We start from the raw sequence: 144,179 nt of genomic DNA, 5'->3' as shown, positions 1-144,179 counted from the left end.
TCTGAATCTGAAATCTGAATCTGAAATCTGAATCTGAAATCTGAATCTGAAATCTGAATCTGAAATCTGAATCTGAAATCTGAATCTGAAATCTGAATCTGAATCTGAAATCTGAATCTGAAATCTGAATCTGAAATCTGAATCTGAAATCTGAATCTGAAATCTGAATCTGAAATCTGAATCTGAAATCTGAATCTGAAATCTGAATCTGAAATCTGAATCTGAAATCTGAATCTGAAATCTGAATCTGAAATCTGAATGTGAAATCTGAATCTGAAATCTGAATCTGAAATCTGAATCGAAGATATGCAAATGGCAAAAAGCTGATGGCTTGCCCCACATCCTCGAACAAAAAACTAAATACAGAAATTAACACTTGAGTAGATTCTATCGAAAACTTCGCAAACAACTGAAAAAATGGTCGAAATTCTTGCCAATTACTCTGTCTGAAGCTTTTGAGCGCAGTCGAACGCAGAACGAAATTTCGATCACTGGCCTAAGATTGACAGAAATCTAATTTTGTATTGAATCACTGTAAAAGTGAACTTAAAAATTGGATTTACTCCTATGTTTCGTTTATACTCTTCATTTCTGGCAATTGATAACATTTATTTGACTACCATTATTCAATATCACTTTCGAAATCTCACTTCCCGAACATAGTTGCTACATAGAAGTGAATTATTGAAATGTATTTTTTTTTCTATTATCAATAACCGTATCAACAAAGTTTGCTTCCTATCCCATCGATATTGACAAGACTTTTAATTAGTTGCAAAACTTGTTCAACTTCCCGTTCCACTTCCATCGGTTTCATGGATCCTGGCCGCCTAATTAAAATGTCATTTTCGCAGCTAAATAACTGTACAGTGTGCCGAGGTCCTTGTAGTTCATGTTGACATACATAGATACCTAACATAAGCTGCAAATGACGCTGCGTATCAGACGGGCCCCAGGAAATGAGAATGCACATTGCACTCTACAACCGCGAATAAACACATCTTGTGTCAAACAACACCGGGATATGTCACGGTTATTGTAGTTTTCGCAACTCCAAAAAAAAAAGCGTTCCTCAAAAGCGCATGACCGTAGTTTTCCCTTACGTTATTCTCTATGTAATGGTAGGGTGGTGGTGATATTCTTACACAAATACCAGCTCATGAAAAGGTAGAGAGTTCCTTGTGTTGTCTTCGATTGAAAACAAACCTACGTCACGGAATTTGAGCTCGCGCCGACAGGCTTTGAGTTCCCTTTCCGGCGAAAATTGAGTTCCTGCTCGCTCCCGGTAAATTTGAATCGGCAGAGAGGTAACTCAAATCGCCAGAGGGATCGTAACGATCTCTCTGGCGATTTTGCATCATCACATCGTTAGAGAGGAACACACCATACGCGTGCCTTGGGTGAGTGCCACGAACTAAGACACGGGCTAAGACACGCCCTCCAGAGAAACACACGAACACAATCCGAATCGTGTTTGTACGTTTCCCTCCGAGACGCGTGTTCGCCTGCCTGAGAAGTCGACAGCTACGATTGAAAGCACACAAGGGACACGACGACAAAATGCGACCACACCGTTCGAGTGTACGATTCAAACTGATTTCGCATGTACGCATTCCCGATCAGGAGAGCATATCAAAATAATAACTCAAGCGAATCTCACCAAGATATTTACATTTGATTCTGCTATAGTTAAGTACTACAAATTTTCGATTTTAAGTTTCTCCAATCTGAATTATATCTTATTCTGATTGACAAACTTGAATGGGGTTCCCGATCAGGAGAGCATATCAAAATAATAACTCAAACATATCTCACCAAGATATTTACATCTGATTCAGTTATAATTAAGTACTCCAAATTTTCGATTTTAAGTTTCTCCAATCCGAATTATATCTTATTCTGATTGACAGACTTGATTGTGGTTGAGCTCATTTTCAATTATCAAGATTTTTTTCTGATTGTCTTAAAATAAAATGATTATATCTTATTTTGATATAGGTACATGGCCGTAGGAACGGGGGGGGTTTTGGGGGTTAAACCCCCCCATGATGATCCAAGAAAGCAAGCGAGGTATTACACTCTACACTCAAAATTTTAAATTCAGAATAAAATTATGATAAAAGAGCAAGGTTAATCAAGAGTAACAATCTTGACTAAGGCTAATGCCCAAAACTCAAAAACCCATTCCAAGTTCAAAATTCTGCTACACTTTTTCAAAATTTTCTCATATGTTAATAGAAATTCAGGTCCAAATTTTAAATTAAATAAAACCTATTTCGGAGGTTTTGATTCCATAACTCCCATCACCAAAATTGTATTCATATTCCGAAATTTCGGGTTCTGTATCCAGTTCAGGATTCTTGATTTTCAGTTCGAATAATCATAAAAAATTAGAAATGAAAGGCTGCTTTGAAATCCTGGTTTAAATTTTGTTTTGCATTTCATATCAAATTTCAATCATGTTTTTCCAGATCAAATGCATTTACAATATTTCGATAATAGTTTTCCGAATATGGAAAAAAGAAAAATTTTGTTTTATATTCAAATTCGAAGTTCTTAAACTTAATTCTACACAAAATAAACTCATTTAAAGCTTCGATATGACAATCTAAAATTTAAAACTTATATTCAGATCATTTTAAATTCACATTTCAATTCAGATTCTCAATACAGATTTAAAATAAATAATTTAAATAGTGAATTTAGATCAAACCTGAACAACAGAATTCAATTAAAAGATTTATGAATTAGGGCTCAAAAACTTGGCTCATAAAATTCTGATCTGGTAGAAGATTCGGAAATTGTATTTTTTTGTACATTTCAGAAATCGTTTGGAAATTCAGATACATATTCAAAGCTCAATTTTTGAACTCAGTTTCAGAAATCAGATTTAGAATTCAGATTCAATTCCAGAAAAAGATTTAGCTTGTAAATAAATTTTATAATCAACATAAAAGGTTGAGGAACTCAAGAGATCATGAATCTAAGATTGCTTGTCAATTCAATTTCCAGATTTCAAATTTTCAATCAAAATAGGATTTAAACACAATTGAGCTGAAAATCACAAATAAAAAGTATAATTTCATTTTTTTGTTTTAAGCGGAAAATCCAAATTTTATTTAAAGAAAAACCATCAACAGAATTTTTATTATGCAATTGATTCATTATGAAAAATATTTTCTGTTAAAGAAACATGTACTTGATCTTCAAAAAAAAACAAAAATCTACACAAAGTTCTATATTTTATCGTTTTTTTGTTTAACATTATTAACACATAAAGAAAACCAAAATTCGGCATTTTATAAACCAACAGACAAAAAACTGCTTATTAAATTTATTCGACTAACGTGTTAAATTTTGTAGAATGAGGTTTCATTATTCGATTCATAACATTTGAATTTTCCATTTTAATGGAGCATTTTAGCAGCATGCGAAAAACGCGTTATCTCTTTGGTCAGCAATGTGTTTATATTCAAGTTTTTTTAAAAGCTAAATGGCAAACTAAAATCATTAATTTGGTTGAAGTTTTCCCCAAGCAAATTTGAGCAGGAAATCTGATAATTTTTTACTTTTACTTTTTTTTTTAATTTGTTTTACTTTCATCACAATTCAAAATCTTTGAATTTGTAAAATAATTAAGAAGATTGGGCTTGTTTGATTTGAGTATAGAATAAGCTTTTAAAAAATTGAAGGCTTTCCTAAAAACTTATATTATGCTCATATCAATTAAGTATGTCCTACCAGACTCGTAAACAAATTCAAAGATTTTAACCATCTATGAAAGCGAATTAAGTTCACCTTTTTGCTTTAGGACCAATTTATTAATGTCACGATTTAATACGAAAACTATTAATGAAAATGTACTTAAAAATGATTAGTCATATAGTTACAAACTTAATATATTTAAAATTTGTTTGTATTCGTGCATTGTTGATAAAAAAAATCATTGGTAAAAGTCAGTCACCAAAACCCCCCCCATTAGTCGGTTCTTCCTACGGCCCTGTATAGGTACGTACATCTTTTTCTGAAACACGGACATCGAAGTCAACGGCCCAAACCGTACAATAATGAGTTTCGCTCAACAGATCCATAAAATTGAATCCGATTTTGTGGAATCCAAAAATGGGGCATGGTTTTAGCAAATAATGTGGTTTATTGAAATCTAACTAGAAAATTTTCTCGTAGCACTCATATCTTGATAAGTTATAATTTTGATAGGTTTTGTTCTGTCCAATATCAAACTATGCTATCTGAATGAGATATAATCTTGAAAGGAGCATATCTAAAATTGATATAATTTAGCTATGGTCGCAAAGATTTTTTGATATAATTTGAGATATTTTAACATCCTACGAGTACTGGATAATAACTCATTTAGATAGGAAAAAATTAGTATCAAAATATCTCTTCTTGATATAATTTAGTTTTTCTCTCCTGATCGGGTTGAGCTCATTTTCAATGATCAAGATTTTTTCGGATTGTCCTAAAATAAAATGATTATATCTTATTTTGATATACGTACAACTTTTTCTGAAACACGGACATCGAAGTCAACGGCCCAAACCGTACATTAATGACTTTCGCTCAACAGTTCCATAAAATTGAATCAAATTTTATGGAATCCAAAAATGGAGCATGGTTTTAACAAATAATGTGGTTTATTGACATCCCACTAGAAAATTTTCTCGTAGCACTCATATCTTGATAAGTTATAATTTTGATAGGTTTTGTTCTGCCCAATATCAAACTATGCTATCTGAACGAGATATAATCTTGAAAGGAGCATATCTAAAATTGATATAATTTAGCTATGATCGTATAGATTTTTTGATATAATTTGAGATATTTTAACATCCTACGAGTACTGAATAATAACTCATTTAGTTAGGAAAAAATTAGTATCAAAATATCTCATCTTGATATAATTCAGTTTTTCCCTCCTGATCGGGTTCGTATTTGTTGCCTATAGGTATCTCGGCAGGACAAACCGAATGAAAATATTTGCGTTCTTGGAGTGTCGCCGAAGTTAACCGTTTTATTCTAAGTTCGGTGACTCAACTCTCAATTTTTTGCATGCTCTGTCGATTTCTGAGAGGACGCGCTTACTGGGCTACTGCACGAGTGTTGATCCTCCGGGCGCTTTGAATGTGTGGAACCTCTGATGAAGTGAGGACTGTTTTGTTTTCACAAAGTTTTTGTTAGCAGACGGCGGCAGGGCCAAGGATGTTTTGGCCTGAGAATAATTCATACCAGTACTTTTTTTTTGGTAAATGTTAGAAGTCAATCAAGTAACCAGAGGGTACATTATAACTTAAACAGAAGTCCTGTCACCTAACTTAAATAGTTAACAAAACAAACTACTGCCTGATGAAAAACTCACAGTTCGGCATCCTCCAACATCTTCTTAGAAAACTTAAGTACAGCGACTTTGCGTCAAATCAACAATATCGAAAATGAAAACAGTCGTTTGCTCGACCGTTGCTTTGTCAATGAAGGGTTTAGAAATCCAACTATTGATTTAGCTCCTGCTCCCTTGTAAAAGTTGTCCCACATACATCACCCCGCCTTAGTGATCTCATTCTATATTGCCAGGATATGTGCTACCGCAGAGAAAACCAGATCCACCTATCGTGAATTCAAGAATGCCGGCTTTGTAACTATCTCCCTCGTTCTGGATTCTATCAATTGAGAAGATGAACTAGATTTCTCTGAGCCTAACGGGGCTGCCGAAAAACTTTCGAATATTCTATCGCTCGCCATATGCCAAAACGCAACGTTGATGGTGATCTACGAACTCCCTGAGTTGCTAGAGAACTGTGGCGAAAGAAAACTGCCAAAAAGTAGTGTGCTCTCCGAAACTACAATAAGCACAAGTGCCTCAACACGAAAGAGGAATACCGCAAACTGAAATCTGCTTATAAGAAAGCCAGCAAACGTTGCTCCCTAACATATCTGAACCGGTTACAGAGAAATTTCAAGAACAGTCCGAAATCGTTCTGGAAGTATGTCAAAAACCAGCGGAAAGAATCCGGACTTCCGTCCCACATGTACCCTGGCATCTGTAATCTATTCGCTGAGAAATTTTCGAGCATTTTCATTCATTTATACAGATTTGTCTGCTGCATTTGATGAAGTGAACAACGAGATAGTTCTCACAAAGCTAGGTCGCTTGAGCTTCTGTAGATCTTTACTGGAGTTACTTAACGGGACGAAAGTGTCCGTTCATAGTTCATACTGGAGAATCCTTCTCGAGACAGTTTGTTGGCTCTTCCGGAGTGCCGCAAGGAAGCCATTTAGGACCAATAATTTTAGTTATCTATGTTAATGATGTTCTCTCGCTTCTCAAAACGCACTTATGCCGATTATTAGAAGCTGTATCACATCATCAATGGTAAAGACGACATCGATTTCCTGCAACGGCAGTTCCACATTTTTGCTGACTGGTGGGACAAGAACTGCCTGCCGCTAAATCGCAGTAAATGCTCGATTATATCTTTTTCTCTGCCTCTTTATGCTGAATACATTCTCGGGGATGAAATAATCTCCCGGGTTGACGAAATCAATGATCTGGGTGTTAATCTCGATCAACGGCTTGAGTTTAAGACTCACGCGAACTACGTTGTGGACAAAGCCCCTAGAAATCTTGGTTTCTTGTTCCGCGTGGCTAAAGAATTTAAAGATGTCCGTTCCGTTCTTGAGTATGCTTCTGCTGTGTGGTGCCCTTTCTACGAGAATTGAGTTGAACGAACCGAGGCTATCCAGCGGCGCTTCATCCGATTTGGATAGACTTGGACACGCTTCAAGTCCGAAGAAACGCTACACGTGCTTTGGTTGTCGCGGATCTCCTTACACCGAGGATTGACTGTCCCTTGCTGCTGGAAGCTATTCCTCTCAACAAGCGACCGCGAGGATTGACAAACCAGAATTTGCTACTCTATGTTCCCGTTCGGCTGAATAACTATGGGGCAACAGCGCTCCTATAGGTATTCCCAGAAATGTTTTCCGTATATTGATCAAGTCAAGAAAAATGAAGATTTATGTAAATTTTTATTTGTAACCTACACCGTAAACGAAAATTGCCGAGTTCGGTAATTTTTTTACCGAAATCCTAACATGTGTAAATCGTTAAACTGTTCGGTAATTTTTTCGGTAAAAAATCAACGAACATCGGTAAATGAGGAATTGATTTACCGATGTTCGTTTATTTTTTACCGAAAAAATTACCGAACAGTTCAACGATTTACACATGTTAGGATTTTGGTAAAAAAATTACCGAACTCGGTAATTTTCGTTTACTGTGTAAGCTTTCCGGTTTTTTTTCTGAGCGTATTCAGGACGGGCAAACCCGGGCATTTTTACCCAAAAGCCTGGCAAAATCCGGGCATTGGATTTTAAAATTTTCAATAAAAACCGGGCAATATCCGGGAAAATACATATGACCGAAATCCAATGTTTTCTCATGCAAATTCAAGAGAAAAAGTGAAAAATTAACACATTTATTGAGTCACATCAGCGATATTCAATTCAATTTTGAAATTTCCAAAAAATGTTTGCACGTTTATTTCGATGAAACAAGCTCAAAAAATTAAACATTATGTAAAGAAAAATTAGTATGGTTTGGATTTTGCTTATACCGTATTTGTTTTCTCCCCTCGTTCAGTGTTCCACCGTATCCGATAAAAACAAACACAAATCGTTCCCAGTGTATTGCTACCTCACTCACTCACACGCTCTCTCGCAACACTGACAAAATTTTCGGGGCACTACTGCCCGATGGCAATGCAACACCTGGTCAAAACCAGTGCAACCCTGTCCCAATAAACAAACAGTTTGACAGCACCTAGTGGTGCATCAGTGCAACAGTCGGCAAAAACAAATACGGTATTAGATTTTGGATAAATCCGGCAATTTTTCCTCGATACCTGGGCAACCGGGCCAGACCGGGCTTTTTCAGGAATGCTAAATCATACCTTTTACTTTCAACGAATTGGCAGTATTTGAATTACTTTAAATAACTCTGTTTCTTTTTAAAACTCTATAGAGTTTTTCTTACTCTTTTGGATTTTTTTATTGTACTCTTTTTAGAATTTCGGGATATGGTAACCCTAAGCTAATGCATTGAGCGAGATGATTCGAGACTCGAATCATCTCGCGTGATACTCTGCGCATATTCAGCGAAAATCACCACACGTTCAACGGCTTTCGTTAAAAATTATCAGAAATTTTACAGTTCTCCGGAAATATTACCGGCATCTCGGTAACAATTACACATATTTATTCTAAAATAACCGATTTGTCATTAAAAATATCCGACCTGTTGAGACAAAAAAAAAACATCTTTTCGGTAAAAATAACCGAACTTTTTCAATTTTATTCGGTAAAATTTACCGGTAGTTCGGTAATATTTACCGATTTTCGGTTCTATTTATTGGTATTTCGGTAGTAATTCTAGGAATTTCGGTAAAATCTATCGGTTGTACGGTGTTTATTACCGAACTTTTACAGCTTTCCGGTAAATAAAAATCATGATGTTCCGGTAATAGTACTAGTAGTACAGATATTTTGTTAATAATTACAGGTTTTTCGGTCAACTCTGCCATTTGTTCGGCATAAAGTATCGAGCTTTTAAAGTTTTTCGGTTAAAATCTACCGGCTTTTCGGCAATAAACACAGGCCTTTACTGCCGTGTTACACCGAAGTGACGCATAAACCATTTTTGTTTTAAGCGAATAAAAGCGATTTTTTCTTTTTCTTCTTTATTCGTTTATCTGGGTATTTTCATAAAATGTGATCTGTAGAATTTATGCAAAGATAGATGACAAATTCAGCCTTTTGAAACACAACTCTTAATTTTGCGTAAAATTCGTACAATTGCTTCAAATGGATATGCGTCAGTTTTCCTGATCTTACAGTTTCGATGACAGATGTGCGACGTAAAATTTCAATGCTCGACGGATCCTAAGGATGTGGCCCAGATGGAATCCCGAACTCACTCCTTAAAAAATGCGTTAATGGGAAGAGCCCTTACTTTTTCTTTTTACTGCCTCGATTCATGAAGGAATTTTTCCTAAGGTCTGGAAGATTTCACATATAGTGCCCATACACAAGAGCGGTTCTAGGATCTCCGTCGAAAATTATCGTGGTGTAGCAATCCTTTCAGCTATACCCAAGCTTTTCGAAAGCATTGTCTATGACCAGATGTGCCCGTGGATAGAAACAAAAATTTCAGATGTTCAACATGGCTTCCTTAAAAGGCGGTCAACCGTGCCGAATTTCACGGAGTTTGTCTCAAGAGTCTCACAATGGATGATAGAAGATTTTCAAGTACACCTGACATGTCCAAAGCCTTTCATGTGATCAACATAGACGCTCTTCTGTCGGCGCTGTGCAAAAATGGAATATTCGGCACTTGCCTACAATGGATTCGCTCATACTTAATCGAAAGAACGCAATACGTTAAGCTAGAGAACGTGAGATCCAGGACTTACTCGGTAAACAGTGGTGTGCCACAAGGGAGTCACTTGGGACCCCTTTTTTTCGCCACTGTTATGAACGAGTTTCATGGAGTGCTGTCTGATGTGTTCGTGCTTGTGTATGCCGATGATTTAAAGATGTTTCTGCAAATTCGTCACCCAAAAGATTGCACGACTCTGCAAAATGCTCTACACAGGTTTGAGGAATGCTGCAGCAGATTTGGATTATAAATAAACGACTCTAAATGAAATCTGGTTACTTTTTCTCGAAAAATGAGCAACATCGTGTACGAATATCGCCTGAGAAATGATTTGATTGTTGCACGGCAGGCTTCAATAAAAGATTTGGGAGTTGAGTTGGACTCAGAGCTAAACTTTTCGAAGCACATAGAAAAAGTTGTTACAAAGGCTAATTCAATGTTCGGAATGGTTAGCAGAATTAGTCAAGAGTTAAGTGATCCCTATACGATTATATCAATTTAGGTCGGATTGGTTCGGACCGCAATGGAGTACGCCAGTATTGTTTGGCGTCCATACTATAACATTTATATCAACAGACTAGAGAGACTTCGAAAGAAGTTCCTGAGATACGCTTTGAGAAACCTTGGATGGCAAGCAGAAATGCCGGAGTATCAAGTGTTGTGCATGCTGGTAGGATTGGACTCCCTAGAAACCCGCAGAAAATCGCTTGACGCAATGTTTTTAAAAGATCCGACCAGTGGAAGATATTATTCACCGTATTTTACATCTCAAATATGTTATGACGAAGGCCACAGTTGTTTGCGTAGTGTGAGGCCATTCCAGTTAGCTAATCGGATTCAAAATTATGCTAGGAACGACCATATGTACCGAATCATGCAACTTTATAATGCAAACGTTGATATTATTAAATTAAATATGGCTAGAGAACAAATTAAAATTAGAAGTAGGCAGTGTTAATTCATATTAATTATTTGTGTTGTTCATAATATTAATTATACTCTAGATTAAGATAAAGGGCTGAAGCCTAGGATCTAAATAAATAAAATAAAAAATTAAAATTAAAGTTCGGCGCATAAACGTTAGGTTTTTAATTGACGATTCTCCGTCGATGTGACATTTATCCTTGGTCTTGTTGTGCAATTGGAACCAATTTCGTTCTTCAGTCAAAATGGCCAGTGCTGCGTTGGATCTTCTTAAATTGTATTCGAGTGAGGAAGAAAATTTGAGTGATGCCTTTGAAGAAACTTCTCAAGGTATGTATTTCTTCGTACTAGAGTGTCCATTTCCCGGACATTTTCTCGTTCCCGAGAATCGGGGAATCTGGTGGCCTGTTTTCCGGGAATTCCCGGGATCCCGGAAAATATTCAAAAACATGTAATATGCACTTCGATTAAAATATACATAGGGGAGATAAGGGCATGACGAGCACCCAGGGCATAATGATCACACCTTTTTTCTACATAAGTACGTATTTTCTTAAACAAATTTTCGTAAGGACTTGTTTCGTACTGCCTATAGTATTAATTTTTCACCAAAAAAGAAATATCCTTTTCATCTTAACAGAAATATTAGGTTCTCAAGTGACGAAAATATTATAATTTTTGAGCACCACCAAATAAGCTTTTATGACCTTTAAATCATCTTGATCTGAAATGTACGCACTGCAACATGATGTACATTGTTTCTCAATTTTCAACATCATAAAATTTTTGATTTTTCACTTTAATCAATTTTAAACGCTTTTTTACTTTAATTTGTTCACTAGAGGTGAACAGAGCACTATCAATGAAGGCATAATGAGCATTTTCTGCCGGGGAATCTAGCAGCGAATTCAACTCGATGAAGTCAACTGAATAAGAGAGCTACAGCTTGGCTTGTTTCGTCTGTCGATTTGGCCTATTGGTAAGGTGTCGGAGAGGTAATCAGTAAATGAAAAAAAAATCACCTCGACCAGGAATCGAACTCGAGCCTACTGATTACCTCTCCGACATCTTACCAATAGGCCAAATAGTCAGACGATACAAGTTAAGCTGTAGCTCTATAACTCAGTTGACTTCATCGAGTCGAATTTGCTGCTAGAATCCCCAGCAGAAAACGCTCATTATGCCTCAATTAATGGTGCTCATACTGCCTCGGGGGGTTTCTCATTATGCCTCTACAGTGACTGGTTTTCAGCTTTCGGCAACAATTTTTAAAATGCATTTTTAAACGTTTTTATCTACTTTTTCAAGTTTCATCCAATTAGGTAATAGACTATTTGAGTGTCTGAACACGAAACAATGATGTAATTCACATATTACAGCTGTTCTCTATGGTTAAATAAGCGTTTTCCTTAAGGTGGCCATTATGCCCCCATCTCCCCTACATAGTTATTCGAACCTTTCGTGCATACAAGCCCAAAATTTTTCCAAAATATACACATCATAATGTTTTTTTAGCTTATTTTTTATCAAAAAAAGCAAACTGTTTCAACAAAGATAAATTACAAACCGTCTAACGAACTATAAAATATCCTGAAGAAGTCAAATGAAGAATTCATCCATGCAATTTGCGACCAAAACACAATCTTTGAACAGCCATAACTTTTTTGTTTTCAGTCCAATCGAGTTGCAGTCTTCAGGTGAAATGTTAGTCAAAATTGAAATTTTAATAACATCAACATAATCAAGCATTCGATTGGTGAAGAAAAAAAAAGTTTGATGAAAAACCAGTTTTTTATGCTTCTTCAGAACACTATGTCTCAGAATCCCTTCCACACTTCAGATTCAGTGCAACCCCTTCCTGTAGTCCGATAACGCTCAAATTTGGCATATCGCCTTCTGATGATTCCCTTAAACAATCCAGGTCATTTTATGCAAGTATTTTGAATTTAAAGTAGGTATTTCTAAAGACAAATTTGATAAATTAAATAAAAAAAATCCTAAATTGCACTGAACCCAAATCCACTCTTAAAATACACATGATTTTTCACTTAAAAACAAGGATCCTGTGATTTTCTTCCATTCAAGTGCGACATATACATTTCACTTGGCAGTCATTTAAATTTCAAGTGAATTCATCCACATTCACTACAGTCGTCACTTGAATTTGAAGTGAAAAAAATATTCACTTCCCCATCACTTGAATTTCAAGTGAATGTCGGGTCGGTTGTGTTTATTTTCAGAGTTCAAAATGGTAAATTTTAAAGAGCAGCGTTTAAAGCTTAAGCTTTGTGTTAAACGTGATGTGAGGATAAGTTATTTAAAGGTTATCATGTTTCAGCTTGTGGGTTGAACTGGACAGATTTCCTGGTTTGCAGCAGGGAAGATTTAAAAGTCACACTATCCGCAGTAATCGATCTGACTTGGGATTACGATGGAATTTTCCAATCAATAAATTTAAGGTGAAAGCGTAATGTAAGTATTTGAAATCTAAGTGATGTTCTATAAATGTTCTTTTTTTATTTAAAAAACGCGTGAGATAATTAACTAGAAACTTACTTAGAAACTCAGATAAATTTCACTCGAATTTCCTAGTTTAATTCACTTGACCGGTCACTTAAGTGAATTCACTTGACCCATCACTTAAAATTCAAATGAAATAACGTATGGCGAGAATTCACTACAGATGTCACTTATCTTTTAAGTGAAAATTATTTTGGGTGTGTGATTTTTATTAAGGATTAAACCATGAATATCTCTTCACACGATGATACAAACAACATGCTTTGTTAAGCAAAGTTGAATTGCACAAAAATCCGCATCTTTTGATGGTAGTGATATCAAAAATTGACTCATTAGTAGTCTGTGCTTAAAGGTTTTGTGATAATTTTCCTGGTTAATATCAGTAAATCTTATCCAGCAATGCGGTATTTTTGAGAATTTGTATTTTTTGTGGTTTAAAAAAAATCTTATATTATAAAAAAAAAATCTATATATATAAAAAGCAATTTCTGTATGTTTGTTTGTTTGTTTGTTTGTCTTCTATAGACTCAGCCGTCTTGAAGGCTGGTGAGCTGAAATTTGGCATGGATGCTCATTAGGACCAGGAAGGATGAAAAATGTTTTTAGATTTTCGGATGACCCCTTCTGAAGGGGGTCGTCCATAGAAGACAAATATTGTTTTCGCGATATTGACGTTACTTTTCGTCGGATCGTGATGAAAATTTGCACATGAGTGTTTTGAAAGACAACCAATCGATTTCAGGTGTCAAATTTCGTGAAAGGGGTCAGCCAAACGGGTCGTCCATGTTTATTGTTCGCTATTTTTGCGATATTGTCGTTATTATAAATCGTATTCCGATGAAAATTGGTACACGGTAGTTTTGAGTGACGTGCAATCGATTTGAGGTGTCAAATTTAGTGTAAGGGGCCGGCAAAAGGGGTCGTCCATATTAAATTTTCAGTATCTTAGTGATATTGACGTTTTTATACATCGGATTGGAATAAAAATTTGCACACGGTAGTTTTCAGGTACGGGCAATCGATTTCAGATGTCAAATGTTTTGCCAGGGGTCGACGAAAAGGGTCGTCCATAGAAAATATTTTTTCTCTGTTTTTAGAAATATTGACGTTATTATACAATGGATTACTTTGAAAATTTGCACACGGTAGTTTTAAGGGAAGGGCAATCGATTTCAGATATCAAAGATTGTAAAAGAGGCTACCGAAAGGGGTTTTACTTTTTGGCAATAATTGCGTTGTTATGCAATGATTTAGTCGAAATTTATACACGTGTTTTTTTTTTGAAACGGTCAATTGATTTCTGATTTCAAATTTAGTAGCAGACGACAGACAAAATGATCGTCCATGGAAAATGCTTGGCAATTGACTTTGAAAGCGAGACGGAGTTCGTATGGGATCAGCTAGTTATTATTATAAAAAAAATCAAAAGCCATCAACTTGTATCAAAACTTTGCTGCACATTCGACATTCAAAAAAATGAGCAGTAAATAACAGAATGACACCGAGATATGAAACCTTTCCATTGGTGTATAGAACAGCTGCTTCTAAAAAAGTATTAATTATCATATCTTAGTCAAACATTGTGTACCAACCTTCCGATCACCTCGCAGAGCTCGTATACGTCGTCGAAGAGAATTTCGTCGTCAGCCATGGCGATAACGTCGGTAATGTTGATAGCTGGCGACTTTATTATTCAGCTGAAATTGCACACCACTATGAATGGAAGTAGCACGCCTTTTTGCGAACCCGGCTTTTGTTGTTTTTTTTTCCTCTGCACGTTTGTTATGAACTATATTGCTTTTTCACCTGCAAGCCGGTTGATTACTATTTTTTCTCTGCTTTTCCACAGCACCCTTCCTCGCTATTTGCGCGGCGTTAATTTAGAAATAACAACTATTTTCAATCACCAATCAGAAGACAATGTGAGCTGGTCCGTTGCACTCTTGCACTGCCCATCAATCAACCGAAATTTATTCCCCACTGTAGTAGGATTCTTGTTTCCCCACCCCGAAACACAACTGGCGATGGTTATCTGGTATATCGTATTCGTAGCACACTCGCTTATCACGTTGTGGCGTTCTGTTTGCCCCGGATAAATATTGTATTTTTTCTATGGATGCTTTTGCAGATTCTCGGCTTCGAATTGGTAAAGATCAGACACTGACACGGTTTAATGGTTGTACTGCACCCACACCTCACTAATTGGTTGCAGCCAGCGTTATTTCAAAATGCGCGAAAACAGAAAAGAAAAAAATCCTGGCCCAGGGGTCACGGCAACAAAGTGTAGGGAACTAAACAAAAAAAAAAGAGCACAACACAAAAATATCTTTCCCGACAGAAATGCAAACGAAAACACGCGTCCGATACGGCTGATGAGCTAGCACTTTCGTAATGTTCCCTGGCCCAGGTCAATAACCGATCTTGCGTATTCACTTCAAAGATATTCGAAAGGAAGCTGATCCTGATAGATTGAAGGAAGGAGGCAGGTTCCCTGGGTGCCCTAGTGACCGACACCCGCGGTCAGGGGAACAGGTCCTGGTAGCAGGTTCCCTCAGAAGCCGGTGTGTCTGCTCAATTCGGGTCCTTCCGTGACACTGACGGTGGAATCCTGATTTTCTTTCCGCTTTTCCACACCGGTGGGTGGGGCACTCACCGATACTAATGCACTCAAACCGCGACCGTCACTCTTACACTTGTTTACTGCACTCAATCCTGGTAACTCACTTTCCCGTATCCTCGAGTAACACGCAACTTTTTGGGGTGAGTGTCCTTGTGGAGATTTTCTGACCCAGATGAAGGACGCTTTTCCACGCTCACTCAGCCCAGTTCACTAATACTGTTTCGATTTTTTAACCCTCTAGACTGGTCTTGTCAAATTAGAGCACCTACTAATGGCCACCAGTAAATCGTATTTTTTCAATTAATTTCACTAGTTTGCAACTTCTGCCTCAACGATAAATCAGGAAATTTACCACAAAATCTATTCAACTGCCAGTGGTGCTCTTTCTGGAGCCACAAACTTTATTTGACTACCGATGATACACCGGAGGGTGGGGCGTTTTCGACCCTGGAAAAGAGCTTCACAGAAGCTGGCAATAGGTCCAGGATCAATACACCAATCCTGTAGATCCGAGACCAAGATTCTTGGCCTGTCGATCGATGTCTCAACTCTTCCAAACTGCAGCTATCCCTAACGATTATACGTAGGGAACACAATGGCGATTTGGCCTTTGGCGAAATTTTAGCACAATCGTTAACTTCTTGCAAATGATAAACACTCAAGCACAATCTTCACAGAATCCTGTAGGATCCGAACAAATCTTCGGCTGAATCCCTTAGGAGTAAACACCAGGAAAGAAACAATTTCACCGTAATCCTAGCAGATTCAACACACTCCACGCTGGACCGAAGTACCTATTGGTTACCTTCTCGCGTTAAGCACCGTACCTGGCCTACACACACCGCAGTTCTGCTCTCGAAAATCAGGAAGAAAACTCCCTCTGCGATGCACTGCTATTCAAGTGTCACTCAGAATCCCTTTGAGCGATGACCGAGAACCTCGCACATCCATCGCCTTTCGCCCAGAGGTCACTCAAGCCGCAGGACCCGCAAAAAATCCTTTGCTGAGTGCCACTCCCACCACCCAAAAAACCACCCGAGACGCCTCAAACAACACTCGCGTAAAATCCAATTCGCACACGCACACCAAGGGCCGATCCACAAATGTTGGGGGATCTCGCTCGGCACGGTGTCAACAACCACTGCTGATGATGTTTACGCGTGAAGCTTCTTTTCCTTTGCCCAGCATCCTCCAATTGGAATCGTGTCACGCTGAATGTCCACCACCCACACGATTCCCGTTACGCACCAGCAGCAGATTTCACCGGATCGTTCAAAAACTCCTACGTTCGGCGATTCGTTCCAGGTTCCGTAACGTACCAGCCGTGATTCTTTGCGTAAACCGCACGAAATCTTCCTAGCTTACTGCAGTGACTTGAACGAATATCTGGATGTAAATAAAAGATCGACGGAATCACACCCCGTACAAGTGCGGCCGAGTGAAACCGCACAATCCAGGCCACCGTTCGGCTGCGTTGGACAAAAGGGGACAGCATCAACAATATTCCAACTGGAAATGTCAAATTCTTGCTTTCTCCATAACCGTCATTCATGATAACACCGCGGCTGCAACACCAGTTCTATCGGTTTGCGTATGGGTGATATTTTACGCAAGCGCATGCGCCCTACGCGCAACTGGTGCTGCCACCTCCAAGCTGATGTCGGAAACTCGATCTGGAAAAGGTTGTTTTCTCGGGAACGACCGATCTAGATAATATTTTCTCATGGAGATGACCACGAGCAGGGATGCCAGGTGTTGAGGATGAAAAATCTGGGCAATTTTGAAAAAAAGTCTGTGTGTGTCTGTGCATAAGGAAAATCACAAATTTGATACTAAACAGAAATTAAATTAGGCGAATCGTGTGAGGGAGGGGGGGGGGGTGTTTGTGCAATGGTGATCGGGTTATTTTCGAGTTGATAACAAACACTGTTTCCTATTACGTACCATGCCGATCTTATTTAAAAAAATAGTTTAATGATTTATTGGTCATACCAAAGAATACAAGCCAGATGTTAGTCTAATCTGCCACTTACATATCAAATCTGATACATTGATATTGATTTTATCTGTCAATTTTGAAAGTCTGTAAAATCTGGGCACTCTCAGCAAAAATCTGGGCAAAATCTGTGTCTGACCAATATCTGGACGAAGGATCAAAAGTCTTGGTTTTACAGACAAATCTGGGCACCTGGCAACCCAGACCACGAGTGCGATTATTTGAATTTCATTCAAATTGACAGATTTGAACCCTTTTTCTGAAAAATAACGAACTCGAATCTAAAATTTTACACACTGTTAAGTTTCAATTCAATATCCCGAATTCGGAATTCCTATTAAAAATGCATGTTACACAATCAATTTTAAGAATCGGGAATTCTGTTAAATTCAAAACATCAGATTTCAGATTCAGATTTCATATTCATGCAGATCTAAGATTCAGATTTAAGAATCAGATTTCAGAATTCAGATTCAGAATTAAGATTCAGAATTCAGATTCAAAATTCAGATTCAGAATTCACATTCAGAATTCAGATTCAGAATTCAGATTCAGATTTCAGATTCAGAATTCAGATTCAGAATTCAGGTTCAGATTCAGAATACAGAATTCAGGTTCAGATTCAGAATACAGAATTCAGATTAAGAATTGAGATTCAGATTCCCGATTCAGATTTCAGACTTCAGAATTCATATGTCAGATTATCAGATTTCTAAAATAGCATATGGGACATTTTGTGAATTGATGCAACGAAATCCATTGAATTTTCAGTAAAATTTGATTCAGTGTGTTTACTAGCTTTTTGAACTTAAGTTAAGCGAGCGTTTACTGCAAACAATTTCTGGCCACCGTAAGTATACAGATTACTATTTACAAGTGAAATAACTTATAATTTTCAGTAAAATACCGGTGCTGTGTGCAACTGTTGTTTTAGGTTATGTTTAATAGGTTCAAATCTGCCCGGAAACAAGTTTAAAATTATTCATATTAAGCTTACTTTATTAACAGCAAAAAAGCCATGAGTCAACTGGAACGTTCCCTGCTGCTGCTGGACGAAACGGCAGTTAAATCCAGAAGAGGTCTCCTGAGAGCAAAAGATCCCCGGGACTACCGGCATCTGGACGAATCCGAAGCTCCAGCAGTTGATGCCTCCATGGATTTCGATATGTCCCTAACGGTGGGGCCTCACGAAATTCGCACCTTTATGTTGGATAGCCACCAGCAAAATCTCTCCGGTAGTCGGATGAGCTTGGCAGGGAGCCAGGTTTGTTTTGATTTTTGATTTGATTTTTATTTGATGAAAATAATCTCGTTTGATTGCTTTTAGGTCAGCACCACCGGAATAAACGTGCGCAGTCAAACGGAAGGCCTTTTCGTAGGGTTTCTGGAGGTTTTGCAGCGACGTTCTTCCGAAGCTGAGGTCTTCGAGACGGTGGAAGATTTGATCGAAACCCTGGACGAAGCGTTAGCCGGAATTGAAAAGATAACGACCCATGCCGCGTTTGGCCGAGAACGAAAGATTGTGGCTGAAGAAAGCTGGCTAAATGTGGAAAGGGATACCTGGAAGTTGTTGTTTGCTCTGTATAAAGACCGTCTCGTAGTTCAGAAAGACGATCTGGAGCTAGATGATTTGCCACTGGTGAACAGTGAGCGAGCCGTTGTGGAGCACCTGTATGCTGCCAATGCCAATTTGCGCGAGTATCAGCTAATTGTGGATTGGCTAGAGCAAACAGCTCTGGAACAAAATCGGATGCAAATCGGTCATTTCACAGATCGAACGATAGCTTGGGAAAATACTTTGCACCAATTGCAGAACGTGGGTCTAACGGCGTTTGGCAGCTCTAGAGAGATTGTCAAAAGTCTGGATCCAGATGCTCCGACCCGGGAACGACGCCCACTGCACGATTTAGACGTAGAAGATCAGGCCCGATTGGCCAGGCAACTTTTTCAGGAAATTCGTTTCGGTCGTATCGAGGAAGCTCAGAGATTGTGCGAACATTGTGGCCAATCATGGAGGGCTGCTATTTTGGAAGGTTGGCGTTTGCATCACGATCCCAACTATGAACCGACGGTGGGAACTTCCGGTTCGGCCTTGACCAGTAACATCAAACAGGCCATCGAGGGGAACCCACGCAGGGACCTTTGGAAAAAGCTTTCCTGGAAGATGGCAGAAAGTAGGGAGATTGACGAGTACACTCGAGCCATGGTTGGTTCTTTCTGCGGGAACCTGGAGGCACTTTTGGCTGTCCTCGGAGATCACAGCTGGGCCGATGTTCTGTGGGCCTATTTGAAGGTTTGTTAAAACTAATTATTTTCTACATATTATTTCATTTTAAAACCTGTGAACCCAGGAGCTGTTTTCCAATAGTTTTTTTAATATATTCTTATTAGAAAATATAGTTTTTATCCTTGAATTTTGACCATTTCCAATTAATATCTAGAAAAGTGTCCTAACCACAACAATACAAATGTCATTGCAGGTCCAAATCGATATACGCGTTGAAAGCGAAATCAGATCCCATTGCGTCAAAAGCTATCTACCGATGCCGGAAAAATACTGGAACAGCAAAATGACGCTGGAACAGATCTTCGAAGAACTGGGAGCGCACCGCAATCCTCGGATTCGCGCCACAGCCCAGGAGGTGGATCGCGTTATCCAGAAGCACCTGATCCTGGACGATATTGCCGAATTAATGCGGCAGGTCGACGGTTGGTTGAACGATTCTAGCTTCCAGTTGACACCCCAGATGGTTCGGTTCCTAACGCATCTGGTGATGTTTATGCGCCAGATTCGGAAACAATTCCAGGAGGATATCGGGGATCGGGTGATCAAACGCTACGTGGAATGTTTAATCAAGCACGGAGAGCCTCAGCTAGTAGCATTCTACACGGCCGCTTTGCCGGCCAGCCTGCAGCTGCTAATGTATTCCAACTTTTTGGAAACCATTGTGGAAACTCAAGCTCGTAAACGTGCCCTCGAGGAAGCCTATCAATTTGGTTTGGACGTTCCGGCGATTACGGTCTACACGGTTGAAAAATGTCGCAGCAAAGAAGATGACTCAGATGCTAAACCGCAGGAAGGTATGCCAAACTGCATTTTAATCAGTTTACTCTTATCTAAACTTGTTGAACATTCTTGCAGGTGACATCAGTCCACTGGATCAGTCTAAAATATCTTCGCTAGAGTGGTTGGTGTTTTATTCCGAACAACGTGGTGAGCTGCTGTGGCAAACCAACGCCCTTATTCGATCCTTCCTGGCTAAACGTAACGTAGAGGCAGCCCGCAAGGCATTCTCGGTAGTGCCTGCCGATACAATTCAGCAGATTATCAACAATTACGGCTCCAAGGATGATCTTCCGCACAAGGAGGAGGCCAGCATCAAGGAATATCTCTGCCATCAGACCTATCTGGCAGCGATCGATGGGTACAACGATTGGGTAGAGTATTACTACAATATGAAACCGAAACCTCCCCAACTGGTCAAATCCAGCAACTTTACCGAGCGTGTTGCTTCCGAGCACCGAGAGCAAACCTACCGTATGGATTTGGAACGTTGGCATGCACAGTTGCAGGAACAGACCACGGTCACCAGAGATTTGCTGTACAACATTTTACTGTTCCCGGATAAGGGCTGGCTAATCGATCCGGAAGACACCAACGATACTTTGAAGGCGGCTTATGAATCGGGCTGCAACGAGGAAGAATGGCAGCACCGGGCCGTGCAACTGGAAAATTTGCGAAAGCTTTGCATTCCCGATGTGGTGTTGCTGCTGCACCAAATTTTCACCCTTTCCGGACGGTACAGTGAAAGTTTGCAGCTCGCTGATGTTATCGGTTCGGAACAGCGGCAACTCTATGCGGTGTACTCGAAGCACAAGCTGGCGGAGGTTATGACCAAGATAGCCGAATCATCGCTGGCGCTCATGAACGAAAAGATGGATCCTTTCGTGGGGGAGGCAGCGAAGAAAAATTAGATAGTATTCCTCAATGATAAGCGCATTTCGATAGCTGTGAGTGAATAAATGTTTTTCCATTTGAAGTGAAGTTGTGAATGATTCAAACCCGAAGTTCCTAATATTCAGCACAATTCGCGCAGTGCCAGATAAATTTAGAAATTCGTGATCGAGAAAAGAGTAGGAGTCTGGAATCGCGAAAAATTTCTGAAATGCATTTGGTATTGGTTAAACATCTACAAACGTCGGCTGCTATTGGTCAAGAATCAGCGCAATCAATACGGTAAGTGTAAATGTTAAATTAAATTTTGTATTAACACCTACACATACACCTACAAGTTATGAAAATTGATGATAAATTTAACCATGTCGATTTGGAACTGCTTTCGAGTTCCAAAGTTCATTGGGTCTCTGCGATAGTAGAAATTAAGTGATGAGCGATCAGGAAAATGTCAATGACCTAGGGGTTTGTTGCCCAAAGGTTCGCAAATGAACAGGTTGATTGAGCAGATATGAATGGATTCGATATGACAGTTATGAAACCGTGGAACCCAATCTATCTGGTGATAAACGCCCTAGAAGCAACAAGTCATCTGTTGTCCTTTCCGTTATTGGTGAAATTTTGAAATTCAGAAAGACCCCGGCTTGAAGATCTGATGTATTGCACATCTGGTTGAAAATTGTTGAGTCAAAAAAATGAAGGGCATCAATATAGAAGAAAAAGAATGTATTTTAAATAATCTATTTTGTATTTTTTTGTAAAACTGAACAGAACAGGTACATCGTACATCTATAATTTTCTCAAACATAATAAATGATAAATATTAACAAAATCGTTGGTTTTGGTAGGGAGTTTTCGTTTCCCGTTATAGTTTTGGACATCTACAAATAACAATATTTAAAAATCCTAAAAAAGCTTAGCTTTCCAGAATCGCACAATAAATCTAGAGTTTGTTTTAATTATGTCGTATGAACCACTTGATGTATTACGAGAAAATTGATGTTGAACTTTCGAATAACAATTTTAATTTTTTATTTTAGACTGTTTGTCAGCCTTCACGGCCGCTATTCGCAAAACTGTTCCATATGCATTTTCATCATGTTTTCAGTTTTTCTCAAAAATCGTTTTAATATAAGTTCCTCAATGTAAACTACTTTCATAACTTGGTTCCCAACATATATGCAAACATATCAAGTCATGTTTGTCCATATAAAATACACATGCAAAGCGTCTCATATGTATGTCGATTTTTACAGAATACTTTAAAATTGCTCCTCTAATTTACGTTAACTTTACAAATATTCATAAAATGTGTGCGACAAAATAAGCATTCATTGAAGTTAGGAAAGTTTTAGTATATAAAATAAAGTTTTTATAAAGTAAAGTCAAAAATAACATTTTTCAAAAGTTTTACAAGCTAAGTTTAGCCTAATGGATGAATTCCAGCTGAATCATTTTGACTTTTTTCTTCTAACAGCCAACAACTACATTTTTCAACTGTTGCGCATAACGTAAAACCCATCCCCACAGAGTAAGAAAATGAAATAGAAAGACAATCGTATATGTGTGATGCGAGTCGAGTTCAAAAATGTCATTCAATATTGGCATTGCTGCCTGATTGATGGATGGAACGATATTGACTGAAATTTAACAGCCATGCTTTAAACTAATTAATCAATTTTTTTTTGTCATAAATCGAGAACAGACTTAAAATTTCAAATCTTGGAAACAAATAAGAAACCAAGTTTCAGAAAATAAGTTTAAGTCTTGCAATTCGAGACTCTAGCTGCATCTCTCATTCTATAGCGGTTTCTATTGATTTATATTGTAATATGATTTAAAATAATTTTTACAAAACAAAAACATTATTAATAGAACACAATTTTTGGATTTTAGTCAGATATGAAAGTACAGGCCCCTTTCGTTTTTGGCAACACGCTCGAGAACGTTGTGTTGCCAAGATCGAACCGAGCCAAAATCGATCGGTATTTTTCATCAACTTTTTTTCTACCTATTCATAAAAATAAACCATTGCTTTTATTATTAACTCAATTTTTTTTTTGATAATTTTTACTAGTTTTTTGTTATGTTTTATCATGATTTAGACACAGTTATAACTTTTTTTTATGTTTAGAATGTTTGTTTGTTATTTTTATAATTTTTGTTATTGTCATATTGCATCTTTTTTTTTAGATATTTTTTAGTTTCTATTGTTTTGTTTATATTTGTTTTTGAGTTTTGTACGTTTTTCGTAATTTTTGAGTGCTTTATATATTTTTTTCGAATTTTTGTTCTTGTTGTTATATTTTATCAACATTCAAGAACGTAAAAACGTATTCATGGTGTTTGTCAAATTATATTGGTCTTGTTATAGCGAAAACTATATGATAATGTCGTTCCAAAAAACCGTTTAAAGGATGTCCACGATGAAATTGCCACACTAAGAAATTGCTCTAACTTTTTAATCGTTAAGTAGAATTTAATGAAAATTTGGGTGGATTTTGTTCATAGTGCATCCGCTCTTTCGAAGCTGCGCTGCTGCCATCTGGGGTAGTACGATGTAGCGTGAGCAACATTCTGGGTGAACGATAAATTATAGACAACTTTACATTGCTTCGAGTTAAGTTTTCATAAATCCAAAAGATTTTGAAAAAAAAACACTCCTTTGAAAATTTGGAGTTTGTTTTAAAGTAAATTTAAATAAATAAGCCTGGTAGGAGAGTCAATTCTATCTGATAGTTCCATTTTAAAAAAAAGTCAGTCGGTCAGAGAAAACTAACATGGGGCCGTTCAGATACCACCTGGACAACTTAGGGGGGAGGAGGGGGTATGAAAATGTCCACGGAGAGGGGGGTAGGGGTTTGAGTAGTAACCACGTGGACATACTTACTTTCAAAACATTTTCTAAAGGTGAATAAATATTAAGACGTTTTAATCAAAATCTTAAAATTGCAAAGTTTTCCAGTTTAAGTTTAAGCAACTAGTAGCCACTTGAAAGCAAGCTATAAATATGATAATTTTGAAATTAATAATAATTATAATTATTACAAATTAGATTTAAAAAAACTATTTCAAATCTGTCCACGTGGACATACGGGGAGGTAGGCAGGGGTTTGCCAAATGTCCACGGAGGGGGAGGAGGGGATCAAAAATCTCATTTTTCTGTCCATGTGGTATCTGAACGGCCCCTATGTGAATCAATCTTTTCGTCCATTTTCTTAACTTTTAATTTTTGCCAATAATCTATATTTTTTATCATATCTTCATATTAAACTTTATGCGATTCTCGTTGGTCTATATAAAAGAACGATTTTCTCGTTGTTACTTTAAACTATAACTATTGGATTTGGTTTAGTTGTTACATTTAATAAATACGTTATATAAAAATTTAAATAGTTTCAGCCTAAGACAGTCCCCCTTATTCTGCGCCGCGCGTGAGGTGACGATAGTCGAGTCACCCGATTCCAGTAGTCACTTTAGGTGAGAAACGTCTTTTAGAATTAACTTTTTGAGTTATTATCCTAATCTAGTAGTCACCGTGAGTGACAAATCGTATGCTCTGTCACATCGGTTTCGGGAATAAGGTGACAAGACTCACGCGACTCCGACTCGACTCGACTACTTTCAATAAAATTTTCAATAAAATTTTCCAAAAAAAAAAATGAGGTCATGAGGTCCGATAAAAATACAAAACATTTTATAACCCTTGAACGATGGCAATTGAAAAGCATTTAAGTAAACTTGAATTGTGTAGGATATAATTTTTTTTCATGTCAACCACCATCAAATATAAAAATCCGCTTTCCAGCTATTAAGTTATTACGCCTGATTGTATGCAGCTGCAGAAGGAAACCTAATAGAAAATAGCAAAAATTTATGTTTTTCGAATAAAAAATTCTACCTTACCAATTGTTGGGTCTTTCCCAAATTTTAAAGGAACGTTAATTGACTACTCTGACTACTGCAATTGCAAAAGTGCATTTGGCTCGAGTTTTCATTCAAAAATATGTGAAATACTCAGAATAGTTTTTGGAGTAGTAAAAAATTGACCTTTTTTATGTCGATTTGCGATGCTTCACGGTACATACACATTTTCTCCTATAGCTCACAATATTCTCTGAACCTTCTACTCCAAATCTGTATCCGTCATTTTCTGAAAATCCTAACCAAATCAAAGAAAATAATGATTTATTAGAAGCTAGTATTTCCACCCGTTTGTTTACATTTTCTTGCACACACACGAGCTGTCAAAAATTAGCTTCGAAATCGCGAATTGTTTACATCCTGCAAATTTTTGCAGTCCTGTGATCAAAACTCGTGAAAATGGAGTCGGAAGAACAGCTCGTGCGTGATAAAATCTTGCGCATTCATTGCGAGAACAAGGGTCTCTCGGATCGTTCCATCGCTAAAACGTTGGGAATCGCGCATTCCACGGTGTCGCGAGTGATAAGGCGGTTCGAGGAACGACTAACCCCCGATCGGAAGCTCAGAAGTGAAGGAAAAAATATTCCGTACAACACCAAAAATCACAACAACGTAGTTGGGGCCTTCAACCGAAACCCGAACGCCTCCGTTCAGGATGTGGCTAGGAAGCTGAACCTAGCCGAAGTTTTGTCCAGAAGACCAAAACCACGGCTGGGCTTCGAACGTTCGAGGTACAAAATGCTCCTAATCGCGACGCGAAGCAGAACAAGTCCGCCAAAACCCGTGTCAGGAAGTTGCACCTCAACATGCTGACGAAAGTTGAATGCTGCATCATGGACGACGAAACATATGTAAAGGCCGACTTCAAACAGACCCCGGCAACCTGTTTTTCACGGCCAAGGATAAGTTACGCGTTCTGGAGCATGTCCGCACTCAGAAGATGTCCAAATTTGCGAATAAATTCCTGGTTTGGCAAGCCATCTGCACATGCGGGAAGCGCAGTGCACCTTTCGTGACCCAGGACACGATGAACGGACAGGTGTACATGAAAGAGTGCCGCCAGAAGCGGGTGCTTCCTCTCCTGAAGGTCCCAACGTCCCAACAATCTTCTGGCCGGATTTGGCCTCACTCCACTTCCCCAAGGACGTGCTGAAGTGGTATGCGGACAATAAGGTCAATTTCGTCATGTCATATTATACCATGAGCATTTTGTATTTTTTTTTGAATCGTAGGTTCTACGAAACATTTTATGTACTGACCTTAAAGTCTGGAATTGTCTGGAAGAAAAGTTAAAAGTCTGGACGTCTGGGAACCTGAAAAAATGTCTGGCAGAAGTTCAAAAAGTCTGGTAGATCCAGAAAAAATCTGGAAGTCATTTATAAAAAAAAAGTTTAAAATTTCGAAAATACCAGGGAACAACGAAAGGAAAAGTTGTGAGATGTTTTATAAAATCAAGAATTTCGACGAATTTTTTGGAGATTTCATCCTCTCCCCCCTCTCCATCCGTAGATCCGCGCATGCTTACAGATCAACGAATATTGTTCATGTCGAGAACCGTTCTCTGGCTCGAAAACCTTCTCCTGGTTCGATAACCCGTTTGCTAACTGTACTAGATGTGAACAGTATTCACTGGAGATCTTATATTCCGTCTTTATGCATCGCAAGACAAGTGGTGTATGAAAGGTCTAACTGTAACTAAACTCTAACCGAGAAGTCTGTCCACACAACAGTTAAGTTTATTTGTTCCTCCTCAATATTTTAAATAATCAGTCAATTTTTTGTGAATTTAAATTCAGTGTTCCGAAAATATTCCAATGACTGAAGTTATGAAAATCTAAACATTTTTACAAGAGAAAACATTTCCAAATCTACTCCACACTTTCCAATTGAATCGAGCCTCTAGCCTCTTCCGATCGCCTAGCTGGTTGGTATCTACTGGATCTGTGGCCGATAGCACATCGATTTCTGGTGCTCCACTTGTGAACCGCTAACTCCATCAAAAATACCAAAAACGCTAGCGCATTAAGTCCTGCGTAGAAGAAAAAAACATTCCTCCAAACACCCAAATCGAAACGTTTGGCCCCCGGATGCATGCCCTGGTTCGGATTGGCTCGATTCTTGGCGATCATGTACAGCGTTCCCTTGAACTGAATCTTATTCAGCTGATGCGCTACAATACCGGTCTCGACACACCGAACGGTAATCTCGTTGAGCGGTTCCAGCAACGGGGAAACCTTCGGCAGAGCCATTGCGGTGTAGAACTCGAAAATATGTTCGTTGATCACGTGGATCAAGCTCTGCATTTGCTCATTGTCGAAAAACCGCGCTCTCACGGTTTCGGTACGTAGATCGTGGATCAGCACGGCCGATGCTTTGGTGGTTAGCATTTCGGTTATCAGGGTTGCCCCGGTTACGTTTTTGCCAGCAATCGAAGCTTCTTGGTAGAGTTTCTGGTGTAGAACGTCCATTGAGAAGGGTTTTTGTTGAAGCGATGGTCGCAGAAAATCACCATAGGCAACGGGAATCTTGAGGAAAAGTTTGGAATCGAGTAACTCTTCGAGGGTTTGCAGATCATCTACACGATCATCTCGGATGTTGAGTCGTTTGATGATGACAGCTTGCCATATGGAGTACGAAATCAGGGTGTAGATCATGATCCCGCACAGCACAAGTCTAGCGTGAAGGTTCTTGGGGAGCCTTGTGGACACGGCTAGGGTCACTGATAATGTGTACATTAGCGCACCGGAGTAGGAATGTTGATGCCGGTCCACTAGCTTCAGCAACAGCGGAAAAACTGCAGCAATTGTGAAATTGACGGCATAGAATGACCAAGTGAAGATGTTAAAGAACACGCGATCTTTGCTGCGCGACTGGTAGTAGTTCTTCGGTACGATAAACACCAACTTGGTCGTGGTTAGCTGCCGCAGATATTGAAGGTTCTGGATGTTGTAGCTGTGAATGATTCGTGAGTTGGCTGCCAGATCTATGCGGTTTGTTCTAATAAGCTCCAAAGAGCCTCCCACGGATCCGTTTGGATATACGAAACCAGTTGATAGTTGACCTGGTAGAATGACATACTCGATGGTACTGTTTAGGTACTGCCGGATGATTTCAACGATTTCTCCATCAAGGTATTCGTAGCGCACGATTCTTCCATCGCTCCCGTACAAAGGCATCGACATTTGCTCTACATCCCCAATGGCCACTCGCAATCTGTAACCCTGAAGGTTGCGAATTCGTTGCTTGAAAAATTGTTCGACCCAGAGCACGTGATGTTTTACCGCAGCCAGTGAATGCACAACTTCACATCTGATGTTTCTTTTGCCGATCATCCCCGGTTCTGTTAGAAAAGGATTCAGCAGACATATTTCAGCGGTGATATTACGCCGGTTGATAATCAACATGTTCGGAATTCCGTACTGTAACCAGGTTAGCTTGAAGATATCTACAATTTGCTGCGGCTCGAGATCGAGGCCGACCAGAATGAGCCGAGCTAGAGGATTTGCGATCGCCATAGTTGGAATCAAATACTGTGTGAAGATTTCGTACGTTCCTCGACTCAGAAAAGTTTCTACCTTCGAGTATGCATTGATGTCTTTTCCAAACGCAGGATCCTGCTGTTTCCGATGCGTCTGTCGGATGAACCTAAGGAAAAATTGTTAGAAATTAAGAGTTTATGAAAAGAACCCTCTTAATAGCAATTCTTACTCTTTCAGTTTGTAGAGTATTAACGGTTTCTTGATGCCGTCCAGGGCGCACTGCAACGAAGCGAACATTGGATCCTGAGTGCTATCCATCGTTTCGATCGCTATCAAATAGTGGAATCTATCGATTAACCGACCCACGATGTCGACGTAGATTCGATTAGCTTGGAACTTGCAGAAAGCCTGCGGTTCCACGATGTTGAAATCGGCAGCACTCGATGGAACAGAACCGAAACCTGCTATCAGTAGCAAAACCACCGCCGCGTGGTCAGTTCCAGATAATAGATGCATTGTCGGGATCAGTTTAAAAACACAATCAAAGTGGACGGCAATTTTATATCATTTTTTTTCTTAGAAGAGATATAATGCGTGGGTATTATAGTGATATACCCATAAATTATGCATGGAATACAATATTATAATGTTTAAACACGCATTTGATCAGGTGCGATTGTTTACATTCGGGAATAATGTTCTCGGAGGACAATCCTCCATTTTCTACTATTGTTAAGCTAATTGAGCAGCTTTTGTTGTGAATCGTTTTCTATTACAAATCGTTTAATAGTATTGTTACACAAGTTTTTTCATCGAAACTTTGAAAGGATTAAACACCTGATAAGGCACCTTTGAACGATATTTGCAGTTTAGGGTGGCTCGAGAAATCCACGTATTCCGGAATCATAATCTTGGGGCTGAATTTTTTCTTGGCTTGCCATAAGACCCCAAACCAATTTTCAGTTCATTTGATCAACTCTTATCGTAAGATGAATATGATACAAGTTAATAGAAAAAGGAACAGAAAAGAGGGTATGCTGTATGAATTCCCAATAGCCCCCTTTTACCCGTGCTTTAAAGAAATTGTCAAAAGAGAACGAGCTCTTACCGGTATACATTTGCCCTTGAATTAAACTGTTTTCTCTTAACTTCTATCATCTTACGGTCTTCCAGAGCATGTGTGAAAATAGGTCTAACTTCAAAACAAAAATTGCTAGAACGAATAGTGTCATAATTTCATACTTATTTTAACGTGGCCCAAAACCAAAACCCAGCGAAAAAAAACGAATTAAACGGAGAACGTCGACAAAACAAAATAATGCTATTGATCTGAGAACAAATAAAATTTTGTTTGCTTTCAATCAATTTACATTTGCTACAAACAAAATTTTGCCGGAAACAATAAAACAAATTCCCTGATTAAAAAATATTTTATTCAAAAATTGCATCTTTTTTTGATTAACTATTTTTCTGAAGCAAAATCATTCAAATGAAAATAAAGTTCATTTCAACAAAAGAATTCTTCGATTCATTTTTTTTTGTTTTTCTACTTTCAATGTACGTTTTTCTCTTTGCCTGAAGGAACAATTTCAGCTCCCAAAATTTTGATTCCGGAACCTATCGGTTGGTTGTGCTCCACCCCAGTAGATACAAATTGACGTTGGGTACACAAGCATATAGGAGATTGAATTATTCTGTTTTAATTCTGATAAAATCTATCACGTTTATGGAAAATAAGGGAACGTATCCAGGCCAACATCAGTGATGGAAATTTTTGTGTGTTAATGGCTACCGGTCACTATAACTTAGGGTATTCGATGTATGGGAAAAAAATCATCATCGAATTAGAGAACGGACCAATATTGAAGATTGGCTCAACAAACTGACCAGTGCAAAATTTCTGCCCAATTGGACTTGATTTAGATTTAGGTAAGCATCAGAGCGCTCAAAGAGGTTTATCGCACTCTTGTTGTCACAGCGAACCGGAATTGCCATAGTCGTCCCAGTCTACTCCGCGATAAGACCACGCCACTATATAGCCTCTTGAGTGATGGCCGCCAATGCCATGTACTCTGCTTCCGTTGTGGATAGAGCTACCGTCGGTTGTCTTCGAGAGCTCCAAGCCACCGCACCACCGCTGGATAACGTATCCGCTTGTTGACCGCCTCGTTTCAGGATCGTTACCCCAGTCAGCATCGCTGAAAGCATCGAACTGACTCGCGTGTTGCCTCGAGTAAACCAACTTCAAGGATTTCGTTCCGGGCAAATACCGCAAGATTCTCTTTGCTGCTGTCCAGTCCGTCACTTTCAAACTCGCTTTTACCGTATTTGTTTATGCCGAGGCATCCACTAGTGTTGTACTGGTGCAGCACTAGGTGCTGTCAAACTGTTTGTTTATTCGAACTTGTTGCACTGGGTTTGACCTGGTGTTGCACTGCCATCGGGCGGTGTTGCCCCGAAAATTTTGTCTGTGTTGCGAGAGAGCGTGTGAGTGAGTGAGGTAGCAATACACTGGCGAAAGTTTGTGCTTGTTTTTGTCGGGTACGGTGGACCACTGATCGAGGGGAGAAAACAAATACGGTATTTGTTAACTGACGCGTTTTCTCCTCGTTGGCCATTTCAGCACGAACTTCTCACTCGGAAATCTCACTCTTTCTCTCACTCTCATCATTCTCTTTTTATGCTAATTGTCGTTAAACGATGAGATTGACATTTTCAGAATCGATCAAACCAATTATACAGGGTGGATCAAATAACGTGTAAATACTCATAACTAATCAATCTTTTCTACAGATACTTCATTTGAAATTTAGATGTTAATCCTTGCTTCACTTTAGTGACCATCTCCTCATCATTTAAAAAAAATGAGAAAATCGTCCACGTACACCGTCAATATCAGCACCTAGGATCCTTCCGCTCGATAGTAGACGCACGTGTCATGAGCTGATCGAGATAGACCCATCCTTGTCCCAATTCCTTGTCCAGCTTACGATTTCAGACCCTGCTAGCCTGCTTGAGACCGTATAACGCTTTCTTCAGACGACAAACACGTTTCGTTCCGTCCTCGAAGCCTTCTGGTTGGCGCATGTAAATTTCTTCGCCCTGGAGTTCGCCTTGAAGAAATGCTATCACTGCATCGAGTTAATGGATGTCCAAGTTCAGCTCAACCGCCTTCGTCAGCAAATATCGAATTGTAGCGTAACGGATGCCCGGGGAATAGGTCTCCGAATAGTCGATGCCTTGGACCTGGGAACACCCTTTGATAACCAGTCTCTGCGTTGTCTACGTTGGTTTTCATTTTGAACACCCACTTGTTATTCAAAGCCTTTCGCCCTTCCGGTAAGTTGGTCATCTTTCAGTGTCGTGATTTGTGGTTTGTTTTGCCACACGTCTCAGATCAGCATTAGTGCTGATCCGTTTCCCCGTCTTCTCCAGTTTGGCACTCATGCGGACTTTTGATGCGGACCCTTGATGCGAACCCTTGATGCAGACCTTTGATGCGGACCCTTAATGCGGACCCTTGATGCGGACCTTTGATGCGGACCTTTGAACCTTTGATGCGGACCTTTTGATGCGGACCCTTAATGCGGACCCTTGATGCGGACCCTTGATGCGGACCTTTGATGCGGACCCTTTGATGCGGACCCTTGATGCGGACCTTTTGATGCGGACCCTTGATGTGGACCCTTGATGCGGATCCTTGATGCGGACCTTTGATGCGGACCCTTAATGCGGACCGTTGATGCGGACCATTGATGCGGACCTTTGATGCGGACCCTTGATGCGGACCTTTGATACGGATCTTTGATGCGAACCTTTGATACGGACCACCAAGCACAAGCACTACTTGTTGCTCATAAGAGCTTCGATTTCAGAATGACCTCTTAAGCGACCAGGTTGCTTTATTTATAGCGAGTGATACCCGCGCGTCACGTTTAAAACACTCGGGTGGGCAGAGGAAAACGCGAGTGGATTTTTTTCTTTCTTTTCTTCTTACCAGAACGCGCGTTCGCGTTGCTATGGGTTTCAGACTAAAAGTGCATAGGGTTACCAACGGACAAATATTGTATTAAATTTAACTTTTTATATATTTTTTTATTTATTATTATTATTATTATTTCTAGTTCTAGTACATTATCCTACACTAACTTCAGCATTCTCAGGCACTAAGTGAAATTTTTTTTCGAGCACTTAATTACTGATTTACAGCCTTTTTCCTGAAGCATGTTTTTTCATAAAAAAAAATCTTGGACTTGAGATAACTCTCAAAAAATTGATTGTAGCTGAAAATTTTCTGAGAAGCCTGAAAAATCGTACCTCGCGTAACTTTTGATTTCCTTGATAGAACCTTTCGAAAACTTCAGACGTGCTAGCTTTATATTTCAACAATCACTTTGCAAAATTTCGATAAAAAATGTAGCGTAGTTTCAGATATATTGCAGTTTGAATGAGAAAAGTCCAAAAAGTCCGATTTTCGTAGAATTACTGTATCTCAGGCCACACAAACTTCAGAAAGCTCAATATTATATAATTGTGTAATGGTTGATGTATCTAACGCAAAAAATTTGATTAAAAAATATCATCAGAGCAAAAAGTTATGGAAGTTCAAAGTCGAAGTGACAGTGCGCGTGTTTCCAATTTCTATACAATTATGAACGGTACTGTAAATAAGGCGTTATCATCATTTAAAGTTCAAAAACCGTCATTTGACCACCTCCGGTACGTTTAGTGTTAGGTCACAAAAAGGGCACAAAAGTACTCTTAACGGGATCTACTAAGTCACAAAAAGTGCATTGAGGTGCTTTCTTCCTGGCTTTCTGGTTGGGCGGGTGCGCCTGGAGGTATGCTATGAAATCATATCACCACTTCGAGTTTTAGATTCACCAAGAACAACATCTAGGCGTGGCCTAATGGTAGCGTGTTCAATTGTCACCACGAAGGTCGGAGTTCGATCCCGAAGCCGGGCAAGTGTTTTTCAATAAGTCATTAGGTTGCTTGAGTTACCATTCTGATGTATTATAATGTAAAGAAAAAAAAAGCAATCGAGCAACAAATTGAACAAATCTCGGCAAACCGCAATTTTTCGAGTTTGGCATTTGGGTTTGGGACGCTGCGCGCGATGTATTGAACATAGTGAATAATCAGGAGAAGGTGTTGATAAAAACGGATGTCTAGGGTCCAGGGACAAACATTAAATCTTGAATTGTGGTTGAACATCTACTTCTTTATAACTTCAAACTTTAAAACAGAACCTAGAATTGCGAGTATTGCTTAAGACATCTAATTTAACAAAGCTATGTATCAATACTAAAAGCGAATGTGACTTTTGAACTTTCCACAGTTGCATCTTGTTCGTCGGAATCGCTTCCAGATCTGTACCACCTTGTGAACCCCTATTTCTAGCGCACAAACCAAGCAGCATACGCCGAGCATAATGATTCCGGCCAGAAAGAACGGCCTGAGGGCTCTCCATCTTACATAGGGTCTAGGATTTTCCGGACGAAATAATCCTTCCCGGTACCGTCTCATGTAGTGCATCTCGTTATGGTAGAATTGCATTTCAAAGATGAAGTTTATGACACCATTCTCTACACACTGCATCGTGATTTGATTCAGTAATTCCATGTACGGGGAGTTACTTGGAGCATACATGGCTATGAAGAACTGGTAAAATGTCTCCGGGATCATTTGCAACAAGTTTTCTCCGCTGCGGGCATCATAGTACTTTGGCAGAAGCTCGCTATGGTATTCTTCCGTAAGTAAAACTGCGTATTTTCGGGTTTCAATGATCAGCTGCATGAGCTCTTCCACTGGTCGTTCCGTTTTGTCGATGCGTTTGGTGATGTTGTATCGACGAACGGTTGCTCCATCAAATTTTACGAAATCTAGCATTGAAGGATGTATCGCTATCTTCAGATCCGACTGCCACAGCTCTTCTAATGTCTCGATGTCCCTTGAATATTTGGCGTTGCTGATTTCATTAATCATATTACCCTGAAAAACGCTGTAGACGACCAACTGGAACCAAATTAGTCCCATCCAGTACGTTCGTAGAGCGGGTATGTGAGTTATTTTGATCGAAATGTTGCACAGCGTAGCGATCGTTGAGAAGACCACATCACCTAGGGGAACCTTCCGAAGTACCATTATGGGTAATTGAGTGGTCCAATGTTCCACGATTTTATAGCCCAAAGGAAACCACAAAATGATAAGAAAGTAGAGGATCAAAAAAGTTGGCGACAATGCGGAAATGTTGATTTCCCTTTTGGCATCGGGATAGTAATTTTTGGGCACGATGAACTTCAAGCGTAACCGAGCTAGAGGGAATAGAAACTGGACATTCTTAGCTCCTACGACAGGGAATATTATCCGAGATCCAGCCAGGTCTGCTCGACCATACTCGATGTCTCCCAAAGCACCCATGAATGTTCCGTTCGGCAAACGAAATCCAAGATCTGTACCAGGACTGACCTCTTCAGCCGTGAAATTCAGAAGCTCTGACATAGTTTCTAGTACTTCTTGATCCACTTCGTTTGATGAATTATTAGGTTGCCATGGTACGCTTTTCCTCAGTTGATCTGGTGGCTTCAGCATTGTTATCTATGGAGATGAATCGAGAAAATAGTTGGTGAGATGTGGATGAAAGTCCTAACAGAAGTACCTACCTTAAACTTTCCATCGACCGTGGCCTCACTCTCCGCAGCATTGGCCGTTAGTTGACCGATCTTATCGATTTCTGACGCCGGAATACATTGTATACCATTCTTCTTATCGACGTTGCATAAACTCGATACGTTGCTGCTGATCAAATAAGCCACCATGTGGGGAACCATCTTGGTGGCAGATCTCAAGATACCTTCGTTACGGGCAAGACCGCCCTGCAGAGCAATCAGACCAATAGTTTCGAAGCTTTTGTAATCGATAAGCCGCACTGAGTTGGTCATTGGTACTTTCCGGGAAGCTAGCATTATGACTCCGTCCGCTTGCAGGTGCCAGTCTCGGTTGTCTGGGAAAGTGAAATATTAAGGGTATACTGTGCGGACACACTTCCCACAAGGAAAACTTACAGGCATTTACCGAGTAGTAAATGTTGTAGCTAAAATGCTCACTCCATACCGGTAGCTTGGCAACACAACCAAACCAATCACTGATCAAGGTAAATAGCGATACTTCCGGGACATTCTGCAAAAGACACATAAGAATTTTGAAATTTTTTCGCACCTGTGCTCACAGGAACAGTAAAAATAATGAAATTAATTTAAATAATACCCTTTCAAAGGAGCTTTAACACGCTCGTCGCCATGGGACCCATATTCGTGTAACGGGTGTATTTCCTGAGAGGCCCCGTCGCATCAAAAACGTGTGACGCTCTCTTACTCGAGTTAGCCGCTCAGTTTAGCCACACGTTGCAAAGTCTCCTATTTTCTCCTTCTTTCCTTTCGGCTAGTAAATTTATAACTACCAAAATGAGCGTGGCGAAGAACGTGTTACAGCCGAAAGACAGGAGCTGAAACCAAAAAGAAAAAAAATCCGTGCTCGCACTTTAAGACAAAACAAAAGCGCACGGCGATATCAAAACATATCAAATCTGGTGCGATGAGCTCAGTTTCTCTCTCGACAAACACGAGGTCCAGTACCACACACGAGCTCATACCACGCAACAAAACTCACTCATGAGCAGAGAGTCGTCACAGTCAGAATGAATAAAGGGTGTCCAAGATGAAATTGCCACACTATGAAATTGCTCTAACTTTTTAGTTTTGTTTTAGTTCATAGTGCATTGTTTACATCCTGCAAGTTTTAAAATCCTGTGATAAAACTCGCGGAGTTGGAAGAATAGATCGTGCGTGATAAAATCTTGCGCATTCATCACGGGAACAAGGATCTCTCGCACCGTTCTATCGCTAAAACGTTGAGAATCGCGAATTCAACGGTAACACGAGTTATTGACTAAGTCGAGGAACGATTGACCAACGATCGGAAGCACGAAAATGAAGGAAAAAGTATTCCGTACAACACCAAAAATCACAACCGCGTAGTTGGGGCCTTCAACCGAAACCCGAACGCCTCCATTCGGAATGTGGCTAAGAAGCTGCACCTAGGCCGACGTTTTGTCCAGGCGACCAAACCTAAGGCGAACGTTCAGGTTCAAAAGGCCCCTAACCGCGACGAGAAGCAGAACAAGTCCACCAAAACCCGTGCCAGGAAGTTGCACCTCAACATACTGACGAAAGTTGAATGCTGCATCATGGACGACGAAACATATGTGAAGGCCGACTTCAAACAGATCCCCGGCAACCTGTTTTTTACGGCCAAGGATAAGTTCAGCGTTCCGGAGCATGTCCGCACTCAGAAGATGTCCAAATTTGCGAATAAATTCCTGGTTTGACAAGCAATCTGCACGTGCGGGAAGCGGAGAGCACCTTTCGTGCCCCAGGACACAATGAATGGACAGGTGTACATGATAAAGTGCCTCCAGAAGCGGCTACTTCCTCTCCTGAAGGCCTTCAACGTCCCAACAATCTTCTGGCCGGATTTGACCTCATGCCACTACTCCAAGGACGTGCTGAAGTGGTATGCGGACAATAAGGTCAATTTCGTGCCGAAAATGTTCAACCCTCCAAACACTTCGGAGCTCCACCCCATCGAGAAGTATTGGGCGATTATGAAGCAGCACCAGCTTAAACAACCTAAGGTAGTGAAGACAGTCGAGAAACTGAAGAAAGTATGGGTTCACATGCAAAAAAAGGTTGATTCATAGGTTGTTCAGAATCATATGGCCGGGGTTAAGGCCAAGGTGCGGACATTTGCGTATGGACTGTAAATAAAATACGAGTAAAATGGTAAAATGAAGTTTCATAGCTATTTTCAATCCTTGATAATTTGATGGAAAACGAATGATAACTCGAATTTTGCGAATCAATTGTGTGTGTGGCAATTTCATCGTGGATACCCTTTATATCTCTGGGTGGAGTAATTTGACAAAACACCCAATCGCCATCTTGAACATGTGAATTGATAGGGCGTTAGTCTGTTTTTTCTTTGGTAATACTTTTTTGAAGGGTATTAATGAATCGAATGTGAAGAAAACGTCAAAACAATAACAATGACGGAGATTTATAACGTCCTGGTTACAGCCTTAGCTCCAAGCCTCATGATGACGACGTAGCACAGTTCTGCTCATGAGTACACGCACCATACCCCAGTTAACATTTATCGGCAGGGAGGTAACTCAAATCATCAGTAAAATCATAACGATACTCTGGCGATTTTGCAACATATGATCAGCGTAGAGGAATGCACCATATGCGTGGCTCGGGTGATTACCACGAAATAATCTAGAAAACGACCAACAGTCATCTGGCCGGCTTCATGGAGTGACGGTTTACGACAGACCAGATCTTCATATTACGGCAAATCCTCCAAAAATGCCGTGAACAACTAGGGACACCATCTATTCATCAATCATGACGAACATGGACAATCAAGGACGAGAACGGCTTTTCCGGAAAGCTGGCCAGACTGATCAAGGCGACAATGGATGGTACGCAGTGCTGTGTGTGGATTTCGGGTGGATAGTCGAGAACATTCGGATCACGCAGGGGGCTTCAACAAGGTGATGATCTATCTTGCATGATTTTCAACGCGGTGCTGGAAGTCATTATTTGACGATTGGACGAAATGCGGGGCACGATTTCCAACAGATCCAGTCAACTTATCTGCTTTGACGACGACTTGATTCAGTCGGCAGATCATCTGCGGTGGTGGACGAGATCTATCACAAACTGAAACACGGAGCAGAATGGATTGTGTTAATGATAAATACGTCCAAGATGAAGTATCTGCTGGCCTGCGGATCCGAGACCGGCAAAGCCCGACCAAACTCGTTTGTCCAGTAATAACAAGGTCACCCTTGACGGCTACGAGCTGGAGATAGTCGAAGACTTTGTCTGTCTCGGCTCACTGGTGACCGTAGACAGCGACAACAGTTGTGAGATCCGGCGGCGAATGATCAGCGGAAGTTGTGCCTACTTTAGACTCCACAAGCAACTGCGGTCGAGAACACTTAGCCCTCACACGACGTGTAATCTGTTCATGATGCGCATAACACCGTTTGTTCTCTACGGGCATGATACGTGGATATTGCTCGAGGAGGACCTGCGAATACTCGGGAGTATTCGAGCGACGAGTGTTAAGAATCATCTCGGACGGCGTGCAGGAGAACGGAGTGTGGACGCGAAGGATGAATCATGAGCTCGAGCGACTTACAGTTTACACGTACCAGCACTGTATTCTCTTGCTCCTGAATAGCAGGGTCTTAACAGCAACTCATAAGCACTGATCGTCAGGCACGAAGTTTTGAGAACGCATACTGTGTGTGCTCCCATCCCACATATGAGCTACTCCGGATGCATCATGGTGTGTACCCTTGAAAGCACATTGCGATTCCACGCTCTCGTACCAGACACGAGCTTCTAAATCAACGTTCCAGTTTTTTTATGAGATACATATTCTTCGGAATGATTCTTTTGTAATATTTAGAAAGTGGAACTCGTGAGAAATTCATAGTTCAATATCAAAACGGTATTTTAAGATAGTTTTTTTTATTATTATTTTTCGGTTTTTCTTCAACCATACAAGGTGATTCGATTAGAATATTTGGGCCAGTGATATAGCACAGTTAGCAAGTTTGCTGCCTTCTGAGCCGATGTCCACGAATTCAACGTTGTACCGGATAAGTTTTTAAATTATACTGGCCGCCAACTTAAACATTGAGATAAAGTCGCGAATGCCATAATGACGGTTAAATGACAATAAAAAAAACAAAGAAAAAAGAGTATTCAAATAAAAAAATAAAAACAAGAATTTTGGTTAATAACAAGATTTTTCAATCAGAATTCTAACTAAGCAAACAGAATCTTAATTTGAAAATTGAGGATTGGAAAATAATAACATCACTGTGTATTTTGGTTTAGTGTGTTTTTTTTTTCAAAATACATACATATGTACCTTGAAATACTCCTTGATGACCGTTTGAAACTGATCGGTGGGAATCTTGTCACATCGGGGCTGGATGGGTGTTAAAAAACCGATACCTTGGCCGCCGTTTTGGCCTAGAAAACTAAACAGCAGCCACAGAATCCCGAACATGTTGAACAAACATTGGACCCTTTGATAGTATCGGACAGCGGTATTTATAGGTAGTGATAGATTCGTCGCCCATTCATAGAAGCACAATTTGTTTGCCGGCTCGCATTGACTAGGTACCTAGATTCAAATTGATTAGCTTGGAATGAGTTGGATTTTTTTTTTGTTATTCTTTCATATAGAGCTTATTACCACGATAAGTAGCGAGCTCAAGTGCTGCTTATCTGTTCATCATTTTCAGCTAATTCGGTTCGGCACTTCCAAAAACATTGATGCAATTATTATGAGACTTTTATCATACATTTCTTTATAAAGCTCAGGTTTGATGTTGCCGTCACAATTTTTTCTCTGGTTGCTGAACAATCACGGACGAGAAGCATATCTTTCTAAAGTTACAAATACAAGACAAGGACCAATTCTTCCCTAGTATTGGCTGCTCATTAGGGTGTGTCAAATTTGATCATTTTTGAATTAAAAAAGGCGGGGTACTAAAAAGTTTACTTTACGTGGGTTTCAGATTTAAGTTTTTTTTTCTAAATTATCGGTATTTCATTCTTGATTCACGGTGTGTTTCGTAGAATGAGCTGAAGAAAAAAAAACTAGTAATGCTAATTTTTGCATTGGCAGAAAGTTGAGCATTCTCCGGTTCATTTTCATCAAAAATTAAAATATTTTGTCGATGACCCTCCATACAAAATATTTATTTGAAAATTTTCTATTTGAATTCTTCAAAAAATAAATAAAATTTAGTGTTTTATATTTTCAGCCGTGCTTATCCTCTTAGGTTTAACTTTCAATACTTTTAAATTGAACTGTTAATTAAACTTAATTCCGGAATTTTTTTAAACTAGTTACAGAGCTTCTTAAACATAAAATATGCTTGAAAAGAATCTTCTAATCCTAAAATTTATAAATTGGCTGTAAAATCCTGTCAGCAGTCTGAGAGGGTCAAATTATCTGAAATTATTAGAATTATCAAGAATAATATGAATCGAAAAATGAATCCATTTGAATTCATTATTTTTAGATTTTCTGATTGTGGCAACACTGGAGAGAATTTTATTAAAAAAAAAAAAGCTCACTGATTAAGAAAATCACCGCTATAGCTTTTTTTATGATACCGCTTATCGTGATGCGATCTGGAGTAGTTTGCCTTTATTTAAGCTTTGAAAAAAAAAAAAGATAATGAATATTGAAAAAAAAAAACGATACGTTAAAAACAATTTTTGATGAGAAATCAGTTTTTATACTTCTCCTGAGTTAAATATCTCAAAATTCCATTCGCACTTCAAACTCAATGCAAATCACTCCAGCAGTTGCTTGTAAATTTTGCTTGCTACTGTCTTTTGATACAATAATCATTATAAGCATGGAGTTTCCTTTAACCTATTTATTTTTGTTATTTTCCATCCCAATTTTTGAAACCTTGATGTACTCTGTGATTCTTCCATTTTATTCTAAGCATTACTGTTAATGTTAAATAATCTAAGCGGTTTCCAACCCACTATATTATTTAAATAATCTCTCGAATCCTTTGTTTTAAATTGAATTTTATAGTTTTTTGGAAATAATTTTATTTGATGGATGATTCTAGTGTTAAACTGTGATAAATTTGAAATTTTTCCAAAAAAAATGCATTTCAATCTTTTTGTCGATGTAAACTTTACAAAAATTAACAGTATTGTTGGCAAAAGTGAATTGCAAATGATCGATAGCAAGCTAGCCTGCAGCACGTAAGATTCATCATATTTTGTTCATCCCTTACTTATTTGAGTTATTCTACTGTACGCTGAAGTTCTTCTTTATTATTTAATAGAACCTTAATAAGCATTTATGTTACAGTAAAACAATCAATTCTTCTACAATTTCATACCAATTATGATAAAAACTAAAGAAATCATTGGTTTGAATAAACCATAGAAATCAATAAAAACAAAAAAAAAAATTAAAACGCAGAAATCTGGTCTAAAACCGTCGATGAAATTTAAATTTTCTTGAAAAAAAATCCTTTTTGTCGTTCTTTAGATCATGAATTCAAAAATATCAACAGTGCTTCAATTCTTAAGCAAAAATGAAGTTCAAATGATTGATAGAAAATTTATTCACCTTTAATATGAGAAAAAGAAATTTGAAATTGATGTTATGTAGCGGAAGATAAACGGATTTCAGTGCAAGAACTTTAACTTTGATCTAAATTTTATATTTTAAATTTTATTGAAAACTAGTCTGCCTAGATATGTTTAAATTTAATCCGAGATAAACCAAATTTGAAAATGCCATAAACGGGTATCATCAAAAAATTGATTTTTGTTTTCTAAAGTGCGTATTCAAATGCATCAGAGCCTGAAAATATTGTGGATATATTTCAATGAACAATTAGGAAAACAAGAAAAGAATTTTGTTGGAAGCCAATCAAATGGTGTTTGACTGTTCTTATTCATGTATCATAATTTTTTTTAATTAAGAATTAGTTCTCCAAGATATACACATATGAATAAGAATTTATGTTACATTTGAATATCACCGATTATAACAATGATATTCCTAATAATAAAATTTTTAAATAAAATTTTCATATAAAAATAAGTTTTACAGAAAATCAAAATCACTTATCTTTCCAGGCATTGACATTTTTTATTGTTTCAGATTGACAAAAACTTGAATAAAAAAAAATCATTGAAAAAGTTACTATTCCATAGAACTGGAATAATATTTTAGATAAAAATTTCTAAATATGGACTACAAATCTTAGAAAAAATCAAAACGTATGGACACTCACCGACCAAATATTTTTATTTTGCCTGAAAATGATTCAGAAAAGGCTAAATTTTCAATTTCTGAAATAATTAGAGTTACTGTATTTTTTCTTTTAAACATCTTCTAAAAACACACCGTGATACTGGCGGCGATTTGAGTTTGTTTTTATCGGATTAAGTGCAACACTGAACGAGGGGAGGAAACAAATACGGCATAAGGTTTATATTAAAATACACATTAAGATAATGAAGACTCTATTAATCTATATATAAACCATACAGTCTGTTAGTAATGGTGTCTTTTTCTCACACAAAGGCCGCATTGTCCTTCAAGCAAATTAATCTAAGACTATTGTTTACAACATGTTTTCAGCACTTTTCCGAGAGCTATTGAGCAAATGAAACTATATTTGACTTGAGAGTGTTTTAGGGTATGATAAATGTTTTTGTGGTTTGGTATCCCTCCCTCCTGTCAATAGAAAGATAGGAAGTGGGAAGAGGTTCTCATGCATTTTTGCATAATACGAGGCATGGCCGTAAGAACGGGGGAGGGGTCCAAATAATGTCAAGCAAAATGTTTTTCTTAAAACTCTAAATTTTGCATTCTTAATAAAATTTTGATGAACGACTAAAGAGAATCAACAGTAACAATCTCGACTCAGAACTAAGGCCAAAACATCAAAATCTTTTCCCAGGTCCACAAATCTATTACAGATTTTCCAAAATTTTCTCTCTTGTTGATAGATAGATAGAAAGACTGATATCGAAAAATGATATAAAAATTATGTACAAATGAAGTTGGTGGATGAATTTTGGATACAGTCCTTAGTCTCGAATATCGAATTTTCAATAAGATTAGACTCACTAGGGTTTCCTGATTGCCCTGATTTTGCCCTTATGTTTTTAATTTATTTGCAAAATCAAAGAAAAAATTAAATTGCGTGATAACAATTATTTACTCTGCATCCAAAACATTTTTTTTATGAAAGTTTATCCAAATGAGCTGGCTGATGATTTTCGATAAAAAACACTTTTTGGGTTTTTTTCTTCTTGATTTTAATTGAAGAATTCCTAAATTTCCTTGGAAATTGTCCAGAATTTGGATTGTAAACTTTGAAATCGAATGCCCAAATTTTACAATTTTTTAGACAAAATAGTTCAGATTTGCCCTGCCCGGATAAGTGCGGAAAAATATCAGGTGAGCTTAGGTTTGATTAATTTCCAATGTCCTGATTCGCATTTTTTTTTATTAAATCTAAATTTGTGGACTGTGACCGGATTGTGGAATCTGTATCCAGTTTGTTGTTCTTGATTTTCAGTTCAGTTCATCATTGGGACAAAATCCTGATTCGAATCTTTGTTTTGCATTTGAAACAAAATTTGATTCAATTTCTATGTTCGAAACCCATCATTCCGTAATATTAAAAGAAAAAAATTAAAATAAAAAACCATTTTTAAGATTTGGATTTGATGTTTTAACTCTTAATTCTTATGCAGAATTGAAACTTAAAAAAGTTCCATATTGGTGATCCTATTTATTTTAATCTGAATTGGCAATTCGGCAAATTTGATAGAATTTAAGTAGAATTTTTAATCAGAAAGAATATGAAATTGATTATTGGACAGGTCAAAGCTAGAGCGCTTTGGGTAGAGGAAACGAATAGATGTTAAAAGAATGTGAGCTAGGGCTGTGTGTTATCGACAGGTTTTAAACTTCCTGTGTGATTCTTTGCCCAGCACCCCGACCTGTCGAACTATCAGTTTCAAATTATACCTCATTAAAAATTCTACTTAGTTTCTGAAAAATTTGCCGAAATGCCAAGTCATATTAAAATAAATATGAATCCAGCGGCGCTTCAAATGGGATAGAATAATGGTGATCCAGAATTTAAAAAAACAGAGTTTCACATTCGTAATATTCATCCAGTTGAAATACAAATAAATAATTGAAGAAAAAACCATAGGGAATATCAGAGATTCAATATTCAAATAATAGATTTCTGGTTAAAGAATTTTTTATTCAGGTTAAAAATGCAGAATTTAGATTCGGAATTAAAATTCAAAATAGCCCAAAACAATACACAAAACAGGTGAGAACCACTATTATAAAATAAGATTTGAACTCATTTTCAAGATTTTGTTCTTTTAAAAATCTAAATTTTAATTTTTTTTTTCAAAAGGATTTTAATAATGAAATAAATTATTGATGATGATTTATAGTTGAAAATTAACTTAATCTTCAGGTTCACGAAAATTCAGCTGGAAATATATTTTAAAGGGTGATACGGTCAAAATTTGGTCAAGGGAAAACGCGTGTAAATCAGTGAAACCGTTTATTTAAAAAATCGAATTAAATTTCTTTTTCTAGTTTAGTTAGTATAAAATTCATTCTTATTTAATTTTTGGCATTTCGGCGAGTTATGAAAATTCAAGGTAGAATATTTAGAAAGAACATGAAATTCAGGAAAAATATTCAGTTAGGCTTCCGCTTCTCCAAATCCGGATTGCCGAGCCTTACGCTTAACCGCTGCCATCAGATTTTGTACAGCCACCTTGTCCACCTTCTTCGCCGCAGAAAGCAAGTTTGCCTTGAACTGCTGCTTGTCCTTAGCAGTTTTTTTGGTCTTCTTTAGGTTCCGCTTGACAATATCCCAGTATTTCTCAATTGGGCGGAGCTCTGGCGTGTTGGGAGAGTTCTTGTCCTTGGGAACCACCTGCACGTTGTTGGCGGCGTACCACTCCATGGCCTTTTTACCGTAATGGCAAGATGCCAAATCCGGCCAAAACAGTACGGAACAACCGTGTTTCTTCAGGAAAGGCAGCAGACGTTTATTCAAACACTTTTTCACGTAAATTTCTTGATTGACAGTCCCGGAAGCTACGAAAATGCTGCTTTTCAAGCCACAGGTGCAGATGGCTTGCCAAACCAGATATTTCTTCGCGAACTTTGACAGTTTCATGTGCTTGAAAATATCTGCTACCTTTCCCCTTCCTTTTGCCTTATAAAACTCCTGTCCCAGAAGCTGGTTGTAGTCGGCTTTGACGTAGGTTTCGTCGTCCATTACCACGCAGTCAAACTTCGACAGCATCGCCGTGTACAGCCTCCGGGATCGCGCTTTGGCCGTCGTATTTTGTTTATCATCGCGATTTGGAGTCACTACCTTCTTGTAAGTCGATAGTACGGCTCGTTTTTTTGGCTCGATGCACGGTTGTAGGCGATACACCCAGCTTATTTGTGGCATCTCGGAGAGAGAGGTTAGGGTTTCGCTTGAAACTACCGGCAACTCTCTTTGTCGTCTATACGGCTTCCGGTTTTCGATTTCGCCCCGATCCAGACTTCCTGGCTGTCGACAAACGTTCCCCAAACACTTTAATTACATTTGTAACGGTTGATTTGGCAACTTTTAGCGTTTTTGCCAGCTTTGCGTACGAGTAGCTCGGATTTTCGCGATGCGCGAGATAAATTTTGAAACGCTGCTCTTCTTCCTTGGACGGCATTTTGACAACTGAAGAGTGAATTCCAAAATCAAAATAGGAGCAACATTCTACACACACACAAACCTTCAAAATGAGGGGTGTTCAGGTTTTTTAAATGCAAAATTGAAAGAAATACGTTAAGTTGATATTGACCAAATTTTGACCGTATTACCCTTTATCGGTTTGTTGTTTAGCATTATTCACATCGTTTATACTTTAAAAACAAAGATTCAAACTAGTTAAAATCAGAATTTATCTATCGAGTTTACAAGAGTTGATAATGAATCTTTTTTGAATCCCAAACAAGTTTTTCTTTCAAATGTAGCCTTCAAGATCCCTCATTTATTTTTTAAAGCTTTAAACAAACTGAACACTTTTAGGTCTTATTTTCGAAAGCTATAATTTTAAATGAATAAACTAATACTGTACAAGAACTTAAACCCGAATATTGAGATACTCTTAGTATCACTTTTTTTACTATTCTCTATGTATGCATTTTTCAAGCAAAAGTGTTATACGAAAAAAATTTTCATCAAAACCACCCCTCCCGTGAGGTAATTCTTCCTACGGTACGAGGACTAATCGAGTCGGTGGAATCAAGTTAAGCATGTGAGTGTATTTGGCTACGAGGAATGTTTCTATGATTTATTTGTACGCTTTACTTTTTTTGTTCAATGAAGTTAAAGGAAGGGGGGCGAAGCTCTTACAATTTTTTTCATAACTCGAGAACCGATCGACCAAATGCGACCAAATATGGCAAGGGAGGGTATTTGAATGCTATAAATGTTTCTACGATAATTTGTGGCCTTTCCCTCCTCCCAGTAGTGAAATAAAAAGAAGGGAGGAGCTCCCATACAAATTCCCTACATAACACGAGAACTAATTACCTTTTTTTTCTCGGGATTTTCATACCGAAGGATCCCTCTATACAAATGTAACCAAATTTGTCATGGGATGGTGTTTGAATACGAGAAATGTTATTTCGATGTTTCCAATACTATTTCTTTAATAGCTCGACAACTAATAGAGCATTTAACCAAATTTAACCATGAGAGGTTATTTGAGCTCTAGAGAGGTTTCTGTGATAATTTAAGACCCCTCCGCAGTTTATGTGGAGAGATAGCTTGGGGGGAAGGGTGTTTCCATATAATTTTTTCGCATAACTCGAAAATTGGGCATTTGGGAGAAAATTTTACATGGGAGGTATCTGAGTAAGAGAAATATTTAGGCTTCAGTGAAGACATTTTTCAACAATTTTTTTTTAACAAAATTAAACCATTCTTTTCAATTTCCCAGTTTTCGATCAATCAATGAAAAAGTTTCTTTCCAGGAGAACGCAATATATTTTCGATTTTTAATCAAATCTACACTCATCTTTAAAAAAAAAATACTATACCGACACCCTATGTTAATACACATATTGATGGCCATTATCACCCGGTAAAATGGGGGTGGTGAAAATGAATCTCCTCCCGGTTTCCACCCTACCACTTTTCCACCCTTCGACAGTCGAATGGGTGATCCAAAAGCCAGGATTTCCCCCCCTGAATTCCCCCAGATAGTAGTCCTGGTGAAGCACAAAACACTCTGGGCAGAAAAATTGACACCATCGTGTCTCAGACACTTGTTGATGCCGCACCGGATAGGATCGGACAAATTGGAGCTGTGTGTTTTTTTTTTTCATTTATATTCCGCCAGTGATAGTGACACGTTGAGCTTGTGATGTGAAAAGTGAGATTTCCCGGGCAAGGATAATTACGATATGGCTTGATTTTGTCTGATAATAACAAGTGAAAGCTGGTTGATTGACAGTCGTTGTTCGGCGAATGAATTTGGAAACGCAGCCTGTGGGAAAATCGACTTCAATCGGTTCCAGAATCGGTACAATATGTTTCCATTTAGGTGTGAAGATCGTCCTCAAAGTCGGGCTTTTATAGCTTTCATCGTATACGTATCGTTGCTGCTGGATAATATGCTTCTAACAGTGATAGGTTAGTCTCGATTTGGCGGTTGCCTTGTGAGGTTTAATTTTTTTTTTTATTAAAGTGTTTGTCGTTCTCTTTCATTATGCTTGAAATTATTGAATCTTACTGAAATTATTTTTTTAAAGCATAAGAACATGCACAATTTTTTTTTTGAAAAAACATTCAAGATTCACGATTTTCCTTGTATCAAAATTTTCAGAGCTGATTTTGTGTTATTTGAGGTGCTGAACCCTAATATACTATCTGTTTTTGTCCAACAATTCTACTTATTGAGATCAAAGAAACAGAAAAAAACACAAGAATCGAATAGGAAGTGAAAGCTCCGTCCGTGATTTAGTCCGCGTATTTTTCAATTTTTCCATGAATTTTAGTGATGTTTTTTCAAATACTGTTCCGAAACATGGTATTAAGCTTAAAACTAATATTTGTGCTATGTGCTTGTTGTGTATTTTGCATTGTGGAAGTGATATTTTGCTTTAAAATTTGGAGTGCATTTTCAATTATGAAGCCATTGAGCAGATTGGGGCTTGGGCTTCGCCCCCGGTGCGTTGTAGAAAATGGTTATGGAACATGGGACTTCCAAGGGAGCCGAGCGGAAAATGCTGTTACTCATTCAAGATAAGTGGATTATATTTATTTTGCCATTTTATTTGATTTATTTTTACACTTAAAGATTGAAAATTCATCCAATTTGATTTTCGTAGCACAGCGCGAAATGTTTCTTTCGGGAAATATTTCACCGTCCATATTGCATCTAAGCTTGTACACAAGTCAAAAGCTCCTATGATACAAGTTAAAGAACAGAGGTACAGCTGAAAAAGCTCAAAGTGTCTGAGGTTGCATCGAAAATAGAATGCAATTAGAAACAGCTAATGCGATATGGTCAATCCGATAGTAGAGACATCTTTTCTTCGGAATTTGAAACCGGAATTGAAACGGAATATGTGTGTGTGTGTGTGTGTGTGTGTGTGTGTGTGTGTGTGTGTGTGTGTGTGTGTGTGTGTGTGTGTGTGTGTGTGTGTGTGTGTGTGTGTGTGTGTGTGTGTGTGTGTGTGTGTGTGTGTGTGTGTGTGTGTGTGTGTGTGTGTGTGTGTGTGTGTGTGTGTGTGTGTGTGTGTGTGTGTGTGTGTGTGTGTGTGTGTGTGTGTGTGTGTGTGTGTGTGTGTGTGTGTGTGTGTGTGTGTGTGTGTGTGTGTGTGTGTGTTTTATATAATTCAGCACATTGGACTACCAGATTACTGCTGAAGCTTTTATCGGATTGCAAAGAAGAATAGTTGCTTGGGAACAGAGTACATCAGGCAAGCGTGGCGCGATCGGATGCGTTTTTTTCTCTCTCTTTTTCTGTTTCTCTCGCCGCCTGCATAATGGGTTAGAACGTTTTTTGCTCGTTAGGTCGTCCTTTCTCTTCTCGTTTTAAACGCGTGATAAAATTCGGTAAGTTGCACCGGTGTCAAGTGCATTGTACGTGTATGACAATGCCACGTTAGGATGTTTTGATCTTCTCGTTATAATCGCGCGGTTAAATTCGGCGAATTGCAACGGTGCAAGGTACATTATACGTGTATTTTTTTTAAATTTATTTGGTCCTTAGGATTTTTACACCTGGATGTCATTCATCCCTCTTTTATTATACGTGTATGACAATGCCAAGTTTGGACGTCTTGCTCTTCTCGTTATAAACGCGCGGTAAAATTTCGTGAGTTGAACATGTGCCAAGTGCGTTGAACATGTATGACAGTGCCACGTTAGAACGCTTTGCTTTTCTCGTTTTGAGCGCGCGATAAAATTCGGTGAGTTGCATCGGTGGCATTGTACGCGTATGACAATACCACGTTAGGAAGTATTTGCTTTAAAAAAATGCGATGTACTCGATAGTGTGCGACGCGACGATCACTAAATATTTAACTTTGCTTTGATCACATCCCTTCCCAAAGGGAATCCAGATCTTATTTACCTTCCCCACTAACAAACCACCCTTCCTGTGACGACCGTGGAGATTTAGAGGTGTATTCGGTCTCTAGTAGCAACGGAAGTCGAACTAACAATCCTTCCCTTTCCCCGATGAACCGTAAGGACGTGGCCGGCGCCGTTATTGACCATATAAGATCAGGAACCTTCGGAACGTGTACACAGAAAATGGTAAGCTAATCCCAAGCCCCATTTATTTGGATCTATGTACAATTTTGATGGTTCTTGTCAATCACGGAGTAGCAACTACTGAAATGTACGGTTTATCTAAGCTCAAGCTCAAGCTCAACAATTCTACTTATTGAGATCAAAGAGCTCATTCAAAAATAGAAAAAAAAATCTATTTTTGAAACTTTAAAATATTTTCGGAAACATTGGAGAGTAACACAAAAATGTTAGGATTTTTGGTTTTAAATCAATTCTCAACTGGTTCATAAAAAAAAGGATTTGTAAAAACCACCGGATGAAGGGCAACTAACCCTACACCAGCAACACGTTGTCACAAACAACAGCAACACGTTGTATTTAAAGGATGTTGGGATCAAAAGGTGGTCAAACTAAATTTCGTGTAAATGAATTAGCTTTTGAATAAAAAAAAATATAAGTATCTTTCTTTTTGAAGTTCAATATGCATTAAAGATGGGAAAATATTCAGTTAAGATTCAGACCTAGTCCAAATTCTTGAGCCTCTCGTCTGATGCTTGTCATCAGATTTTGTACAGTCACCTTATCCATTTTCTTCGTCGCAGCAGCCAATTCGCTTCGAACTGCTTCTCGCTGCTAACTTTTTTTTTGGGTCTTCTTAACTCAAGCAACCAAAAGTCCCATATCTACTTAATAGTGTGCCTACAAAGTTCGAATTTCGCTGAACAAAGGTTCCAAAGAGAATTGGTACCGAATTTTCCCTAATGCGAGCATATACTCAATATACATGTTTTGTAGCTTGAATATCGTTTAAATGTATAATTTATATTGAAATTTCAACTCAGAACAACTTAAAACTAACTTGCAAAGGATTGTTTTTGAAAAGAGCAATTTTTTTTCACTTTAAATAATTTGTCCAACTGTATTTATTTTTATTTACATAGTACACCGTCTCACGACATAATTCCTAAAATTCACTCGGTCCATGGCAACCGTTCTCCAATTTCTCGGACACCCCACATTCGCCAGATCACGCTCCATTTTGGTCTAACCACCTCGCTCGTTGCGCCCCCGCACGTCTTGTTCCTACCGGATTCGTAGCGAACACCTGTTTTGCAGGACAGTCGTCCGGCATTCTCGCAAAATGTCCCGCCCAGCGTATCCGGCCAGCTTTCACCACCTTCTGGATACTGGGTTCACCGTAGAGTCGCGCGAGCTCGTGGTTCATCCTTCGCCTCCACACTCCGTTCTCCTGTACGCCGCCAAAGATGGTTCTTAACACTCGTCGCTCGAATACTCCGAGTGTACGCAGGTCCTCCTCGAGCAGTATCCATGTCTCGTGCCCGTAGAGAACAACCGGTCTAATGAGCGTCAAATACAGGTTACACTTCGTGCGAGGGCTAAGTCTTCTCGACCGCAGTTGCTTGTGAAGTCCATAGTAGGCACGACTTCCGCTGATAATTCGCCGCCGGATCTCATTGCCTGCGGTCACCAGTGAGCCGAGATAGACATAGTCTTCGGCTATCTCCTGCTCGTCGCCGTCGATCGTGACCTTGTTATTACTGGACAAGCGGGTTCGGTCGGTCTCGTATCCGCAGGCCAGCATGTACTTCGTCTTGGACGTATTAATCATCAACCCAATCCTTCCTGCTTCGCGTTTCAGTTTGCGGTAGATTTCCTCCACCGCCGCAGATGATCTGCCGACTATGTCAATGTCATCGGCAAAGCAGATAAGTTGACTGGATCTGTTGAAAATCGTGCCCCGCATTTCGCCCACCGCTCGTCGAATAACACCTTCTAGCGCCACGTTGAACATCATGCAGGATAGACAATCACCTTGTCGAAGCCCCCTGCGCGATTCGAATGAACTCGACAATTCACCCGAAATCCGCACACAGCATCCATCCATCGTCGCCTTGATCAGTCTGGTCAGCTTCCTGAAAAAGCCGTTCTCGTCCATGATTTTCCATTGCTCGTTACGGTCGATCGTGTCGTATGCGGCTTTGAAGTCGATGAATAGATGGTGCGTAGGGACTTGGTGTTCACGGCATTTTTGGAGTATTTGCCGTAATGTCCGTCGTTGACCATTGTTACTTATATTTGAGCAGCGGCTAGACCAGCCAAGGCAAGGTACTCTAAGAGTACGGAACCTCAGGGCCGGCTGGCTACTTGGTAACCAAGGACTTTTATATTACTTGTTATTTTTATTAATGTTTTTATGTGGCGTGTTGTCTGTGTGTATAAAACAATGTTCTGTGTCTTGTGTGGCATGTATTTGGCTCACTAACCGTGGTTGTGCTGCAGTTGCTGTTGTCGTTGTCCCGGAAACTCCGTTCCGGAATCAGGAGGGCCGTCGATGTAATGGTGTATCCACGGGGTGCCGAAACCGTCGGCGTTGCAGGCGTCTTCCTTTTTTGGCTTTTAATCGGCCTGCCCACGAGAGTGCCCCGTATCCGGACAGGCCGAGAAGGGAAGTCCTCCTTGATAATTAGGGATCCGCAGAACCCGAGGACGAAGATGATGATCCTATTACGATTAGGTGCGAGATCACAAGGATCTGCGGGCCGAGCCGTGGGGAAGCCAACCGGCGTTTCCGGGCGAATTCCTTGGAACTTCACAACACTAAACGGGGACTAGACTTCACACACGGACGCCTGATATAGAGAGCGAATTTTCCGGAAGCAAGCTTCCTTTTCGCCTTCCATGTTCTCTTTTTCTCTCCTCCTCTCCTCCTCTGTTAATTGACAGCAGCCAGCAGTAAAATGTAGCCTACTGTGGTGCTATCTTGTTGTGAGACTCTACAAGGAACATGAATTTTCCGGTGTACCGGTGTAGGCAATCGGCCAACTTGTCCGGGCCCATTTTGATGAGTTCAGCTGCGATGCCATCCTTCCCAGCCGACTTGTTTCCATTCAACTGGCGAATGGCTTCCTTAACTTCACTCATCGTTGGGAGTGGCCCCTCTTCCGCTGTCGGTGATTTTCCACATTTCGACGGGTGCCTCTTTGCACTACTGCCGCCCGCGCGGCATTCTCTTCGTCCATCACTCTCCTACACTCCTCGTCGAACCAGTCGTTTCGTGGAGTTCGCTCCACATATCCGATGACGATCTCCGCAGCACTGTTGATGGCTGTCTTGATGGTATCCCAACAGTCCTCGAGAGGGGCTTCGTCAAGCTCGCCCTCTGCTGGCAGCGCTGCTTCGACCGATTGCGCGTAGTCTGCCGCGACCTCAGGTTGCTTCAGTCGTGCGATATTTAACCGAGGCGGGCGCCGGTTTCGTGTGTTGTTCACTACGGAGAGTTTTGGGCGCATCTTCACCATCACCCGATAGTGATCTGACTCGATGTTGGCGCCTCGACAGGATCTGACGTCGATGATTCCGATCATCGTCAATCAAAACGTGGTCGATCTGTGATTGCGGTTGGTACGGTGATCTGCAGGTGTACTTGTGTGGGAGGCGGTGCTGGAAAATTCGTTTGGAGGCGGCAAAATCAATAAGTCTGAGGCCGTTTTCGTTGATCAGCTGATGCGCGCTGAACCTTCCAATTGTCGGTTTGAATTCCTCCTCCTGGCCGACCTGAGCATTAAAATTCCCGATGACGATCTTTATATCATGTTTTTGGCAACGGTCGTATTCACGCTCCAGCTGCGCGTAAAATTCGTCTTTGTCGTCACCAGTACTTCCGAGGTGAGGGCTGTGCACGTTGATGATGCTGATGTTGAAGAACCGGCCCTTGATTCTCAACCGGCACATTCGTGAGTTGATCGGCCACCACCCGATCACGCGCTTTTACATCTTTCCCATCACTATAAAAGCTGTTCCAAGCTCGTGTGTGTTGCCGCAGCTCTGGTAGATGGCACGACCATCTGGGTACGTTCGTACCGTGGAGCCCTTCCAGCATACCTCCTGCAGCGCTACGATGTCGAATTTGCGGCTCTTCAATTCGTTGGAGAGCACGTGGGTACTGCACTCAAAATTTAGAGATCGACAGTTCCAGTTTCCAAGTTTCCAATCGCTATTCCCTTTTCGTCGCGTGGGTCTTTGCCGATTTCCATCCGAAATTTGTTGTTCGTCGTTCGTTGCTTATGTTTTTTGTGGTCACGGACTCACGAGGCCCGCAGCTAACCCCACTATCTCGCAGGAGGACCGTCGTGATGTTGCTGTTTAGGGTCCCGAACACCACCAGGACGTTGTTGCACTCCGCACGCCGCCCCCGGCATGGAGAACAGACGCGTACGAAGCCCCCTAACTCAGTTTGCATGCGACCAAAGCATCCACCGGGGTTGGGTACCCGATCTCCGCTAATGTTGCTCGCACCCCAGCTAGCACCGCGGGGAGGTAGATAATCGGAGTTACAGATAAGAGGTGATATGACCACTACCCGAAGGTTGGGTGTATGGGGTCTCGAGTTGCACATTGTCTACCGTTCGCTAGCCATCTGTATTTACTTACCACAAATTTATCCACCACATTGAAAGTCAGTTGAAGCGATTCGTAAATTAAATATCTAGATAAACTCAAGAGTTTGTATAATTTAATGCTTAAAAGTTATAAAAATGGAATTCTAATTTTTTTCAACCGATATTATTTTAACGGATGTTTGATTAATATGCCATTTCGTAATGTTTCTGAGTAATAATTTACATGCGTCTTCACTGCTGGCGGCTGGCTGCTCTTGCAGGTATTTTAGGAAAGCGTATCAACAAAAATAAAACTTTATTACCGTCCTAATATACTTAAGAACTGGAAATTTGTACAGACCAAGTATGTCCTATAAAAATAATGATCAAATTAACGACAAAAAACTAAAATTTAAGTTTTGAAAATCGGTTCATTAAGAAATGAAATACAGCTAAGCAAAGCCAAAATTGGATGTCGTTTTTTTAAAGTAAGATTTTTTTCCACCGGAAGATCTTAGAAAGCGGTCGAAACTTTCATTGGACTCCAACATGTCTAAACATTGTCGGATAGATGGATTCTTGACGATTTCAAACATCAATGAAACACTTAAATACAGAAACGCTGTCAGAAGTTATGAGTATTTTGAAAATAAAATTGATTTTTCGGACTTTTTGCTTTCTGAACCATTTTCTGATAACCTGGTAATACATATCGACTTTATTTTTAAATGTTGAGTAATAAGAATAAATTACCTACATAATGAATATAATATTATCAAAATCGGTTAACATTTGCAGCCAGGAGAACGAAATCAAACTACAACTCAAATTTCCCTGAAACGGATATTTTGCGAACGGCTTTGGAAGGTTAAGCTGTGTTTGACCTTGTAATGTCAGGAGATCGTATCACGGGCAATTCTTTCGGGTAAAACACCCACACACGACGCATTAACTTTACTATATAACAACCGTTTATTGAAATTCCAAATTTAGGAAAAAACAGAACTTTATTTCACGCGTTCTTATACAAAACTTTTATTCTTCTGCTGTTGGTGACCGGTTAGATTCTGTTCGATAGAAAGATAATTTTAAAGTGAATAACCGGAAATTGCAAAAAAGCGCTTAATACCGCGCAAACTATTGTGCATCGAGATGCGTTTTTCTAGGCAGGGCCGGACTGCAGTTTTCTAAGTAGGAGATGGATTCTGCTTAACGCAGTCAAATTCAAATTCAAATAAATATAAATTAAAGCTAGAAACTATCATTCCGGCCACCTGAAATGCATTTTTCACTTCTAATACCTAGCAAGTATACAATTCAAATAATTTCCAAAATAAACTAAACTCACGGCTTCTCAATCAATCAATATTGATGTCACCTAGTGCGGGGGCGACTGTCGATGACTCCTCCTCGTCCATCGTAGGCAACGAACACAGCTTGACCACAGCACGCTTGAAGATAGCAACAGTGGATGTGCGGATGGTCACCACCCGTGTTACACCGTCAGCTCCAGCACGAGAGGCCAGCGCACCGGGGGTAACAGGTCATCTTGAAGAATCATCACCTGGCCGGCAGTGGTACCAAAACAGCTGCTGCTTCTGTTGGATGACCAGATAGCGATTCCTCAGCCGGTTCTCAGGTACGTCCTTCAGGTCGGGATGTGGAAGGGCTTGCAGTTGAGAGCCAATCAAAAATTGGCTTGGTGTGATGGCTTCGATCTCGTTGGGGTCTTCAGACAAAGGGGCCAACGGTCTTGAGTTCATTGCTCCCTCAATCTGCGACAAAATCGTCACTAATAGTGTTTTCGTTTATTGGCAGTGGCAACCTAGTTACCCACGAGTTTTGCCCTAACTGCTGTTATTATGTTCGTTTATTGATTCAGAAGTCCACTAGTTTTGCCCGAGATTTGAACCTCAAGCAGGCGGTTGCACCCCGTAAAAGTTGTCAGTGTTGGGGGTAAACATAAGAGTGAGTATAGCAACCATATATTTGCATCGTCCCGGGTAACGATTCTGTTTGTTTAATCAGAAAAAGTTTTGCCTCGCGCTAATGGAGAAAAACGAAAACGGCATAAGTCCTCGTACAGTAGAGAGGTGCTGCCTAACTGACGAACCAAATGTTTTTTCGCAACCTTCACGGCGGCTTCCAACAAGCCGCCAAAGTTGGGTGCACGCGGGGGATCGTTTTCCATTGTATGCCCTCGGCTGCGAGAGCGGTAGCGATACGATCGGTTTCCTTGGGGCTCGAAAACATTTCGTAGAGAGCGTGTAGCTCGTTTCGAGCTCCAACAAAATTTGTGGCATTGTCGGAGTAAATATATTGGGGTTCGCCACGTCTGGCCACGAAACGTTGTAGAGCAGAGAGAAATGAGGCTGTGGAAAGGTCCCCCCAAGCTCAATGTGAACTGCTTTTGTGGTAAAGCAGACAAATAGGGCAATATAAGGCTATGATCATTTAGTATCCGGGCACTTTATTTCGGTGATAGCTACGTTAATTGAGCTCGGATATGCAAAACTTTAGTAGCGTTTTGTTGGTTATGAAAAGGACTATCTTGCCTATTTTTGATAGATTTTTAAGTTAACGTGTGTTTGAGATATTTACGATGCAAAAAGACATGGTAAAATAAATTTTGCACAAATTTGCTCCTTTAACGCATTCTGCGCCTCGAAAATTCTTAATTGTTGACTTGAAAGCTTATGAACTGTTGATTTTTTCTGATTTTTTTTTCGTACCAAATGGTTAAGAAGTATAAGGAGTCACTCCAGGATCCACACGAAGTTCAACTCAACCATCGGAGTGCAACCTTTGATCTTAAATATGGAAAAAAGTCTATGGTTATTGAAGATAACTGAATGCAGACTCCTTAAATAATGCAAAAAATCCATTTTTGACAGGCAAACAGTGTTATCTGACTAGTAGACACAAAGTAAATAACTAATAATGATCAGTTCCAAATATCGCAATCTGTGCATCGGGTTTTTACGCAATATGACAGATGTGTTCTGATGGATAAAAAAATTTATGTTAAAACCGGATTTAAAAGATCAAATTTTTCGAGATGCCTACTCATGAAAAGGTTCCAACCAGATTCCAATTGCTTTTTCCAGGTGAGTTTGTGTAAAAAATCATGATTTTGCAAAGGTTTTACTTTTGTGGCCAAAAAAATAAATCAATACATGACTGAAAAAAGTGTGCAAAGATAAAAAAGAGATTTTGTGAAAAAGTAAGAGTATTTCTTGAAATCATTGAGAAATATTTTTTTTTATATTTTTATATTAAATGTCATATTAACACCTTCATTTCCTCCATACAAAGTTTTTCGATCAAATGAATAGTTTTTAAAATACACACGTTTGTAACTGCCCGGATACTAAATGATCATAGCCTTAGGCTTTGGTGGGAGCAGATTTACGGTTCAGGGACTTAACGAACACCGGGCCACAATAGTCAATGCCTGTTGATGCGAAGGGACGACTTGGGGTAACTCGGGCAAGGGGTATTTGGCCAATTGGTTGCTTGAGAGGCTGAGGGTTTGCTCGAGTACAACGAAAACAGGTTCGAATTACGCTGCGCACCGCTCTTTTCCCATTTGTAGGCCAATATTCATTGCGCACTACACCCAGCGTAAGCGCTATTCCCCCGTGAACCAATTTGTTGTGAAATGACAACAAAAGCATTCGGGTGAAACGGTGAAATCCGGGGAGCAGGATTTGGTGTTTGGTGCTAAAGGTTTCCATGGACAATTTGAGCCGGCCACCGACTCGGATTATTCCCGAAGCATCAATAAAAGGGTTTAACAAACGTAGGGTGGATTTTTTGGGTACCGGTTTCCCTTTTCGTAGTAAGTTCAACTCGGTGTGGTAACATTCTGCTTGAACTAATTTTAACAGGCAGTCTCTGGCAGATTCGAGTTCAGTGGGAGTGAGGGTTAAAATGGATTCTTTGAGTTCTTTTCTCGCCTTCCGAGAAACTCGCAAACAATAAGCAGTCGTACGGAGCAAACGGTTGTGGATTTTGGATTAGCAAGGTGGTGGTTTTGCGCTCAGTGGTTCTCGGGATCTTCAACCTCGGCCAATTTTCCTCTCCCCTTCCCAACCAATCGAGTCCATCGGTCCATAGTTTGCAGGTCAGAAGCTGGTGCACAGTTAAGCCTCTGGAGACGACATCAGCTGGGTTGTTTACTCCGGGAACATGCTGCCATGATGCGTTCTTCGTTAGGATGTGGATGTCTGCGACCCGATTAGCTACAAAGGTTTTCCAGGTTTGTGATGGTGCTCGTAGATTATAAACAACAACCATCTAATCGGTCCAGTACTAGATGGGTGCAGATTTTAGGTCCAGTGTGTCAACAACTCTCGTTGATAAGCAAGCGCCTAGCTGAGCAGCGCATAGTTCTAGTCTCGGGATGCTGCGTTTCTGAAGCGGTGCTACTCGGGATTTCGCCGCCAGTAAGACCACCTTCACCTTCCCGTTGGCCTTCTCCGTCCGAGCGTAGATGCAGGCTCCATAGGCTGATTCGGAGGCGTCCGTAAAACAATATAGCTGCACCTCCCCCCTGTCAAAGGCAAACCGCGGGATCCGAAACTCAGCTAGCGATAACAAGTCCTTTACCAAATCTTCGGATTTCATTTGGGACTTCTTCATTCCATTCGATGGACATCAACCAGAGTTGTTGGATAAATATTTTCGCACGTACAACGACGGGGGCAATTAATCCCAAGGGGTCATAAAGTTGGGCAATTACGGAAAGAATTCGATTCTTGGTAATCTTTCCGTCGGTTGAGAATGGGGAAAATTTTAAACAAAATAAGTCGTGTTCGGGTTTCCAGGAAATTCCCAAGACTTTCACCACCTCTCCAGGTTCGGGATTTTCACTGCTTGGATAGGCTAGGTTCTCTGGTGGCACTCCCTTCAATACCTCAGGAAAATTCGAGCACCATTTCCTCAAGAAGAATCCTCCACGGTTCATCAGTTCGTCCATCTCCTTACGCAGTTGGATTGCTGTAGATATGGTTTCTTCACTCCGTACAAAATCATCCATGTAAAAATCTCACTTCACAGAGGCTGCGGCGAGAGGAAAGGAAGCACCTTCATCGTCGGCAAGTTGATGAAGCGTGCGGGTAGCCAAGAACAAAGATGGTCCCAAACCGTACGTCACTGTTGTCATCTCATATTTCGTAATCGGGTCGTTCGGGTTGAATCTCCACAACAAACGCAGGAGGGGTCGGTCATCGGGGTGAAGAACGATTTGCCTATACATCTTCTCTATGTCAGCCAACAATACCACCCAATTTTTGCGAAACCGAAGAGCTCATCTTGGATGACAGGACCTACTCGGAGCGAATCGTTGAGAGAGAATCCAGTGCTTGTTTTAGCCGATGCGTTGTAAACACTCCGTACCTTCGTAGTGGTGCTGGATTCTTTCAACACGGCATGGTTAGGAAGATAGCATACGATAGTAGGTTCTGGGTCTGGGTACCTTTCTTTCAGGATAGGATTATTAACTAATTTTCGTTCCAAGCTAATGAGACGGGCTTTGGCATTGGAGTATGACTCGCCTATCATTGATTCGAATTCATCTTTTTTGGGATATTTTACGGAGTATCGACCAGTGGAATCACGGCTTACCGTTTCCTTGAAGAAGTCCTCACAGTTTTGATCGTTGGGTGAAAGGGTGGGTTTGGAATTTTCAAATTCGTCTATTTCCAAAATTTTTCAATATTATCGTTTAGGGTTTCCAAAATAGACGGACAACAAACCAGAGCTTGTGGCATGGGATCTAAGGGCAATGTTCCCGAAACAAGCCATCCGAACCTACTTTCATGTTAGGTTAGGGATTGTGGGCAAATTTGCAACCGGCCACCCTGGAGGATTGCGTAAAAGTGTTCGGTACCTATTATCAGGTCTACCTTTCATGAGATGTTGTATTCGCCTGCGGACTGCAGTCTTCTAAGTAGGAGATGGATTCTGCTTAACGCAGTCAAATTTAAATTCAAATAAATATAAATTAAAGCTAGAAACTATCAGACCTTTTAACGTGACTTTTGGTCGCTTGGGGGGCGGGGTGGCTTCAGTCCCAAATGTTTGAATCCGTTCGGCTAAAAGTGGAAATGGAATACAAACCGAATAAAAGCACTTTTTAGTGCTAATCAAAATTACAATTTTGACAATTTTGTTGGTTTTGTCAATAATTGTCATGATTGTTATTTTGTCGAAGGGTCCCCCCTCGTTTACTCACGGGAAATTGTACACCAATAAGGCAAGCCCATCGCCTATCGCGCTATGACGTCATGAAAAATATGACGTCACGTTATTGTTTTTTTGATATTGCTAGCAAGCCACACGTTTTTTAGAGTGAACATTTTATGAAATTTACTACGAAAAAAATCATACTTCTATACGTTTTTTTCTTTCTTTTAGAGGTTGAAGAGAGAGAAAAAAAAATCCAAAAAAGCTCAGTTTCGCAAAAACGTCGAGAACTAAGGGTACAAAAATTCACACTTATACAAACAAATTTATAGGCATCGTCAGAACACGTCCAGCTGATTCGCTAACTACCTAAGACCCATTATTAATGATCTCCCAAATCGTTTGATAACTATAAACCTTTCTATAAAAAAAGGCAAAAAGGTGTTATTCAGCAATTCGTGGGTTAAACTGCAGAAGTTTTTGCGACAGCTAACACAGAGAACAATGGTGCCCTTTAAGACTTTCGAAATCTCGTTTCTTGTACTGTAATGATTGTTTATTTGTAACTTTGTAAACACGTTTGAAGCACCAAAGCTTTTGTAGCAGTCTTGGAAACCATAACAAGACGGTTTTTTTTCCTAATTTTCTACCTGTTCAAAATCCTTTTAGAATTTCATTGGGTTCTAAAGACGGGAACCTCTCAAAAGGTGACTGTTTGAAAATTTCAAGCTTGAAAGAATATTGAAAACATCATTATTTTGCTAATCGCTGCCCATATGCCAGTTCCCATTCTTCCAGATTACCTGGTGCATTTCTATGCCGATTCCAATGCGTCCTTTTCCATACCGAAAAGCGTGATCTACAAAAACTTCGATCTCCATTACGTTCCAAAGCTGATCGGAGCAACTACCGGCCCGGTGTCGTTGAGTAATCTTACATCCGCCGCTGATCATCGCCCAACGATGGAATCGGAAAACGGATCCATCGGTATCTTGCTAGCGGTGAAAGCTCTGATACAGCTCGTTTTTAATCCGATTGTAGGGAACCTCTCGTCGAGATTCGGATACAGTGTCCCGATAGCCTTCGGGACCTTTAACCTTCTGGTGGCTTCAATGATCTTCGCATTCGGACAATCTTATGCATCTCTATTCGTAGCCAGAGCGATTCATGGGGTTGGATCGGCCTGTATTTGCGTTTGCGGGATGAGTTTGGTTGCCCAGTTGTACACGGAACCGGATAAGCGGTCCAAAATCATGGGAACAATTTTGGGAAGCATTGCAGTAGGGGTCCTAATCGGATACCCTTTCGGAGGGATCGCTTATGACATCGTTGGTAAAGCCGCCCCGTTCCATATCCTTTCGGTGTTCTGCGTCTTCACTCTCATAATTCAGTTCTGTAGCTTGAACTTCGTCAATCGTCAGCAAACATCTTCTCTGGTTGTTGAGGACGGACGCTCCCGCTGGTGGCCGCTGCTCACCGACAAACTGATCCTCATTATCGTCGGAGGTATCTGCATTTCAACATCCGCCATGTCGATCCTGGAACCCTGTCTGCCATTGTGGATGATGAGTGTGCTGCACCCGAAAAAGTGGCAACTTGGAACTGTTTTCATTCCGGACTCCATTGGCTATTGGATTGGAACAAACTTTTTCGGCGGAATCGCTTACAGGGTTGGCCAGATCAGGACGGCCATCGTAGCCCTGACGCTGGTTGGTGTGTCCTGCATTTTGATTCCGTCGGCCAATACGGTGGCCGGATTGTTGCTGCCCCATTTCGGGCTAGGATTGGGGATTGGCGTACTGGATGCCGCTCTGGTTCCGCTGCTGGCAACCTTGGTCGACAGCCAGTGTGGAAGTGACAATGAAAGCGATATATGTAAGTATAGGATAAATTTCAATTTTGTATTAATATGTTGCTTAATTTATAGGCCTTATCGGTGAAAAGCAAGAACATCTTAAGATTATGAAATTTTATAGACGGATGGAAAGATAGATGAAATGAAAGATGTTGAAAGTGAGCAGGTAGAATTTATTATAAGCATTATCATCACATACCAATTTTTTTATGAATTTTACTATGAACTGGTAGATACAGATAGTTGCATCTACCACTACATATAAGTAGGCCAAGCGTTGTTTGCCCCACAAGCGGTGCGGTGCAGTCCACGCTTGGCCTACGGAGCGGTGCAGTGCGAACGAACAAAAAGATGGTATGTGATCGCTCAGATAAGCTCCCGTCAACTCAGAAACGGATCTATCGATGTGTAGCCTTCTCAGCTTGTTATCATCGCGTTCGTTACAACCGAGGTTTGGTTGCGAAACGTTACGGTCAACAGTCTGATAGTGGACTACCACCTGCTATGATGCCGTGTATCTGCCACTACTATCTATCTGTATCTATTACTTCATAGTCCTAGTTGGCCCGTGCGGAACAAAAATTGGATATGTGATGATAATGCTTCTAATAAATTCTACCCGCTCATTTTCACCATCTTTCATTTCTTCTAACTTTCTATTCGTCTATAAAATTTCATAATCTAAAGATGTTCTTACTAAACAGGACATCACTTTCATAGATAAGGCCGATAAATTAAGTAACAAACATAAATTACGGTGATTAATCTCTTCACGTATTAATAGTTTTTTGCGCTTATGATTCTTTTTAATATATTCATTTATTTCCTGCTGATGTGTACTTTATTGCTGACTTTTGCTTCCGGCAGGTGAACTGTCGCCTAACTATGGAGCGGTCTACGCCATCCAACAGATAGCCGTCAGCCTGGCCTATTCCTTGGCACCGATAGTGGGCAGCGAGCTGGTTCCGGTGATCGGTTTCCCCTGGTTGATGCGTACGATGGGAGCCCTCAATCTGCTGTACGGTCCCCTGCTGATATACTCCGGCATTCGCGAAACCGTACGCTTGGTGCTGCAGAAGCGCTCGGATATGCCCCTGGCTTCGGTGGAATTTGCCAACTCGGACGGAAGCTATCGGCGGTTCTACAACGCTCTGGATTAAACCGCGGAACCCTTCTGAAATCCGTTGAATGGTGTGAGAACAAGGGCAACATCAATGGCGCGTGAATGGTTTATGTGCCGGGGGAGAAAAGTTTCTTATCACGTGGAAGCACACGCGTGGCGTAGCTTTCAAGCGAAATGAAACAAAATATAAATACAGAAACGAACTGGCGTCGTCGGCTGCTCGTGTTACTGGTTGTGTACGTTCGTTTTTTTTTTTTTCGAAAAACGAACAACGGACGAAGTTTTGTTGTCATTCTGCTCGGGTCGATCATGCGCGGTTTTGGTAATGAATTCCTATAACAAATTAAGGAATAGAGTCATCCGACAAAAATTTTTAAACTACCGCAATTATTGCTGTTAATCTTAAGGTATAAAATTAATAGGAGTAAAATCATCGTATATCAATCACATTAAACTTTAATTATTACAGAAGGTAAGTGTTTTTAATATGCGAACTAATCCAAAGAAATACCAATAAAAACAATTTGGAGTATTTAAACTGGCCATATATTATACTTATGGAAAGGAACGAAATCCTCCACGCCATACAAAATTTAACTGAAAAAAGCACATTTTTAAAAGTGATGGAAAGAACTTGAGATACAAAAGATATCAAACAAAGAAAGATATTCCCGTTGGTGAGCCGTTATATCTTATTCGAAAAAAAAAAAATCATTATACAGTGAGCGAAATAAGAATACCCCCTCTATGTGTTTTGCTTGTTTAAATACGAATGATTGAAAACCACCAAAATTTTCTTCTACAATTTGTTTTGAATTGTTTAACGGATTAATCAAGCATAAGTTTACTTTTTTCGGACGTTGCAATTGGCCTTGAGGACCAAAAGTATGAAAAAAGGGTGCGAAATAAGAATAGTACCTCATTGTGTTTTTCAACAAAAACAAGATTATTTCTAAAAATTTACTATAACAAAGTGAATAATAATGCTTCTACGAATTATTTGAGCAGATAACTGCATTTTAAGGAGTTTTCTAGAATTTCAAAGGTTTTCAAAGGTTTTAAAGGGGGGTTTTAAGAAATGTTCCTCTAGCGTTTAGAAATTTGATATTTGAGCTATAATATAAACTGCTTGATTTTTTCATTAACATTCATAAGTATCATGCAAAATGACGAAACATAGATTTGAGGCTGTTTACGTCGAAGTGACTAATGTGTACTTGAAGAAATTGTACGCAAAGTAACGAGTTGTTATGCAACAGGCTTAAAAAATTTAAACTTCCTTCCATAGATTGTACAGATCATATTTTTTTCATGGATAGTCCCAGATTATTGAATTATAGAGAAAAACACTTTTATTGGCGAAAACGAAAAATGAATGTACGTCACTTGTACGTAATTCGAACACAGACATATAAGACCTTAGTGAAACTTCTTGTTTCTTCAAAGAGATCTAATTTACCTTAACTTTAATGCGTACATATTTCAATGATAACGTGGTTAGCATTTTACAAACGCTAAAACCACCGACCCACAGAAAGTGTACTATGTATGCCGTGACCGGGATTCGATATCATGACCTCTGGCTTGGAAAACTTGAACGCTATCCTCTAGGCCACGATCGGCGGCATAAAGTTGACTTTATCGAGTTCAATTCGCTGCTAGATTCTAAGGCAGAAAACGCTCGTCATGCACCAATAAATGGTGCTTATACTGCCCCATCGGAGGGGGGAGTGTGGGTAGGTTTGGTTGTTCTCAGTATGCCTCTAGGCCTCTACAGTGACTGATTTCAGGCTTTCGGCAAAAAAAAAAAACATTTTTAAACGTTTTTATCCACTTTTTCAAGTTTCAGCCAACAGTAGTCTATTTTATTTCTCACGAACAGTGATCGTGACCGATGGAATGACGATCTGCCAGGTTATGGAGTCTAAGCCGAGCACATCGTTGGGGATAGGGCGATCGATTCAACCGGTTCTCCCAAGGCAGAGTTCACGGAGATCATAAAGCACAAATCGCCGCTGAATTGCTTAAAAACGCGCAACCCACAAAGCCTCAAACGGCCACCACACCAGGTTTGCAGATTCCAATAGTAGTCGAAGCAGGCAGCAATACAGAGCTCGCTAACAGACGGGATCGGTGATTTCTCAGGCGTCTTATGAATCACAGCATCCGGTTGGCCTTCTCGAGTACCACAGAGTAAACGGGCTTAAAAGTCATATGACTGTCCAATAAAACAGAATTTGGAATAAAATCAGGAGATTTTGCAGAACGAATTGTAACAGCTAGTCGACGATTCGTTAGATACCGTCAACTGGGGCAACATGCAACACTTTTCAACTTCAATGGCTTCTAAAATCTTAATGCTTACAGATAATCATACCTCTTGTACATCAAAAGTTTTAAGGTTGATGGGACACCAAATTGACGTAGTCAGAAAAATTATTGGGTTTACCAGATATTTTTAAATTTACAAAAACCTGCGATTTTCGCCCTACTAAGAAAAAGGGGCAAGTTGCAACAAACTCTGTAATTTATGAAAAATCAAATGAAAACGTTTGCAAATTTAAAGTTTTTGATACATTTGTGATGTCATAATGTTCGAATTAAATTTTACATTTTTTTTGGTCAAAAATGTGTTTAAGAAAAAAGTGTTAATCTGTTGCATACATTTAGGGGTAAAAAATATTACAAAATATTATATTTTCTTAAATCATGTAAACAAATCTTACGATGGATGAAATTTTAATGTTGACAAACGCATAATGCAAAACAATCATATCCCAGCATATGGAAACACGATTTATGAGATTTAGTTCTGATTTGCATTTTGTTGCATTTTGCCCCAGTCAGCTAACTGAATTATAAAAATAGGGGAGATGAGGGCATAACGAGCACCCAGGGCATAATGAGCACTACGCTTTTCTACGAAAGTACGTATTTTCTTAAATAAATTTTCATGAGAATTTGTTTCGTACTTCCTATAGTATTAATTTTTCACAAAAAAAGGAATCTCCTTTTCATCTTTACAGAGATGTTTAAAAAAAACTAGCTTGGTTCTCAAGTTACGAAAATATTATAATTTTTGAGCACCACGAAATAAGCTCTTCTGATCTTAAAATAACCTTGATCTATAATGTACGCACTGCAACATGATGTACACATTGTTTCTCAATTTTTACCATCATAAAATTTTTGATTTTTCACTTTTATCAATTTTAAAACACGTTTTTACTTAAATTTGTTGACTAGGGGCATATAGAGCACCATATTATAGAGGCATAATGAGCATTTTCTGCCGTAGAATCTAGCAGCGAATTAAAATTGATTTATAGCGCCACACCTTGACTAGTTTTCATGCGACGATTTAGCCTATTGGTAAGGTATCGGAGAGGTAATCAAAAGACAAGAGTAGATTTCTGTTCGAGGTGATTTTTATCCATTCACAATTCATGATCGATTTTTTTATTGTTACATTATACGGCTAGTAGCATCATCCTCCGAACAAAGCACTTAATGTGCGTGCGTGAATTGTTTGTATTCTACAAACAGACCTAGATTATTTTGTTATTGCTTTGTTTGATGAATCTACGACTCACCTGACTTCATCGAATTGAATTCGCTGCTAGATTCCCCGGCAAAAACGCACATCTTGCTCTGATTAATGGTGCTCATACTGCCTCAGGGGGGGTTCTCATTATGCCTCCACAGTGGCTGATTTTCAGTTTTTGGCAATTTTTTTTAAAATGCATTTTTTAATGTTTTCATCTAGTTTTTCACGTTGCAGCCCGTTAGGGAATAGGCTTTTCAAGTGTCTGAACACGAAACAATAATGTAACCTCCATATTAAAGTCTGCTTCATTTAATATTGGAACAAATTCTTTTGCTCAATGTGGCACTCCTAGTGGACGGATTTGGAAACTTTTTTCACCCACGTGTCGAGAAATTCATTACCTTTCACCATGTATTTATGTCATAACACCAAACGATAGCATTTTGTAAACAACCGCCATGGAAGCCGAACGGAGAGATCAAATTGTGCACAGTTTTCTTGAAAATCCATTGTTGTCGGCATCGAAGCTAGCTACCCAAGTAACATTTAAAGTTTTATAGCAGACTATAAGACAAAGTTTTGGATTTTTAAGGGGCTTGGGGAGTCTAATAAAACTATCGGTGTTACTTGGGTAAACAGCTTAAAATGCCCAGAAATACCGTATGGCGTGTTATCAAGCAGTACAAGGAAACATTGACGACGGCTCGGAAGCCGCATTCGAAGCGTCGGAGTGGAACTGTCGACTGGAAACTGCGTGGGAAAGTCATCAAGGCCGTCAAGAGGAATCCCAATCTTTCAGACCGCGATTTGGCCAATAAGTTCCAGGCCGCTCACAGTACGGTGCGACGAATTCGTCTCCGGGAAGGAATAAGGTCATTCCGAGCCAGCAAACAGCCAAATCGGACGCTGAAGCAGAACAATGTGGCCAGAATCCGTGCTCGAAAGCTGTACGACCAAGTGCTGACCAAGTTCGACGGATGTATTCTGATGGACGATGAGACCTACGTGAAGGCGGACTTTGGGCAAATCCCAGGTCAAAATTTTTATTTGGCGACGGCTCGGGGAGATGTACCTGCAAAATTTAAGTTCGTGTTTGCGGATAAATTCGCCCGCAAGTACATGATTTGGCAGGGGATATGCAGTTGTGGACAGAAAACCAAAGTCTTTCTCACTGACAAGACAATGACATCAGAAGTCTACAAAAAAGAGTGCCTACAGAAACGGATTCTGCCGTTTATTCGTGCCCACGACCGTCCAGTAATGTTTTGGCCGGACCTCGCAAGCTGCCATTACAGCAAAACGGTTATGGAATGGTACGCAACGAACGGGGTCAGCGTAATACCGAAGGACCTCAACCCCCCAAACTGCCCCCAGTTCCGGCCGATAGAGAAATACTGGGCAATCACGAAGCGGAGGCTTAAGGCAAAGGGAAAACTTGTTAGGAACATGACTCAAATGAAGAACTGGTGGAATCAAATCGCCAAAACGGTGGACGAAAAGGGTGTGCGCCGCCTAATGTGCCGTATTACGGGAAAAGTACGAGAATTTCTTCGAAACAGCAATGAATAATTTTTTTAATTTTTTTTATAAAAGAGTAAAGAAAATGCTACATTTGTATGAAAAACAAATTATGAATTCGTTAATAAATGACTGAACTACACGCAATTGTTTGTGTTCCAATATTAAATGAAGCAGATTTATAGCTATTTTCTTTGGTTAAATAACCGTTTTCCTTAAAGTGGCCATTATGCCCCCATCTCCCCTATTAATTTAAAAAATTTTGGTGATTGTTCGAAAAATATTTTTACACCAACAGTGTTGGTATTGGATAATGAAAGCAATATAAAGTTTGTAGGTGATATGATTAAGCCAATCCGTCATACGAGGTAAAGTTTTTTACGGCATCGAAAAATTTTAAAAATTGTACATCTTTTGCTCGATTTTTTAAATTTTTTATGAGAATCAAAAACTTTATAAAACTCTTTCACGATGTTAAAAATTATGTCATCATCAATTTGCTAGCATTCAATGATTTCTTTATAACACTATATTGAAATAAAAATTGAATGAGTGTTGTGATATACAAATGTTGCATCTAACCCTGCTTTTGCATGATGCCCCGTTTGACGGTAACTTTTTTTCCAAGCATATAGTCGTTCAGAACATCCCAAGCGTAGCAAGGATGCCGAAATCACAGAAAAATCTATAATTTCACAGAATTTTGAGCAAATTTTCGTCACAGAATCTGTGTCACAGTGTGTTTTTTTAAATTTGTTTACGTCAATATAAATTTTGGATTATTATCTTTGAATTGCAAAGATATGATGAAATTGGTAATGTTTATTAATTTTTCTTAAGTAAAATATAAAAAAGACGCAATTTAACATGACATTTGAATGAAATTGACGGTAAAAGCATCACAGAAAACCATCACAGAATTTCTGGGTAACATTACAGAAAGTCAGATTTTTTTTGTGGTCAAAACACAGATTTTTTTTCGGCAACCTAGCACGATAGTTGAGAATTCTCTGCCTATTATTTTCTTATGGACTGGGCTCATAAATGATTTTTTGCTGTTCTAGGGACCGGTTAAAGATGTAGGTAAGTGGTTTCTCCAGAAAAGTGCGACACTTTTTAAGAATTCCATCCTGTCCGGCTGATGAAGTTTACCGAAAGTAACTCCAATGTTGAACTTCAGGAACCATTTTCTCGCTCATAGAAAAAAACATGCAGATTCAGCACATCAATTGGCAATCGTGTGACGGCTGCGTTTATTTAATCAGCCGTTGGTGAAAGAACAGGAAAAAAAAACACTGGAGAAGTTCATCGCGAAGAGGTTACATTTTTCGGCAATATCATTATTTACTTGGAGTACCGCAGGTAGACCGGATTTTTTTTGTGATATCCTCACTATTTTTCATACAATTTCTGCTTAATGTGTGGCACTTCTAAAATTTTTTAAGAAGCCTTAAGGGCCAACAATGTCAGGTAAATGTTTGAAGTTTTGTAGTTTGGAGAAAATGTATGATCGTTTCCCTCTCCGAAAGCTTCCTAAATGATCTAAATTTTTCTATGGAGGACATGGTGTCGCTAGTGTTTGCTTAACAACTTCCATGGTGTACAAGGCAGCACATGTCATATCCTAAAGCCACCAAAATTTGCACAGTTGTTATTTAGCTCAGAAGGAAGTCGAAAGCTTGAGCGTGACATCACATATCATTACCTACAAAAAAAAAACAGCAAAACAATAACGAATAATTTTATCCCAAAATAAATAAATATACCTATACTTGTACGTGCACCATTCATTTAATGAATAAGAATACTCACGTAATCACTTTGGGTAAATTTTATGAGCATAAGAAAGTTTACAAGAACACTTCCACTGCTATTCTAAAATTCTAACCTGTGGAGAAGATTTGGATTGCGAATAGATTGAAGAAGAGGAACTAGATTTGGATGGTTTCTCAGACATCGTCGCTGATGCTGCAGCTACTGCCTCGACTTTCCCGGTCATTGATATGGAAAGTCATCAACATAATCCTTGAACTAATGATTCCAATTCTTTGAATAAAACTGATGAATTTAAAAAAAAGAAACCTACATTTTTAATCAAATCTCTAAAGGGTTGAAAATTTTACCCCGGGGGTGGGGGTGGTGGGGGGGTCGTGTTGTTTGAAAACGGGACGTAATACAAAAAGAGGAGGTTACGGAAGTTGACAATATGTGACAGGGGGGGAAGGGGTGGTTAATTTTAACCTAATTTTGCGTGACATCAATAATCTAGAATCCCGTAAAGATTCTAGATAGGAAAGCTACAAGAAGCTATCCGACCAGATCGCAACCTAAAGTCACGACGATGGTTGGGGGAAAAGTGCCTCGCCAAACTGGAATGCATTAATGGATTTCGCGGAGTAGTTCGAACTTCGAAAGTTAATATCATACTTCATATCGTCAAACGGGGCATCATGCAACAGCGGGGTTGGATGCAACATTCATATAACACCACACTCATTCAATTTTTAATTTGATGTAATGTGATAAAGTTGTCTTTTAATGATTACAAAATGATGATGACATAATTTCTTCCATCCTAGGATAGTTTTTATAAGTTTTTGATTTTCATTGAAAATTTGAAAAATCGAACAATAAATGTTCAATTTTTAACATTTTCCGATGCCCAAAAAAACTTTACCCAGTATGACGGATTGGCTAAATAATATCACCTACAAATTTTATACTGGATTCCTCATCCTAAACCAACACTGTTGATGTAAAAATATTTTTCGAACAATCACTCAACTTTTTTAAATAAATATTTTTATAATTCAGTTACCAGTCTGGGGTAAAATGCAACAAAATGTAAATAAAAGAAACACCTTGTAAATCTCATTTCCATATGCTGGAATATGATTATTTTTCAGCGTTTGTTACCATTGAAATTTCTTTTATTCAAACACTATTTTTTAATAATTTTGTCTTTTACAATTTTTAGTAGTATAGTTTTACCCCTAAATGTATGCAGCACCCTTATTTTCAGAAAAATGTGGAAATAAGTTTTCACAAAACAAAAAACCACTGCAAATGGTGTTTTCATGCGTAATGATCTTCAAGTCATCGCAAATTTATCAAAAACTATACATTTTCATACGTTTTCATAAAGTTTTACATCAAAAACAAAGTTTGTTGCAAGTTACCCCATTTTCTGAGAAGGATGAAAATAGCATGTTTTTAGAAAATTAAAAATAACTGAAGAAACCAATAATTTTTTTGACTACGCCAATTTGATGTCCCATCAACCTTAAAACTTTTGATGCATAAGGGGTATGAAAAACTGTGAACATGAGGTTTTTAGAAGCCATTGAAATTGAAAATTGTTGCATGTTGCCCCAGTTGACGGTATACAGTAGGACCCAGCTTATGCGAGCCACCATTTTTATACAAAATCTATGTAAAGTTGTGTTTTACCACCGCGATTTATTGCCATCATATTGAATCGACATTTTTCGGTGAGTTTAAAAGCTAAACTTGTGTGAAAACACCGACAATAGCATAACAAATTCCATGTATTTACTATGCTATGCGCCTGAATGTATGCAAACCATTTCGAAAGTACAGGGCTTGGCTATGTATTTGGTGTCATGCAAGGTTTCGCTTATCCGAGATGATCCTTCCCCGAGCACCTCGGATAAGCAGGATTCTACTGTACTACCTATTAGCCAAAGAAGTATCTAGTTTTCTATATAAATATAGAAGCGCTCTGAGAGAACTCTAAATAAACTGTCAGTTTTTTTTTCGGAGCGAATAACAACTTTCATAAATCTTAACCATTAGTCCACAAAATTAAACATTAATCGTCTTTAACAATTTCATGCGTTTTATAGGAACATTACCTCAACAAGTAGGGTAAATTTGCAGTACCTATCCCCAAGCCATGCTATCCCTCGCTGCTATTGAAACAAAAAAAAACACTTTGGAGCGGTGATTTTTTATGTTTGTTTTAGCAAGATTATTTTCCCAATAAATTCTCAACAAAGCTAAAGTAGCCTAGCTGGCGAGGTGATCCTTTGCCGAGATTAATTTAGTCTTGTTTTGGTCGTTTGCCGGATTGGTCGCAGTTTACATTCAGCAGTGTCAAGTCTAAAGATTGCCTTCGAGTGCCATGGGTCGATCGACCCTATCAGTGGAAGCCGTTTTTGTTTTCGCTTTGATTTACGGCGGCGTCCAACTTTCAGCCGGTTAGCTAATTAAATGGGATTTCCTGATTGTGAATCATTCTCCAGTTTACTTCCCATCGTTCGTTCTAGCCAAGTCTTGTCGGGTACCAAATTCATTCGAAGCCACGGGAAGTTGTGTGCCGGTTGAGCAGTGTCCTCACATCTTTAACCAGCTAGTGTCGCTACAGGTCGATCCCGAATCGGCCTACAAGACGTACTTACAGGAACGAATCTGCGATCGGAAACCAGATGGGGTAATATGGAGTTTTGACCTTTCGTTTGCATAGCAGCTCGTTGACCTTTCGGGTGCCCGAACCATAATTGGTTGATAATGTGATTCTTTTTTTTTTGTTTGTTTTCTTAGTCCATTCACATCTGCTGTGATGAGGGACGCACCGGCAAGCGTCGGAATATGAACCAAAAAAATCAAAAACATAATCAGTGCACAACATTCCGATTCACGTCTGGGTCATGTGTACCCATAGAGTCGTGTCCGTCGATCTACAACTGCAGTCTGGAACTTCAGCGGAAGTACAACCCGACGCTGCATCTACACCTTACGCAGAGTTATTGTTACCAGGACAACGGAAAGAGCTACGTTTGTTGCGATGATGATCACGAAACAAAACTGAAGGCTAGGAAAAAGCTGGGCTGGCAACGCTGTCAAACCCCGTTCCAGGACACCGGAAAATGTGTGCCACCTGGCCGTTGCGGGTGGATTGATGATGCCGAGAACGTTCCTGATGTGTTTCGGGCCTTTATGGTCGGCTGTGATCAACCGAACGGAGTGAGGCACATGTGCTGTCCAAAATCGGAGGTCATGTACGATGAGGAACCCGGCAAGGAATGTACGACCCGTGGTGGAAGATCTGGCCGATGTGTGGAATCGGATCGCTGCGAAGGGTTCCTGAAGGCCACCGATAGACAGTCGTTTGTGCGGGATAGCTGGTGCTACACCAGCTTGGATCAGGTTGACTATGTGTGCTGCGCCAATGCTAAGATCCTGAATGGTAAATATTTTTTTTTTCTGGAAGTATTTTATAAATTAATACAAATTTAATCTATGAATCTCCTACATTCTGTAGTTTGGTGATGGTTTCTCTGAAGTTTTAGACAATTAGACATCGAAACTGATACCTAAGAATGCCTAAGACATGAAAAGGTAAAGGGTGATACGATCAAAATTTGGTCAAGGGAAAACGCGTGTAAATCGGTGAAATCGTTTATTTAAAAAATCAAATTAAATTTCTTTTTCAAGTTTAATTAGTATAAAATTCAGGAAAAATATTCAGTTATGCTTCCGCTTTTCCAAATCCGAATTGCCGGGCCTTACGCTTAACCCCTGCCATCAGATTTTGTACAGCCACCTTGTCCACCTTCTTCGCCGCAGAAAGCCAGTTTGCCTTGAACTGCTGCTCGTCCTTAGCAGTTTTTTTGATTTTCTTTAGGTTCCTCTTGACAATAGCCCAGTATTTCTCAATTGGGCGGAGCTCTGGCGTGTTGGGAGGGTTCTTGTCCTTGGGAACCACCTACACGTTGTTGGCGGCGTACCACTCCATGGCCTTTTTACCGCAATGGCAAAATGCCAAATCCGGCCAAAACAGTACGGAACAACGGTGTTTCTTCAGGAAAGGCAGCAGACGTTTATTCGAACACTCTTTCACGTAAATTTCTTGGTTGACAGTCCCGGAAGTTATGAAAATGCTGCTTTTCAAGAAACAGGTACAGATGGCTTGCCAAAACAGATATTTCTTCGCGAACTTTGACAGTTTCATGTGCTTGAAAATATCTGCTACCTTTCCCCTTCCTTTTGCCGTAAAAAACTCCTGTCCCGGAAGCTGCTTGTAGTCGGCTTTGACGTAGGTTTCGTCATCCATTACCACGCAGTCAAACTTCGTCAGCATCGTCGTGTACAGCCTCCGGGATCGCGCTTTGGCCGTCGTATTTTGTTTATCATCACGATTTGGAGTCACTACCTTCTTGTAAGTCGATAGTCCGGCTCTCACCCAGCTTATTAGATACACCCAGCTTATTTCCAGCATCTCGGAGAGAGAGGTTAGGGTTTCGCTTGAAACTACCGACAACTCTCTTTGTCGTCTCAGCGGCTTCCGGTTTTCGATTTCTCCCCGATCCAGACTTTATTACTTGCTCACTCGGAAGGAGGTCGCCAATAGCCCCTAGTTGCTGGTCAAGCCACGGCAACCGTCTGGGGTGGGCTACATACGCCTCTTTTGCTGGGCCAGCTAGAGTCTAAGAAACACTTTTGAGCTCAAGGTCGGCTCTCGCTATAAGGGAACTGGTCGGATATTCAAGGAAGAACACCAATGATTTTGAATAGCAAAATGTTGTCATGTATTATAAACTTACTTTTTTTGTGTAGTGTGGTTGTGTAAGGTGTGCTCTGCTTCTGCTGCTGCTGGTACCGGCCGGCCGTAACGGGTATCTTCGATGCTGCGTCTTCAATCGTAGTCATCAATTGACCATTCGAAGCTATGGAACCGGAGGGTAGTTGATTGAATTCTTACGAACCCGTTTGAAGGGATCAAACAACACCCTCTGGAACCAGTTCGAGATGAGTCGGTTCGGCGGTTACTGTTGGCCGTCTTCGTGGTGGATGCCAATCTCCGCTGGTGCTCTGGATGGTGCCCGCAGCGCTTACGCTCCGCAGGCTCCTCGACAGAGCAACGGAACTCGATGGATTACTGGCTTGGGTTATTGGGGATTTTCCGCTCTAGTTGTCCACTGTGTTCGTTGGATCCTTTGTCTCTTGGGATGGCAATTCGGTGGATCCAACTAGCGGATGGACACGGGATGGTCGGGACCCTCTGACCAGTGTTTCTGCTCACCTGCCCAGTTGCCCCGTGTAACGGGAGTTGGTTGAGCCGCCTTAGTAGGATTCGTTGCCTGGAATCCTCCTGACTCAGGATGGCAGTGGCAGAGTAGCAGATTAAAAAGCGGTTATTCACTGGCCCGTTTGCCTCGTGCGAACGGAAGCTCTGTGGAACCCACTTGGCGGGATTCTATGATCAGATTCTTTAGTCAGAATCTTAAGGCCAAATCTTGAAGTAGAATTTTAAGGGTCCTGGATGGGAACTACTGTTAGGAGGGGTTCTTGTTATATAAGAATTTACCAACTCACTTAACTTAGATGCTTGCGATGCTCACAATAACTTTCCACTTTTAACTTTTATAACTTATAAATCCTATGAGATATAGCTTAGGAATTTTGCGCTAAATGCGTGTTCGCGCTTGCGTGGCCACAGGTGGAAAGGAAGTTATCTTACTATTTGTCAATGAGTTGGCAACCCCCCTGATCCAACATCCGTTCCATTTTTCACTGACGTTTAGTTGCTGTCATTCCCGTTTCGTTGAGTTTGAGCTTTGTGTGTGTTTATGTATTTTAAATTTAAATCTGCTGAATGTTTTCCCTGATATCATTTTAATTTGGAGTGTTTTATTTATTTTTATTTTAACCTAGCTGAACCTGTCTAATTAAACCTTTTACAAATTTTGTCCCTATGAAGCTGAGTTCCATCGGAAAATTCTCGATGAACAGCTTGAAAGCTTTGAGTGATCGAAAGGAACACTCCAAAATGGCTTGCTCTGTGGGGGTTTAACGGGGCACAATAACCTAAAGGTTACATTACCCTACACTCCCCTCAATGAATTAATAACTGAAGGTTATTAAATCATAATAAAGGCTTCATTGTGACTCTTGCCGCCCAGGGTTGAGTTGCTTTTTGCTTAACGAAGTTATATAAAAAAGAGAATATTAATGTCAAAGTAACTTAAATAGATTAAGAAAGAAAAAGAAAATAGATATAAGATATATATATATATATATCTATATATATAAAAATGAATTTCTGTCTGTCTGTCTGTCTGTCTGTCTGTCTGTCTGTCTGTCTGTTCCCTATAGACTCGGAAACTTCTGAACCGATTTACGTGAAACTTGGCAGGTGGGGGTATTGGAGGCAGGGGAAGGTTCCTATTGTGGTTTTAGACCCCTCCCTCTCTCATGAAGGGGGGGAGGGGCCTCCCAAACAGAAGACAATTTTTTGCATAACTCGAGAACCCATCAAGCAAATGGTATCATATTTGGCATGGGGTGGTATTTGGAAACGAGGAATATTTCTATGAATATTTTGTACCCCTCCCTCCTTTCAGTGGCGTGATAGGAAGGTGGGAGGGGGGCTACCTTACAATTTTTCATATAACTCGAGAACTAATCAAGATATTGGATCCAAATTTGGCATGGGAAGGTATTTGGATACGAAAAATATTCCAATGATTATTTGAGACCCCTCCCTCTTTTCAGTTGAAAGGGGGAGGGGCATCTTTCATATTTTTTATATAGTTCAAAAACTAATAAAGCAAATGGAACCAAATTTGGCATGGGGGGGTATTTGGATACGAAAAATATTTCTATGATTATTTGAGACCCCTCCCTCTTTCCAGTAGGGAGATATAAAGTGGGGAGGGCCTCTTTTATTGTTTTCAACATAACTAAGAAAGTAATTAAGCAAATGGAACCAAACTTGGCATGGGCGGGTATTTGGGAACGTGACATGTTCTAATGATTGTTTGAGACCCCTTCCTTCTTACAGCGGGGAGGAATGAAAGAGGTAGGGGAGTTTCATACAATTTTTACTGCATAACTCAAGAACTACAACAGCGAATGGAACCAAATTTGGCATGGAACGATATTTGGGTACGAGAAATGCTTCTATGAATATTTGGTATCCCTCACTCTTTCGAAGAGGTGGATGAAAAGGGGGAGGCGAGGTCTCCCTTACAATTTTCAGTATAATTGGAGAGCTGATCACGCAAATTGAACCATATTTGACATGTGAGTGTACTTGGATACGAGAAATGTTTCAATTATAAACTGAAGCCGTACCTTTTAAGTGGTAAGATATAAAGGAAGAAGGGGGGGTTTCCATTTTTTTTTTGCATAACTCGAGAATTAATCGAGCAAATGGAACCAAATTTCATCATAATCATCAAAAAGTATTTGAGTACGAAAAATACTTTTGTGAATATTAAGTTATCATCCCTCTATTGAAAGAAGAGAACGAAAAGGGGGATGGTACTCCCTTCCAGGTTTATACATAACTCAAAAATTTACTACTTAAATAAAACCAAATTTGCCATGGCATGGAATATAGGAAGGGAAGAGGGAAGCTTACATTTAACTTTTATTTTACAAAATCCGAGAAATGGACAATACTTAACATGGAAAATCATTTTGGTATGACTCCATGATTATTTGACACATCATCCACCTTTCAGTGAGAAGGTACATGGGAGGAGGGAGGTGAGCCCAATACAATTTTGTTAGCATATGTTCTCAATTTATGCTTACGAAGCCAACAAATGGAAACAAATATGGCATGGAAAGGTACTTGGTTACGAGATAAGTTTCTACGATTGTTATAGACTCTTATGCTTTACAGTGTAGAGAGGGAAAGAAAGGGGCTCCATACAATTTTTGTTGTAAAGCTTAAATACTTATCAACCGATGGAACTATATTTGATATAAGAGGATTTTTGGGAACGAAAAAAATGTTTATTAAAGATTACAATCTCCATTCAGCAGGGGGTGAAGGGAAGCACAGGGGGGGGGGCTCTCTAATCAGTTTTTTAGCATAAATCCAGAACATATCAAGCAAAAACAACCATACTGTATAAGTTAGATTACTTGCGAACGATTAATTTGGGACCCTTCTTTTTTAGGGCGAAACTTAAGGAAACAGATGAAAATTATCAGATCTTTAAAACAAATTTATAAATCAAGATTCAGAATATAAGTTATGGTTTGTATTGCAATTTGAAACTCCAGCTGAAGCTCTCATTTTATTGTGGTTGCTTATTAATTTCGTCATAATTTGATTTAAAATAATACCAAAAACAATAAAAATTTGAATGATTTCTGAAAATATCATTTGATTCTGAAAGGTGTAGCAAAGCACACCGGGTCAGCTAGTATATATATATATATATTTTTTTTTTTTAATTGTCGTAGGTGCATTTACCATATACAGGATTGTAACTCATTCTCCTTCATCATCTCAACTATTGTTTGAGGTGGGACAATAAAGCTCTTGCTTACTCTCTGTTGATCGAGTTTAATCAAACAAAGTACTTCATTCCAAATGGCACTGTCGTCTTGATCGTTACAGAACGTTTAGTTGTGATTGCTGATGTTAACGTGTTCTTCGAATAATTAGGAATTTAAGTTTTGGAAAGTTTATCAAATTTTCATACTATTGCGTTGGGTTTTGATGACGGGATATGCTTTAAAATTTCATAACGAGAAATAACCGGTTGATGCTCCTCTGAGCTGTGAATGATCTGTGCACTTTAAGACTTAATTCATGTATCAGTTTTGATCTAATTCACGCTAATTATGATATTCTAAGGCATTGTGAACTTTAAATGTGAATTTTACTGAGCAATACAAAAATATGGTGATCTAACTATTTTATTAAAGTTGTTTCTGTGGATTCAAAATAACTGACCATCTGTCTTTGTTTTACTCGTCAATATGCAGGCTGCTCTCTTATTGTTTGTTCTTTAGGATTATGCAATTTCTGCTATAAAAAAAAGAAACATGTTTTTATTCTGTTTGTGCAAACATTTGGGTTTGCGATTATAAAATTATTCGAAAGAAATACATAATGAAAATTTTACAAGAACAATCATTCAGATTTGAACTTTTCTTCATTTCAACTAAAATTTTCTTTTTCTGTTGGAAATATCCACAGGGGAATCCTCGATTCCATTATTTCTCTGGGATACCGGGTTTCAGGTCCGCGGCTGAAAATATTCCGATATTCTTCCCTGACTCATCTGCCAATTCGTATGCACTTGTTCCTCTGCGGGAAATCACGGTGCAGGGAACATACGCTGGCCCTAACTTTGCGTTATACGCGTCTCCTGCTGACGACTGTGCGAAATTCCTCCGATAAACCTTCTGGCCTACCGAATACACAGGGGCATATGAACGCGATCTGAGATTGTAAACTCGACTACTCTTCTCGAATGCTTTGCCTAAGTTTTTCGAAACAATATCCCAAACTGTACGATCAATTCTCAATTTCTGCTCTATTCTTTCAGACTCGGAAAGCTCTTGAAGATCGGGATCAATCCTATGATCATCTCCTCGCGACACGATTTCGTGACCATAAATAACACGATAGGGTGAAAATCCGGTAGACGAATGCCTCGTATTGTTTATCGCGAACTCGACCTCTGAGATCCGAGTGTCCCAAAGTCGTTGGTCACTCTTGACATATGTACGGATTGAACAATTAATACTTCGGTTCAGTCGCTCGACCGGGTTTGCCTGGGAATGATGTCGCGCATTCGTCCAGTGCTTGACCTGATACCGTTCTAGAAAGCTCTTAAAATCACGACTCAGAAAACAGCTCGCGTTATCGCTGATGATTATTTCGGGCACGGAATATCGACGGAACCATTGTTCTTCGAGAGTTTTGACAATAATCGACGACGAGATTTTTTTAACCGGAAATAGTAATGTCCATTTCGAAAAATGATCCATCACGACGAGTAGATGCATGTTCCCGGATTTGCTACGCGGTAACGATTGTATAAAATCCAAACATACTATTTGGAATGGCTTCGACGCGAGACGCGGTTTACATGTACCCGGATGCTGCGAAACGTTTGTTGGCTTGAACTCTTTACACGCGCGACACATCTGAACATATTTCTTGGCCTCGACGGACATATTCGGCCAAAAGTAACGTAATTTCAATCGTTCGATGAGTTTTTCAAGACCGATGTGAAGAATCGCGTCATGCTCGGAATGCAACACTTGTACGCGTAAAGCTTTCGGTACGCAAAGCTTCCAATCGTATCGATAATCGAGAACCGCCGTTTTCGTAGGCAAAAACCTATACAACTTCCCTTGTTCTATCTTGTAATCTTTCAAGTCCTCAGGTGACTTTTCCACCCTCTCCCACAGCCCTTTATACCAATCATCTTCTACATGCGAGATATCAATTGTCTCTACTGCTCGAGAGAGCGCATCGGGTATGATGTTATCCTTACCCCGTCGATGGCGTATTTCCATATCATACGCCTGGAGCTCAATGCTCCATCGGCTCAAACGCGACGACGTTCTCCAGCGACCCTTCATTATGTACGTCAACGCCGACGCATCCGTGATTACCACGAAATGCGTCCCCTCAATGTAAGGTCTAAAACGTTCGATCGACGACAGAACCGCAAGGCCTTCTTTTTCGGTTGCAGCATACGATTGCTGAGCCGGGCTCAGCTTTTGTGAAAAATAAGCAATTACCCTTTCACCATCCCCATATTGCTGCGTTAAAACAGCCGCTATAGCGCTGTCGCTTGCGTCTGATTGAATCTGAAAAGGTAACTCAAAATTCGGATTGCTCAAAATCGGTGCTGAGATCAAGCTTTCCTTGATCTGCAAAAACGCTTTCGTTGCTTCTTCGTTCCATGGCAAAGTTTTCGGTTTTTTCCTTAATAAATTGGTTAGCGGGGCGCTTATCTCGCTAAACTGTGGGATGAAGCGTCTATAATAATTCGCCATCCCAATAAATCTACGTAGGGCTCTAATCGATGTTGGCTTTTCAAAATTCAAAATTGGCTCGATTCTCTCCGGATTTGGCTTAAATCCTTCGGCGGAGAGTATATATCCAAGGTATGGAAGCTCCCTAACACAAAATTTCGATTTTTGAATGTTTATTGATAAGTTGGCTGCAGTTAATCTATTAGCGACTTCTCGTAGAGAGGAGAGATGGTCCTCAAAAGTGTTGTTTACCACGACAATGTCGTCGAGGTAAACGAACACGTTGGGTTCTAATTCCCCGAATCCTAGAATTTCATCCATCAATCTAGCCAAAGCGGCGCTCGAGTTCTTGAGACCCATTGTGACACGTCGGAAACAAAACTGCCCTCTCCCCAGCACAGCAAAGGCCGTATACTTGCGCGAGGCTGGGTCAAGTGGGATCTGAAAAAAAGCTTTAGATAAATCAATAGTTGACATAAATTTACTCGCTCCCAGCCTGCTGAGTATACGGTCTTGGTGCGGCAGAGGGTAGGCGTCCAGACGCGTACGCTCGTTCAGACGCCTGGCGTCCAAACATAAACGTACCTCCCCAGTAGGTTTGATTACTGGTACCGTACTTAAACACCACTCACTTTTGCTTTTCTCTATTACTCCCTGCTCTAAAAGTTTGTCGATTTCGGTGTTAATTTTCGCTTGCATCGCAGGCGATGTAGGATATGGATTTATTCGAATTGGTGGAGACGCATGGTACTCCTCCTTTATTTCGATTTTATGCGAAGTTAGATGGGTCTCACCTAGTATCTCACCATCTACAGCAACTTTGAAAAGTTGTTTTACTTGTTCGAGCTTTTGCTCCTGCTCATCACTTAACTCCCACCTTCCCTCTGAGAGCGGCGTCGTTTCTTCGGCACAGCTCATGCTACCGACGTCGACGCTCGAATTGTTTGTCGTTATAGTGGGTTTAATATCGAATGCGCGCCAAAAATCTTCGAATCCTAGTATGAGTTTTCGGTTAAGTTCGGGTATCACAAAGGTTGGGAGAATCTTGGTTTTGTTGTTAAAAGTAATCGGTAAATAAACGAAGCCTTTGGCTGGGATTGTGCTCCCATTTGCCGCCTTAACTGTGACCTTGGTTGGAAACAGCTTAAGGTTTAAATCTCTTATCAGTTGCTCGCAGCCTACACCCAACAACGAACGTTGAGCTCCGCTATCAAGCAGACCTATTAGTTCAGTACCGAGAACGTGAACTTTGGCAAACGGTCTCCCGTCACCGTGCAGCTGGATAAAAATTTCTTGGACTTCAGGATCGTCTATATAATCGGTTTCATTTAACTGTTGAAACCCGAAAGAGTTTAGTTTTGCTGTTAAGGAATTGGATGAATTTGAAGAAGGATTTGATTCTAAAAGATCAGACTGCCTTCTCAGTCTGAATCTTGCGTGTTTTTTTGACAATACGGACAAGAACTAGTTAAGACATCTGCAAATCCGCATAATCGGCAGAATTTTCTACGATTTTGAGGACATTCAACATAGTGATGACCTTCATTGCGACAGTTGTAACATGTTCCAATCGGAGGACGTTTGTACTGATCGACCAAAACTTGAAGTGTACTTTTAGTAGTTCCTTGCAAGTTTGCAAGAGGATTTTCCTCCTTCTTTTCCTTCACCTTTTCTCCTTGCTTTCCCTGTTCTTCCCCTTTTCTTAGGCTTCTCCCATTTCCTTTGAACGCTTCTCTATTACTGCTTTTGAATACTCTAGTTACATTTTCTTTCCTATTCTCTTCCTGTTTCGTGAATTCTACTTCACCAACCTGGTTAGTTCTACCTCGAGAATAGTTTTCGGTAGCTTTTTGGTACATACTCCAATTATTCGCGTCTATAATTCGACCGTACTTACGAAGTTTTGTTAAAGAATTTATATGCTTCCCTGTTAGAGCGTTTTTGTAGTCATGGCGCATATTGCGCCAGATAATTTTTAACTTTTTCTTTTCTGATAGCTGCTTGCTCATGGATTGAAAAATCTTTTGTAAGTCATGATAAAAATCAATAAACTTTTCATTTCTGGCATGCCGCCTATTGGTGGCTTGGACTTCCAACTGAAAGTCATTATCTGGAGGTAAAAATTCTCGTTTCAATTCTTTAAGTAGCTCTGACCAATTTCGAAAATCCCCGTTTTCTACTCCATCAATGAACCAATCTTTTGCGCGACCACTAAACAGATGTATCGCTGATCGGAACATTTCCCTTTCGCTGACTTCTTCAGCTATCATACGCATATTAATTTCTTTTAAAAATTCGGCTAATTTTCTCCCTCCGTCTTTCCCCTCGTATCGAAGTCTCCACTCTGATACGGGTATTCTTTTTACTCTTCCTCGCTTTTCCTTCTCTTCTTTCTTTCTACGCTTTTCTCGTTCTTCTCTTTCTTTACGCTTTTCTTTTTCGCGACGATTTTTATGTCTCACGAAATCCGACGAGCTTTCCGAGCTCGTGTCGGATGAGATGGAATTAAGATCCGAGCTTGAGTGGGTTGAAGTTGAACTCTCAGAAACCTTTCTTCTCAGTTTTCTGGAACCCTGCAATTTAGAAACCTTCTTCAGTTCTGTTTTAGGTCTTCGAGACTTCGTTTCGGTTGAAGAACTGGAATCAAGCCCAGAAGATGTTGCAGTGTAATTTCTTCTTTCAACTCTTCTATTTTTGACTGTTTTACTTTCTGTGTTTCTAAAGTTTGAATTTTGTTTAGAGTTGTTGGAAAGCGAACGCGGATCTTTCTTGGATTTACCAACCTGTGTATTTGATTCAACTTCGCTATTCAATAGGTTCATCTCGTCAGATGATGCTTGAGTTTGAACACTATCAGTTATCAAACCTCTTCTTTGTGATTTGAATTCTTCTTTGATTTTAGAATCCACTTCACCTAGAATTCTTTCCAACTTTTTCTTCTTTTTAATCTCTTCTTCTAACTCTTTTTTCCTTCTTGCTTCCCACTCAATTTCTCTTTCCCTGCTTTTCCTCTCCTGTTCGGAGGTATTCAACACAAATGTTTTGAATACTCCTATAAGTTGATCAATATTTTCCTGATTTTTGCCCTGATCATAATCGTTCAAAACTTTGAGAACTGCTTCTGTTCGAAACCTAGAAGATTCAATTTCTTTTTGATTCCGTGCTATTGAATGTGATTCTGTTTCAGCTACGTTCGAGTCATCGTTTAACGCTACGACGGTTTCATTTAGTGATTCTATTTCACCGCCAACTTCTTCGAGTGCATGTGAGATGTTATGCTGAATTGGATGGACTGATGTGACGTTTTCTACCGTTGGCTGGTTAGCAAAATGTTCATTCAGAAGAGATTCAAGGAGAATTTGCAATTGTTCGATATCGCTCCGAAACTTTTTGGCTTCTAGTGCTATCGACAAATGGAACATTCTAACCGAATAGTGAACTAAACGTGTTTTAATCTTATCTTTTTGACGATTTCCCAATCTATGGCTTCGTAAGATCTTTCTAATTTTATCGATTCTGTTAGTGGTGACTTCTATTTCTTCGGAGGCAGATCGCCACGTTCTTGCGAAAGCTGTTGGATTATATCCCGATTCCCTTTCTTCTTTTAATCGTTCTGCTAACTTTCTACGTTTTACCGATTCACTATCATCGAAATGAAAAAGAATGTTTCTTATAAGCAGCTCATGCTCGACCTCGTCTATTTCGAGATGCGAAACGACCATATTTTTGTAAAGCTCTTGTAAATTCATTTTAATTTTAATGCTTTTCAGGTACAAAATGAATATTAATCAACGACACGTATTTTTGGCAAAAATGATATTACAAAACTGTTCTTTTATCAGAGAGTTTATCGATGATAAATTTCCCCCTCCTCTACTCATGTAAGTCAAGACCCCGTTTTGATTTTTTTAGGATTCTGTTGAAGATGACTATGAAAATGATGAAAACATGAAAGTAAGTATTTGAAAGAATATTGAAGAAATTATTTGAAAGAAAATTTAAGAGAAATTCGAAGGTTTGTATATGGCTATTTTTTTTTTGTTTTTTTTTGCAAATTGAAAATATTTTAAAAGTTACTTCTTCAGAAATAAACACTTTTTTACCGGTACGCGCACTAGTAGGCGAGCGATTATCACAAATTATCGCCTTTCGCAAATTGAGAAAAGTATGTTGAAATGTAGCTTTAGGAATATAGTGTCCTGTAAAACCACTTGAGCAAACCTTCCCTGCCTCAATTTCCCTCGCTTATTTTCCCTGTCTCACTCCAAACTGTGCAATTCTTGAAAACCAGACCAGTTTAGCTACTTAAGTTGGGCGCCATTTATTACTTGCTCACTCGGAAGGAGGTCGCCAATAGCCCCTAGTTGCTGGTCAAGCCACGGCAACCGTCTGGGGTGGGCTACATACGCCTCTTTTGCTGGGCCAGCTAGAGTCTAAGAAACACTTTTGAGCTCAAGGTCGGCTCTCGCTATAAGGGAACTGGTCGGATATTCAAGGAAGAACACCAATGATTTTGAATAGCAAAATGTTGTCATGTATTATAAACTTACTTTTTTTGTGTAGTGTGGTTGTGTAAGGTGTGCTCTGCTTCTGCTGCTGCTGGTACCGGCCGGCCGTAACGGGTATCTTCGATGCTGCGTCTTCAATCGTAGTCATCAATTGACCATTCGAAGCTATGGAACCGGAGGGTAGTTGATTGAATTCTTACGAACCCGTTTGAAGGGATCAAACAACACCCTCTGGAACCAGTTCGAGATGAGTCGGTTCGGCGGTTACTGTTGGCCGTCTTCGTGGTGGATGCCAATCTCCGCTGGTGCTCTGGATGGTGCCCGCAGCGCTTACGCTCCGCAGGCTCCTCGACAGAGCAACGGAACTCGATGGATTACTGGCTTGGGTTATTGGGGATTTTCCGCTCTAGTTGTCCACTGTGTTCGTTGGATCCTTTGTCTCTTGGGATGGCAATTCGGTGGATCCAACTAGCGGATGGACACGGGATGGTCGGGACCCTCTGACCAGTGTTTCTGCTCACCTGCCCAGTTGCCCCGTGTAACGGGAGTTGGTTGAGCCGCCTTGGTAGGATTCGTTGCCTGGAATCCTCCTGACTCAGGATGGCAGTGGCAGAGTAGCAGATTAAAAAGCGGTTATTCACTGGCCCGTTTGCCTCGTGCGAACGGAAGCTCTGTGGAACCCACTTGGCGGGATTCTATGATCAGATTCTTTAGTCAGAATCTTAAGGCCAAATCTTGAAGTAGAATTTTAAGGGTCCTGGATGGGAACTACTGTTAGGAGGGGTTCTTGTTATATAAGAATTTACCAACTCACTTGACTTAGATGCTTGCGATGCTCACAATAACTTTCCACTTTTAACTTTTATAACTTATAAATCCTATGAGATATAGCTTAGGAATTTTGCGCTAAATGCGTGTTCGCGCTTGCGTGGCCACAGGTGGAAAGGAAGTTATCTTACTATTTGTCAATGAGTTGGCAACCCCCCTGATCCAACATCCGTTCCATTTTCCACTGACGTTTAGTTGCTGTCATTCCCGTTTCGTTGAGTTTGAGCTTTGTGTGTGTTTATGTATTTTAAATTTAAATCTGCTGAATGTTTTCCCTGATATCATTTTAATTTGGAGTGTTTTATTTATTTTTATTTTAACCTAGCTGAACCTGTCTAATTAAACCTTTTACAAATTTTGTCCCTATGAAGCTGAGTTCCATCGGAAAATTCTCGATGAACAGCTTGAAAGCTTTGAGTGATCGAAAGGAACACTCCAAAATGGCTTGCTCTGTGGGGGTTTAACGGGGCAAAATAACCTAAAGGTTACAACTTCCTGGCTATCGACAAACGTTCCCCAAACACTTAAATTACATTCGTAACGGTTGATTTGGCAACTTTTAGCGATTTTGCCAGCTTTGCGTGCGAGTAGCTCGGATTTTCGCGATGCGCGAGCAAAATTTTGATATGCTGCTCTTCTTCCTTGGACGGCATTTTGTCAACTCAAGAGTGAATTCCAAAATCAAAATAGGAGCAACATTCTACACACACACACACCTTCAAAATGAAGGGTGTTCAAGGTTTTTAAATGCAAAATTGAAAGAAATACTTCAAGTTGATATTGACCAAATTTTGACCGTATCCCCCTTTAGACGGCAGATAGGCGAAGTGCGAGACGTGAGAAATAAGACGAGAAAGTAGTGGTTAGTAGTGGTACGTGAGACGTGAAACGTGTTGTGAAAAGTTAGATGTGAGAAGTAATACGTAAGGAGTTAGAGGTTGAATATGGAAAGAGAGCTGTAAGACGCGAGAAGTGAGACGTGAGAAGTGAGAAATGAAACCTGAGAAGAATGAAGTTGGACACGGGGAGCGAGACTTCAGAAGTATTACGTGGGACGTGAGAAGTAATATATGAGACGTGAGACATAGCACGTAAAAAGTGCGACGTAAGGAGTGAGACGAGATACAGTACTCGACAAAATAAAGTACTCACCAACACTTTAAATTTTAAATCCCATGTAAGACCTCTGAAATTCCTATTTTGGCGAAAAATCGTCAAAACTAATGAGCGACTTTTTAAAAATACTTCATCAACCCAGAACTTATTTATACATACATACAATCAAATTAAATCAACAATACACTAAGGGTGTCCACGATGAAATTGCCACACACTTAATTGATTCGTTCAATTCGAGTTTTCTTCCGATTGCCATCAAATTTTCAGGGCTTGAAAAATAACTATTAAACTTCATTTTACCATTTTACTCGTATTTTATTTTGTTTTTGCATGTAAGCCCATACTTTCTTCAGTTCCTCAACTGTCTTCACTACCTTAGGTTGTTAAGAAGGTGCTGCTTCATAATCGCCCAGTAATTCTTGATGGGGCGGAGCCCCGGAGTTGAACAATTTCGGCACGAAATTCACCTATTTAATTGTCCGCATACCACTTCAACACGTCCTTGAACTAGTGGCATGGGGCCAAATCCGGCCAGAAGATTGTTGGGACGTTGTTGTGGGCTTTCAGGAGAGGAAGCAGCCGCTTCTGGAAGCACTCTTTCATGTACACCTGTCCGTTCGTCGTGTCCTGGGTCATCAAAGGTGCACTCCGCTTCCCGCAAGTGCAGATGGCTTGCCAAACCAGGATTTTATTCGCAAATTTGGACATCTTCTGAGTGCGGACATGCTCCGGAACTCTGAACTTATCCTTGGCCGTGAAAAACATGTTGCCGGGAATCTGTTTGAAGTCGGCCTTCACATATGTTTCGTCGTCCATGATGCAGCATTCAACTTTCGTCAGCATGTTGAGGTATAACTTCCCGATCAGGAGAGCATATCAAAATAATAACTCAAACATATCTCACCAAGATATTTACATCTGATTCAGTTATAATTAAGTACTCCAAATTATCGATTTTGGGTTTCTCCAATCCGAATTATATCTTATTCTGATTGACAGACTTGATTGGGGTTGAGCTCATTTTCAATTATCAAGATTTTTTTCTGATTGTCCTAAAATAAAATGATTATATCTTATTTTGATATACGTACAACTTTTTCTGAAACACGGACATCGAAGTTAACAGCCCAAACCGTACAATAATGAGTTTCGCTCAACAGATCCATAAAATTGAATCCAATTTTGTGGAAACCAAAAATGGGGCATGGTTTTAGCAAATCATGTGGTTTGTTGACATCCCACTAGAAAATTTTCTCGTAGCACTCATATCCTGATAAGTTATAATTTTGATAGGTTTTGTTCTGCCCAATATCAAACTATGCTATCTAAACGAGATATAATCTTGAAAGGAGCATATCTTAAATTGATATAATTTAGCTATGACCGCAAAGATTTTTTGATATAATTTGAGATATTTTAACATCCTACGAATACTGAATAATAACTCATTTAGATAGGAAAAAATAAGTATCAAAATATCTCTTCTTGATATAATTTAGTTTTTCTCTCCTGATCGGGTTCCTGGCACGGGTTTTGGCGGACTTGTTCTGCTTCTCGTCGCGATCAGGGGCCTTTTGTGCCTTGAACGTTCGAAGCCCAGCCTTAGTTTTGGCCTTCTGGACAAAACTTCGGCCTAGGTGCAGCTTCTTAGCCACATCCTGAACGGAGGCGTTCGGGTTTCGGTTGAAGGCCCCAACTACGCGGTTGTGATTTTTGGTGTTGTACGGAATACTTTTTCCTTCACTTATGGGCTTCTGATCGGTGGTCAATCGTTCCTCGAACCGTTTAATCACTCGCGACACCACGGAATTCGCGATTCCCAACGTTTTAGCGATGGAATGATGCGAAAGATCCTTATTTTCGTAATGAATGCGCAAGATTTAATCACGCACGAGCTGTTCTTTCGATTCCATTTCCGCGAGTTTTATCACATGACTTTAAAACTTGCAGGATGTAAACAATGCACTATGAACTAAATCTACCAAAATTTTCAATAAATTCTACTTAAAAAGTGAGAGCAATTCAATCGTGGACACCCTTGATAGTAGCATTCTGTGGAAGGTTTGCACAAGAAGGTTTCGCAGAAGTTTTCTACAGCAAAAAATCCTCAAATAGATGCCGGCTCTTTTCATGATAAAGAGCAAACCAGTGTACCTAAAAAAACCCCTGTTTAGTTTTTCGAGTGTAACTTCAAGATCTATTCTGCTAACCAGGTGTGCAGATTCTCTAAAAGAGAATCACCGACGAGCTCAATTTCCGATTCTTGGTAGAGATTCCCTGAAACGCACCACATAGGTTTTAAGTTGAAATTCCATTGAGAATTTGTAAAATTAACACGACAGAGCCAACATACACTACAGTGAAAAAATGTTGTAATCTCCATGTAACAACGTTGATGGCAAATGGTTTGGCTGATTGCGTTACTTTTCCATACGAAGCTGAACACCTGCCCGAAACATTCATCGTTTGTTGATGCTGTTATAATGCACATCATGGTGTTTTTTTTCGTCTTTGCTTTTTCGTGGCTTGAACCAGTAGGCCTGTGTTTTCACCGCGGTGTTCGAATGTGACAAATTGTCACTCCTGGGAGCAATTGGAATTAAATAGGTGTGTGTGGCTCTCGAAACCTGGGTGCGAATAATGCTTGGAAAGAAACAAAAACAAAAAATCTCACAGGGGTGTTTTGCGGCTATCGCACGGCTGTTCTTTTTATTTTCCGTTCTTCGTCTTTCACGGTAGAGAATGGCATCTCTGCTGCTAACTACTCAGCAACGGATCCTCCGTGACGCTTACTAAGGCCGTTCACAACGGAGCACTTTGGTCCAGATGAATTCACAGCTTCAGTAGGCTCGGAGCTTGACGAATTCCGCAAAATCGACCCTTGTCATCTTTTAAAAAGCCTTTTCTCGCTTTGGGCTTTAGGGTCATGAATTGCCCTACTCACAGGTCGCTTTACCTAAACGAACATTCCATCTTGTAGGAAAACACTCCGTTTTACGATTTTTTTTTTTCAAATTGTTGTTGCCAAGAAATTCATATAATGTGGTTTGTTATTTAGGTGGTTCGATTTGATAAACAATTAAGCAGAGTTATGGGCATTTTTACCCCATTTTCAATAAATTACGACAGTTACGCACACCACATAGCAACTGTGAAGCAAAACATAGCGTCGAGATAGCATCGATCGACAAATCCTCACCTCATTTTAAACTTTTACATAAAGTATATTTACAAAACTAAGCATTCCAACTATTCAAGCAAATGGTTTTTGTGATTCATTTAACGTCTATTGGAACATTAACATCTTTTCCTTCACATAATGCAAACGTAGTTTTGAATGTCGATGGGGCGGGCTTTTAGCCTAATGCCTAGCGTGTTTGGTTTGTAACCGGACGACCGGGGAGCGAATCAAACCGCCTTCAACTAGGTCAAGGAAATTTTTTAAGTCCACGGACGTAAAAATGAATGTAACACAAAAGAAAAAGGACAACGAGACACGAAAAATTGTGAAGTCTAAAGTAATGTAAAATATCTCTACGGAGTTTAAAAGTTTGTGAACTCTACGGAGTTTGAACGAATGCGTCGATCTTATTGTTTCAGTAACTGGACCATTACAGAAGCTAGCCGAAAACGCACTTTCGATTCGTGCTAAAAAAGCATCGGCGAGGAGAAATAAGAAAAGAAGAAAAAATATCTCTAAATATTCTTTTCATATTCCAGTTCCAACGAAGGCAATTGAACTCGGAAACCGCGCTGGAGAAGACGCTCCGACCTGCACTACGCCCAACAATGCGCCCGGACGATGTGTGAGTCTGGCTCAATGTGCTCCGATCGCTAACATACTAAGACAGGCATCGGCCGCGAAGACTGCCGTTACGCCTGCCCAGGCTGTCTTCCTGAGGAACAGTGTCTGTACTCCGAGTGGTACCACGGTTAGTTTTCAATGTCCGTAGTTCTCCTACCTCAGTTACGCAACGGAACATTTTTCTTCCCACAGAGCACAACCTATTTCGTTTGTTGCGACGAAGTAACGCTTCAAACGGTTACAACTCCTGCTCCAACCATTACCACGACACTGTCGCCGGCAGCAGCCCGAGCGGCCGAAATTGTCAACCATCCAAATCTACGGCTGCTGGATCAAACCACCTGCGGCCGTTCCAATTTGGACGATAAAATCGCCTTCGGGGAACAGGCTCCCATGTATCAGTACCCCTGGATGGCGATGCTGATCTACCGGTCGGCTTCCAGCGGCATTGAAGGGCCAGAGTGTGGCGGCACCGTCATCAACAGCCGATATGTTCTGACGGCAGCTCACTGCATCGAGGGACAGATTCAACGACTGTAAGTTATCAATAAGGAAAATGTGCATACATACCAGTGATTGAAATCCTCAACCATTTTCTCATCAGAGGCATTCAAAATACACACTTTGAGGCCTCGTATAGTAATACAGGAGACGATACATATACATTCATTCAAACCTCCCCCCATGAGGAGGATCTGCTCCGAGAGACACTATCCGTTCGCTGCTCAGAACGAACTCTCTCAACGTTCGGTCGCTACATGATGCATGAAGAAGACGAGGCACACATACTCATTTACGTTATTGAATTTGAGGGACTCAACCTTGCCGCAAAGGTTGAGGCAACAACGACAACAACCGAACTTATTGCATTGCATAGGCCCGCAACGTATGGAGCAAGGAGAAGGGAGGAAAAGAAACGAAAAAACTAGCTGCCTGCGTGCGGTTGCTGTGCAATAATAGCAATAGCAGAAAAACCTCGGGTATTCGATCCAGGCACAAACGAGGAGACTCGGGTTTGCTCTGCCTTTTGAATTCGGTTCCCTCAAGAATGTAACAGGAGATGAGTGAGAGCCATTCGTTTAGTTTTTTGGATTCGCTGCCTCGAATGTATATTGCTTCTTGAAGGCGGGCCATATGAGAGCGTATGCATCATCGGTTTTGTCGTTTTTGCTGCCTCAAAGCAACCTTTGCTTCCGAGTTAAGCGTTGAGCGAGAGATGGTTGATCAATTCATGCTCAGCAAAATTCAATCACTGATACATACATACATGCATACTGCTGTTAGCTTAAAAATAAGGCTTTTTTTTTGGTTGAAATTCCTGAAATTTTGGCGATCTTGAAACCATTTTTTTTTGGTTCTTACTTTTATGGGTATGCAAAGATTGCTCTACAAATTAAATTTTCTAAGTAAATCTCGACGTAATTTAACAAATGGCCTTTAAAAACCGTTTGATGATACGAGATACAACAAAAACGGTTGTATTCTGTTTACCGGAATTCCATTAACTGGAAAACTATTTACAGGACTGCTATTTACCGGAAATTCATTAACCGGAATGAACCGTTTACCGGACTAACATCAACCGGAATGCATTTTATAACGGAATGTCATCTACCGGATTAGGAACTTTTACGTACAAATCTATGATTGTATCCCGTTCACTCGAAAATTTATTTTTGGGCAAGGTTGATTTTATGCTAACCAGTGTGGCATTTTGTGCCGCCTCAGCCCCTTAATCCTCGCATGCATGCTTTGGGGTTCATTCCATAATGAAAAATCTAAATGCCAAGTGTACGAATTGCGCAGGTAATCATTCCTCTAATTCCATCGACTGTCCTGTTATGGCAAAAATTATTGCTATTAGGAAAAATACCAAAGTTGTCAGAAAAATGTCTTCTCCTCCTTCCTCTTTCTCGTCTTCACAAGTCAGGCCGACAAACAATCTGCCTGTTCACGATTAGCCTCGGTCTTCCTTGGAATCACGTCTTGGTAATACTCGAAGTGATTTCAATGTTACCTGGGCTGATTCAGCGACACAGACTCGTTTTTTTAAATATGTCTTTATTGGTACCAATTACATTTGTATTACATTATTACATTAAATTAGGTGTTCAGCTCAATAATGAACTTTTCAGAACCCTATAGATTACTAACCACTAAAATTTATTTATTCTACTAACATTTTTTGAGCACAATTAAGTATTTTAATGTAGGAGAACATCCGTAATGTCAAAAAAAATAGTAAACCTAAACCTAAAAATTATCCTGAAATTAAACTAATTGTAGAGAGAGCGAATCTCTGCGATGAAAGACGGCATCAATTTGCCTCTGTAGTTAGAGATGATTTTGTTGGGCATCTCTTCGATCGATTCAATGCTCGCAATCCGATGAAGATCTTCGGTGCTGTGCCAAGGTGGAAGCCGCAAAATCATTTTCAGAACCTTGTTCTGAATCCTCTGGATGGCTTTCTTCCTCGTCGCGCAGCAGCTAGACCAAATCGGAACTGCAAAATTTGGTCAATATCAACTTGACGTATTTCTTTCAATTTTGCATTTAAAAAACCTGAACACCCCTCATTTTGAAGGTGTGTGTGTAGAATGTTGCTCCTATTTTGATTATGGAATTCACTCTTCAGTTGTCAAAATGCCGTCCAAGGAAGAAGAGCAGTGTATAAAAATTTTGCTCGGGCATCGCGAAAATCCGAGCTACTCGCACGCAAAGCTGGCAAAATCGCTAAAAGTTGCCAAATCAACCGTTTCAAATGTAATTAAAGTGTTTGGAGAATGTTTGTCGACAGCCAGGAAGTCTGGATCGGGGGAAATCGAAAACCGGAAGCCGCTAAGACGACAAAGAGAGTTGCCGGTAGTTTCGAGCGAAACTCTAACCTCTCTCTCCGAGATGCCGCAAATAAGCTGGGTGTATCGTTTACAACCGTGCATCGAGCCAAAAAACGAACCGGACTATCGACTTACAAGAAGGTAGTGACTCCAAATCGCGATGATAAACAAAATACGACGGCCAAAGCGCGATCCCGCAGGCTGTACACGACGATGCTGACGAAGTTTGACAGCGTGGTGATGGACGACGAAACCTACGTCAAAGCCGACTACAAGCAGCTTCCGGGACAGGAGTTTTATACGGCAAAAGGAAGGGGAAAGGTATTTTCAAGCACATGAAACTGTCAAAGTTCGCGAAGAAATATCTGGTTTGGCAAGCCACTGTACCTGTGGCTTGAAAAGCAACATTTTCATAGCTTCCGGGACCAAGAAATTTACGTGAAAGAGTGTTTGAATAAACGTCTGCTACCTTTCCTGAAGAAACACGGTTGTTCCGTACTTTTTGACCGGATTTGGCATCTTGCCATTACGGTAAAAAGGCCATGGAGTGGTACGCCACCAACAACGTGCAGGTGGTTCCCAAGGACAAGAAACCTCCCAACACGCCAGAGCTCCGCCCAATTGAGAAATACTGGGCTTTAGCGGAACCTAAAGAAGACCAAAAAAACTGCTAAGGACGAGCAGCAGTTCAAGGCAAACTGGCTTTCTGCGGCGAAGAAGGTGGACAAGGTGGCTGTACAAAATCTGATGGCAGGGGTTAAGCGTAAGGCCCGGCAATTCGGATTTGGAAAAGCGGAAGCCTAACTGAATATTTTTCCTGAATTGTATACTAATTAAACTTGAAAAAGAAATTTAATTTGATTTTTTAAATAAACGATTTCACCGATTCACACGCGTTTTCCCTTGACCAAATTTTGATCGTATCACCTTTTACATTATCGCTGGTCGGAACACCTGTTTGTAGATGAGCAACTTATTCATTAGGCAAAGTCTGGATTTCCTGTTGATGAGAGAATAAAAAGATTTAGTGTATTTGTGTATTAATTACATTTAGATTGAATATCTTCAATGTGATTGTTAACAGTTAATATAGATTCCAAGGCAGAAGATTATGTTTTCAGAGCAGAAAAACACAGATTTGAAAAACAAAGACAAACTTGTGAAAAATATTTCATAAAATTTCAACAGTTTAACTTTAAAATTCGGTAAATTTATTTGAAAGTTAAAATAAAACACGAAGATGAAAAATATTAGTTTTTCAATATTTAAGAAGGATTCTTTTTTTTAAGGATCATTTTAACAAAAAATAAAAACAATAATTTAATTGATATCTTAAAAGAACAGCATTTTGATGCCTATGATTGAATGACTGATTTAGTAGATTTAAGCATCCTGAACTCGAATCATTTATCAAATTTTGTCCATCACCTTGCGTTTTGGTGGTATGGAGTTTATAAGCTATAAAATGTATCAGTTTTAACTGAAATCTATCATTGACAACTGATAAAGTAACAAATCTACGGTTACAGGAAAAAGAAATCTGATTCTGAGTTTGTTTATTCTGCTTATTTAATTCAATTAAGGAATAATATTCCAATGATGATGATGTATGATTTACAAAAGATAAATTCTACAGTTTATAAAAATTCGGAAAGATATTATTACAAGTATTTATGACACTACTGAATAAAGTTTAAAAAAATTGAATTCATTTCACAAAATTTGTTCAAACCTACAAAACGATTAGATTCTTGCTTTAAAAATATCCAAAAATCAATTTGGTTTAAAATTTCATTAAAAATGTAGAGAAGCTTACAAATTAAATACCTTTATAACTTTTTCGCAGAACTCAAAATTACTTGAAGTCTTGAGGAAAGTTGAAAATTGATTTATGCCTTCATTTTTAATGTTGTGTTTATGTTTTAAAGTTTTGTCAAAAAAATGCAGAAATTTCTTTAATGATTTCTAAATGTTGGCAAAAGTTATTCAAAAAACAAAAGCTGATAATAAAATTGCATATTTAGATCCAGGGCACTCAAATTAGTCAAAATAAACTTCTAAACTCTTTGCACTTCGAAGGATGTTAAATTTGAGGCCTTGTGTATTTTATCAAAAAGTTTTTGATTGTGATGTTGAGTATTGAGAAGAACAAAAAACACAAAGTATAATTCAGATTGAAATTGGTTTCTTGAAGAATAATTCATATTGGGACAATTTTTTGCAAATCAAAATTTTTAGTAACAAAGTAGAGGGTACTAGGTTTAAGATTTTAATTTGCTAAATGTGATGACCATCGTGAGTCTTGATACATGGCTTCCAACTTGTTGATGTATAAAATGAGTGTTCGATGAATTAATTTAGAAGTTAAAATGGTTGGTTTCAATTTCTGAATTTGTTTGGGTACACTTCTTAACAAAAACCCATTCTAAAGACGACATAGGTGTTTTGCATGTCATGTTTAGAGTGTCAATGCAAAATGTTGATGGAATTGCAAATCGAAATTTACAATTAAAAATTTGTTTCAATTCGTGATCGGCATATTTGTATGCCGCAAGAAAAAATATCTCAAGCCTATGGCGATTTAAGAGTCATTTTTTAAAAATTTCTGACTTTCATGTTAGCACTTATTTAACACCTTTAATGATCAAGTTATTTCTCTTTACTACTTCAAAAATTTTACTTGGAAAAAATCTTCATGGGGGGATAAACCCCTAAAATTCCCCCCGTTCGCACGGCCTTGTGTGAAGACATCAAATGTCTATCGTTTACCGTTTGTCCGCAAATAATTTTGATCGCTTATAAGGTGCATCTCTTTTTGAAGGTCGCAATAAATACATTTCAAATAAGGATCCCCAGTTCGTTGATATTGGCGTCGACGAATGTTTTTCAGTCGCATCAAAAACTGTAGATCATCATCGATCAAAGGTTGATTTAATATATAATTAACGAAGAGATTAACCACCGTAATTTATATTTGTTACTTTAATTTATCGGCCTTAGCGGTAAAAAGTGATGTCCTTTTTAGAAGGGACATCTAAAGATTATGATTTTTTTTATATAGATGGATAGAAGGTTAGATAAAATGAAAGATGGTGAAAATGAGCGGGTAGAATTTGTTTAGAAGCATTATCATCACATATCAAATTTTGAGGAACAAAAATTTGAATTGTGATGATAATGAAGTTGTAAACTTTTCTACAGTCAAATCAATATTTTCTATTGAATTCAGTGGAACGATTACATCCAAATTACGTTCAATAAAATTCCTATATATCCCAGTCAGCTTTTTGAAAGTTAAATGTTGATTTTAAAAAGTTTTCAACGGGACTTACAAGAAAAAAATTACTGGAAGGTGGTCTGAATCGAGGTCTGCATGAGTAACTAATTGACTACAATGCTCGCTTTAATCCGTTAGAACCAAATCAATTGTGGAGGGATTTCTACTTGAAGAGAAACAAGTAGGTATGCCAATTAGGATATTCAACAGTATAATAACCTGCAGCGCAGTTATTAAATAAAATATTCTCATTAAAATTTGATGAAATATTTCTTCAAAGATCGCTGTTTTGCATTAAAGTAACCAATAATAATAATAAAAAAGATTTATTGCGATTTTTTTTGCGCTAGAGTATGCACACAAAAATTTCGTCAATCCCCAATTTCGCTCTACGATTTCGCTGTTTTATCTCACCGTAAAATGTGTGCCTCTTGAATACGAGAACTAACTAATCACAGCAGTCATGCCATTCCAAATTGTAAACAAAACATTTGAAAAAAAAAATCATAGAACTTTTTCGGAATTTAAGGTATTTTTTAAAAATTTTATTGAGAAACTTACCTTGAATAATACCTAATATAATTTCTAGATCAAACGGAAGGTTTCCATTTACAAGGAGGAAAGGTTGGTCAACATGGATCCACCAGTAATATCCTTTCTTGAATTTCGTAAGTTTAAATTCAATTGTACAAAATTTAGTATTTTATTCAATTTTTTTCCAGCATCAAGTTTTATCTGAGCTGTTTTCTGGAATAGTACCTCGTGGGCAGCGAAGAATGTATGTCTAGAGTGTTCTGGATTGAAACAAGGATGAGGGACGTGTTGAAGACATGCGGCAGAACAACAGGCTCGACCCCAATCTCAAATTCTAAACCATTTCAACCTTATAGCTTATCGCAGATTATTGTTACAATAAATTTAAACTGAAAAAATAAACTTTTATTTATTTTCAATATCAAAATGTTTAAAAATATTGAGCAATTCCTAACAGATTTTTTAAGTCAAAGAATAGCTTTAAAATGGATATGGTTTGTGTCCAAAAATTAATATATTGTGTTGACTTTCATACGTTTAACCAGGGCCTTGAAACGGTTCAATATTGGTTTGTTACTTGGTCCGGTTTTTAACTATTTCACCAGTTGTATGGATTGGACGATCCGGACTTTTAGATTAGGGATAATTGAAAATCTAGTGTAATCACTGGAATTTAGCTAAGCAAACATCGTCACATTGCAAACTTGTCAACTGATGTGTGTAAATAAATAATTCAAGAATGTACAAAACAAGGTGTGAAAAATGCAAATTTTTGACCAATCGAAGAATGTGCAGGCGAATCTAGTTATTCAAGAAAATTACAATATTTCTGGTGAGTTTTTGTAAATCTCCTTTCAAACATTTTTTCTATTCTGGAAAGGCAAGTAGGCGGCAACATTTATAATTGTCCCCATTGATATTTCCAATTCAATTCCAATTGTTTCTAAGACTTATGTATTGAAAGAAGGAAGAAGTCTAAATTTTTCACTTCAAGATCAATTGCAAAACTCTCACGTTTATTTTCCGACATTACCAAAAATTTGCACGCAGCTTGTTGCAAATCTCGATTTTTGATCACTTTATCGGCAAGCTTCGTTGGTTCAATTTGCAACCATTTAAAAAACGGAAATCAACGTAATTAAAATGATTAAATTTGTTTATTTAACTATTCCCTAACGGTTTCACGGAATTTAAAGTTTACTTGAAATTTGATTTTTTTTATGTACCGTTGCAGCTCCTACGTTCGTCTGGGCGAGTACGACACCCGCACCGATCCGGATTGTGACGAGTACCAGGACTGTGCGCCTCCCTTCCGTCGATACACGGTGGCCGAATACCGAACCCATCCCAATTTCACGAGGACGGTTCGGTCCGGGAACGATATCGGACTGCTGAGGCTGAATCCGGTCATCGTGTTTTCCGAAGACGAAGTCAGCCCGATTTGTTTGCCGTTCAGTGCCTCGCTGAACCGATTCGATCCGACACTCTTCTGGATTACCGGATGGGGTTTGACGGAGCGATTGGAAGCCAGTCCGATCCTGCTGCATACTCGGTTGCCCTCGGTCGATTGCAGCTTGAGCACCCACTCGATTTGTGCTGGTTTCGGAAACGGGACCCTACACTGTCGGGGAGATTCCGGTGGGCCAATGAAGGTACAGGTTCCGGAGTTCAACTTCCGGTACGTGCAGTATGGTATTATATCGGCTGGTCCCAGTTGCGGAGTGCCAGGAACTCCTGGTGTCAGCACCCGAGTGGCATTTTTCATGAAATGGATACTGGACAATCTGACCGAATAAAACAATTAATCATAACGAAAGTAAATGAACCTTTGCTTAAGCTCGGTAAATAGGCATTTTGTTTTTATTTGTACGACGCAAACAGAGAAAATATCGAACCCCTTTTAAAGAATGCCACCTTACACTAATTCGTCGCATTTTTCGGGATGTTCTGGTGGACAATTGTCGTTTGCTCCCTTGGGACTCTGGTTTGGGTGGAATCGCAACTAGTGGGGACTATCGAAGATCCCACCGAAACTATTTCATGCCGTTTGAGATTGCAACTTATCGATCACTATTTTTCCGATTGCCATAACGTCAATATCATTGTGAATGAGTGTGCTTTTGAATTTTTCTTTGAAGAAGCTGACTGCGCGATCCAGAGCCATCCGGTGTACATCATTTCGAAAAATCGGTAAGAACGTTGATTTCGAAACAAATCTTTTTCCTTTTTTTCTTAGTGATAATGGTGAAAGTGATTCTGATTCTGATTTGGATTCTCATTTCGTATTTAGTTTCTTGAACTCTTATTCTCTGTGATTTTTTTTTATCTCCTATCATTCAGATTTTTAAATTATAACGACTATTTGCTGAGTTCTCCAGATTTTTGATTCTCAATGGATGAACATCAGGTCGGAAAATGATAATTTACTAGTTTTTGTTCAATTCGGTATGAAAATTAAAAAAAAAAACAATTATTTTTTCTTATTCATCCCCCACGGATAGCTTATTGAACTTATCCGTTTATTAGTTATCGATGACGGATGAAGCTCAAGTGGTTGTATTTCGATTTTTCAATCGACATTTGTACACCAAAACCAGATGTGATAAATGAAAACGACAGAAGGTTCGAATTCAGAGCAATTTGTTAGTATTCCTTCAATATAAATCTTGGAAATATCCCAGCAAACATTTAAATTCTGTTTCACATAGAATCTAGTCGCATCTTTTCATTCACTGCAGCGCCCCTAGTTGTCACATCGCGAATCTATTGACAGTGTTTTGAGCCGGATGGTTTGTTTACTTAGTGGTGAAAATTTCATCAAGATTGAGGCAATCAGTAAAAAGTTATCGACGATGGAATGCGAAAGGCGAGAGAAAATTCTGCACACTCACGTAGAGAAACCGACGTGGTCAGGGGTAAAGATCGCGAAATTCCTGAAATATCCAAAATCGACTGTAAATTCGGTGCTGCAACGTTACCGGGAGACCCTTACGGTGGATCGAGCAAAACAAACCAGGCGTAAAAATGGAACCACATATGACCGGAAGCTGCGAGCAAAGGTAATTCGATCATTTCACAATAATCCTGGAATCTCCTAGCGAGATTTGGCGAAAAAATTCAAGACGAACCACAGTACAGCTCGACGAGTTTGTTTGCGAGAAGGCTTGCGGTAGTATCATGCAAGCAAACACCCCAACAGGGCTCTGAAACAAAACCTGGTTGCCAAAACCAGGGCAAGGAAGTTGTACGAGAAAGTGTTGACCAAGTGCAACGGATGCATTTTGATGGACGACGAAACTTACGTCAAAATGGATTTTGGACAAATACCCGGTAACAAATTTTACCTTGCGAAGCGTAAAGGGAATGTTGCGGGTAGATTCAAGTTTGTTTTCGCAGATAAATTTGCTCGTAAGTTGATGATTTGGCAAGGAATCTGTAGTTGTAGTAGGGATGAAGACTAAGATTTTCATCACTGGGGACACAATGGATGGAAATGTTTACAAAGAAGAATGTCTTTAGAAGAGAGTTTTGCCATTCATTCGGTCCCACAAAGGTCCGGTGAAGTTCTGGCCGGACCTGGCAAGCTGTCACTACAGCCGGGATGTCGTTAAGTGGTATAAGGAAACAACAAGATCGATTTTGTTGAAAAAAGTATCAATCCTCCAAACTGTCCGGATTTTCGTCCCATCGAGAAATATTGGGCAATAGTTAAGGGAAAACTGAAGAAATGTGGCAGAACCATGAAAAAACCCGCTCAAATGGAAAAGTGGTGGAATAAGATGGCGAATGAGGTTACCAGCAGTACTGTGCAGAAAATGATGGGTGGTATCACAAAAAAAGTTTGAAAATTCATTCGAAAAGCTGACGAATGATTTTAATGTATTTTTTTCCTTAAAGTGCAATTAAAACCGTACAAAATGACATTTTTACTTTTGACAGATTCTACGTGAAACAGATTTTATGTACCTATATTCTTATGCTGTTTTGATATAGGTTCCATATACATTATAGAAAGATCGTATAAAAGTTGAAAAAAACATCATTTACCTACCAAATTGGAGGCAATACACGTACGTAAATTTTCTTTTCTTTCTTAGGCGACGAAAACTACACCAATTGGGCGTTATCCGACACCTTATTCGTATCAATTGGAAGAATGCAAGAGAGCGCAAGATTTTGCTCTCATATCCTTCAAACCGTTGCCAGCGACAATATTTTCCGGTTCTCTCATTGATCAATATTATTCAATTTTTATCTGATTTTTAGCAGCACTGCTGGTTGCAGAGAGAGCATGACGATGATTTTCTCACTTGAAGCCCGCGCGGTAGCGAAATAATTTCAAAATTTACAAACATGGCAGACTTTCTATCATATCTGATTTAATCTTAGTTCAGACGACATTTTATACGATCTTTTCTCTATGCAGTTGAAATTACAACAAATTGCAATGCAACACCATTGTAAACGGCCTAAGTTTTCATTTCTGATACACTTTCATGTTTGCTGGGACAGGCATCAAAAATTCTAAAACTCTAAAGTTTTCTAAAGTTTTTTTGCTGACTACAAACCACTTTTGCTAAACAGAATTGCGCTATAGAAATTTTCCAAAAATAAATTCATTTTTGATGTTTGATTAAGCCGTAGATACATAGCTTAATGTTTTAGGAAAAAAATATTTCCAAACTATCGTTTGAGAGACTACTAAAAGGCTTTCTTTGAAAAAATAGGCCATTTTCGAGTAAATTACTGGTTCTCTCGGTTGAAGCATTTGACAAGTGTTTGTTTTTTTCGATTATAATGGGTGATACGGTCAAAATTTGGTCAATATCAACTTGACGCATTTCTTTCAATTTTGCATTTAAAAACCTGAACACCCCTCATTTTGAAGGTGTGTGTGTGTAGAACGTTGTTCCTATTTTGATTTTGGAATTCATTCTTCAGTTGACAAAATGCCGTCCAAGGAAGAAGAGCAGCGTATCAAAATTTTGTTCGCGCATCGCGAAAATTCGAGCTACTCGCACGCAAAGCTGGCAAAATCGCTTAAAGTTGCCAAATCAACCGTTACAAATGTAATTAAAGTGTTTGGGGAACGTTTGTCGACAGCCAGAAAGTCTGGATCGGGGAGAAATCGAGAACCGGAAGCCGCTGAGACGACAAAGAGAGTTGCCGGTAGTTTCAAGCGAAACCCTAACCTCTCTCTCCGAGATGCCGCAAATAAGTTGGGTGTATCGTCTACATCCGTGCATCGAGCCAAAAAACGAGCTAGACTAACGACTTACAAGAAGGTAGTGACTCCAAATCGCGATGATAAACAAAATACGACGGCCAAAGCACGATCCCAGAGGCTGTGCACGACGATGCTGACGAAGTTTGACTGCGTGGTAATGGACGACGGAACCTACGTCAAAGCCGACTACAAGCAGCTTCCGGGACAGGAGTTTTATACGGCAAAAGGAAGGGGAAAGGTAGCAGATATTTTCAAGCACATGAAACTGTCAAAGTTCGCGAAGAAATATCTGGTTTGGCAAGCCATCTGTACCTGTGGCTTGAAAAGGAGCATTTTCATAGCTTCCGGGACTGTCAACCAAGAAATTTACGTGAAAGAGTGTTTGAATAAACGTCTGCTGCCTTTTTTGAAGAAACACGGTTGTTCTGTACTGTTTTGGCCGGATTTGGCATCTTACCATTACGGTAAAAAGGCCATGGAGTGGTACGCCGCCAACAACGTGCAGGTGGTTCCCAAGGACAAGAACCCTCCCAACACGCCAGAGCTCCGCCCAATTGAGAAATACTGGGCTAAAGAAAATCAAAAATACTGCTAAGGACGAGCAGCAGTTCAAGGCAAACTGACTTTCTGCGGCGAAGAAGGTGGACAAGGTTGCTGTACAAAATCTGATGGCAGGGGTTAAGCGTAAGGCCCGGCAATTCGGATTTGGAAAAGCGGAAGCCTAACTGAATATTTTTCCTAATTTATACAAATTAAACTTGAAAAAGAAATTTAATTTGATTTTTGAAACAAACGATTTCACCGATTTACAAGCGTTTTCCCTTGACCAAATTTTGAATGTATCACCCTTTAGTCGTTTTAACGAACATCGGCTCAGAGGGCAACTGACTTGCAAACTTAGCTATATCGCAAGCCTAGACAAGTGTTTGTCAAACACCTGCCTTCAATGCGGATTATTGAATTATCATCTTTCCAACATTTTACACCGAAAAAATGTAGATGTAACAATTTGGTTCAGTTTTATGCCTGATTTAGTACAAACACCGTCTGAAGGAAGGGAATGACATAACTCGTTTTTTGAATAAATATACTTGCTAAAGTTTGCTGAAACGAAACAATTTGTTTCAGTTGTAATTTTTTATATTGAAAGATAGCTTGTTTCTCGTATTAAGCCAATTTCAATTTTCTATCTTTTAACTGCTTTTCAAGCTTCCAGCGACAGCTGAACGCCAAACGGCAGGAGGTGGTGTCCAATATCCAGGAGGTCGTCTCGGGTTTCTCGTCGGTGGAAGCTTTTGTCGCCTGGGGGACGGCCGAGACGTTTACTGAGGAAATTATGCCAAATCTGGTACATCGCAATCTGCAGTCGAAGATTGTGCTGATCGGGTATCGTTTGCCCAAGGGCAAGATAGCCTACATTTTCCACCATGCATGGAACTGGTACAAGCTTCTGAACGTAGTTGTCATCAACGTGATAGGCGACGATAAAATCAAAATCTGCACCTTCGAACCCTTCGGAACGCAAGAACGGCAAGCGGACTCGGTTCAGCTGGAAGATCTACGATGCGTATCGTTGAGAAGTCTAGAGGAAATGGAAGTTTACCTGCTGGAGTTTGACCAATTTATTGAGGCCAGGACTAAACAGCTTAACGGTCACCCTTTAACCGTCGCCATGCATGAAAGCCAGGGAACAACTTCTGCGTTTGATTGCATTTTAGACAGCATCACAATTAGAGATGTAGATATGCATTTGCTGGATATCTTTCAAAAGAAAATGAATTTCACCGTCAATTTCATCCATTCGGATTTGGAAATTTCCATGGGTTACATCTTTCCCAATGGATCGTTGGCGGGCTCACTTGAAATGATCCAGAACTGCCAGGTTGATCTAGCTGCAAACTCTCGAATCATCCACAACTACAACGAATTCAATGTTTTCTATCTCAATTACATTGCTACGGATAAGTTGAAGTTTCTAGTGCCCAGTAATTACTACGCAGGACGTGACAAGCGGATGATTCTGATAAATCCTTTCAGCATTGCCTACATGATGCTGAATGTGATTCTATCGATAGTTATCCCAATCATCTTGCTAGTATTGGAGAGAATGAAAAGTCACATCCTCCCGATTGAAGATCACAGCCCTCTAGGAGTAACGGTGATGAGAATGATCGGAATAATCTACAACGTTTCGGTTCGGCAGCCGGTAGCACTCAAAAAAAGATTCATCATATTCGGTTTGTTGGTGTATAATATAGTGTCTTATTCACTTTGGCAAGCCGTTACGATCGGTTACTTGGAACCGGGCAATCGTGCCGTGAACCACATCAATACACTCGAGCAGCTTTTGGAAACGGATTTGGCACTTAAGGTTACAAACTATCACCATCATATCGTGATCGACGAGGGAAGCAACTTCGAGAATCCGATGTATCGAAATCTCGCCAAGCGCTTGGACACCAAAGGGACTTCCTTGATCAGAACGGCCTTAGAAGATGTTATCAGGAATCGCAACTCCGCTTTTCTTATCTCGGACATGTATGTTCCGCTGGTGTTGGCCGGAAGCTACAAATGGCATCCGGAGTTCAAATCTTCGCTGAACGAAATCCCGGAACCAGTGTACGAGTTTTACAAATCTATGGTCGTACCCAAATCGTCCCCGTTCATCGAAACTTTCAACGGTTTGATCTCACGATTCGTCGAAAGTGGATTCGTGGTGGAGCAAGCTCGACAGCTGGACATCGTAGAGTATCTGTTGCAAATTAAACGAACCGCCGAAAATGAGCAGGAACCGTACGAGAGAGTGTTTGACATGGAGTCGCTAAAATTTTTGTTCGTATTCTATCTGATCATGATGCTGCTGGCCACGGTTGTATTCGTATTGGAGCTTTTGTACCACTGCTACGAGCAAAAGAAGAAACAGAAACGCAAGAAAACGGTTCGCGTAGCGTTCGAGCAAGAATATGTACCATTTGAATTTGTGATTTGAACTGGACCTTCAAAAGTGAATTGTTTCAAACCTGCTACACAGTAAACGAAAATTACCGAGTTCGGTATTATTTTTAACGAAATCCTAAGATGTGTAAATCGTTAAACTGTTCGGTAAGTTTTTCGGTAAAAAATAAACGAACATCGGTAAATGAAGAATCGATTTACGGATGTTCGTTTATTTTTTTTACCGAAAAAATTACCGAACAGAACACGGTAATTTTCGTTTACTTATATGCCTTGCATGAAAAAAAAGCAAATGTGTGTTTACGCAAAAACAAATTAGAAACAAACTAGAAGTGGTGTGTGTTGCTATTTTAATGTGTTAATATAAATGTCTGAGTGATGTGAAGCCTATAAGAATTCCTCCAGAGCACAGTGGTTTAAAACTCGAAAAACGTGATCATGGGCTTTTTGATGCCTTAGATGTCAAAATAGCTTAGTGACATGTTCTACAATGTTTCATTATTTTTAATTGCGCATATTTTGCCATTATTATTTTTCTGATCGATTCACCTAAAAGTGAGATATTTTTTTTATTTTTTGAATTTGTCATCCAATCAAAATGATGTGTTCAGAAAACTTGTAGACAATATAATTTTAAAAAACTTTATAAAAGACTTTGAAGCTCTATCTCTCAAAACAACAGATTTCTAAACATTTTTCTAAAAACTAACCTAAAAAACAAAATTTTCGTTTAACTTTTTTCAAAGCAACTTTCGAGTCTTACTTTATATGAGAGAGTTGTAACAATTGTAAAAGTGCACAACTTCATTGAAGGTGTCAAGTTTCTATACGTTAAATGGTACTTTTTGTGTAATTACGTTTTAAAATTGCATATTTTCATTGATCCATATCTCTAAAAGTTGCAAACTTATGAAAACAAAATTATATGCATTTGAAAGGCACATTCTTGAGCTTTAATGAACATATAATTTCATTTGTATGTATCAGGTTTTACTACTAAAATCATTTATCTGAAAAATGGTAGTTTTGAAGTTTTTGTTAAGCCAGCCTGGCAAACTCTTGCTTTTTAGCAAAAGGAAGGATGAAATCTTCTCTTTTTTCTATTCCTATCGTTGAAAAGTGAAGACGACAGTTCTTAATTTGTTAAGATTGAAGAGTTGTCCCTGTCGAGAAGCGTTAGTTCCATTATAGTTAGTAAATCATTTATCTGAAAGACCTGATGGACATACAGCAAGGCGTTTTTTCAAGAATCTGAAAAATCTGCAGAAATCAATGGTACTTATAGACTACGATTTGTTTTTTCTTTACTAACTTTTAATATTTAAGGTATAGATTTGGAAGTCATCCAACGATGCGGTGATATTCTGCTAGTTTTGGCTTCTGGCCAGAAAATAAATGTGGAAAAATTCGATAAGTTTTCTAAGGAAACGACCATGAAACTAGTCAATTTGTATCCGTGGTATTACATATATACCCGCAGCAGTTCACAAAATTTTATTTCATGGGGCTCAAATCGTGATACACTTTTAAATACCCTTTGGGCAATTATCCGAAGACGCTCAAGAGTCTAGGAATAAGGATATTTGAAATTTTAGAGAACATCACACCTGAAAATTTTCAAGGCAAGCAACAAACATCGACCTTATGCATCGGATGCTCGAATCTTCGGACCCTCTTATAACGAGCCTAAGAAAATCTAAACCAAGACCACATTTTTCTTTTGTTGCCGATGCAAAAAAAGCTTGATTTAGAACAATCAGAAAAAGAAGATCATGAATTTTAATTTTAATATTTCATTCTAATTTACTCTCTTACACAACTATTTAACCAAAAATAAAACTTTATAAATAAAGAAAAAACTATAAAGATAGCCATGCAAATTAAAGGTTACAAAATCATGCATCTATGCCACTTTCGTGTTAAAAGGGCAAGATTTTTTAAAGATGTGTGTAGATAAAATACGCAAAATGCCCATTATTTCGAAACTTCCTTCTTTCAGATAAATGATTTACTAACTATAATGGAACTAACGCTTCTAGACAGGGCCAACTCTTCAATCTTAACAAATTAAGAACTGTCGTCTTCACTTGTCAACGATAGGAATAGAAAAAAAAGAAGATTTCATCCTTCCTTTTGCTAAAAAGCAAGAGTTTGCCAGGCTGGCTTAACAAAAACTTCAAAACTACCATTTTTCAGATAAATGATTTTAGTAGTAAAACCTGATACATACAAATGAAATTATATGTTCATTAAAGCTCAAGAATGTGCCTTTCAAATGCATATAATTTTGTTTTCATAAGTTTGCAACTTTCAGAGATATGGATCAATGAAAATATGCAATTTTAAAACGTAATTACACAAAAAGTACCAATTAACGTCAAGATAGAAACTTGACACCTTCAATGAAGTTGTGCACTTTTACAATTGTTACAACTCTCTCATATAAAGTAAGACTCGAAAGTCGCTTTGAAAAATGTTAAACGAAAATTTTGTTTTTTAGGTTAGTTTTTAGAAAAATGTTTATAAATCTGTTGTTTTGAGAGATAGAGCTTCAAAGTCTTTTATAAAGTTTTTTAAAATTATATTGTCTACAAGTTTTCTGAACACATCATTTTGATTGGATGACAAATTCAAAAAATAAAAAAAATATCTCACTTTTAGGTGAATCGATCAGAAAAATAATAATGGCAAAATATGAGCAATTAAAAATAATGAAACATTGTAGAACATGTCACTAAGCTATTTTGACATCTAAGGCATCAAAAAGCCCATGATCACGTTTTTCGAGTTTTAAACCACTGTGCAGAGTGGTGTGCATATCTAACATTGGCAAAACGGTCAGTTAAAGGATGTCTCATTATGTCTGAGCATGATTTAAAATTAACATAATGAACACAACAGTCCTATTTGCCGCTGGTAGTGTTCGTGACATTATGCAGGTTGTTTCACCAGCACTTTTCAGTTTTGGGACAATCAACCTGAAAAACTACCACGTGTGTCGACCAGCTGCTCGTTTTCTGTACCGAGAGTTTTTGAGGTTAATTGTCCCGTCTCATCTGTACACGCTCAAGAAGTGTGCGTAAGAAATGTCAAAAACAACTTTAAGCATTTGAAATTTTTATTTCACTTTTATGTTCTCTATAGTCTTTTTTTACAATGTTTCAATAGAAAAAACTAAATCCTAAGATGTGTAAATCGTTCAATAGAAAAAACATTGCAGTCAATCGTAGGACAGTGATCAATTTTCGATCATAGATTCCTCATTAACTTCGGCTGAGACAGATTTGCGAAGATTTTGACCACTTTTTACTATCGATTGCCATGGGCTAAACCTGTCTAGGATTAAACCCGGTTGATATTTAATTTCATTATTAACAATGGGCTGAAACCCGACTAATTATCGATAAGTTAATATAGATTTTTTCTCAAAATAATACACTCACAAGAAGCCCATTTCGGGCCTGGAAATTTAAGGCTGTTAGTTCTCAAAACTAAACAACTCATTTTTGCCCTAATGGACAGTCAAATCTCTCTTTTCTAAAATGGGCGGCCAAATTCCTCTTTATCCTATTAGGCTATCGAACATTCTGAGCCTTATAAGGCATTGTTCTACTGGCAGTCGAATCCTCTTTGCCTTAGAAGGCATTGTACGAATGAGCGGTCGAAACCCTCTTGCTCTTACGGCTTTAAATAATCGTGCTTGGGTTACTAGCATGGATCGCCAATGTGGAGTCCCGGGTCCAAATCCAGACTTCCGCACAATTGTTCTCATTGATAGATTAAAAGTGGAGGAATCAGTTGAGCTATCCATTGCTACCATCAGGGCTAGAAGCGACCATGCGGTAAAAAAGTAGGGCAAAATAGTTACTTTGAAGTGAAAATAGGGTAAATTTAGTGACCAGATCAAGACGAAAACTAACTAAAAAATGGCATTAAAAACTATTACAAAACGCTTTAAAGACAGTTCTGTTAATTGAAAAACGTTTTCTGGAAGGCTCTTGGCCTCACTTGTAGAAAAGCAATATGTTGGACAAAAGAGGGTTTCACATTTGCTTACGATCTCTTACTAGGGGGGCAGGGGGGGTTTCTAAAAATCTTACGTAAGAAATGTTACATTAAAAATTCATCACAGCCATACGAAACCGTATTACTCAGGTTTTTTTTTACTCACTACCAATTTGTTGGTTAATTTTGATGTTATGTTATTTATCTTTTAAAAGCTTTGAATTAATAAATATAAATTGCAGGTTTTATAAAATTTATAGAGAACCAATTCAAACCAACATGCCATCAAAAACACTAAATCACATTATTAAAAAAGATCGTCGCTTTTCGCTTTCCATCATAACAATCTTTTTAAATGAGAAATTTATAGAAACAAAAAGGAAAATTTCGCGATGTGAATCCACAATTTGAATCCACAATTTGAATGACTTCATCCAGAAAAAATCTTGAAAAATGAAAAAGGCTGTTTAAATAATGAATTTCTTGACAGTTTTTTCAGTGATAGTACCAACTTTTTAATTATACAAACGATTTACCAAAAAAAATCCTAAAACTTTATCGCTTACCGCTGAATGAGTCTGAGCTTTTAGGTTAGTTGACAACGCGATTGTCGTTAAACGTTTTTGTCCCAATTCTAGTAGTTTAGAATGATATTTTTTTAAAAGATTTTTATGATTTTCAAGTAAAAAACATAACAATTTTCATGGAGCCTTGTGCTAACCTGATTGATCTCTCTTTTATAAATCGGAATTTAGATTTTATATTGTTTATTCGATTTTGGAAATGTATTGTAAATTATTGTTACCCCAAACATGCTACGTCTTGAATAATGTTTTCATTAATCGTTTATGACATTTCATGTGTTGTTTTGTATAGATTGTGCTTTTCAGATACAGTTTTTTTTAATTTAACTTAAAAAGTGCTTTGCTGTGAAGCATTTATGTCACATTTTTTATATTTTCAAGTTTAAAAAAAAAACGTGTCAATTTCTCAAAGAAAAAAAAACGTAAGATCTTACAAGGGGGGAAGGGGGGGTTTTGAAAAATCTTACTTTGTCTTACCAGAGGGGGAGGGGGGGTTGAAAATTTCCAAAATCGTGCTTACGTAATTAGTGAACGGCCCCTATAGTGTATACTGCCGTTCTAAGCAAGAATGTCCCATGAGACTTTTGGGTCATTTTCACTTTTTTGCTGGAAACGGTCTCTTTTAGTGTTAACTTTCGAATAAAAACACAAACAAGTATACTTTGTTCTGAACTTATACGAAATTTTCATCAAGGTGATTGCCAATGTCACACTAGAGAAAATTCTACGAAAAATGCAAATTTAATCAAAAAATTGTCTTAAGATGAGTTAAGAAACTGTTGAATTTAATGTTATTCACTGAAAAGAACACTAAAGTAGAGGGCAGAGGAGGAGCGAGAAGCCTTAAGTGTTTTATTCAGAGAAATTTTCACTAAACACTTTTCGATAGGCACTACTAACAAGATCCATACTCAACTATACTTTTTTGTAAACAAGAGGAACGTATTTCTAAAATTATGGTTTAGCATAAGTTTTTGGGAAAAAAATAAACTACGCAAGCTTTTAAAAATTATTGTCGTAGAACTAGCATCGGCATGCGTTCTGATTCTACGCAAAAGTGTCACACGGAGCATTTTTGGCTCTAATTTGTTGTTTTTTTGTAGGAAATGTAACTTTTTTGGCAGAAAACATTGTAAAATGATTAACTTGAACTGTTCACTACAAAAAAACTGTAGCTGAATTTTTACTTTGAGAAAAAAATGGAAATGTAGCTGATATTTCAATCGCGTTTTTCTCGTTTGCACGTTTTTCCACATGAGACAATCTTGCTTAGAACGGCAGTATACCCCATTTGAATTTTTTCAATGTCACTAAAAAAGTTAAAAAAGTCTAAAATTGTGTAGAAAAAAGTTAACAATTCGAAACAATTTTACAGAAACCAAAATTTTCAACAAAATTTTTATATGTGAGAGATCTACAAATGCAAATAAAAACCAGCACATGTTTAACGAAAAGTTTAAAGACTTTTCTTGAAATTAAGTTGAGATTTACATTTATAGAAATTTCATTTCATGAAAGAATCATGAAATTAAAAATTGGAAAGTCCTCATGAAAAAGTTGCAAAACAATGATAGATGATTGAAAAAAGATAAAGAACAAAATGTTGACAGAAGATTGACAAAGACTCAAAGAAGCTTAGCGAAAAAATTGACTTAAGATGATAATAACACAAAAAAAAACCTATATAATTTAATTTTTCATTTTTTCATTTTTCATTCTGGGAAAAAATCATTCTGGGCAAAAGTTTTCGGGTAATTGGGATACAATCGTCCAAAACGGAAAGAATTCAAAAAAAATATTCATAAACGATTTAGAACGACAATTTCTTTGCAAAGATGAACAGATCCAAAAACACCTCAGAAATATTGTATCCATCCATGAAACACCTATTGGAATATTGTAGAAAATATATCAGTAAACCTCTAAAAAGGTACAAAAATTACTGAAATTTATCGAAAACTTTAAAAAGGGTTTGAAAGCTATCTTTCCAATGATTCGAAAATGTCTAGAAATAAGGGAACTTAGAAATGAAATATCTGATATTTTCGATTCAATTGAATCACTTTTCACAAGTTCACCTTCCATTTAATACAACCAAGAGCATTGAAAGCATGGAATGATTCCTGCCATGTAATTTAGTGCACTGTACAGATTTTGATTGATTTTTTTTAAATTAAGTTGAAAATTATTTTTAACAAATTCAAGCTTCAAAAGTCATAACACTTCAAATCTGGGTTAAACATGTTGTAATAGTGTCACTTTAGGAAATATTTTTTCTTGACACGAATACCAAAACGTTGGTAAAGTGTCAAAAATAAACCAAAAACTACATATTTTTTTAGGCGTAAAACTATTTTTGTTTAAATTCTAATTGTCATCCATATAATGTTTAAGTGTAAGCGATATATCAAAGCAAATCAAAACAATTACACTAGTTTACAGCATTTTTAACTCAGTAAACTGAAGGTCATTTCTAATGTGAAATCGGGCGCTGAATCCGAAAATGAAATTCAAAAAAATCTCAGTAGAACCGCTTTTGAGTTATGCTCCAGATATGAAATTTCGGAAAAATTAAAAAAGTTCTTGTACTTAGATTAAAATATCTCGGACAGCATAACAGTAATTTGAAATCCTTCTTTTGCATATTGAAGGTGAATAAATTTTCGATCGATCATGTGAACACTGTTTTTGCGTTGATATTGATGACTTTATTTGAAAAAAAAAAAGAATTATAAAAAATGCATTTTTTTAGAGAAAATTTTGTTTCAACGAAAGTTGTAGACTCGATGGTAGCATTTAAAAAATCTTATTTTCTTTTGCGCTTAAATTTCAATTTAAAACAAAGAGTTCAAGTGGTTATTTATCAAAATCGGTTGAAAATTGAAGAAGTTATGGCTACTTTACCATAATAGTATTTTTTGTAGTTTTTCATAATTTAACGAACCGCAGTACACTTATCATAGTATAGGAAGAACGAAACATGATAAATCTCACTCGCTCCAAGTCAAAATTATTTGTTAGCTTACCAGAAGGTCATATGCCAAGTTTCAGAAAGATCTGACCATAGGGAGGGGTTGCTTGAGTCTCAAACGTGAATAAAATTTTTAGGTATTTTGCCCGGAAGGAACGAAAAATACTGGTTTTTCATCAATAACTTCTTTCATCACTAGCTGATTGTTTTTTATTTTTGATTTTCATAAAGCCTAAGTTGAGACAAATATTTCGCCCTAAGACTGTAACTCGATTGGATTTGAAACAGAAAAGTTATTGTGGTTCAAATATTGTATTTTGGTCAAAAATTCTCGTATAAAACGCAATGCGTAAAAAGTACTCATTGCGTGTTGGACAAAATTTGCGGCCTTTGAACTGCAATAACTTTTTTAACTTCAAATCCAATCGTGTTGCAGTCTTCGGGTGAAATATTTGTCTCAACTTAGGCTTTAAAAAAATTAACCATAAAAATCAATCGGCTAACGATGAAAAAATTTATTGATGAAAAACCTGTATTTTTTGTTCCTCCCGGGCAGAAAACCTTAAAATTTTATTCAGGTTTGAGACTCAAGCAACCTCTCCCTATGGTCAGATCTTCCCGAAACTTGGCATGTGACCTTCTGGTAAGCTAATAAATAATTTTGACTTGGAGCGAGTGAAATTTACCATTTGTTATTCTTCCTATACTATTATAAGTGTATAATATTTGTTTCGAATTGACATTTAAGGGCAACAGAAAATCAGATTTTTTGAATGCCACCATTGAGTCTAAAACTTTCGTTGAAACAAAATTTTCTCTAAAAAAAATGCGTTATTTTATAATTTTTTCTCTTATAAAGTCACTCATATCAACAATACTGTTGGTCAAACGCAAAAACGGTGTTCACATGGCCGATAGAAAATTTACAAAGAAAAAACAAAGAGGGATTTCAAATGACTGTTGTGCCGTCCGAGATATTTTAATTCAAGTACAAGAGCTTTTTTAATTTTTCCTAAATTTCATATTTGGAGCATAACTCAAAAACGGTTCTACTGAGATTTTTTTGAATTTCATTTTCAGATTCAGCGCCCGATTTTTCATTAAAATTGTTGGTCAGTTAATCAAATTCACGATTTTTTTTAAATTTTGTAAACTAGTGTAATCTTCCTTACTGAATCTGAGCCATTCTCTCAATGTAGGTCGTGTGAATTCCCACAGGACTCGAAAGGAAAGAAAAGAACCCGTCAAATAAATAATAAACGAATAACCTAATAATAAACTAATGAATACATACCACTTGTCGTGAAATAATATATTGTTTTTAATTATGAGAAGAAAAAGTTTAAACAATAAGCTCAGTTGAGAGGAAATTATATAAAAAAAAGTGATTTTAGGGACCAAATTTCAAAGAAAGTAACTTTTTAGTGACCAGCCTGAAAAAAGTGACAAAGTTACTAAAAAGTGACCAACTTCTAGCCCTGTACCGTATATGTTGAGAGCTTGTCATTATTGCTCTTTAATAGCTCTTATTTCAGAGGCACTCTCAGGATGCCACACAAGCCATCGCATCTTTTGAGTAGTGAACTGATGCCAAATCCGGCCAAAACAGTACTGGGTGATCATGCTTGCGGATCATGGGAAGCAGGCGACAGTTCAGGCACTCTCGTCTCGGGCGTAAACAGCTGTGTTCATTGTGTCAGTAGTCGCTAACCGCTCGGAAAGCATGCCACACTCACATATGGCTTGCCAAACCACTGCTTTTCTAGCGATGATAACGCACCCTGATTTTGCAAACAGCAGTTGGTCATAATATGTACTTACGAGCTCTTGGTTTGTCGTTTTTGACTCCGCTTCGGACTCTTATACCTCTTATATTTTGGACCCAATCTTACTTTGGCACGATATGGATGGTGCGGGGTCACATCCCGAACTGAGGCAGTCTTCTTACTACGCATGATTTTCTGGTACAAAGTTTTGTCCATCGGACTCGGTTTCCGGCCAGATTGTTCTTATTCCTGTCCATACTTCCGAATCGCATTTCAGACCGCTCCAGTGGGTACTTCTTCCATTTTCGCCAACTTACTAAGCGAAATATTGGGGATAGTACACCATTTGTGCACGATATTATTGCACTTTTCCGGGGAAATGCTTCTCATTTTACACAGAGTATTAAGCTGAACTGTAAATAATCAACAACACACAGCAGAAATCAGCTGTTTCAACTGTCGTACTTGTTTTAAAAATATTCGGAAACTTATTGAAGTTTCCGTTTTTTTTCACTTCTTTAATGGAGGACCTTCCATTTCAAGTTTTGTTAACAGACTGGCGAATTATATCTGATCCTTTTCCACCATTCATGAACGATATAAACGCTCTCGTTCTTTCGATGTGTTTCCCACTATAATATATAGTCTTCGTCTAGTTCCTAAACACTAAACTGGATTTGGTAATACTTTTGTATAATATATTCACAGATTTCACACAAATCTTGTGTATAGTACATTCTCAAAATCTTAATGTATCTCTCTCTTAATGATCGATGTTTTCCAACTTTTTCTCTACATATATTCACTTCATTAACGTCATCCGGAATGAGTAGGGCTGTATCGCAATCGTGCTTAGACATAATGGAACCTCCTACCCAAGCAACCAAAACTCACATATTAACTTTCCAGACAACCAGAAGTCGTATTTTATTTTACAGATTATATCGTATAGAATGTTATTTAAACTCATTGTCGTATATCGGCACCTACAATGAGCGGCCCACGCATATTCTTTATCGTATTTAAATATATTGCATGATTTTATTAAGACAATACAATCCAAATCATGAATATGCGTGCTAATGTACCAATATGGCCTCCAAAATGATACGTATATACTGGTTTTGCTGCATTATATACGATATGTTTACACGTATATTTGTACGTATATTTGTGTTGCAAATTCGAACTACCCACCAAATGGTTGTCTGGGTTAAATGTAGGCTTTGAAATTTACATACATGTTGGCTGGCAAAGAGAACTTAAATATAGCCAAAGTGATTTATATGTACATTGTAAGGGACTTAAGTCACAAAAAGGGCACAAAAGAGCACAAAAGTACTCTAAACGGTACAAACTAAGTTACAAAAAGAGAGTTCATTGCATAAATGAGCACTTCAAACTGATTATTTTTAAATTAATATTAATGAACCCTACTCCGCTAGTTTTACTCTTTTGGTGTTGAAGCGAATAAAAGTGTACAGGATTCCTACACCCAAAATAATTTGCACGTAGGGGCTACGTGAAAAACCACATAATTTTTATCCACTGGATTTTCACATAGATGCTACGAAATCAATATGTAAACGCGCCCCTATAAGAATTTGTGCTTCATGGAACGCACCTACATTTTACGTGAATTTTTAGCGAGTTCAACGCGGTATTTTTTATGAAAGCCACGGGGAATGTTTTTATTATCGGAATGAAAATAAGGGTGGTTTGTTTACTTCTTATGTCTCATGATGAATAAAAAAACGAAATTTTGTTATGAATAATCTTTATTTTTACATTTTTTGCACAATATATCACTAACACTACACTGCTTAAGCACTAAACACACTTTTGTTTTTGGACATCCTGAAAAAATGAAAAGTATGCTTTAATTTAAAAAGTATTATTTTACCTTGTCCGTTGTTCCATGAATGGTGTTCCGTCGATCATCTTTTTCGGAAAGTCCCACCAAAGAACGAGAGAACACTATCAGTTCCAACGAGCACCGGATCCAGAGCCATTGCTATCAGAAAAATGAAAAAAAAAACAAAAATTAGCTGATTACAATTAAGGAGATTATTATCACTTACCAAAACGACAATTCCAAAACAAATGAAAATCCGATCAAATCCTCCTTGTTAACATGTTTAGCTGATGACAACAGACACAACGCCTTCAAAAAAAATTACTACAGCTAAAAAAAGTAAGCTGACGGACCACAATTCAATTTTCTAATATGAATTTACCACGGAACGGATTTGAAATCATCCACTTAGACTTTACGTGAAATTCATGAGTCAGTTATGTGGAAGTAGAGTAGTTGCTACCGGGGCGTCCTTGCTACGCTGGGGTTACTAAAAAATTCACGTAGAATCGATATGATGCATCAAAATCTTAGTGTACGGGAAAAATACCGTAGAAATAATTTCTAAATTATTTTGGGTGTATAGTTATCTCATAGAAAAATAGTACTCGCTGCGAAATGTCATCAAAAGTAGTTCCTAACAGAGTAGCGTGCTGCAAACGATGGATTTGAAAAAGGTCTGAAGCTCGTAGTATTGATTAAAAATGGAATTTTCCTAAATTATATCATATGCTTTGATTATTATTAAATTGCCTTTCTTTTCAAACAATAATTTAATTCTGACCAGTTGATTTAAAGCTAGTGTGATGTATTCGAACTTTTTGAACACCCTGTACTCATCCAAATAAAAACTGCGAATTGAAAATAAAAGCACATCTAACATGTTTGTAAGGAGCTTAAGTTAAACCCTAACTTTGTGTAAATGTAATAAATTAAAGCTTATCAAAAAGGTTCACTTCGTGCACTGTTTTATTGCAACATTATTCGAAAGAAACCATTAACATTCCCTTCCCTTCAGCGTTTCGAGCTTCTGTGACATCCTGAGACTCCTGGAAGAGTCAGTCGATAATCGTTGTAATATTTTAGATGGATCATTACCTCACTTGTTTAGTGTAACTAAGTTTTTAAAGCTTGTCTAGCTTTGTCTAGCTTTTTAAAATCTTCTTCTTATTCATATCATATCGTTTTGAGTAGCGAATTTGCGTAGCGAATTTTTGTAGCGAGTTTGAGTAGCTAGCTTAGGCAGCGGGTTTGACTAGAGAATCTGAGTACCGTAAAACGGGGTAACTTTGATCATCGGGGTATCTTTGACTAACGATACATTTTTCCACATTATCATCAATAACTCGGTCTATAGTTTGAATTTTTGAAAAATGTTTTCTACGTTTGAAAGCCTATAAGTTCAGTATAAAATAGGCAAAATCTGGGTTATATTTGAATTTTTTTCCTGAAAAATGAAAGAATGCGTAAAAATGAAATTTCAAAATCTTAAAATATCGATTTTTTCAAGGCTTGCAAACAAACAGCTCGCTTGATGATACCAAGAAGCAAACGGGTTGTTGAATGTGAAGGAACAACTTTTTTCTTTGTATACACTCAGCCGAAATAAAAACGTTAAATTCACCTAGATTTTCACGTAGGCGCTCTCTACGTAAATTTTTGCTCGACTTACGTGAATCACGTAGAAGCTAATACAAATTCACTTGATCCGTACGTGAAATTCATATGGCTGATCGCTGTCAAAACAAAGTCACATTCGATTTACGTGAAAATCGAGTGATCTGTCAAGTTCGAAGGGATTTGGTGCATTCTATGTGACGTTCACGTAGCTCTGGATAACTTATTCACATAAAATCTATGTGACAGAATACACTACTCAAGATGGCGCGGATCCAACAGTTGGTGCTATCAGAAAGACAAATTCTAGGTAATGGAGAAGCTGATTTTTCGTAAGTAGGGTAAGAACACTATATATTGAACACCATCTTTGGGATTCAACACATTTGTGACCAATAAATAATAACGAAAGTTTTTTCTGATAAAATATTGATAGCGTAGCTTAAGCTTATTTCTCTGCTTCGAATCGATATATTTTTTTCGTGGAAATATGTTTTGAAATTATTATTTAAGCCTTTTTATTAAAAATAACTTTTGTCCCAATGATTAAACACAATGATTCAAATATTGAACAGGCAATGTTCTAATTATTGAACACGTAAACATTGAATATCATTGCATATATTCAGGGGTATTTCGCTTGATAGTATGCCTTGCAGGGGCGATTTTGGTTGAGCTAGCAACCAAGAAACAGTTTGTTTACATTTTCAAACACCAACCGATGTTTGTTCAATAACTGGTACATGCATTTCTTTACGAAACGAGTACTGCAAGATTGAACGTTCAATAATTGAAACAATGGCGTTTTCTGTGATCCAATGATTGCACACTTTAATTTGTTAAATTTTAAGAAAATAAGGATAATAAATGCTGCCACTCTTCCAGAAATCATTCAAAAAAAAATTAGTTGAAAACACTCATATCATTATCTTAGACGTTTATTTGTCTTTTATCAAATTTTTCCCCCAATCAAAAATAGGCTGTTTTCTTCATCCAGTCGAAAAACCAAGCCAAAATTTGAACACATATTCAAGTTTCGGGGATTGTGGCTTTAAGAGTCCGAGATTCTTGATAAAAATTTGAACATAGGTAGAAAATGCTTCAACAGTGGCACAACGAATTTTGATTCATTTTTCTACTGTATATTATTGTTTTAATCGGTAAATGTTTTACTAGTGTTCAATATCTGGTACCTGTTCAATAACTAGTGCTTCTACCCTAGTTAAAATTAAGTTGTGAATTCGTTATTTATATTTTTTGTTATTTTTCAGAATTCGGAATTGGGGCAGCTAGGACGACCAGGCAATTATTATGGAGGCAACCCAAATGCCGTCTTCGATGCGATATTATATGTTAGGTATGTGAAGAAAAAAGTGTACAATGTTTCAATAAAAAATAAAAAGTGCATCATGTATTAGAAAAATTAAATGTCCGGCAAAATCAACACATTTTTTATTCATAAGATCCGAAAAAACAAACTACGTTTATCTTTCAATAAAATCTACGTGAATCGCATGTAGCAGAACGCATCCCTTTTCACATTCGACCTACTTTATTTTCACATACAACTCATATGAAAATTACGTGAATTCCGCTTGCTGCGCCAGCTCCGTTTACTACCTGAAATTCACGTAGGTTTCACGTGATTTTCATGGTGGCAAAAATCTATGTACATTTTCACGTAGCGTTAATGGGAAGATTTTTTTCGGTGTATGTATAGTTGTAGCAAATATAGTATAAAACCACACGCAGCGAAAAGATTTTTTATTTCAAAGGAAAGTGCCGCGAAAACAAAGGAAAATTTCCTTTGATTTTGGGATAAATAAAAATTTTTTTGTTTCAAATGCATTTTCGTTTGATTCAAAGAATTTTTCCTTTGAAAAATCTTTGATTCAAAATATTGATACTTTGAAACAAAAAACAGTTTCTTTTTATTCAAAGTTGCTTTCTTTTGCCACAAGGTAATTTAATTTAGATTTAAAAGCATTTATTCATTGAACCATTTTCTATTTATTCCAATTGGAAGCATTATTTTCTGTTGTTTTGAAATTCCTATTAGGAATTTCAAATAATAAAAAGAAAGGATTTCAAATTTAAAATTTATTTTTATTCACAAATAAATGCAACATTGGGTCACACACTGGTTCACTTTAATCGAATCATCCGGTTTAAATTTTCGTGGACCTGATCGCTGGATTGGAGCGGTGTAAGCTCGGTTGAGGCATCCAGGGACTTGGAAAACCATCTATCGGCCGTGGTCCTGTAAAATTGCAAGCACTTATTGAAAATTTTCAATATTCATTCTCTAATTAACATAAACTTACCATACTTTATCCTGAATCCTCCTAACTAAGCTAACTCTGATCCACATTTTTACACGACCAGCCAAACCGATTTTTCGTTTTAAATTCTTCTTGCTCAATGCATAAAACCTTCTAAGTTTGAAGTTTTTATTTTAAGAAATTATTCCTTTGCATTGAATACATTTTTCTTTGGTTGAAAGAAAATTTACTTTGTTTCCAAATAAATATGCAATTGAACAAATGTCTATTGAATCAAAGAATTTGTTTAAAATCAAAGTCCAAAATTATTCGATTCAAAAAATTAATTCTTTCTTTCAAAAATTATTTATTTGAAACAAAACCATAATTCATTGATTCAAAGAAAACAGGAGATTGAATCGAAAAAATGAAATTTTTGAATCAAAGTCAGTTTTGTTTTGTTTCAAAATCCAAGTTTTCTCTGCGTGCAATATACCTCACTCTTTAAAAAAAACAAGGCGACACATCAAGCACTCCATCATGTGGAGAAAGTTCCAACTATCACGTATAAACCATACAAACTTCGACGATCTGAACTTCTTCTGGCGGATATCTGACTTGTAGGTGGTGCTGTTGTCGCTTTGGGCGGTGATGGTGGTACTACACGGAAAATAATAAAAAGGTAAAATTTACCGAGATAGCAAGGTGAACGCTCGTAAAAGCCAAAAAGGTAACTTCTACCTCTTCGAGGTGAAACTCACCTCACAGCGCGGTAAAATTTACCTGAATCGAGGTTGGAAAAAAGGTACAATTCACCGAGAAAAAATCCAAATAAGGTAAAACTTACCTCGCAGCGAGGTGAAGTTGACCTGGATTGAGCTAAACAAAACGGTACAATTCATCTCGAAAAAAATAACTATTTGCCAAACCCGTTTATTGAGGTTAAGCTGTTTTGTCGTTCAGGAAGGAAGTTTTGCTTCGTGCCCAATATGTGGAAATCGGAACAAAATGGTAAGTGTTTTCTTAGTTTTCTAAGGTTCTTTACTTTTGTGTCAGACCGGCCCACAGAGCGAAGAAGGACATGAATTTGTTAACGCAAACGTTTGGAAAAATGGATAGAAACCCTATCAAATGATTAACTTTGAAGAAAAAATGAAAATGGAAATAGTGGGAGGGCTTAGGAGAATATGTGAAGGAAAAATTCATTTGTATTTTGAAGCTTAAACTATTCAGCAATTGTTATAATTTATACCCCTTAATGTATGCAGCATCATTGTTCTTTTTTCGATTATAAATGTTTTTATAAGAAAACGTTAAAAAACAAAGTTAAATTGACAAACTAGCGTTTGTAAATATTATGAAGGTGTTTTGTATCCTTTATGATCTAGAAAACTCGATAAAACCGTCAAAATAGAAACTAATCAATGTTAGCCCAAAGCATCAAATTCTGAACAAAGACTAAAATCGAGTTTCGAATCAAATTCAAAGTAGTCTTATAAATTTCTGCAACCATGTTTCATGTTCATATTTAGGAGTCCAGTACTGGTTTTAATTATGTGAAACATGCCACATTCCCCTCAACAGAAATAATAATTACGGTAGTGAGTTTGGGTAGCGAGTTTGAGTAGCGAGTTTGAGTACCTAGTTTAGGTAGCGAGTTTAACTAGAGAATCTGAGTAGTGAGTTTTGGTAGCGAGTTGGATTAGCGAGTTTGAGTAGCGAATTTGAGTAACGAGTTTGAGTAGCTAGTTTGAGTTCGGGTAGTCAGTATGAGTAGCGAGTTTGAGTAGCGAGATTGGGTAGCAAGTTTGTATATCAAATTTCAATGTAGCGAGCTTGAGTAGCGAGTTTGGGTTGCGAGTTGGTGTAGCGTGTTTGTTCGTGTCACTCAGAAATAAATAAAATATCAAACAATTATTTTTAGGTATTTTCACGTTTCTCCCTCTTTACGCACAAGAATATTTCTCATGGTGTAATTACTGGGTTATTTCTCCCTGAGAAATATTTCTGCGATTGGCGATTTGCAGCAAAACTTTTTAACATGCAGCGCCAACTGATTTTCACATTTGGTACTAACAAAAGGGTGATGATAGCTGTTTTTTAACACGGCAGTGAATATAAGTTGTTTTCAAAATAGAAGTTTTTTTGAAAACAGCTGAATTTCATAAAATTAAAATGACATGAACTTGTAAGAAAATCTGCAATTAACTTATTTAAATGCTTTTTGCATGAGAAAATAAAGTTTTTCATGGTTATTCTTACAAAATTCATTTTCAATTTTTTTGGATTGAATTATGTAGATGCTGTTACGATAGCTAACGGTTTTGTAGATTGTGTTAGACTGCGTTAGATGTTCGGTCAATTTAAGATTGATCTACTATTTATAATTTGAGAGAAAATTTAAAAAAATCATTACTCTGATGTTATGTTATTAAGTTGAAACTTTTTCTCTAGCTATGTTTAAATTTACTTTTGCTGAATCCAAAGCACTGGAGAGAAAACCGCCATTTAAAAAAAGTTATTTCCATATCCAGCGTTTCCGCTTAAGCTTAGATAAATGAAGCAACATTTCCGTGAAAGGCTTTTTATTTTCTGTAACTACGATTGTCAAACTGATGTTCTTGTATTGGCAAGCTTTATAAGTTCAATCATTTCAAATCCAGTGATATTTTTTTAAATTTATGATTAAAAAAGTTATTATTCAGATTTTTTTATATAATTTCTTCTTGAGGAACACCTGATTGTTGTTATAATTTTCTTTTTCGGATTTGGTGCTAGGGGCTATAGAATTTGTCTAATTTTGGTATGCATTCAGGATTTCTAAATCTTTATTATTCAAGGCTTAGCAGAAAGTTTCTTCCATAAAAAATCGCATCGCATTTTGACTACATAATTGATTGCCTTGGTTCATGAATCTGCTTTCGATCTGTGGTACATCATGGTATGCAAATGATAATTTTAAACACTTTCTCCATTTCACCAAATTCCTTAAGGTTTTGGGAAAGCAACCAGATACACGCTTTTTTATGGATTGTTTTATATTTTTTCTAGGTATATTTCTTCAAGACTCGGAACGGATCTAAAAATAATTCAGAAACATATTAATTTTGTTTTTAAAACTGATCAATGTTGAAGATTGTCATTTTTAGGGTGGTTTATTACCATTTCTAAGAAAATCCTTTGTGATCTCAATTGGATAGATTCCGGGCAGGCTTTCCACGCTGTTGCACAGTGGCACTGCAGAGTTTTTCGTCAACTGAAAATTAACGTATATAAATTAAAACAGGGCTTTTAAAGTATACACGACGATTACGTAGTTTACTTTTTCTTACCTTATTCAACAGTTCAATCTCGAATAATTTACCTCTGAACGCCGAAATTCTACAATTTTTCTCTTTGTTTTGAAAAAATACTATGTAGCTTGACGTTTCTATCCATAATATCACCCTTTTGATCGCAGGGCCCTCTGAGAGTCGTTTCGAGCTGCAAATCGCCAATTAAAATTTATGCATTGATAGAAATGGGCAGCAGTGACATCTGGTGGTGGACATAAAAAATATTTTTTTCACAATAAAGAAAGTTTCGGAGCAAATAAAAATAAAATGATTTTTAAAATGTTCTTTATTTTAAACTTTAAATAAAAACAAAACAAAATTTGCACACAAAAAAACCTTTAAACAGAATCCAGGCTAGACATCAATTTGTCATTTTGTTTCACCATCCTGTTCACTTAGACGATTCGGCTCTTGATTGGAATTTTCAAGTAACTTTTGTCGAAAAAAACCACTTTTTTTTAATTTTGACGACCAATGCTTGCCTCGAACATCGACACAACACTGCCCTACAGGTCTTCCAACGGCGACAGTCCAGTTTAGGCGCGTTTAATGTTTTGTTATGTCGCCAGAGCCGATAAAAGTTTTAAATTTCTCGAGTGAACACCGATTACTATTCAATAATTCCAAATTCAAAAAGTAAACAAAAGAAGACACCTGCCAAAAAGAAGAACAAAATGACAGCTGAAATGTTTCGGTGATAAAATTTATGCACCGGATGATTTCTTGATGTGAAATGTTTCCAGTGCATAAAAAATAATTATCGCGGCAGTTAAGCCTAGTCCACACTAGGCAACTTGGACTGCGATTTCGGTTGCTGAGACTTGTTTTTGTTTACATTTGCATCTCGTCTCGTCTCAAGTCTCCCGACAAGTATGGGAGACCTTCAGCAACCAGGATGTAAACATAAACAAGTCTCAGCAACCGAAATCGCAGTCCAAGTTGCCTAGTGTGGACTAAGCTTTATTTTTTAATGACTGGAGTAATTAATCATCTAGAAATCACTGGATATATAAATAAAAATTGTTTTTGTATTGGATTTATTTCTGATTGTAGTGTTTGAGGAGCGAGTTTGTGTAGCTAGTTTGAGTAGGCGAGTTTGTGTAGCGAATGTTAGTAGTAAATTTGTCTTTCGAGTTTGAGTGTAGCGAGCTTGAGAAGCGAGTTGGGTAGCGAGTTTTTGTAGCGAGTTTGTGTAGCGAATTTGTTTGAGTAGCGATTTTGAGTAGCGAGTTTGAATAGCGAGTTTGGGTGGAAAGTTTGCGTAGCAAATTTTTGTACCAAGTTTGAGTTGTTAGGTTGAGTAGCGAGTTTACCTAGACAATTTGAGTAGTGAATTTGGGTAGCGAGTTTGAGTAGCGAATTTCAGTAGCAATTTTGAGTAGTGGATTTGAGTATCAAGTTTGGGTAGTTAGTTTGTGTAGTGAATTTGAGTGGCTAGTTTGAGTAGCGGTTTGAGTAGAAAGTTTGAGAAGCAAGTTTGAGTAGAGAGTTTCTGTAGCGAATTTGGGAAGCGAATTTGAGTAGCGAGCTTGAGTAGCGAGTTTGCGTAGCGAATTTTTGTAGCGAGATTGAGTAGCTAGTTTAGGTAGCGAGTTTGACTAGAGAATCTTAGTAGTGAGTATGGGTAGCGAGTTTGAGTAACAGGTTTGAGTAGCGAATATGAGTAGTGAATTTGGGTAGCGAATTTGAGTAGCGAATTTGAGTAGCGAGTTTGTGTAGCGAATTTTTGTAGCGAGTTTTAGTAGCTAGTTTAGGTAGCGAGTTTAACTAGAGAATCTGATAATGAGTATGGGTAGCGAATTTGAGTAGCGATTTTGAGTAACGAGTTTGTGCAGCAAGTTTGAGTATTTAGTGAGTTCGGGTAGCCAGTTTAAGTAGCGAGTTTGAGTAGCGAATTTGAGTAGCGAGATTGGGTAGCGAGTTTGTGCATCAAATTTAAGTGTAGCGAGCTTGAGTAGCGAGTTTGGGTTGCGAGTTTGTGTAGCGTGTTTATTCGTGTAGCGATTTTGAGGAGCGAGTTTGAGTAGCTAGTTCGAGTAGGCTAGTTGGTGTAGCGAATTTTAGTAGCGATATTGAGTAGCGAATTTGAGTAGCTAATTTGAGTAGCGGATTTTAGTAGCGAGTTTGTGCAACGAGTTTGAGTATTTTCTGAGTTTGGGTAGCGAATTTGTGTGTCGAGTTTGAGTGTAACGAGCTTGAGGAGCGAGTTGGGTAGCGAGTTTGTGTAGCGAGTTTGTTTGAGTAGCGATTTTGAGTAGCAAATTTGAGTGGCTAGTTTGAGTAGCGGTTTGAATAGAAAGTTTGAGAAGCAAGTTTGAGTAGAGAGTTTGTGTAGCGAGTTTGGAAAGCGAATTCAAGTAGCGAGTTTGAATAACGAGTTAAGGTAGAAAGTTTGAATAGCGAGTTTGTGTAGCGAATTTGAGTAGAAGTTTAAATAGCGAATTAACCCTTCGTTTCATAAAGTAACAAATTTGCAACAGTTAATGTATGGAAAAAGTGAAAAATCGTTTTTTATTTTAATTTTTTTTCTTGATGTACACATCATTTAAAATAATTTCTAAGAGAAAATAAAAAATCATGAAATGAAGGGTTAAGGTAGCAAAGTATTAAGTTTGAGTAGCGAATTTGAAAAGCAAGTTTGAGTAGCGAATTTGAGTAGCGAGTCTAAGTAGCGAGTTTGAGTTGCGAGTTTGAGTAGCAAGTTTGAAGAGAAATTTATATATCTCATTACAATCAGAGTGAGACAAAAACACTTTCTTCCTATTTATTTAGATAGACAGCGAAAAAGCATCAGAATGCTAAGGCTTATTTCATGATGATAGTAAATATATTTGATTGATTTCATCATTCGGGCCTAAGTCGGTCTTTCCACAACGTCCTGACAGTTTGAGAAAATGTGCTGGAATGAATAATGGTTGAAGATCCCTATGAAAAAAATATTTTCATTGAATTTGCAATGCATCAATTCAGATCATGGAGATTCCACTTCAATTGTAAATCAAAGAACGGTACTCTTGAGCACTTCATTAAAATGATTTCGTCGGTACTTCGCGGACACTTTGGGGAATTTTCAAATCACTTTTTAAAAGTCCGTACTTAGATTTCACAAAAACTAGTGATTTTAACATGCAGATCATACTTTATTTAGTATCAAAAAAATAACGCACGGTGCTTAAGTTAAACGCCGGAAATTCGATGAAACTTTATTTCGAACTAACCTAGGTGAACAAATTTTGTCCTAAATTTGCATACTTGCGTTGTTTTTAACACTCGTAGTGGGGATAACGGCATAACGAGCACCCGGGACATAGTAAGCAACGAAAAAAAAAAAATCGACTCGCCTAGGAATCGGACTCGATTCCTCTGATTATCTCAACGACAGCTTACTAATAGGCCAATGCAATCGTCAGGTGAAACTAGTTAAGCTGTAGCTCTATAACTCAGTTGACTTCATCAAGCTGAACTCGCTGCTAGATTCTACGGCAGAAAATGCTCATCGTACCCAAATCAATGATGCTTATACTACCCCAGGCAGTGGGGGTTCTCATTATGCCCCTGCAGTGACTGATTTTCAGCTTTCGGCAAAAAACTTTAGAATGCATTTTCAAACGCATTTTGTATCCAGCCAGTTAGGAAATAGACTTTTCAAGTGTCTCAACAGGAAACTATGAGTTAACTAACATATTATGTATCGATTATCCAGATTACTTAAGTTCGACAAATCTTCAATGCAGCGTACATCATACCCGGACCCAGGCTTCGTATGAACTGTTATGGAGTGAATGTATCTATTGAGATTGGTATTTTATGAAAGAACGAGTTAATCAGGTAGGCTAGTTTACTTACAGGTATTTCAGCATCCGTGTATATTAGACTGAGTCGATTTGGGGTTACGTTTGAATTTCACAAACCATGGGATTTAAAAAACTTCGTTTTGGTTCAAAACTCATCCATGATTTTTTGCGTTTACATAAGTAAATTTGAACTTTCAGGTTTGTTGTACTGAATATGTTGTACTGAAAACTCAACATCATTTTTGTTTCTTCTGTGGAACCGAGCCTGCTGATGGTTTTTGTGCCAATTTATAAATTCTCCAAAGAAAATTATCCGCTTAACAACTTTGTCGAAAACCTTCACTTTGTATCTTATAAGGCAAAAAAGTTATTTGCTGTTTAACAGCGGTATGTGACATCTCAGCTAAAACATTTCCTTTGGAGAGTTTAGACATTGACAGCTGATTCGAACCACAAAAGCCACCCAAGCAACCAGACATCCCTTAAAAAGGGTTTATAAAAGCTTAATCAGGTCTCGTTACTGTCTGAAGAGAATGGTAATCAGCCCAAAAATTAACAAGTTCGTCGTCAAGAGTGGGTGACGCTAAACACGTCTAAATTTGAAAAGTCATTACACCAACTTGAAGATATATTTTTTATTTGTAATTGTCTCGGATTATAATCATATTCTCATCTGTTCTGTAGCTGAAATGATATTTCCTGTTAATGTTTTGGCTTTTCAAAGTTGGACATTTTTATGAGTGGGTCGCTTGGCGTCGAACGTGTTAAGTAGATTTTGAAGTTCATTCAATTGGCTAAAGAGAATGCTATTCAGCCTCTAAGGGAATATTGCCAAATGTGAACTTCGAAGTTCCATTTTTAAGTAAGAACGCAGCTTTTTGTTGCTTGGACAGTTCATTTTATTCATTTGTTTATTTGCAATTTGTCTTAATTTTGAAAGGTATGCTCAATGTCTGTTTAATTCCGAGTTAGCGATAAAATTACAACTCACACATGAAACCGTATGTTTTTTTTTCATTTAAATTCTCCATCCCCAGCCGATGCCGTTTGACTTACTATATACAACTGTATTTATACGTACCCACATTCGGTAAATCCCGCGTCCAATTTCGAGCTGGAAAGCCACGATGCGTGTATGTTTTTATTGCACTGAACACCGTCATCATACGGTACTCTTTTGCGCTCATCGACGCGGTGGGACCGGGACCATTGGCTAGTTTTATGGTGAACCGGGTGGAACTTGCCCGGTATGCCGGCCGATTGATCTTGCTATCTGGTCGCTTCTGCTTCAGAAACCTTCCGAAGTTTGGCGTACGGTACAATTAGCTGGCTGCGATCTTGGGTGCTGACCACTTTCTTCCAACTTTTCACGGACTGGTGATCGAAGTTAAAACCGTTCGTGGGTCTGTAAGATATTTAGCAGACTACATTTAGCTTGGAAATAAATTTTGAATCCATTTCAAAGAAAATAAAAATTTCTTAGAGTACAATTTAAACTTGTGTGTTTATTTAATTTGTTGAAAAATTTACTTGATGCAATTTAATAGACAGAAAAAAAGACAATTCTAAAGCAGCCAACAAAGTTCATGGGATGAAACGAGAAAGCTTTGAAGTTGCTACTAATCACTTCTCGAACTTTTCAATGATTTATCAAAAAATCATGATCTGTTAAATCTAACAACATTCAAACAAGATGCAAAATAATAAATATAAAGGAAACGTACCATGTTTTTTTTACTAAAAATTTAGATTTACAGGATTCCAAGAAGATTATGTTTTCTGAACACAGAAATTTATATTTGAAGAACAAATATATGCCTGTTTAAAAAAATACAAAATTCAAATATTAGGACCATGAAATGTTGTGAATGTATTTAAACATTGCTAAAAATCACGGAAATGTAAAATATAACTTTTTAAACATGTGCAAATAGTTTTTTTCGGAATTACTATTTACGCTTTATTAAACAATTCGATTGATAACTCCAGGGAACAGCATTGCAGTGCCTATCTTTAATGACTGATTTGAATGAATTTTAAGTCCTGAGCTCGAATGTGAAGTAACCGGTATTTTATAGTAGAATTTAAACATATCATTACTGTAACTAAACGGGGTGATTTAAATGGGTTTTCTAGTCAGAGTAAATACGCAAGACACGTCTGGTTTGGTTGGATACCAGAATCAAAAAGACTGGATCGTTTATTTCATCTTATCATTAGAGACTCGCCAGCGAGGTTCTCAAGTCGACCGTGTTCCCAGAAAGGGATTGGACCTTTTAATCGAAGGTCAGGATACTATAGAATGATTTTTTCGATTTTGTCTTTTACCTCTAGTTTTGTTGATGTAGCGTTTATAATTTTAAAAAATGAATCAGATTTAGTTGAAATTAATCATTGGTAACTGGAGAAACCTTAACCTACATGAAAAACAAAAACTGATCCTAATTTTTTTTTTATAATCCTTTTGATCGAAGAATAATGTTTATCTTAGATATTCTAATATCAGAAATACAGTGATCTAAAAAAGTAAAATCTCTATTTTATTATTCCAATTTTTTTTAACCTTACACTGTAAAGATAAAAAGGATTTTATTTTATTTAAAGAATTTGTGTTCTAAATCCTACAGTAATCGTACCAAATCCAATAAATAAATCCTGCTATATGTTTGCGAATTCATATTTAAGTATCCAAGGAAATGGTTGTGTTAGTAAGGGAGAGGTTAAAAATAAAGATCTATTTTGGCTAGCGAACGGTAGACAATGTGCAACTCGAGACCCCATACACCCAACCTTCGGGTAGTGTTCATATCACCTCTTGTCTGCAACTCCGATTCACTACCTCCCCGTGATGCTAGCTGGGGTGCGAGCAACCTTAGCGGAGATCGGGTACTCAACCTCGGTGGATGCTTTGGTCGCATGCAGACTGAATTAGGGGGCTTCGTACGCGTCTGTTCTCAAGGCGGCGTTGACCCAAAATAGCAACATCACGACGGTCCTCCTGCGAGAAAGTGAGGTTAGCTGCGGGCTTTGCGAGCCCGTGACTACAAAAAACATAAGCAACGAACAACGAGCAACAAATTTCGGATGGAAATCGGCAAAGATCCACGCGACGATAAGGGACAAGCGATTGGAAACTTGGAACATGGAACTGCCGATCTCTAAATTTTGTGGGCAGTACCCACGTGCTCTCAAACGAATTGAAGAGCCGCAAATTCGACATCGTAGCGCTGCAGGAGGTATGCTGGAAGGGCTCCACGGTACGAACGTACCCAGATGGTCGTGCCATCTACCAGAGCTGCGGCAACACACACGAGCTTGGAACAGCTTTTATAGTGATGGGAAAGATGCAAAAGCGCGTGGCTTTTCCGGGAAGCTGATCAGACTGATCAAGGCGACGATGGATGGAACGCAGTGCTGTGTGCGGATTTCTGGTGAATTGTCGAGTTCATTCGAAACGCGCAGGGGTCTATCCTGCATGATGTTCAACGTGGCGCTAGAAGGTGTCATTCGACGAGCGGTGGGCGAAATGCGGGGCACGATTTTCAACAGATCCAGTCAACTTATCTGCTTTGCCGATGACATTGATATAGTCGCCAGATCATCTGCTTCGGTGGAAGAGATCTACCGCAAACTGAAACGCGAAGCAGGAAGGATTGGGTTGATGATTAATACGTCCAAGACGAAGTACATGCTGGCCTGCGGATCCGAGACCGACCGAACCCGCTTGTCCAGTAATAACAAGGTCACGATCGACGGCGACGAGCTGGAGATAGTCGAAGACTTTGTCTATATCGGCTCACTGGTGACCGCAGACAATGACACCAGCCGTGAGATCCGGAGGCGAATTATCAGCGGAAGTTGTGCCTACTTTGGACTCCACAAGCAACTGCGATCGAGAAGACTTAGCCCTCGCACGAAGTGTAACCTGTATATGACGCTCATTAGACCGGTTGTTCTCTACGGGCACGAGACATAGATATTGCTCGAGGAGGACCTCCGTACACTCGGAGTATTCGAGCGACGAGTGTTAAGAACCATCTTTGGCGGCGTACAGGAGAACGGAGTGTGGAGGCGAAGGATGAACCACGAGCTCGCGCGAAATTATATGAATTTGTAATAAAAACAGGGATATAATTGAAATCCAGCAGTATAAGTCAAAAGTCACTAAAAGCTCTTTCGAATATTTTCTTGATGGATTGGCTTGATGCCGAAAAAATAATCGACTGATATCGGGAAAGTTTTAATCCACAAGAGAAAAAATAAAACATAGGCAAACTGATTTTGGAAAATATTTGCGTCCTTAATTCGTTTTTTTGTCAGAAAACTAATTTTATCACAGTTTAATTGATCAATGATAACTGATGAAGCAACTGACCTACATTTTTTTTTTTCCTGTAGGGGAGAGCCCACTGCGACCAGTAGTTGATCTATTGTGGTGTTTACCCCGCGTTACTATATGCTGTCAGGTTCACCTGCACTATTGATTGGAGTGACAGTTGATTGCTGACTAAGCATTTTATCCCAATCGGGTATGATATCAAAGATGTATGATATAACCTTCTTAGGGCTGATATGCAACCATATGTCTTGTGCGCTAATTAACTTTGCCCCAAGTACACGCTCTCTCCTATTTAGGAGGGCGCAGCAGTTGCATAGAAGATGCTCTGCAGTTTCTTTTTCGAACCCGCAGAACCGACAGTCATCGTTCAGAATTATGTTTATCCTTATGAGATGCTGTTTTGTTGGACAATGTCCGGTCAAGAGACCTGTGTAAGTACTTAATTCGTGCTTACTTAAGTTCAACATGTTTTTTGAGAGTCGTGCGCTTGGTTCAATGAATCTTTTTGCCTGGGTTGCTCCCTCCGCTGTTTTCCAGTTGGAAACAATAGTGGTGCTTTCCCAGTTCTTGAGCTCCATAGTCAAGGCACTTCTCGATACTCCGCAGAAAGGTTCAGGTCCAATCAACAGTCCCTGAGATCCTTCCCTAGCTAGCTGGTCTGCTTCTTCGTTCCCTAGGATACCGCAGTGGCCTGGTACCCAGAATAAAGATACTCTGTTCCTTATGGCCAGGTTTCTTAGTGCAACTATACACTCCCAAACTAGTTTGGAGTAACATGTGAACGTACTTAGTGCTCGGAGAGCAGCCTGGCTGTCAGAGAACATGCAGATACTTGTGTACCTGTATCCCCTTTTCAAACAGGCTAAAGTGCATTCTAGAATGGCTTGAATTTCAGCTTGGAATACTGTTGGCCAGTTTCCCATAGGAATTGAGATCCTGAGTCTAGGTCCGAAAACCCCTGCCCCAGTTCTTTTATCCATTTTTGACCCATCAGTGAAGAATAGGATCGATCTGGGAGGAACCGCAGGTCCACCTGACTCCCACACGTCCCTATCATTGATAGTTACATTGTATGGTATGTCTAGGTTGAAAATGGGCTCCATCCAGTCATCATTTTTCACAATAAGTGAGTTTAATTTAAATTTCTTTAGGATTTTGAGGTGTCCTGTAAGATCTCCTTCATAGAGAGTTTTGTATTTGGAGAGTCTCAAGGCACTACGTTCCGCCTCTAACTCAATGAATTGATGTAGAGGCAGAATATTTAGTAGTGCATTTAGAGCCTCATTCGGTGTGCTTCGCTTTGCGCCAGTTATAGCTAGCGTTGCAAGTCTTTGGAGCTTCGCTAGTTTTTTCTGGGCCGTAATTTGCATAGTTTTGGTCCACCATACTAAGGAGGCATAAGAGATTTTGGGTCTTATAATAGCTGCAAATATCCAGTAGATAATTTTCGGCTGTAGTCCCCATTTTTTCCCTACTCCTTTGAGGCAGACCCATAGAGCTGTTGTAGCCTTAGCGATTACATGCTCTATCTGTGGGTTCCATGATAGCTTTGAGTCTAGTACTATGCCTAAATATTTCACTTGTGATTCGAGGTTTAACACTTCCCCATCTAATGTTAGAGGTTTTAGTGTAATTTTTCGTCTCCTAGTGAAGGCTATCACAGTAGTTTTGGAAGGGTTTATATTTAGTCCCTCTTCCCTGCACCAAAATAGTGCGTAGTTGAGTGCAGTTTGCATTCTATTAGACAGCACATTCTCATGTTTTCCCCGAACTATAATAACTACGTCGTCTGCAAAGCCAATAACTTCGAATCCCATGGATACAAGTTTGTTTAGGAGGTCGTCCACTATCAAGGACCACAACAACGGTGATAGAACCCCGCCTTGGGGACATCCCTTCGTTGGTGTGGCTTTGATTGTAAGTCCTCCCAAGCTTGCATAAATGGTTCTGTTTATTAGCATCGCACTAGTCCAGTTAACAATTGCCGAGTGGCACCCTCGTCTTTTCATAGCTGTTTCGATTGAAGTGTGAGATGCGTTGTCGAATGCCCCTTCAATGTCTAAAAAAGAAGCGAGTGCTATTTCTTTTGCCTCTACAGTCTTTTCTAGTTTTTGTGTAAGGGTATGTAAGGCCGTAACCGTGGACATACCTTTTTTGTAAGCGAACTGGAAGTTGTTTAGCTTACTTAAGCTAAGATACTGCGATTTAATGTACTCGTCAAGTATCTTCTCCATTATTTTCAAAATAATGGACGTTAGACTAATAGGTCTGAATGCCTTAGGTTGTGTTTTATCTTTTTTCCCTGGTTTCGGGATAAAGATCACGCGCACCTTCTTCCACTGAGTTGGAATATGACAGAGGGTCATACTGGCGACGAACATCTCTACCAAGGCAGGTGTTACCATTTGTTTAGCTTGCTGTATTTGAATTGGTAAAATTCCATCTTCACCAGCTGCTTTGAATGGTTCGAATGTACTTATTGCCCAGTCAACCATTGAAGGTGTAAAGATTGTGCGTGATTTGCGAAGTGCTTCATCACGTCTGACATTTCGAGTGAGTCTTTCAATCGGAGTGTCATTAATCTCTATTCCTTCAATGGATTCTGGGAAATGCGTACTTAGTAGTAATTGAAGCGTTTCATTTGGGTTTGTAGTGAACTCCCCGTTCTTTTTCTTCAATTGACCCAGTCCATTTTAATGTTCTTTTGATAGAACTTTCTGGAGTCTGGCAGCTTCGGGTGTAGTTTGCACGGTTTCACACATGTGCTTCCAACTACTCCTCTTAGCTTTTCGAATGTTTTTATTGTACTCTGTTAGGGATTTACGATAATTATCCCAGCTTGAGTCAGCTTTTGCTTTGTTGAAAAGTTTTCTTGTTTTTTTCCTCAACTTTTCTAGTTGTCTGTTCCACCAAGGAACTTTCCTGTTTGAAACACGTTCCTTGAGTGGGCAGCTGGCTTCGAAAGCGTATATAATTTTATTTGTGAACCTGTTTGAAGCTTCCTCTAATTGTTTTGTTGTTCGTATTTTCGTTTCCAACAAAGGATTGCAAGCTTCAAGTGTGTGTTTATAAAGACTCCAGTTGGTTTTCCTGGGATCTCTATAAACGTCCTTGATTATAACCCCTCCCACTATGTCGAATGAGATATGTCTGTGATCAGACAGTGATTCTTCATCCGATACCTCCCAGTTTTTAATTTTATCTAGAAGTAGTGGTGTGCATAGAGTTAAGTCGAGGACTTCTTGTCTATTTCTCGTTATAAACGTTGGTTTGTTTCCCTCATTGCAAATTTCGATATTATTTTGTGAAAGAAACTCTAGTAAGGACTCACCTCTAGCGTTGATGTCGGTACTTCCCCACAGCGTGTGATGTGCGTTGGCGTCGCAGCATACGAGGAATTGCTGGTTCTGAGCCCGGCACTTTCTCATATATTCTACAACCATCGGTGGGGGTATATCGGTGCTATCTCCGGGGAAATACGCTGACGCTACACTTACCGTGTGCTTACCTTTCGGTGTTGGTATTTCGACCCTTATAGCTGCAATGTCTCCGCTGATGAATTCTGTAAAGGGAGTAAATTTAATTCTATTGTTTACTAGTAAAGCAGCCCTTGGGTGAGAACTGCTTTCATCGTATAGAATCTTACCATTCGGCGTGTATAGCCCTTTAACTTTACCCTTGTTAATCCAAGGTTCCTGGATAAAGGCAAGGTCCAGGTCTTCGGCGGCGAATCTTCTGAGTAGTGTGCACGAGGCTCCTACGGCATGGTGAAGATTCACCTGGACACATTTTAAGGTGTTTATTTTGGTAGTGCTTTGCCCGTGGATGTGGGGCAATGCACCGGCTTTTTGCCATTTGCACATGTTTGCTTATCCTTTTTCGGTTTGCTCCATGTGCTCGGTTTTTTCGGAGCCGTTTTATCGGTCTTCGGTTTTGTGTTAACAGGTTTATTGGAGGTTAAAATGCCCCCAACGCTGCTCATCCCGCTCGGTCCTGGTTTCTGTTGATTACGTTCCAAAATACGGCCCTTATACAACTTACCAGTTCCTTCTGGTGAGCAATCGGCATTGGATCCACTGTGGCTTTCCTCGTTGTTCTTGTTAGTCCCGGGGTCTTGTCCCTGGTCCATAGGTTGGCCCTGGTTCATAGACTCCAGTTCATTGAGATCTGATGAGGCCTCAGTGGTACCTTTGCCAATCGTCTCTCCTTCTGCGGATCGGACTTGGTCTATCGCCGACTGGTCCTTTACAAGGCCCGGTTTAGGCAGCCCAGGTCCTTGAGCAGCTTTGACGGTGTTTTCCCCTCGGTCAACGCTGTCTGTTGGATTCTTTCGGTTTATCTTCCAGATCTTACTGGAACCAAATCCGTAGTAGATAACGAATTTCCTTTTCTCTAACTCCCTCAAAGAATTTTCGTCCACGGTAAAGACTACTTCGAGAGCCTCGTTCCTTTTTTGGATATTATAGAACCTCCAGCTTTCGGTGCTCAGCTCTTCATTCTGGCTTTCTATAGTAGCCTGAACAGTTTCGATGTCGTCTTCAGCAGCTCCAGGTAGGTGAGCCTTTAAAATCTCCGATCTGGGAATTTGGTTTTCCCCAACGGCGATGAGCTCTGCATCTACCCATGGTTTGAGCACTGGTGTGACTTGTTGTAGCCAGTCCGCTGTGGCCTGATCAAGACATGTCACTACCATGAACCCAGATTTATAACAACACTGCGCAAATTTCGGTTTTAGTTTCTCCAACCGTTGGCCGAGAACTGCCCGTTTTATCGCTTGTTGAATCAGTTTAAGTTGCTCTGTCGTCAGCTGTGTGCTTGGGTAGTTTTTGGCGAGTATGCCTACCCTAACAGAGCTAGCAACCTCTTTGTAAGAGGGCTTTTGGTTGCCATTTTTTCGGCCTTTTGTTTTCTCGAACGGTCTTCCTGGGCGATTGGCACCATTTGACCTCCCACTCGTTGTTTTTTGTTGTGGTCGAGACTTTGTTGGTTCTTTGGGATCCGGTTTTGTCGTAAGGGCTGAAGGTCCCTTTGCCTTCTTGGCATTTGACTTTTCCGCGCTGCTCGAACCACTGTTATCTCCACTGCGAGCCCGTTTTGCATTTTTAGCAGGGGGTGTACATTTTGCAGTGGAAATTAGGCGCATGGCCTCTTCGTACGGTACATTTTGAGCGAGATACTTCTTCAGTCGCTTCCGTCCCGCACCACTTAGTTGCCGAGTATCTAAGTTTTTCTCTTTGATTGGCGTGTCGATCTTTTTGATGGTGACATTAACCCCATCATCGATGCTCTCGTCTTCCGCGGGGGAGTCCAAGGCGGAAGAGGAAATGGATGGCACTCCCGTGAACGACTCGATAGAGAGCTGTCTCTCGAGCTCACCTTCTGTGGCTTCCATAGGTTCCGGCTGAGACAAGCAGTCGGCACTCGCTATATTTTTATTTTGATTTGGTGTGTTCATTATTTGAATCCCACGAGTAGCTAGGGAAGAAATGGTCCGCTGTGTCAGTGCCCTGCTTTAACACAGTAAGGGATATATACTGTGGGGTGCACCCTGGTTCCCCACAGGCTCCGTTAGAGGGCAGGATTAAACCCCCCTGCCCATTCATCCTTCGGCACAGTTGCTCGCGTAACACCTTGGAATTAGGGGTTTGCCCCCGTCTCGGTTTGCATGCGACCATAGCATCCACCGGGGTTGGGTACCCGATCTCCGCTAAAGTTGCTCGCACCCCAGCTAGCACCACGGGGAGGTTGAGAATCGGAGTTGTAAGACAAGAGGTGATATGACCACTACCCGAAGGTTGGGTGTATGGGGTCTCGAGTTGCACATTGTCTACCATTAGCTAACCACTGACCTACATGAACAACAAGTAATTATTTTGAATCTATAAATTATCTTTTATTCATTCATCGATGCATATTTTAGGGAAAAATGCCACTAAGTGGCAAATTCCCGAAAATACGATACAGATTTTGTACCTAAAAACAACTATTTGAAAAAATAAATTTAACATTTTTTCTTAAGTTCTATGATTTTGTCATCCAGCGCCGATGTGGTCTAGTGGATAGGCTGGCGCGAGTCTGGTATTGGTACGCCAGGCGTACTGGGTTCGATTCCCGGTATCGGCAAGAAAAACTTTTGGGTTCAAATCCCATAAGCGGGCCGACAGGTAAGATGTGTTTCATTATATAACTGACTATATAATTGGAATGTTCAATCAGTTGCCAGCTGGCCAGGTATATACACGGATGCCGGAATACCTGTAAGTAAACTAGCCCACCTGATTGATTCGTTCTTCCAAAATATACCTACATCAACACACGCAATACATTCACCACATAACAGTTCATACGAAGCCATGGGGTCCGGGTATGGTGGCGCACTGCATTGGAGATTTGTCGAACCTATTAATCTAAGGATGTATGTGAACCCATACTTTGGCAGAAACTGCGGTGAATCCGTGCACCCATGGTGGATTACCAACATACAGTTCTATGATTTTGTCATCCAGAAGTCACGTTAAATTACTCACAGTCTTTAGAAAAATTGATAAATAAACCTTTTTTTCTAAATCCTTTTGATACTGTACACTTTTGCTAAAAAGTAGCAATTTTTTTCGATGAATTCTAACCTTGTATTTTCAAAAGTTTTAAAAGTTATACCGAAAAACAGAGCAGATAGAAAAAATAAATATTTGCATTCAGTACCCCTAAATAAGTCAAAGTCAGTTTTCAAATTCTTTGCAACTCAGAAAATGTGAATTTTGTTTCTTTGTGTTATAATTGTGAATGCAGATTTGAGTTTTGAAGATGAATTAAAACCTTTTTCTCCTTCATATTGAAACCGCTTTTATAAATAGTTTTTATTCCTTTTTGGCTCTAAAAACTCATAGGGAACGCAAAAACACCGCCCACAATTTCCTCGTTTGATGTATTGTTGTTCTGGAATATCTTGTAATAAAGGTTAGTTCGAAGTTCATAATTCATATTTAAATTATGTTAAATTTCCGTTGCCGAATCTTCCTTGAAAATGGATTTCATGCGGCCTCAACATTTTGTATATTACGATTGAATTTATTTTGTAAAATATTGTTGTCAAACAGAAAGATTACCAAAGGTACCAAAGACTGTCAATTGAAGTCAGACGTTTCTTAGGCGCCTACAGGAAAACTGATCATTCAATGGAGAACGTGACTACAATTTAAATTTCTTCTTTTATTTAACACTTAAAATCCAAAGGTATTTTTTCACTTATTAGAATGACCAAGATCTGTAAATCCATAAAACATGATAGTATTTTCTAAAAATTAAAAGAAATTGCCAATCTTATGATTCCGTACAAATGTACATATATAGTTTGAGTATTTTTATTGTTTTCTTCTATCTGATCGAATAAAAAAGAAACTGCATAGTAAAGGCAATCAATAAATGATTTCAGAAGAAAAAATATTCAAGAATTTCAGTGTTACAACAATATTCACTCCCCTTTTTGACTTTTTCAAATTTGCCATTCCATTAAAATCCAAAACATAATGAAAAATTAAGAAGCTCAGATTTCGAAACAAATGGGTACAAAATTTAACACAATTTGCTCATGTAAATTCAGGCATATAAGGGGAATTAGTGACAATCAAAAATATGTCCCTACATTATATTACTTACCTCAAATTATAAGTAGATAAATGGTTAGCAAATTCAAAGTCAACACCCTTAGTAATTCAACAGAAGTTGATTGGTATAATTCGGTCCAGGGAATTGTTACAGCTGCTTGATTTTGGTAGACCGACTTTTCTTCAATTGAGCCTTTAAGTGATAAACAAACATTTTCGTTGATTAAACACCCCCACGGAGTGGAAATTTTTTGAAAATTCAAAAGCACATCTACTAGGGGAAGTTCAAAGTTTTTATAGAAATTCTATCATTTACGGGTATTTTGTAACGGATTTATGCCGCTTGGGGGGGGGGGGGGGGGGGGGTCACCCCGATCACCCCCTCCATAGGACCGCGCCTGCTTGACGTTTACATGAACTAATTTAAACTTTTATGTTTGTATAGAAAAATTAAATATTTTGTACTGAAAAAAACAACATCCTTTTTGTTTGTTTTTGTGAAACCGGTTCTACTGAATTGCTTTGTCCAAGATCGTAACTTCGTATCTTATTACACAAAAAAGTTATTAGGTGTTTGATGGGGGCATGTCTTTTGGCACTGACAAATAATAAACTCAATTGACATCACTGCTGGGTGCCTAACGCGGTATTGTACGACTACTTTCCATGCAATGCTTAGCGAGGCACCAGCAGTGGTGTCAATTGATTTTATTGTTTGTCAATGCCAAAAGACATGCCCCCATTAAACACCTAATAACTTTTTTGTGTAATAATATACGAAGTTACGATCTTCGACAAAGCAGTTCAGCGAAAAATTTCCATTAGGAAATTTATAAATTGGCACAAAAACCATTAGCAGGCTCGGTTCCACAAAAGAAACAAAAAGGATGTTGATTTTTCAATACAAAATATAAAATTTTCCCATAAAAACCTAAAAGTCCAAATTTACTCATGTAAACGTTACTTAAAAATTCTCCAGAAAATCATGGACCAGTTTTGAATCAAAAACGAAGCTTTCTAGACCCCAGGGTTCGATAAATTCAAAAATGACCCCAAATCTACTCAGTCTACCGCACATACTCTCATTGTAAATTGTTATTCAACTTTTGAACATTCTGAAAGATCGAAAACCCCTGTTGTGAAATACCATGTTTTGTATTACAGTTAATATGCAAAGTAGGGTGGTCCAAAAAAGCGATGTGTTCCAAAATCTTGCGGTTTAATATGTTCCTGGGCCTAGGCTTCAAGCCTTACGAACCTTAAGAAGTTGCTCAAGGTTGCCTACCGTTAAGGTTACTTAATTAAGGTTAACCCCTGATGAGCGGTTATTTAATGCAATGTTCTCCTCAAAGCCAAGAAAACATTTTTTCGAACCACTCTGATATTTGCACAGAAAATAATAACAGCTCATTCGAATAAAACGTGGGAATCTGACCGATGGTTTTTACAGAAACCTTCGTTGTTCAATAACAGTTGGGATTAGGTCCAGCTTCGACGAAGACATGAAATTGATCGGGGCAGTAGCAATATTATTAATGTCGGCTACAGCGTTGATTCTGGAGTTAGGTGAACTGATAGGCAAATTTAAAACCAACACTCCGGGTGTTTTCGATTGTTGGCTGTATCATGATCAATTTTTCGGGCAAAACGAACAGGATGTTTTGGATAGTTTGCTCATAACTCCGGTATTTGCTGAAGTTCCTCGAGTGCACTTCCACAGTCAGCAAACTTGGATAGCCAATCGAAAGCCCTCCTTGGTGATAGCTTTTCTCGGAACTTTCGAAGAGGTAAATACGATCTCATTTGTTTGAAAGTAACAAAGCTGATGAGATATTCTTTACAGGTTTCAGACAAAAAATTAGAAATTTTTTTTTACAAGTTTGACGTCCAACCCAAATGCATCTTGATACTCAGATTGAGTGCGGAATCAAAATTTAAGGAGTTAGTGACATTTTTGTTCAAGATTCATCTGTACAATACTTTGTTCCTTGTCTATCAACTGATCAATTACCAATTTGAATTGTTCACAATTCAAGCATTGAGCTTGAACGTTATATCTCACACCTTTCATGACAACTGGAAGGATTTTTTCCCAGATCAGTTAGAAAACTTTCAAGGGAGGTCTATACAGACCGTGGCAATTCAACAAGCACCTTTCGTGAACTTTCTAACAGAACCTTCATCTGGTATAGATGTTATTATAATGAAAACTGTGACTGATGCATTGAATGGCACATTAGAGCTTCACCAATGGGTTTGCAATGAGAAGCAGTCCCAACTAGATTGTGTTAATGCAAGCATTTCAAATAATTTAGAAAAAATTAATTTGAATCGAATATTCACAACAATTGATGGCGTATACACTATAGAGTCGCTAGAATTACACAGCTTTCGGTTGTTGGTTCCCAGTGGAGTCCCGTGTACTCTTATTCAAATGACTCGAAAGATTACAAGTGATGTTACATATCGAATCACGATCCTCATCAGCGTTGTATCGATCGTAGTAATGTCACTGATAAGGTAATGTTACTTTTTCCTAGATTATTTAAAAACTCGCTTATATTTCTTCCTCTTTGTGGATTTGAAACTTTTCCCCTTCATCGTACCAGCAGATTGGAACGTTTCATCATGATTGCTCTCATAATCTTTAAAGTCGCTGCTCGGTATCGTTATGAAATGATCTTGGTGCTAGCGATTGTGTCTTGGCCATATAGATATGAGATCACAAACGTTGAAGAATTGGCTCGTTCCGGTATCGAAGTCAAAACACTACACGAACTTTCGCGCGCTACACAGAAGGCATACAACTTGGAGAACTCATTGAAGACAGTTGACAGTCTGTTTCTAGACAACGCTAATCATGGATATTTAGCAGACGAAGCAGGAATCTTGCGAATAGCCAAATTGTTTAAAGCAACTGGTTCTCAACCCAGGTTCGTAGTTCTGCCGGATAAACTTTTCATAGGGCTACCTGGTTTTTATTTTGGAGTTCGCAACAATATCGCGAAAAAGTTTCACCAGCAGCGTACAAGACTGCTCGAAGCTGGCATCGAACTTTACTGGCAAAGGTTTTACATAGACGATTTAATAGTGGTCTCCAGGATGCCAGTTGCCGAAGGACAGTTGATTACTTTGGATAAACTATGGCCTTTTACCCGGATATTTATGATAATGTGGATGGTAAGTTTGACTGTTTTTGTAATCGAGGTAT

General features: G+C 38.8%; 5 protein-coding genes and 1 long non-coding RNA gene across 9 annotated transcripts; 5 read left to right on the top strand and 1 right to left on the bottom strand.

The window, feature by feature from the left end:
• The first annotated feature begins 18,304 nt into the window (after nt 1–18,304).
• Nucleotides 18,305–21,554, top strand: LOC129738843 (nuclear pore complex protein Nup107). 2 transcript variants are annotated; one of them, XM_055730149.1, is made up of 5 exons: nt 18,305–18,364; nt 18,523–18,778; nt 18,842–19,807; nt 19,995–20,595; nt 20,657–21,554. In XM_055730149.1, exons 2-5 carry the CDS (start codon nt 18,533–18,535, stop codon nt 21,487–21,489), a joined length of 2,646 nt encoding a protein of 881 aa, XP_055586124.1. In that variant the 5' UTR covers nt 18,305–18,364; nt 18,523–18,532; the 3' UTR covers nt 21,490–21,554. The 2 variants fall into 2 exon arrangements, with proteins under 2 accessions (XP_055586124.1, XP_055586123.1); XM_055730148.1 differs by lacking the exon at nt 18,305–18,364 and adding an exon at nt 18,437–18,462.
• Nucleotides 21,555–27,261: 5,707 nt separating this feature from the next.
• On the bottom strand, nt 27,262–29,388 carry LOC129738081 (uncharacterized). The gene is made up of 2 exons (XM_055729266.1): nt 29,102–29,388; nt 27,262–29,038 (listed from the first exon to the last, which is right to left on the bottom strand). Exons 1-2 carry the CDS (start codon nt 29,386–29,388, stop codon nt 27,262–27,264), a joined length of 2,064 nt encoding a protein of 687 aa, XP_055585241.1.
• Nucleotides 29,389–47,885: 18,497 nt separating this feature from the next.
• LOC129740716 (synaptic vesicular amine transporter-like) lies at nt 47,886–64,379 on the top strand. Of its 3 annotated transcripts, none has more exons than XM_055732483.1 (3): nt 47,886–48,244; nt 61,726–62,817; nt 63,665–64,379. In XM_055732483.1, exons 1-3 carry the CDS (start codon nt 48,142–48,144, stop codon nt 63,955–63,957), a joined length of 1,488 nt encoding a protein of 495 aa, XP_055588458.1. In that variant the 5' UTR covers nt 47,886–48,141; the 3' UTR covers nt 63,958–64,379. The 3 variants fall into 3 exon arrangements, with proteins under 3 accessions (XP_055588458.1, XP_055588459.1, XP_055588461.1); XM_055732484.1 differs by having other exon boundaries at nt 48,148–48,270; XM_055732486.1 differs by having other exon boundaries at nt 48,175–48,244; nt 61,836–62,817.
• An 8,688-nt stretch (nt 64,380–73,067) lies between these two features.
• On the top strand, nt 73,068–100,476 carry LOC129738840 (serine protease 7-like). The gene is made up of 6 exons (XM_055730146.1): nt 73,068–73,205; nt 73,275–73,438; nt 73,549–74,194; nt 91,923–92,134; nt 92,200–92,543; nt 99,890–100,476. Exons 1-6 carry the CDS (start codon nt 73,130–73,132, stop codon nt 100,449–100,451), a joined length of 2,004 nt encoding a protein of 667 aa, XP_055586121.1. The 5' UTR covers nt 73,068–73,129; the 3' UTR covers nt 100,452–100,476.
• LOC129738841 (uncharacterized) lies at nt 98,565–99,014 on the top strand. Its single transcript, XR_008735654.1, has 3 exons — nt 98,565–98,650; nt 98,711–98,789; nt 98,844–99,014. It is a non-coding gene; the product is annotated as an uncharacterized LOC129738841 (long non-coding RNA).
• Nucleotides 100,477–100,597: 121 nt separating the features above from the next.
• Nucleotides 100,598–106,871, top strand: LOC129738080 (uncharacterized). The gene is made up of 2 exons (XM_055729265.1): nt 100,598–100,845; nt 105,092–106,871. The coding sequence occupies exons 1-2, from the start codon at nt 100,598–100,600 to the stop codon at nt 106,869–106,871; spliced, it is 2,028 nt and encodes a 675-aa protein (XP_055585240.1).
• The last annotated feature ends 37,308 nt before the right edge of the window (nt 106,872–144,179 follow it).

The sequence above is a fragment of the Uranotaenia lowii genome, chromosome 1 (genome assembly GCF_029784155.1).
Source record: "Uranotaenia lowii strain MFRU-FL chromosome 1, ASM2978415v1, whole genome shotgun sequence".
Lineage (NCBI taxonomy): Eukaryota > Metazoa > Arthropoda > Insecta > Diptera > Culicidae > Uranotaenia > Uranotaenia lowii.
The sequence above is the reverse complement of the archived record's forward strand: the minus strand, read 5'-3'. Positions and strand labels throughout refer to the sequence as shown.

What these genes read in the sequence shown, in the direction of transcription:
- LOC129738843 (XM_055730148.1), top strand. An exon ending in TGAGCTTGGCAGGGAGCCAG is followed by an intron (nt 18,779 to 18,841) that starts GTTTGTTTTGAT and finishes GATTGCTTTTAG; the next exon opens with GTCAGCACCACCGGAATAAA. An exon ending in TTCTGTGGGCCTATTTGAAG is followed by an intron (nt 19,808 to 19,994) that starts GTTTGTTAAAAC and finishes ATGTCATTGCAG; the next exon opens with GTCCAAATCGATATACGCGT.
- LOC129738081 (XM_055729266.1), bottom strand. Translation starts at nt 29,388, where the DNA reads ATGCATCTATTATCTGGAACTGACCACGCGGCGGTGGTTTTGCTACTG. An exon ending in ATACTCTACAAACTGAAAGA is followed by an intron (nt 29,039 to 29,101) that starts GTAAGAATTGCT and finishes ATTTTTCCTTAG; the next exon opens with GTTCATCCGACAGACGCATC.
- LOC129740716 (XM_055732483.1), top strand. Translation starts at nt 48,142, where the DNA reads ATGTTTCCATTTAGGTGTGAAGATCGTCCTCAAAGTCGGGCTTTTATA. An exon ending in TATGCTTCTAACAGTGATAG is followed by an intron (nt 48,245 to 61,725) that starts GTTAGTCTCGAT and finishes CCCATATGCCAG; the next exon opens with TTCCCATTCTTCCAGATTAC. An exon ending in TGACAATGAAAGCGATATAT is followed by an intron (nt 62,818 to 63,664) that starts GTAAGTATAGGA and finishes TGCTTCCGGCAG; the next exon opens with GTGAACTGTCGCCTAACTAT.
- LOC129738840 (XM_055730146.1), top strand. Translation starts at nt 73,130, where the DNA reads ATGGGTCGATCGACCCTATCAGTGGAAGCCGTTTTTGTTTTCGCTTTG. An exon ending in CGGCGTCCAACTTTCAGCCG is followed by an intron (nt 73,206 to 73,274) that starts GTTAGCTAATTA and finishes CGTTCGTTCTAG; the next exon opens with CCAAGTCTTGTCGGGTACCA. An exon ending in GCGATCGGAAACCAGATGGG is followed by an intron (nt 73,439 to 73,548) that starts GTAATATGGAGT and finishes TTGTTTTCTTAG; the next exon opens with TCCATTCACATCTGCTGTGA.
- LOC129738080 (XM_055729265.1), top strand. Translation starts at nt 100,598, where the DNA reads ATGTTCTGGTGGACAATTGTCGTTTGCTCCCTTGGGACTCTGGTTTGG. An exon ending in TACATCATTTCGAAAAATCG is followed by an intron (nt 100,846 to 105,091) that starts GTAAGAACGTTG and finishes CTGCTTTTCAAG; the next exon opens with CTTCCAGCGACAGCTGAACG.